Raw genomic sequence first — 121,896 nt, 5'->3', positions numbered from 1 at the left:
TAGAACACAGTCAATAGAAAACCTCCTCTTAACCCTGAGTGTCATTGCTTTGCCTGGCAGCTATATCTGACCTGGTTGGAGGGGAGAGGAGGGTCAAGAAAGTTTATTTCCCTCTCCACACGCACTCTCCACCCCCGACTTTACATGTAGTAGCCAACTTGACCTTATCTGATCTTTCTGGAATCTTGTGTGTAAGTGAGCCACAGTGCATCTCTCGCTATCTTCTAGCTATGTTTGTTAAAAGTGCATCACTGGGTGGTTGAAAGCCGCCCAGAACCAGGTCTGTAAGTGGCTACAGTCACTGGGGAAATGACTCCTCCTGGATTGGAGTCCATTAGCCGGATTCCAGTTTTGAAAGACGTACAAAATCTCCGTGCTTCTTTCTTTTTCTTTCTATCCAAAAAGTTCACCTCCTCCAGCCAGGTGTTGCCCAGATGTGTAAATACCACCAGAAAGCTCCCGTTGTCCTTCTACGAGGATCTCACTGCCATCGGGTAGCAAGGAGGTGGCAGATGTCTGTATTTTTGAACAAACACTCTTAAAGTTGTTCTGAATATCAGCAGAATGGCACACACCCCTCTTCAAAGTATTTATTTTCTCAATGGCAATTAGCGCCACAAACGAGAGGATGAGTGCCCAGTCACTGGTGTTCTCACTGATTTTTATGACAGATGAAACAACTCCCCCCAAACGCACCTCCGGGAGCCGAATCTGGTCACAGGCAGTACCCAAACCAAGCCGGGAATCGAGTCTGTAGGATGTGATTGGTGAGCACAACAATTGTTTGGGGACAATTTGAGTTTTTCTCTATGCTATCTGTTGTGTTTTCTCAGATGAGAGAAAGAGAAGGCGTTTCAAATTAGAGGGTCTCTAAGAGATAATTACTCAGGGAGAGTCCTGGTGAGCGTTTGTTTAACCAGCTCCTATTAGGGAATTGTGAGCTCCTAGTAGAGAACTGTGAGCATCGTTAAGTTCATTCATGCAGACTGTATCCTTTCTGTAAGGAATAGTCATGTTGGACTTTTGTTTCCTGAAACAAAACCCGGCAAAGAGTTGGCTAATGTTTAAGATAACGGACTGTTGTGATATGTATCTCTATATATCAATCATTCTATTTTGCCCTGAAATGTAACGTGTTCCCCTAGTGTCCCCCTCGCTTCTCCCCACAGGAAAACTCCCTGATCGAGCTTTCCACAGTGAAAAAAATCAGCCCCCAAACCCAAACCGTTTAGAAAAAGGCGCACTTCTTTGGGATTAATTTAAAGACAGTCATTGTATTTATTTCCTCTGGCAATGAATTCCGTGTCTTCATGGTTTCACAGAAAGAGAAAATAAAGCACAAAACCGGCCTCGCGCATGCCGTCGGACTCCGACTGCCAGCGGGATGGGCCTTTGGGCCAACCCTGCCTCCTCCGCTGGTAGAACTAACCAGCCGGTCCGACCTCCGCTGCCTCCGGACGTCCCCGGCTCTTCTGGGCCGCCGCGCTGGACTGAGCGCTTAACCACCCGACCCCAGGCAGCCCGAGGAACGCGGGTCGCACACGATGTCGGGAAGGCCCAGGAGGCCGCGAGCAGCGGCGGCAACCGGACAGCGCCGACCCCGCACCCGGGGCTCATTAGGAGCCCAGCGGCGGAGCGGATAGTAAGATCCAGACCCCGGAGCCTGGACGCGCGGAGGGCGGCGCGGGGCCGACTCGTGTCACTCATCCCTGTTGGCCAATGAGCGCCTCGCCCCTGGCCGGGCCAGGCCAATGGGAGGCTAGAAGGCTTGTGAGTGGCATTGAGGGAGGGCGGGAGAGAGGCGGCCCGGGAGTGAAGTTGAAGCTAAACCCTTAAGCTATAAAGAAGTTACGGGGGACAGTTTTCGGCTTCCAATTAGGAATAATAGTGAACTGGCTTCGTAGCAACTACGGAGGACCAGGATTCTAAAATCACCTCACTCTTCCCAAAGCTTGCATCCTCCTTTTTCTGCCACGCACCGCTCCTCCAATTCATGATCCAGAAAAGGGAGCCGGGAATGCTCTGCTCCTCTCTGCCGGTGGGAAGCGGAGAGGCCGGCAGAGCCGCTGGGTTGGACGGTAGGCATGAGTACAATTAAGAGATGGGCGCCCCCGAACCCTCTGCCGCCTGTGGGGACTGAAGGTAGGTGAAGCAGAAGACATCCCGCGCCCTACCAGCAACCCTGGAGCTCCGCGGCGGTGTGGGAGAGGCCGCGGCGCTTCCCACCCCCCGGGCGCCTGCGAGGGGCTGTCGCGACCGCGCCACCTGTTAACCTGGCGCTGCCGGACTCCGCTTGTTGCCGCCCCTGCTGGGCAGCCAGAGCACTGGGTCGCCTTGGGAGTCCCGAGGGACTTGGTGTGTAAATGTCACTTTTTGAGGAATCCCTCAGACTTAAGGCCCAAGTTAAAAAGGTAGCCAAGGTCCACATCTGCCAAGGTCGGGAGCTGAAAGGCCCCCGCCGCGCCGTGGAGGAATTCTGAATTGTAGAAACCTGCTTTCGTGGGACATGCACCCAACCTGGGCGCGGGCTCGGGGACCCGCAGCGGAAAGTCTCTTGCGGGTCTTCAAAAATATGCATTTTGTTGTTTGGGCAACTTCCCAGGGGTCTGGAGGATGTGGCTGGCATGGGTCAGGGAATGCCAGCATTATTTGCAGGGGGCCGTCTCGCTGCCGATTTATCCGGTTCTTTAAAAACAAACCCAAAACGCCTGGCTAGGCACGCTGAGTCCCTTTCCGGCCGTGTTTTTGGAATTGGGACAAGTGTGTGAGTGGTTGTGGAGCCGCGGATCTCTTATGCTCTGATGTTGTTGTCTTCACAGGGCCTTGAAAGAGTTGTCTGGAGTTCCTGCTCTTCCCAAAGGGGCTCGGAGATACCTTAAATGCCGCGAGACTGAAGAACAAACGTCGGGGATTATTATGTCGATTTTCCGAGGACCAGCGTTCGCAGCTCGGAGTAAAAGAAGAGGCTGGCTCCTCAGGGGTCCCACCGGCATTTGATACCCCGAGGACCCCCAGGATTGCCCAAATTCCGTGGATCGGCAACTTTCCTATACTGCATCCCGCATTTTCAAAGAAAATATTTTCCGTTCACCCCCGCTGGTCTTTTACTGCCATTAATACACTGTTCTTGGTGCAAATACTTCAGCCTCTTTATTCAAAGTATGTTTTATGTTTTTGCCAAATATGATCTCTAATTGAAAGTTTATTTTTTGTTTTGGATGAATCTGCGGAGTTTACGTTGTAAGAAGAAAGGGGGAACAAGACACAATGAAAGAAAAGTCCAAAAATGCTGCCCGGACTAGGAGGGAGAAGGAAAACAGTGAATTTTATGAACTGGCTAAATTACTGCCTTTGCCTTCGGCTATCACCTCGCAGCTGGACAAAGCATCCATAATCAGACTCACGACCAGCTATCTCAAAATGAGAGTCGTGTTCCCAGAAGGTAAGTGACTTTGACCAGATGGAATTTCAAATGTAGAAGGGGCAGGGGATTTGCCAGGCAATGAGCCGAAACCAGTGACCAGAGAAATGCATACATATTTACATATATATTCTGCAAAGGGAAGTTTAGCTCAGCTACTTCACTAAGGTCCTCACTGAACTCAGAATTTCTGTCGCTTTTTCGAGGCTCCCTCTACTTCCCCATCAATACTTTCTCTTCAGTCCATCAGATATGTTTGGTTGGGAAGCAGCCCAACAGTCCTTTTGTCAACACTTCAGAGACTAGGCTCAATTGAAAGTACTACTAATCCAAACATGACTTTCTTTTTTACTCCTCTTGTTAGAATTTTGTCCAGTAAAAAGCCAGAGCACTGCCAAATTCTGTATTTTTTGCCAGGTGTAGATAGACCCATGTACCTGGAGCTAGATATGCCAGATAATAATTTCTCTATATGTCTAAAATTTTGCAAATGGGTAACATGCATATTTGTGAACAAGTATGCCTGGATTTACTCAGGTTCTTAAATAAATTCTAAGCAAATTTATTCTGAGTTTTCAAGACATTCGCAGATTCTGGAATAACTCTGGAGCTTGATGATTTGCAACTGTGGGCTTGGTGTTATCTGTAAGATAATAGGCTAGTCCTAAAATACATAAGATTGAATTAAGATGGCTCGCCCGCTTAGAAAATATCTTCTGGGTGTCAGGTTGGCAAATGGATTCTGAGAAAATTGTCTAATAAGGCCTAGAAGTTAGAATAGCTGAGCTGTTCACATGGTTTAAAACTCGTATTTAGATTATCAAGATTCACTGTGTGAGGACAGTGCAGCTTTCATAGAACAGTGTCCTGTATAAAACCATTTATACTTATTAGAAAAGGACACTTTTCCATTTGCCCATCTTTTCCTTTACTTGCATTCAAATAATACAAACATATTTTTTAAAATATATATTGGATATGTCTTTGCTGGGAGAAGGGGATTCAGAAATGTAAAAGAGGGATTACTAAACAAGCAAACAAACAAAAATCCAAAAGAAAGAATTCTGTTTATTTACAAATGAGAACTTCTGATTTGACCCCTGGAGGTGTTTGCTGTTGTTGATTTTAGATGTTTGGGGTTTGTGGTTTTCCATTAAATGAATGGATGGGCAGGAAACAGTCATTATTGGGTTTGCAGTTTCACTTTGCTTGATCATGACATTAAAGTTATTATCTAAGTCAAAAAGCCTGCAAAACATGCTCAAAGCCAAAGGAAAACTTTCAAATTATAGTTCAGTTCTACCTTCAAACTACAAGTGATGTTTTAGTCGTTCCCTCCTAAAGCAGTTCCTTGAACAGTTCTTCTCTGACCCTGGAAACCGCGGGGAAAAAAGAAATGAAAGTCTAAAGTACCTGAAAAGTAAATGAATAAATAAATAAATAAATAAATAATTTAAAAAGAAGAAGAAAAAGAAGAAGAAGGGGAACTTATATACCCAAAACCACACTTCCCATTCGCACTGTGCTATGAATTGTTGATGGGATAATTACCATTATACCACACTGCCTTCTATTTAAAAAAGAGATCTCGTTGTCTTTTATACTGTCAGCGCCTACTTTATAAAAATAAAGGTATTGCGAACTCCGCTGGCCGCACTGTTCCTAACAGGATTATTAGCAGTGATTTGTCAGCCCCTGCGGTCTCAGTGGGCTCCCTTTCTGCGTGATTTCCAGCCGGTCTCGTCAATTATCTGTGCCGATGTCGCTCGCTGTTTGATCAGAAGCAGCATATGGTGCTGCTTGTGGGGCTGCGAGTAATCGCGGGAGGAGAATAGCAAGGCGGCGTTCTGGGGCGGGCACCGAGCCGGCCGGGAGAGCCCGGGGAGTCGCCCGGCCAGGGACGCTAGTCGGCTTGGTGCAGACCCGGGGCAGGCGCAGCTGGGAGGATATCGGGCTGTTTTCTGCTGTTGTTCGTGTTTTTGTTTTTAAAAGAGCAAGCCTTTTTGCTTAATTAAGTGCTAACTCCACACATTGTAAGTCGCTTTATAAATAAATAGGAACAAAAAGTAAACTCTCACAGCCAACCTCTCGTTATTTTTAAAGAGAGCGCCAATGAAGGCTTCCGCTGGAGTCCTCTTGGTGGCCAGGATGGTCCCCTCTGGCTACTTTAACAGCCACTGTGCTTTCTGCAGCCCCCTCACCTTCCCCCGCCCCCAGCCCCGGACCCCTCCTTTCTCTCCCTTCTGTGGGTGAGTGTGAGTTTATGGAGTGGAGGAGGTGGACGATGTGTGAACTCTGGGCACATCATTTGTTTCTCCAGCTACTGTTGAGCTCATAACTCACCCTCAGCTTCCACCCAGTGAGCTAGACAGGGTCATCAGAACAGCTGGCTTCTAGGGATGAGGTTTTAATTTTGACGGTGGACAAACTTCAAAAACCCAAAACCCAAACACAGCTCTTGAGAATATTAAACAACAACAACAACAACAACAACAACAACACCACAACAGCTTTCAAAGCAATAAAATAGTCACAATCGCAAGACCAGACACAACCTGTAGGGGGTGCCAAATTTAGGTTCAGTGTTGACTGAAGGCAGAGAGTGGACAAGATTGGGGTCCAAGGCAGTTGGGGTAACTGATCACTTTATATGGATGTAATCTTTTCTAGTGGTGTTAAATGGAATTTGTTGGAAGATGAAATTCATCTTTACATCTATCTTGAAGCCATCCTAGTACATAGTAGGTCCTCAACAGAATTTTAAGGATGAGATTAAGATAGGTATAAATGTCTTATCACAGGTAATATATGAATTTTGTAAGTTATATAATCTAAATAATTATTAATCTGGTGACATAGCTGTAGGTATAAAACTGCTGTAAAACTTCAGTTTTGTTCATATACTATTTCATCGCTAATACACTGTAATGCCAAAAGTCTATAAGTTAAATTAACAAAAATCATTTCATAATTATATTTGAAAGAATAAATATCCTTAAATACACCTTAAATACAGCTAATTCCCTTCCCTTTTCATTTGCCGAATACACTTTTTTGTTTTCCTCCCAAGTCTAGTAGCTTCCGTGTCTGGGGGCAAGTTTCAGCTTTTATTTGCCTGAGTAGATGAAGTTAAACTGTTTAGGTGAAAATGCGGGAGTGGGAGAACAGAGAAATGGGATATGGGTACCTGAAATAATTAAGAATAAAGCATTAGGTTGGAGATTTCAGAGAAAAAGAAAATTAGGAAAGATAACTGAGAAATCACTAACACTTCATATCTCCCAATTAGTGACATATTATATTCCAAAGTAGCCTTGTGAAGAAAAAATCGAGGCACATGGAAATGTACCAATTTTTGGTATTATCAAAGCCAGAGGGACAGGATCTAAAAAATAGCATGACTTCATTTGTGTGCAAAATACGACAAATTCAACTACAAAGAGATATATATTTGTTATCCAGCTATAAAGCAGTTTTGGCTGGGTGTGTAGTGGCTTTCATAATAAACTTTGAAAGGATCAGATATATTTTCTAATCTATAGCTATTCAAAATCTTGGTAACATCACATTGCCATTTCATTGACAAGATGTCTTGGAAAAATAAAAATAATCAGAGAGTTGAAATTAGTAACTACTCAGGAAAGATCGTCTCTACAACAGACAAGGGTGATTAAACAAACTTCCGCAGACGGTTTCTATAATTTTCACCTGAAGATTGAAATCCTTAATGGCGTTTTATATATATATAAAAATATATATATATATAAATATATATATATATATATATATATATATAAATATATATATATATAAATATATATATATAAATATATATAAAAATATATATATATATAAATATATATATATATATTTTTTTGAGACAGAGAACTGAAAAAGAAAAGGAGGCCCCATTTCCCACGTGGGTCGGTGATTTAAGGCTGTTTTTCTTGCTTCTTGGGGAAATGATTGAGCATTAGGTTTCCATGTTTATTTTCTTACAGAAGTTTTTCTCATTTAAAGGCCTTTAAGCACAGTTTACGCTCCGTGCTGGTTTTCTGTGTTTAATTCCAGTTTTGATGTTGACTTAAAATGTGGAGTGCAGAACTAAACTCCGTGCAGAGCATTTGCAAGGCGGATTTATGTGCTAGAAATTGTAGATCAGATCAATAAAAAAGGATACTTTTTTCTTTTAAGGGAGGGATCACTAATAAAAACAACAACAACAAAAACAGGTATTATAAGCTATTGTGGGATGCTTTCAAGCAGGGTGCAATCACTCATCTAATGATAAAACAGGGCTGAATTTCTAAAGGACAAATCTAATTTCTAGGGGAGTTGTTGTCCAGTTCTAAGAAATGTTGGCAGCTTCCAGCTTTTACAGACCCAAATGTGGACACAGAATGAGAGCCCATAGATTCTCACCGCATTTCTCCGTACCACCAGGTATTTCTCAGGAAAATGAGGCTTGTACTTTGCTAACATCTAATGATTTTAATGGGCCACCCATTGCCAGTCTCTGATCCGTGAAATTTTAAAATTTTGTGTGGAGGAAGGGGAACCTCAATTATTTAGGGATGGTCCTGCTACTCTGAAAGTGCTAAAACAGTGTCCACGGCAGAGTAAACTTCCTTCCGCAGGCAACCCCACCAATAGGCGGTTCCTGCGCCTTGTCACTCGGCCTCGCGGCTCAGGGCCGCTCAGGGCCGACAGGGGACAATTAGGTCCAGGCCCCCGTCGCGCCTCCCGCACCGTCCAAAGCACGCAGTCAGCCAGGTCTGCGCGGTGTGTCCCATCCTCTGTCTGCGGTGGCCCCAGCCAAGGGCCTACCTCGTGGTCTCAGCACAGTCTCCCCACTCCCCAGGCCGGCCCAGGTGCCACCCCCTGCCCGGATCAGAGGTCCCGCTGGAGCAGGTGTGTGCAGCAGCCCCTCATGCCGTCCCGGCCACTGCCCCCGAAGGGCAAGCAGTCGTCTAAATCTTAGGTCCAGATCCAGTCTGTTTGGGCAGTTCCCGGGAAGGCGGGTTAGGTGCTATCGTCCGAGTCCCTGCGCCAAGTAGAACCGAAGTGGATTCGCCTGCGACTTTCGGCTTGGCCACGCCAGCGCGGGCCTCTAGAGAGGTGGCATCGCCAAAGCTGGGCCGCATTCGAAGACACGGAGTCCCAGGGTGACATCGATTGACGTTTTTCGGCCGTCACGCAGGACTGTCTCGTGAACCCTGCATGAATTTCGCCCCCAGTTTTAGTCTGGCCGAACCCCGCCCTCCTTGGGTTTCTGCAGTCTTTTGGCGGCTGACTCCAATTCGGGCAGCCAGGTTGGCCCTCAGGCTCTATCCCTATGGGAAGCCCAAATTCCGGGGCTGGAGCTCCGCGAAGGCGCAGAGAGAGAGAGACAGAGAGACAGAGAGAGAGAGAGACAGAGAGAGAGAGAGTCAGCGCTGTGACCTTAGGCCTCCACCCCACATTTACAGTAACATTAGTGGATTCCCTGGGCGCGGCCGCGGTGTCTCTGAACCGGGATCGGCAGGCAGGAGAGATCAGGGCACTGCCGAGTGCAGGCACACACTGTAGGGTTCAGGCTGCTGCGTGCAACAAGACCTGGCCCGGCGCGCTAGCCGATGCCCTCAGGTCAACCACACAGGCCCCTTGGCCGTAGAGGGCCGCAGGCAGAGGAGGGCAGCAGCGCCAGAAGTGGGGTCGGGTGCGCCTTGGTTCGTGAAGCGGCCACCTGCCAGTGACTGCTCCAGGAGCTTGGTTCGGGCTGGTAGCACCCATTTGTAGTCACTTTTTTTCTCCAAAGAGCCCGGCCGCGGAGGCGCCCGGAGGCTAAACACAAAGGCCACTCAACGCCTCAGCCCGGGGAAGACTTGGACAGTACTCATTTAGCGACGATGCGCAGGCCCGGAAGGATACATGGGATTTGGGGTTTTCAGGATTACCCCCCACCCCCGGACCAGACTCTCCTACACACTCTCAAGGGACACTCAGTTGGTTGAGACAAGTTGTTCAGGACCCGCAGTGGCCTCAGCCTCGGAGGGCTTTCCCCTCCTCAGTCACCAAGTCGTGGTCAGGTCATGAAACAGCGCCTCCGTCCACCCTCCTCCATTGCCTAAAATGCACCTCAATTAGTTGAGGAGGTGAAGGTTCCCGGGAAGGACTGCAAGGAGGATACATTTCTATTGAGATGTAGCGTTTATTTATTAAAATAAAGAAAAAATTTTTAAAAAACAGAACACACTCTTCTCTTCCTCCTTTTCCTGTCTGAGTGAAGGCGGTGATGATGCCGGGTCTGTAATCTATATTTTGTCAAGGGTATGAAATTCATTCCGAAGGAAAAGCTCTATCAATTTATTTTTGCTGCTTGCAATAACACAGCTGGATGATGCTTTGAGCTCACGCTAGACTGGGGCTCATCATTCATTCGCCAAGAACGGGCCTAAATGGTGCCTGTGGGATTAGGTCAATTTTAGTGGATCTACTTCGCCTCATTTGGTTACTAATTGGTTTCTTGTTTTATAAATCGAAATCTCATTTTCAGGAAATTACAAAACCCGTGCAGTCAGTCCATTGAGGTAATCCTTGGGTCAGGGGGTATTTAAATGGAAATGGCTCAACCGAGATGGAGGGTAAAGCAACAGTGAAACTTGCCTGGGTTTCACAGGAAATGTGAGCTAGCCCTTTAGATCCATAATAGATACATCCCTTCTAATGCTACTTATGTAAATATGATAAACCAGACTTTAAGGGAAGAGGGGGGCCTGGGAGAAGCAAAATTTATCAGCTAAGGTTAATGTGGCATATCTTGGAAATCTTCCAAAATAGATTCTGTTTTCCTTTGTCTTCGGCCACTTTAGCTGAGGAAAATCCTTTTGTCTAAAACCCGATTTAGTTATCGCCTCCCTCACAGAGCTCCTTTTCTCCTTTGCAAAACCCCGTTCCCTCGGCCTCACCGAATTACAAGAGAATCTTTAGATCTTGTTCCCACTGTAATCCCGCCGCAAAGGGAGCTGGTTTCCTCCTCATTTTAAACAGACAATCAAAGGATTTGCGAATTTTCTGCGGTAGGTCAAGTGCAGAAACGAAATCTCAGCTTACCCCCTCGCCAACTGAAATTGGGTTTGCCAGAGCGCGTCAACGAAGGCAGGAGGCGAGGGGGTCCAGGGAGGAGGTCTCTACCCCACTTCGAGACTTTAGGGAGGGGGGACCCCTTATTGGGACTTGGGGAGGTTCCCTCGATATTAGATCGGGAAAGCCCGGCAGGTAGACGAGAGTAGCCAGTCCTTTATAAAACATTAACCCAGACACAATCGTGAGCTTTCTACGGGTAACGGAAAGAGAAGGCAAACCTCCGGGAAAGCAAAAGGTTCCTTAAAAGGTGGCGGGGGTGGGGCAGGAGAGGGGAAGAAGGCTCCTGTTAACCTGCGCCGGACGGGTTGTTTATTAACCAGTGGGGAAGTCTTATTTTCCCTTGTAGGCGCATACTAATGAGGCCGAAACCCGAAACAACAAACAGCCTAGGCTGGCACCGGGAGTTCAGAACGAGTATTTATCCCGAGCCCAGCCTGGGGGGATTTTCAGATCATTCTGGTTGGGAGGCCGCTTCGGGTATCTTACAGCCGCTTTGGGAGACCCTCAAAACGTTAGTTTGAAGACGTTTTGTTGGCCTTCAGCGCAGGCTTCGTACCCTTCCGGGAGCCGCGCGAGACCTGCTCCCAGTCACAACGCAGTCTCCGCCCGCTGTGGGCTCGCCCGAGTGCCCCGGCCCTTAGTCCCCGCCAAGCTTTGGGGTTTAAGGCCTCCGTAGGCCCCAGAGAGCCCAAGGGCCAGCGTCGCCGGCGTCCTCGGCTTTCCCGACAGGGTCCTTTCTCCTTTCCCCCGTGTGGCCTCCGCAGCCAATCCCTCCTGCCACTCCTTCTGAGTGGGTATGTCTGAGCCGGGGTTTAAAAAGAAAAGAGCAGGTCGGAATAGAAACGAAGAATAGGTTGGCTGAAACGGGAAGAGCGATAAATGTGAAAAGGCGAAGGGGTGTGTACAGGTGGCTGTGGCGGGGGCCCTCCCAGAACGGTCCAGGAGGACCCCAGGGACCAGGGCAGTGGAGTCACTCCGGGGAGGAAAACTGGGGCGGGCTAGAGTCGGGAGGAGTTGACCGGGAGCCAGAGAGGTAGAGGAGTCCCGAGTGCGGGCGGGGAGCATCAGTGTTTGCAGAGTGGTGGGGAAATCGTTAGATTTATTTAGATGTGCAAACACCCAGAAAGACCGGATTTGAGTTTAAGGGGCGCTCACGGTTCCTCATTACCAAGGCTTTGATCGCTTGCTTAGGAAGCAGCTCCTAGCCAACACCTTTTAAAAATCCAACTCCATGTTTTATTTTGAAAGATCTGCCCCCAACCTCATATTACAAGGCCAGTGTTCATCATTGTGTACTTCTTGGTGATTTGCTCCTTAACGCAGTAAATCACCTTTCTGAGGGGTAGGGTGTGGGAGGTCATGTTAAACTTTGTTTAATGGTGTAAGAATAAAAGGATGTAACTACCTAGTTAAAATAATTTTAGCAGCAGCACTATTAAAAAGATAACACCCATAAATAGCTTAACACAGGCCTTCAAAAGTTTTTTTTTTTTTTTTTTGCCTTTTTTTTTCTTTCCACAAAAGGGTACTCTAGCATACTCCATATTAAATTTTTAAAAATCGGCCACAAGAGTCCTGAGCGTTTTATTTTTTTAGGCATCACCAGAGAAAGTTTGCAGCAAAGACTCCAAAGATCTTAACGGGGAAACACCAAGGAGAGAAAGAGATGGTCTTTGTTAATAGAATACAGTACCCGGAACGTAGAAAAGTTGAATGAGTCTCAATTCGAGAAGAGAACGAAAATACTACAAAAAGGTTGTTAGCACCCCAAAGTAACTGACTTCAGAAAAAGCCCATGCGGGTTTTAGTGGTAGGGGGGTGGGTAGGGGGCATGAGTTGTGTGTAAGGCAGAGGGCTAGGAGGGGAAAGGAATAGGAAGATGGGTTGATCAGTGATGCTGGTAGACTTCAGGCTGGAAATCATCCGCCAGGGAACTAATTTTTCCGAAGGGAATTAAAGCCAGAGGCCAAGGGGAGGAGAGTGGCTAGAAGCCCCGCAGCCAATCAGAAAGCCCTCCCAGGGACCGGTTGGACCTGGCCGGTTGTCTCAGGTCGCTGTGGGCTGGCAGTGGCTTTCGCTGGGTGTTGGGACAAGCTCGGCCCCGGGAAAAGGATGACGATGAAAACTTTGGGCGAGAAGCAGAGTGCCCTTACCCCCGCAAACACACTAGTGAACCTACACGAAAGTTATCGGTGGGGTGCAGTGTTGGAGGCTTTTTCCGAACCTGGGCCACTTGGAGTCCTGCCAGGGGGCCCTTGGCCTGTGCCTAGCTCTCCCTGAGAAACCAGGTCTAGTTTAGAAGACGAAATCTAACCTCTGCTGAGAAACTGAGAGGACGGACTGAAATGTACACTCTCCCATCTTCCGCTGTCCACATTGAGAGGGATCCCGTATGGTATCCAGTCAAAAGGCTGGTGTTCGCTCGGGTAATACAGTCGCGGGACTTGGTCCCAAACTGCCTGCCAGGTCCGGGTTCAGTGGCTACAGGATGTTTCTGTGTCTCCACAGGGCTTGGCGAGGCGTGGGGCCACTCGAGTCGGACCAGCCCCCTGGACAACGTTGGCCGAGAACTGGGCTCCCATCTGCTCCAGGTACAGGTGCAGGTCTTCCGGCGGCACATAAGCTTTGAGGGTCTGAGTGTCTGGCCCTGAGTTGGGCTTTTAGTTTCTCAGAAAAACAAAATAAAACCGAACAAACAAAAACGAAACAAAACAAAAAACAGGGATCTGGATTGCACGGGGCCCTCTCAGAGCCCAATAGCTGCTGCAAAGTAAAATTTTAGCTTTTGCAGATGATGCCTCAAGAGGTTGAGAGGGAGGCAAAGTAGACAAGTGAGAAGTTGGGTTTGGAAGGTAGCCCAACGAGGCCCCATCAGAGCATCCTAACCGAGGGAGGGGGCACCATTTGTCTCCATCGGGCTGAGGGAACTGGAACACCCCAGATCAGGCAGAAGAGGCAAGGTCACAGAACCATCCGAATCGAAGAATTTCCAAAGGAAATAACAGGAATCTGTTTTTTCTCTCAGTGCTTTAAGCCCACACCTTTCCAATTCAGCTACATCTGCAACTGGTTTTATCTCCCTGTAGTGCCCAGGTTCCCTCTTTTCTTCCTATTCCCCTTCATTTCAAGCCAGCCCAGGCTGCGTGCAGGACTTTGCTTAAGCACATACACACCACCAGATAATGAGTCTAACCAATGCTAGGCTCCCATTACCTTGTGGTTTGTAATGCTCACAGTTTTAAATTGCTCTTTGCCTACTTAAGTCACAGAACAAATATTTTAAATTGCAAAACCCCAGTGGCATTTTTAGATTTTGCATTTGTCCCAACCCTGCAACATCATCATTATTATTATTCAAGCCCACTGGGAGCTACTTCCCCCAGGGGCCTTGAACCTAAGCAGCATTTGGGGAAACTAAGCAAGTTTTCCCTGTGGGCTGGCATGGGTAGCATCTCTTGACAGGAGCTCCTTTTCCTACCACTACCCTATACCTTTTTCCTTCCAAGACACCAAGGAGATTTTAGTTTCGTGGGACAAAGAAAGGGCTTGGGCAAGCATTCTCTCACTGACCTGGCCTTCACACCTTTGAATTTATCTAGAAAGGCACTTAACTCTTAGACATCTTCTATCAGATTTCTCTATGTCCTTCCCACAATATTTTCATATTCCCAACTAATTTTCCTCAGAAACATAAACAAGAAAACAAAATCCAAACTGTCCTTGACACTTTCTAGCTCTTGCCAATTTATTTCCTCTTCTTCACCCCACATTTCTGGCAGGACTGACTTACATTCCCAATTTCAATGCCCCCCCCCATTCACTCCCACATCCCTGCAGTTTGACATCTCTCCCACCCATCATGCTCTTCACTGGCTTCACCACATTTTGAATTAGATTCTCATCTCTTATCCTAACAGAGCTCGCTCATTCCACAAATTTAGGGGGGGCAGTTGCAGGCCAGACTGAAAGCCCTGCTCTCATGGAGTTTACATTCTAAGGAGAGCAGTTTTACAAGCCCACATAGGTACACTGTGTAGTGTACCAAGTGGTATAGGTGCCATGGAGAAAAATAAAGAGGAGAGGAAGAAAGAGTAGTGCCTTTTAAAATAAGAGATGGTTGTAGAGGGCCTCACTGAGAAGGTGACATTCGGACTAAGACCTGAAGGAGGTGATACTGATTATTTAACATTGTCTCCTTTCCTCAGTTTCTAAAATAGCATTATTTCCCAGATTCTTCTCTCTCTTTCTCCCTGCTCCCTTTTGATTTCGCCGCCACTGGTTGGCCTGCAAATTCTGTAATTTCCCCAAGGGTTTAGCTCTATTTCTCCTGTCACAGCTTCAAGGCCACCCAGGTAATCTCACCCAACACCAGCCTCTCAACTCCTTTCTCCACATGAAAACAACTGGTTTCTCTAGTCTAGATTCTCTTCCTGAACTCCAGATTTTTGTTTCCTACTGCAAACTGGACACATCTAAATGGAAATCTGCATACACTTGAAGTTTAGCATCTCCAAAACAAGGATGCATTATCTCCCTCCCCTAGAATTCTACTCATACCAAATCTCACTAAATCTTGGTTATTGATGCCACCTTCTGCTTAGTGCCTTCACTGAAACCTTGAAGTAAACCTCTCTCTGCCACCAGTGAAGTCCATATCCAGAAACATCTTTGAATTAGATTCTCGCCTTTCTATATTCCCCTTCTGACTGCCCCATTTCAGGTTTGACCATCTCTGCTGCAGCTGCCTTCGCTGATCTCCTCTTTCCATCCGCTTCCTCTTCAGATCACTGTCTTCATTCTGCCAAACAAAATACAATTAAACAAATGCCACATCTAAGCATGCTATTCTTCTGCTTAGAAACCTCTGTTAGACCTCTAGTGCTTACAGAGCAACTCTCGGTTTCTCAAGTTGACATTTCAAGCTCCAAAATCTATTGCAGGTGTAGCTCCTTTGCCGTCTCTGGTTCACCAAATTCATCACCTCAGAATACACTAGGTTGGTCCTATCCCCAGACCCAGCAGACTTTGCCCCTTCATTCCTTCTGCCTAGAATGCTCTTTCTCTCTTCTCCAGTCCAAGCTTCTGTTCAAGGTTCTGCTCAAACATCAGCTCCTCTAAGGCCTGATTGTCCCCCAGGCCTCTGGTCACTCAGGCTCTGGGCTGCCTGCCTATTCAGCATTGTCTGTTCAGCTGTGTCGTCATTATATCTGTCTTCAGGCCAGTTGCCCCTGATGGACTTCCTGCTCCTTGAGAGCAGGGTCTGACTCATCTTGTCTCTGCCTGGACTAAGGCCTTATTCACAAAGATAGAGACCATGAAAATCTTAAGACTTTCCTTCATGGAGAGCCTGTCAGTTTGATGTATCAGTGTAAACTTACACACACATACACCCTATGGCACTACTCTATGGACTTGCTCCTTGTTAAACCTCTCATCTCCTAAACGCCGCCTCTCTTGGACTCTTTCCAGAGTCACTGGCCAGCTTTCTTCTGCCTACAAACTTTAGACTGCCAGCCCTTCCATATTGACCCACCAATGCCTACTACACGACTATTCCCAAACCCTGCTATTACTCATTATAGAATATGTAGGCTGTGATTCCCCCCGCCCCAGAACTGTGTGTGTGTGTGTGTGTGTGAGAGAGAGAGAGAGAGACAGAGACAGTGTGTGTGTGTGTTATGGATGTATTTTCTTTGTTCATTTCAGTGGATCCTGAGTCTTACAGGGCATTAGCCTTGTCCACCAATTACTCTGGATCTTTCCCATTGGGCTGCATGCCCCAGATGTTTACAAATTTAGAATGAAAAAAAGGGTTCATGTGGCTAGTTTTCTATGCCCTGTTTCCTGCCAGACCTGCTCTACTCCATCTCTCTACACTTTGGGCTGAAAGTCACTAACTTCTGTCCTCCTGCTCCCATTTCTCCAGATGGCCCAGAGGGCTCTCTATTCTCTCTGTTTCTGCCTCCCCAGACCCTGGACGGCTTCATCTTCGTGGTAGCCCCAGATGGGAAGATCATGTACATCTCAGAGACAGCCTCAGTCCACTTGGGTCTTTCTCAGGTAGGTGAGTGGTTCACATATCCCATCTGCAGTGTTTACAGCCAGAGCTGGAAGCAGGGGTAGTGGGTGGGTTGGGGATTGGGTGTACTTCTCTAAACCTGGAGCTGCACATCGCGCAGCTGGCAGGAAGACTCTTAAATGGGTCTGAGTCTCTCCATTTCTCCACTTCCCTTCTCCTTTACCTTCCACCCTAGGCCCAAACAATGGCTAATTTTTTGAGTCCCTGTGGTAAGCCAGAAAACATGAGAGGAGGTTACATACTTATTTCATGATATCTTTATCAGAACTTTGCCAGGGTGCTGCTGCTGCTGTTGCTACTACTACTATTACTGCTATTATTATCATCATCATTGTTACTGCTATTTTTATTATTATATAGACAAGGAAGCTGAATCTTAGATAGGCTGCAATAGGTAGCAAGAAGCAGAGCTGGCATTAGAACTCAGGGCCGAATCCAGAATTCTGGCTGCTGTCCTCATGGACCTGCAGCTCCCCTGGCCTAATCTTTCAGTCCCTTCACCGGGCATTCCACCGCCACGGGGGCGGCGACATCCTCCTCTTTACAGGTAGAGCTGACCGGAAACAGCATTTATGAATACATTCACCCGGCAGACCACGACGAGATGACGGCGGTGCTCACCGCCCATCAGCCCTACCACTCTCACTTCGTGCAGGGTAAGGTAGACATGTGCCTGCGACGCTCAGGCCCATCGCGGTCCGCTTGTGATTTTTCCCCAATTAGTCGTGGCAGAGACGCTTGCCGTCCCACGCCGCCGGTATCACACGTCCTGAGCTTCCCTCCATTCCTCTCTCCCAGAGTATGAGATCGAGCGCTCCTTCTTCCTGAGGATGAAGTGCGTCTTGGCCAAGCGTAACGCCGGCCTCACCTGTGGCGGCTACAAGGTGCGTGGCTGGAAGATTCGCTCCGGGTGGAGTCAGAGGCGGCAAGAAGCGAGGCGCGTGCGGGTGGGAGGAATGTCCCCACCCATAGGACTACCCGCGAGGGCGCCCCCAGCTTGCGTCGAGGAGCCGCAGGCCAGGACTCTCCACGAGGGCCACAGAACTTTGTGAACACCTGGGGACTATGCTTAAAGACAAAGTCTAACTGGGTGCCAATATTGGATGGCCGCGGTGGCTATGAACTTGTGACCCGTAGAGATGGGCCTTAAGGGTTCGTAAGGCCTCTGAAGGGGCGGGTAACTTTGGTGGATCCCTAAGAGTTTATGCGTAGCGTTACATAAGAGGTTAGAAACCAGAGCTTTAGTTCGAAGCTATGGGTCTCACTTTGAATGTCGTTGAACGTCATTAGCAGGTGTCAGGGCCCTACTTCGCTATTCGGATGCGTTAGGGTTGGTGGGGCCAGGCCTCTACATTTTTTATGAGCTCCCAGGTGAGTTCAGTGTGGCTGTGCAGTCACTTTCTTAAGACATCTTAGAGCACCAATAACTGGATTCCTTAGTGCATGGGCGTGGTCAGCACAGCGTTTATGGCTGAGTCGAGTTTCAACATGTTTCAGCCCCTTCTCCACCTTTTGGGGGCTATTCCTCACTGTGGCTGAGTCTCCTTCCCTCTCCCTCTGCCTCAGGTCATCCACTGCAGCGGCTACTTGAAGATCCGCCAGTACAGCCTGGACATGTCCCCCTTCGATGGCTGCTACCAAAACGTGGGCCTGGTGGCCGTGGGCCACTCGCTGCCTCCCAGCGCCGTCACGGAGATCAAGCTACACAGCAATATGTTTATGTTTCGAGCCAGCCTGGACATGAAGCTCATCTTTCTGGACTCCAGGTGGGTGGGCAGGGCCGGAAAGGGCTTCCCTTAGCCTGAGGGCGGCCCTGCTTAGTGACTGAAAGCTTTCCGTTTATCCTATGAGCCCATTTTGCAGATGAGGCGACTGAACCGTCCCTGGAAAGTGAGGGCGGACAGCTAGGTCTCAGAGGGCTGTCGAGGGTGTGTTTTGAGGGGTATCCCTGCACCCCCACCTGCACTCATCCTGCAGGGATTGCTCTCCTCAGGGTGGCGGAGCTGACGGGGTACGAACCTCAGGACCTGATTGAGAAGACCCTGTACCACCATGTGCACGGCTGCGACACCTTCCACCTGCGCTGCGCGCACCATTTGCGTAAGGCGCCACCCTGCCCCGTACCCAGGCAAACTTGGCGCTTCCCCTGGTTAGGGGGTGGGGGAGCCACGATTTAAGGGGACAGGTGGGAGCCCAGGGAGGTTGGTGGTGGTGTGTGAGGCCTCCTGAGGGGCTGCTCTAACACTGGGCCCACCTAATTCTCTAACATCCGCGGGCCGCTAATGCAGGCGGAAGAAGCATTTCTGGGAGAAATCCGTCCCCCGCCCCCCGCGAAGGTATATTATTCTCCTATTGGTATTTTTTTCCCATCTGCGAACCACACTAAAGATGAACAAAAACCAAGGCTGGAACTCACTTGCGTTGACTTGCCTGGCTTTTGATACAGCTTTGCTTTGAGCGTAATCTCCCGGGCAGGGAACGTGAGCGCCAGAGTTTAGCTGCCCAGAGCTTTACTTCCATAGTTAGAAAAGCAAATCTGGAGGAAACCCCCAGCTATAAGTGTTCCCCTCTTTGCTGACGGTGAAGACATCTGACCACCCCGGTATCATCCCTATAAGGGTGACCGGAGGGCTCGATGCAATATAACAAGACAATCAATTCTTTTGGGAATTTGCCTGTCCTCTCCCTTTCCTGCCTGGTGAGGTTATTAGGACCCACAGGGGGCCCTCAATTCTCACCACCAGGGATTGCATTTGGGACTAGTCCCGAGCAGGCTAGTTCACCACCATCTGCCTCCTGTCTCTCCGTCAGTGCTGGTGAAGGGACAGGTGACCACCAAGTACTACAGGTTCCTGGCGAAACACGGAGGCTGGGTATGGGTGCAGAGCTACGCGACTATCGTGCACAACAGCCGCTCCTCCAGGCCACACTGTATCGTCAGCGTCAACTATGTCCTCACGTGAGTGCAAGACTGAGACCCCTTCACCCACTCCAGGCGACCCTGCTCTCTGCGAGAGCGCGGGGTGGCGGCGCAGCCGGGTTAGACAAGGCTGGGGCCACTGGGAATGCCGTTTTGACCCTCGAGTGCTGGCTGCGCCAAGAGGAGGCAGGTCGAACACTTTCATCTTTTTGAAGAGGCTTTCTTCGTTATATTCTAGAGAAAGATTTAGGAGTTTTTCCATCACAGTCCATATTTGCTTTCTTCTCTTTCTTTTTCTCTCTTAACCTTTTAAGCGAACTCTGCATTAAATAAAACTTAATGCGGCAGAAAGAAAAAGAGAGAGAGAGGAAAGGATCCGACGTACGGAGGCATTTATCGTTAAACAGGACATCTGTTTCATTTTTTCAAATCTGGGATTTGAAGTTCTTAATTTTAACCAGAGTCTCCAATCAAAGTTAAGAGTTCTGAGAGAGTGGTTTTCCCCCTGAACCACAAAGGGGGCTTAAGTGACCAGGAGGATCTGACTTTAACTCGCAGAAAGCTAAGGGACCCCAGCGAACGCTGCAAGTCTTGGCCGGTGCCCAGGCCCCGCGCGGGGTGTAATTGCTTCACTGAGTGAGGAGCGGAGCTCTGGGTGCCACCTGCGGGTGCGACTGACAGTGAGGCTGCAGAGGCCTACATTTCAGCCTTATTCTTGCTAGAAACAATAATAGTTTCTGATTACCAGTGTGGCCCTGCAGGTTGATCACGTGGCCTGGTGTGTGGCTGGTGAAGAAAGCACGTTCTGTATAATGTTTGTGAAAGTCCAGTTGCTTAGGGTTGAAGCCTTTATGAAGAACTCTTTTGTGTGTGCAGTTGCGCTCCCCCCATCTTTTTTTTGGTAGAGGTTGAAATTCTTGTGATTTTAGGGAATCTCATAGGTTGTTTACTTTGGAAGTTGGAAGTGTTGACACACCAGGCACTTAGTAGAATGCTATTTAGACATTAGGAAGTTGGTGAAGGGGTGCTATTTGGAATCAGACTATACTATAGTTGATGAGGACTAGATTCATTTCACGTTGTTTTAAATTGCCAAATTAAAAATGTAGTAGTTGGAAATATTATGCTTGGCAGTAAGACTATTTATTTTGTGTCTTGTTTAATAAGAAAGTTTAATTCAATAGACTTAGAAAATGAATTTGGCTTAGATGAGGATTCAACATTCAAGAATAGTAGCTGACAATTAAGAATAATCTTTTACTTTTTTTCATCTTAGTAAACAGTGTTAATATTATATAATTCTTGTAATATCAAGAAGGCTGTATATTTTAATACAAAACAGAAAATTTACCAATATTTTGGGTTTCATGAAACAAAACCATCAATTTTATGAATACAGTTGTTCATATTATTAAAATAAATGCAAGAGAGAATGGCAAAGCATAATTCATAAAATAGGCCACTCTGTGAAGCAGTAGTATTAAAGGGTGAAAAATTACGTCTGCTTACTATGGAAAGGAAACGGACATTCTTTAAGAAGGTACTTTGTATGTCTGAGACATCACAAGCGTTACACATACACTCTGTTCTCTGGTGGGTGCCTGTGGTTAGTAATCATTTTCTATCAAACAGCAGGGTATATAGTCACACAGACCCATATAAATGACCCAAATGCAAGTTAGACCTCCCAATGCGTAAACTTAATTTATGTTTGGAGTCATTTTGAAATATTCTGTTTTGTTTTCCAGTAGATAAGTGTACATTTTTTCTTCTGTTGATTGTGTCATTCCTGACTTTACATACTCCTTCAGAACTGTAGAATTAGAGGATCAACTTTACATCAAATTTAAAAAGATGTAATGAGGATAAATAAATGATTAATAGAAGGAAAAAGAGCATGGTGCACATTAAAACATTTTATACCTCTGAATGAAAATGGAAATAAACACACAGAAGCATATATACACAGCACACAATATGAAAAGCTGAAATTGATTACCCTTTTATGAGTCTCAGCTTCAGTTTCTTGTATGAAAATTCTTAGGACAATTTTTATAGCTGCAAATGTGGAAATCGCTTTAGATGAAATGTCATCAAGTGGCTCTGTGTATGTTGACAGGATTTTCATAATGAACAGGTTGCAGTTTGTTTGATGTGCATATCACACATCTGGCTGGAAGTTACTAATTTACATTGTCTTAGCAAATTAAATAGATGGCTATTGATTCTCCATGGTTGTAGTGAACTACCACATACATTTGTTTTTTAGGGCTACTTCCCTATGAAGCCTGAGAATGACAAGTGAATTCTTTCTAAATACACCACCTGAAACAAAGTACTTAAAACCACAAGCTCCCAAATAGTTTGACATGCCAGATGTTTTCCAAATTTAAATGTTTTAATAGCATATATTTTAAAGGGATTTTCATGTTATGAAAGTAGAGATTTTAAATAAGCCTTGGTCAAATGAGGTTGTGATGTTTTGGTAGAGGCAACATTCGTAAGCTCATTAATTTTCTAATTTCCTGATTTATTGCTGAAGTTAAAATATGCCTAGAAAAATAAGTTATTATCTAACAAAAGCAACAATGATTAGACTTATTTAGTAACCTTGTTTTAATAAGTGGTTGCAACAGGGCATATAGGAAAACTGGATGATTTTAGAGGCAGGTGGTACATGCCTTGGTGCTTTTTACTGACTTTTGTATGCCCACTATATGTTCTGAAAATCTGGAGAGGTGAGCGAGAAGATACTGTGATTAAATTCTGAAAATTCCCTTAGTTTTTCTGGGTCTCTGAGGTTCAGTGAAGCTTCTATAGCTCTTCATTAAACCCTCGCTCCAAAACAAAACAAAACAAAACTAATCAGTTCATGATTTTCTGTAAGACACACATACCCTGTTAGCTTTACTTTACACATTTAAAAAAGATTTTTCTTATAAGTTATGAGTATCCTCAGGCTTTGAAATAAGTGTTAAGTATGACAAGCCTTACTTTCTGGTTATTTTCAAGAGGGTAGGTGAATGGAATTAGTGTCTAGTAACAAGGATGTCGGGCAAAGTCCAGAATATATGGAGTATACTGTGTAAAGACCTATGTGAGTCTTCTTGAGTTCATGTTTTCTTGAGTTTAATTACTATTATTAATTATTCATAGCCAGCTCAGATGGAAAGCTTTAGTTTTTAATGTAAAGAAAATTGAAAATATAGAACATTTGATAAACTATGAAAAACAATTTCTAAGAAAATTAACAGTCTTGGTTCTATTTATGTTTTTAGACTACATATATTTTTAAAATAAGAAATATTCGGCCACTTTTAAAGATAACCCAATAGAGTATAAAATTGCTATTTAAAAATATTTTAAAACATAAACTTTGCAAATATAAAAGTTGAAAGAGAAGTAAATGAATATCCATATTCACATCATCTACATCCAACAACTGTTATTTTCCTATATTTGCTTTACATCTCACTCTACCCATATGTGTGCTTATTTTTAATGTGTATTTTTTTCCTACTAAATCACTTCAAAGTAAGCTACAGATATCATGGTGCTTCATCCTTGAATAGCATTTTCCAACATAGCCACTGTACCGTTTATGATGACACATTTAAAGTGTTAAAAATTATTGTGTGTAGAGCTTGCAAAAACATAGTTGAGAGCTAGTTTACCGGTGCCATTAAAAACAATCTGCCACTAATATTCATCAAGTACTCATTGGTGTATGATCTCAATTAGGCTGATTGATAGGTAATATTTTGTGAGGAGACTTTCGTAGGATAGAAGGTTCTAAATGACACTGTATTTTAAACTAGCTTTCTAATAAGACTTGCGAGCTAATACAATTCTGATATTATGTCTGGAAAGTAAAAGAGAGAGAATAGATTTAGTGAGAAATTTGGAAATTTTGAAATCAGACAGATTTAACATCTCAACTTCGTTTTCTTAGCAAAGACGGCTTCTCTGCTTATTTATTTTCTACGTTTAGGATGGAACATTGCTTTCCTAGAAAATCTCACGTGGTGTTTTAGAGTGATTCACTGAACATATATAAGGAAGTAGTCTTCTGTGTTAAAATTTCTATTTCTGTGTTACTAAAAGCAAAACAAATAGAGACAATTTATATTGGTAGTGTATTTAACATTTGCTGTCTACTAAATACCCCTTTTGAATTCATAGAAAAGTTAGGCCAAATACCAAAGGTGATGTACAGTACTTCCTTCATGTCAATGAAAATAAAAAGAGTCTCTATATTATAATTACTGTAGATCTCATACTTTTTGTTGTTGTTTGCATACCATGTTAACCACAACAATTTACCATTATGAGAACCACTGTAGTTCTTAGAATTAAAAAGGATTTTAAATGTTAACATATTCTGTAAGTATAAAACCTGACATATCCTTGTCATAAAGTAGCAAACATTAAAATATGTTCATATTGCTTTCCTCTTTTAAGTACATTATTGGTGCTGAGTTAATTTGGGTTTTCAAATTTTAAAAAATTACTTATTTAAAGACCAGTGATGCATTATTATTATTATTATAGCAGTTTTTAGAGAATGCTTTAAAACAACTTGACCAATAACATATATAGTTAACATATACAGTTATTTATTTTCCTGGTTAGCAAAATCACTTTTATATTACAAATATTATAAATACAAACAATATAAAATTTTCTTTTCACTTAGCAAGCTACAGAAAATATAAAATAATTTACTCTCTGGAGCATTTGTATAGACTTAATCTTTTGATCTTCCAAAATAATAATCATGCACTAACGTATACCCATAAATTAGATTTGATCCTTAATTGTGTTTAATCTTTACTAAGTTAATATTGAACATCAGAGTCACAATTTTCTTTTTAGATGATCTTTCATGTAACTTAATGATTATAAAAACAAATTGAAGACATATTTGTATTAATACTAATTTTATAACTACCAAAACACTTAGTTAAAAGGAAGAGCCAGGAGATTTAGTGTCTTTTGAAATACATAATACCAGTTAAATATTCACTTAAATAATCTTATTCTTCATACACTTTTTTCTTATTATAGTATTTTATCAAAAGGATCTGTATTTGGTTTTGAATTCATCTTTTATGAACTTAAAGACTTTGTATTTTTTTAAACAAATACTGAATGCATATCTGTTTCAACGTGCTGTCACATTGGTTACCTGACTTGCTTCTTTGATGGCTCTGCACAGTGGTTGGGTCAGAGATTGCTTTTCGTATTTTTAGGTGTGGAAACTGAGGCTCAGTAATGCTGAGTAAGTAGTGAAGCCAGAATTAAAAGCTGGTGTGTCACTCCTACTGCATCCTGCTGTTCTCTGTGTATAGGGGTGGAAGTGGAAGGTGGTTGTAGGAAAGATGTCTGAGAGACAGGGATGGATTTGAATGAATGAGACCTGTAGCGTTCAGCCCACAAAACTTCAAGATAGGCTTTGATCTGAATTCACGATGGAAGATTAAGAAACTGCCTCTTTGTGGTTGCTTCACAAGTGTGTGCAGATATTGACATTTTCCTAGCTAAAATTTAGCTGTTCTGTCTTCTCAATGACATTCAATTAAGAATGTCTCATTTTTTCCCCCATAAGTTTCACTAAGGGCATTTTCGTTTTGTAAGAAGAAAATGTAGCCTGCAAACATTTTAGTGTTTTAGTGAATTGCTTGGTTCTAGATTACACAAGTACATTATTGCTATTACTAATTATTCTATTTCTGCAACCAGATTTAACATTTTATGTTTTTACTAAACAAAAGAGTTAACCCAAATGTCAGTAGATTTGCAAACCAAGTCATACGTGATGCAAATTGCCTGCTGTGGCAGGGGTGTATTTCTTACATGGTGTGTGTGTGTGTACATCCCCATGGTGATGGGATGGGAGGAAGGAATTGGCCCTTTTCTGCCTTTGAGAGAGAATGGACGGGATATATGGCAGCAGGGGATGCCCCCTGGGGGTTCTATTCAGAGGCCTGGGATAGAGAACTTCCCAGTATTCTTCGGGCTGCTGTGCCATCCTCTGGCCCCTTCGCACTGCCACTACCCAACTACTTCTCCCTCCCCAGGCCTCTCTGGCCTCCAGTTCTTCCTCTGTTGTTGCCCTGACCTGAAGGGCACTGATTCACAGGAGTTTCACTTTAGTTCCTGGGTAGAGGCCACTGGGTGTGTACTAAATGACCAGGCTGTCTACTTTCCTCTGGCTTTCTCTTTGTCTGGCTGTTGGGAAAAAAGGGTTTTGATCTTTGACTCACATTGTAGAAAAACATGGATCACTGCCTTATTTGAAGGCAGGGACCCACACATGTGATTGTGAATGGATGGAGAAATTCAAGGGAGGCTTTACTTGAACTCCAGAAAAACATGTTTTTGTCTCCTGACTTAGTCTACTCACATGGGAAACACTTTTATGTTTGATACAAGATGTGTGTGTGGTGGGGAGTGGGGTGGATTATACATATCTTCATAATTTAGTAAAAGGTTGCTACTGCTTTCACCTTAACCAATACTTCCTTCTCGGTTCTTGGCCTACGATGTCTTTCTAGATGAGCAGGTGATCATAGAAAATTCACTGGAGTTGAAATGCTAGTGTCTATAATTAAACCTTCATGCAAAAAAAGGATTGGTTGGAGTTTAGATGAAACTTGGAATTCCTGAGTGCCTGTCAATAGAGGAATTTAACGTTCTGGCTTGCCTGAGGGAGTAAACTCTCCAACCCCATCTCCCTTTCTCCTGCCTCTGGCATTCCAAGGACAGGGAGCTGGCGGGGAAGAGGGCTCCTCCTTGGTGATCATGGAACTGAAAGAAGAAGTTACTTTGCAGGGCATTGACAATGTTCTGGGGTCTGGCTGAGCCTGGGCCATCTCCAGAAAGTGGTATTGCAGTAGGATTGTGATTTTGTTTTTACAAACACCCACAGTATCATTTTCCAAGCAATCTGTGAAACAAAGGCGTGGGCTTTAGTGCCAGATGGGCCTGGGTTAGAATGAAGACTCGGCTACATAGAAGCTGTGAGGCCTTGAGCATATTACTCTACCCCTTTGACCCTCTGTTGCCCCATATGTGAAATGGGGACATTTGTACCTACCTTTTGGGAATTTGTGGAGGATTAAATGAGATAATATATAGAGAGAATATAGCACAGTATCTGACAGAAAGCAGGTGCTCAGAATTTCTTAGCTGTTTTTATTAGCTCTTGCCAATTATGTAATGTCAACTAAAATACTTTGAAAGAGAATTACTAGTTTCCTCCTTAACTTGACTTTCTATATCCTCAAATCCAAAGATTTAGGTGTTTATTTTCTCTTCCCTCCCGAGTCCCTCAACACACAAACCTCCAAGTTTTGTGCTGTTTGTGTGTGGTGATTTCTGCAGTTTGGTTAGGCTCACCGTGTTTTTCACTGTAGTCTTGATACTCTAAGGGGAGTAGAGATTTCTATGTGGAGGGAGAAAACACAGCATTTACTGAGCACCTTCTTTGTGCTAGAGAGGGTGGAAGGTGTTTACATAGGTTAGTTTCTTGCGGAAAAAGAGATCATAAGAAACTAACCAAATATTTAGGGTAATTTAGTTGGAATCAGTGTTTTGTCAACTTTACCAATGCTAGTAGTTATAATTTAATGTGCATAAAACACCAAACACTGACATTTCTGATGGTGTTCAGTGGAGCCTTTTGTATATTCCTCATTGTTCTACACGGACTGAGTGTGGCTGTATACCCGTGTTTCACGGAGTATAGCAGATTGCAATGATTAATTGCATGATTACATGAAGTAGGAATCTTAGCATTTCTCAAGCAGTTGACAATTTAGTTGGCGAAATAGAAGGGTTTCATTGAAATCTTTGAGAAGTCAGATTAGCCCAGTTTGCAATGTTATAGTATACTTGCACCATTTGCTAAGGACACAGAATACAAAGGAGCTCAAAGTGACAGTGGAGCTATCAGGGAAAGGATGGAATTTTAAGGGTTGGAAGCAGAAGTAGGGTGTTTTGAGACGGGTCAGTGACATATATATATTTGTCATGTTGTTCTTTTCCAGTAAGTACTCCTTGTAATGTCGTTAGTATCACTCTTCAAATTAGATTCAAATGGTGACGGTCTCAGTGCTCTTGTCTAAGCTGGGTTTTCTCTCTTTCTTTACATTCTTTACCTTGAACTGCATTGCTGAAACTGAGCATGTTTCTTTTTTTAAATTTCAATAGTTTTGGGGGTACAAGTGGTTTTTGGTTACATGAATAAATTCCTTAGTGGTGATTTAGGAAATTTTAGTGCATCTGTCACCCAAGCAGGGTATACTGCAGCCAATATGTATGTAGTCTTTTATTCCTCACCCCACACAACCTTTCCTCTGGAAGCCCCAAAGTCCATTATACCATTCTTATGCCTTTCCATCTTCATAGCTTAGCTCCTACCTGTAAGTGAGAACATATGACCTTTGGTTTTCCATTTCTGAGTTACTTCACTTAGAACAGTGGCCTCCAGCTCCAACCACGTTGCTGCAAAAGACATTATTTCGTTCCTCTTTATGACTAAGTGGTATTCCATGGTGTATATATACCACATTTTCTTTATCCACTCATTGGTTGATGGGCACTTAGATTAGTTCCATACCTTTGCAATTGCAAATTGGGCTGCTATAAATGTGCATGTGCATGTTTCTTTTTCATAAAATGCCTTCTTTTCCTTTGGGTAGATACCCAGTAGTGGGATTGCTGGATCAAATGGTAGTTCTACTGTTAGTTCCTTAAGGAATTCCCATACTGTTTTCCATAGTGGTTATACTAATTTACACTTCTACCAGTAGTGTGAAAGTGTTCCCTTTTTACCACATTTATGCCAATATCTATTGCTTTTTGAGTTTTAAATTATGGCCATTCTTGCAGGTGTAAGGTGGTATCTCATTGGGGTTTTAGTTTGCATTTCCCTGATGATCAGTAATGTCGAGCATTTCTTCATATGTTTGTTGGCTGTTTGTATATCTTCTTTTGCGAAATGTCTATTTATGTCCTTTGCCTACTTTTTGATGGTATTATTTGTTTTTTCTTGTTGATTTGTTGATGATCCTTGTAGATTTTGCATACTCGTTCTTTGTCATATGCATAGTTTGCAAGTATTTTCTTCCAATCTGTGGGTTGTCTGTTTATTCTGCTGATTGTTTCTTTTGCAGTGCAGAAGCTTTTTAGTTTAATCAGGTCCCATTTATTTATTTTCATTTTTGTTGCATTTGCTTTTGGGGTCATAGCCATGAATTCTTTGCCTAAATCCAGGTTCAGAAGAGTTTTTCCAAAGTTATCTTCTAGAATTTATGATTTCATGTCTTAGATTTAAGTATTTGATCCATCTTGAGTTGAATTTTGTACAAGGTGAGAGACAGGGATCCAGAACTGAGCGTTTCATCAGGACTGGAAACTATTTTTTTTATATCCTCAAACCCACAAATTTAGGTGTTTATTTTCTCTCCCTTCCCCAGTCCCACAACACACAAACCTCCAAGCTTTGTGCTCTTTGTATGTGGTGATTTCTGCAGTTTGGTCAGGCTCACTCTGTTTTTCACTGTTGTCATTGATACTCTAAAGGGAGCAGAGATTTCCATGCAGAGGGAGAAACGTCAGCATTTATGGAGCACTTTCTTTGTGCCAGGGAGGTACAGTCTCTTGCCATTCCCAAACTGGTACTGATATATGATTAAAATGTTCACTCAGCTTTAGTAATGAATACGGTTTTTTTTTTAGCTTCTAGACTACACCACCATTTAAAATTTTTTTAGGGATATTAATATTCTGAATGCAAATCTTATTGAAATGAATACACTGTGCTACCGAGTATACGGTGGGTATATTTCAAAAATTATTTTCAGAAAGAAAATATGAGGTATATATTAGGATGACAAACACCAGCAGATTGGAGAAAAGGGAGGTGCAAAGTCCTTATACAGCTTGTTCCAGATTTGCAGGGTCAGAGGGTCTCATTTGATATTATCATCCTGTTGTTATTAGAATATGATGCAGACTAAACCTTAGGCTTCTTAGTTGGATGTTTCAGACTCTGAAAAACATAGCAATGCATTACAAGTTATTTGAAAAATATGTTATCAAATGAGGTATCATAATATTTTATCCTATGACATGGCATCTTAGTTAAGAGGTTGGGCTCTAGAATCTAGGGTCTATTGTCTGTCCCCTAGCACTGCCATTCATTAGCCCAATGACTATGAACAAATTGCTTAACTACGCCATCTCTCTATTTTTAAAAAATCTGCAAAATGGGCCAGGCGTGGTAGCTCATGCCTGTAATCCCAGCATTTTGGGAGGCTGAGGTGGGTGAATCATGAAGTCAGGAGATCGAGACCATCCTGGCCAACATGGTGAAACCCCATCTCTACAAAAACACAAAAAATTAACCAGGCATGGTGGTAAGGGCCTGTAGTCCCAGCTACTGGGGAGACTGAGGCAGGGGAATAGCTTGAACCTGGGAGGCAGAGTTTGCAGTGAGCCAAGATCGCACCACTGCACTCCAGCCTGGTGACAGAGCAAGATGCTGTCACAAAAAAACAAAAAACAAACGACGACGACGACAACAAAAACCTGTAAGATGCAGGTAGTAATAGGTTCTACCTCATAGAGTCAATCGGAACATTTAATGAGATTATGTGTAAGGTTGGTGGCTCTGTGCCCGACACAGTAACACTGAGTACATGTGAATTATTTTTTTTTTTTTATTTTTTTTTTTTGAGACGGAGTCTCACGCTGTTGCCCAGGCTGGAGTGCAGTGGCGCGATCTCGGCTCACTGCAAGCTCCGCCTCCCGGGTTCCCGCCATTCTCCTGCCTCAGCCTCCTGAGTAGCTGGGACTACAGGCGCCCGCCACCGCGCCCGGCTAATTTTTTCTATTTTTAGTAGAGACGGGGTTTCACTGTGGTCTCGATCTCCTGACCTTGTGATCCGCCCGCCTCAGCCTCCCAAAGTGCTGGGATTACAGGCTTGAGCCACCGCGCCCGGCCATTATTACAGTGGTTATTTTAGTGAAACTGAATAAAGTAATTTTTGTCCTGCCAATGAACACAAAATAAATGTGTGTGAGTCTTTGAACTGAAGGAGGGAAAGCATGAGTCTTAGGAAGGCAGAGAGTGGCCCAAGAACAAGAAATCAGCAATTATGTTGATGCATCTGGAAAGATCCTCCTTCAACTGGTTAGAACTAGTGGCCTTTAAGCATTCATAAAAGGCTTATTGAACACCTATTATATATCAAGCACTGTGCACAGTTCAGAGGACATCAAAATGAGTAAGGCAGTGTCTGCAGGAAAAAGAAATAAGCATATGTCCAAGCTGTATCCTAGCCTGATTTCCCTGTGGGCTTGCTGGTAACTGAGATGCCTTTATGGAGGAAAGTGTGTGTCCATCCACAATTAGAAGGAAGACAGCCCAAAGCATCTTGGCACTGTTTGGGTCACTCCTGAGGAAAGAGCTCACAGGTGTAGTCAGACTGCTTTCTGGCTAGATAGTAGGAAGGGAGGAGAGACAGTGGGAGGAGTTGGACACCTTGGAAGGGGTGTGTGTGTGTGTGTGTGTGTGTGTGATGTGTATGGTAAGGGAGTTCATGACTGGCAGCCAAGTAACTGTCTACAGATTAAGGAGTTCAACTTTAACTCTCTCAAGGACGTTGCCCAGGGTGGGCCCTGTGTATCTTATTGCCTCAGGGAGAGAGAGCAGTTGTGTTGATTTTTGTCCTGTTGGAATGATGTTTTGTCCTGCTCTAAATGGGATTTTTCAAAATTTTGGGGGTTGAGTTCTGATAGGATTATGAATCTCAGTGAGTTTTTCAATTAAAGAATTATTCTAGATTCAAAATAGTCTTTGCAGATTTATTACATTTGAAATACATTGTCAATTTTTTTAGATGTTTGTAATTTTTTTGCTTCTTTTTTCTTTTATAAGAGGTAATTCTCAGGCATTGCTGCTCTGTCTGGGAGAGACTGTGAGGTGGTTGTTAGCTCTAAGCTGAAAGAAGGGTGGCATGTTGTTTTGTTCATTACATGCTTAGGAAGGCCGAGGAGTAAGACAGACTCACATTTGAAGGGTGGCTGCTTTGTGTGAGAGGTCAGAGAGGTAAAGTGACTCAGCCAATGCAATATAGCTAGTGAGTGGTCCAGCGAGCATACCAACCCAGGGCCTGGACTCCAGCATCCACCTGATTTCCTCTTTGGCATGTTTTCTTTAAGTGGATAATGCTGTTTTAGGGTGAACCATATGAAATTGTCACTTCTATACATTAAAACAGTTCAATATTGGCAATTTTATATGATTCCACCTAATATTTACATAGTCATTTATGATATTTTGCCAATATTTTGCATGGTCTATGGATAGTTTACCCCCTTTTTAAATATGGGGTCTCCACAAGGTGACTCGGTTTCTTCAGAGTTTGGGTATATTTGGAACCTACTCAATTGCCAGTCAATATCTTGAGCCCATCTCTTCTTCACTAATGTTAGCATCGACAGTCATGATGTTTTCACAAAACAACAATTGACATATCACCCACAGAACATTATTTTATTTAGAACATTTAATATTTTACCAGGATTCAAATGGGAGCTGCTGTCTTTACTAGAAGAATATTTTTTCTTTGATTGATTGCTAAATGGATAGGGCCTGTGAATGGATCCTTTCTTCCCCCCGCCCCAGGGATTTCTTGTTCAAACAGAATTTGTTGTATCCACATCAGTAAAGCCGTGTTAATACGGGCTGCCGGCCAGATTGTAGAAATAGCCTCATTATATTGAACTGGATATCATAATGGTACCCATTAAGGTGGGATTCTCTCTGTGTTTGTGCTTTTAAACCCAAGTCCCTTGCCACTTTTTACATCTCTCCAAGAATAGCAACATTCTCTGGTAAAATGCAATCTTAGAATGTGCTGTCTCTCACCTCTTCCTACTGAAAACCATTAACAAAAGTAGAATCCTTGGTTCTGAGCATTCTTACGGGTTTGCAGCTGCTCTTCAGTCATTCATTTTACTCTCGTGCTTGTAATGACTATAATGTGTTCTTGTGACTGAACCAGGAGCTTTACTTGTTTCAATACCTCCCATTAATTGATATTGGTGTCCAAACAAGTGACAGTCAAAGAGCTGCTTGTTATCAGATCAAACCAAACGCATCACAGAGTTTTTCATTTTAATTTTGATAAACCATTAAGAGACTAATAGTACTGGAAGGCACAGCATTTATATTCACTGTTGAAATCTTACCACAGTCCTGGCATAGTGAAGTATCTGTTGTGTTGGATTTGGATAACGGACCCTTGCAGGGTTACAGCTCAGGAATGCTAGAAGAATGACGCCCACAAAGGGGAGGGCAGAGTGAGTGTCAATTTCATTCCTCCAATTAGAGCAGATAAAGAAATAGCAATGTGCAGGATAGCATTTTATTGTGAAGGCTAATTGAAAACCAGGAGGAAAATATTTAGAGACGTTACATGGCACTTTACAGTCTAATCTCTTTTCTATTTGTGTCTCTTCTTGGTTGACTCAATAGGACCTTCATTATAAACAAATTTCTATCATTAGAATCAGCTTAATCTCTGTTGCTATAATTAAGGTAATGGGTAAGAAATGTTTTAGAGTGTAGTCCTCTCTATGACAAGCTGGGGATTGTTCATGCATTCACTCAGCAAATATTTCCTCAGTGCCTACTGTGTGCCAGGCCCTGGTAGGGCTACAGTGTGGCTGAAAGAGACAAAGTCCCTACCCTCATGGAATGTAAGTTTTTAAATATATATATATATATAGTATACATTATATATATAAAATAAATGTGTGTGTGTGTGTGAGAGAGAGAGAGAGAGAGAGAGTCTTGATCTGTTGCTCAGGCTGCAGTGCAGTGGCAAGATCACGGTTCACTGCACCTTGACCTCCCAGGCTCAGACGATCCTCCCATGGCCTCAGCCTCTGCAGTAGCTGGGATGACATACATATGCTACCACACCTGGATAATTTGAGCATAAATTTTAATATACTTATAAAATAATTATAAAGGAATAAAAAATGTCACATAATATCAGAAAGTGATAGGAGAAAAATTAAGCAGGACAAAGAGGTGAGATTGGTCAGAAAGGCTTCTCTAAAGACTCATAAATGAAGGGGCCAGCCATGTGGAGTCTTACAGGGAGAGTATTCCCAGCAGAAGGAAGTGAATGCAAAGGCCCTGAGGTGGAAACCTGCTTGGCATGTTGAGGAACAGAGAAGGTCACTGTGGTGGCCACCAAGTAAGAGAGGGGGAAGAATGGAAGGAAATGATGCTAGAAAAATAGTCAGGGCCAGATCGTGTTGGATCTTGAAGGTTTTGGGAAGCCGTTGGAGAATTCTGCACACGGGTGTGACATGATCTGATTGTATATGAAAAGATCATTCTGACTAGTTTGGAGAATAGGCTTTTGGGAGTATGGGTGGTGGAGACAGAGAATACCATTGAGAAATGATTGTAATTGCCACAGTGAGGGAAGACGATGGCTTGAAACATGGGGTAGTGGTGAGGGGTCAGATTTGGCATACATTTTGAAGGTAGGCTCAGTGGGATTTGCAGATAGATTGGATACGGGATGTGAGAAGATGAAAGGGGTCAAGAACAACACCTAGATTTTTAGCCTCAGCAACTTGGGTAAATGGTGGGAAGGAACAGTTTAGCAGGCAGAGGCGGCAACCAGGGTTGTGTGTGGACAACATGTTTAGCTTTGAGATGCCCATCATTCATCAGAGTGGAAATGTCACATAAGCACTTGAACCTGGGGGTCTGTGGAGTTGGGAGGTCTGGGCTAGATATTGGGGGTAAACAGTGTATGGAATTTAAAGTCAGCAGAGTGGATGAGATACCCAGAGAGTATGTGTTAATAGAGAAGAGAAGCATCCTGAAGACTAAACCCTGCGGCTCTGCAATGTTTTGGGGTCTGCAGAAATAAGAGGCACTCAAAAGGAGGTTAAGAGGAAACAGGCAGTTGGGAGTAGGGGTGGGAGTACTTCATTGAAAGATATCCAGTGAGGTATGCCTTGGGGAAAGTGTGAAGCTTGAATTTTGTCTTTGGAACCCTCCCTTTTCAGTAGTTTCTTATCTTCTCTGTGGTCTCCTTTCATCTGATTCCTTTCATTTAAAACAATAACAACAACAACTCAGATAACAACTGCTTTAGTTCTCAAAGTATGGCCCCTGATTGCAGCATCAGAACCATCCAGTGGCTTGTTAAAAATGCAAATCATTGGGCTCAACCGCAGACCTACAAATGAGAAACTCTAAGGGAAACAGCCCAGCAAGCTGTTTCTGAGGCGTGTTAACACACTCTTCAAGTGCTTCTGAGGCGTGCTGAAGTTTTAGAACTACTGCTTTCAGGAAAGTAGCTGATAAACTAAACAATAAATGATAACAAATGAGGCATACACTATTATCTCTCTCTCTCTCGTTTTTAGAGATAGGGTGTTACTCTGTCACCCAGGCTGGAGTGCAGTGGCATGATCATGGCTCACTGCAGCCTCAAAATGCTGGGCTCCAGCAATCCTCCTGCCTCAACCTCTCATGTAGCTAGGATTACAGATGTGCACCACTATGCCTGGCTAATTGTTTTTTATCTTTTGTAGAGATGGGGTCTTGCTATGTTGTCCAGGCTGTTCTTGAACTCCCGGCCTCAAGCAGTCCTCCCACTTTGGCCAATGAATGAGTCATCACTCATCCAGCCCTACTATTATCTCTTTCTGGGCCATCGGCTTAAGACAAATAGATTAAAATATGAATAAATGAATTTTAAGCATCAGCTATTAGACCACTATTGAGACATCTTCATCATGGCCAGGGAACTTTCTCAAGCTCTATAAATCATAAAAACTGGCTGCTGCTGCCTATTCTGTCTTTGGTAATGGGCTCTGTTGATAACTATGTATTCTGTATAGTAGTATGCAAGTTCTCTGACTTCAGGTATAGAGACAATGAAAATTTTGGTATTTTAGTGGGCAATCTGAAATCCCTAGCAACTACTCAGAACTTATTTTGTTTAAACGCAACTTATCTACCAGGCAATTTAAAATAATGTCTGAATACTGAAGCACAGAATAATACTACTAATAATGGTAGGACATTTGTTGAATTGTGGATTTTTATTCATAAAATAAATCTCAAATTTATTTTAGTCATTTAAATAATAGAGTTTGATGTATATTTAGCCAAGCATTACAGTAGTAAGGGCTTTAAAGAGATTAGAAATAAATGAATCCAATTAAAGAACATGTCTATGAGATTTCATATGTCATAGGTATGAATGAACTGTTTGCACAGCAACTGTAAAGAAACCATTAATGATTAACTATCTAGAAGAGGTTTAATCAAGAATAAATGTTATAGGACATATTTTAAAATATTTAAGTTAAACAAATGAAGATTTGTGCATTTGAAAACATTGCATCATGCCATCATTTTTTGCGGTGTCATTTTCTGGGGAGTTCAGAATCTGAGGCTCTACTTTTCTATAATCTACAGAAATGCCAGTGTCTTTGTGTTGTACAGAAAAGGGCAGAGCTTCCAACCTGCTGTGAGGTTGGGCCTTATGGGGTCTCCCCATGTGAGATCCTGTGGGGAATTTGGAGACTCTGTGGCCTTGGGTATGGGGTCTAAATTTCCCAGTGTCGTGGAAAATTATTTTATGATTACAGGTAACTTTTTTTGTTCCTGGAGTTTGTGTGGAGCTGAAAACAGGAGGTATGCTCTTTTCACCCCTCCACCAGAGGATACTTTTAGGGTTTAGGAATCAGTTTTGCTAAGAACTAGGTAGGAAAGCTGTTTCTGTGATAATAGAACCTTATGTAAGATGTTCAGTAATGGGATCTTCCATTGCTTATCTTTTTTAGGTATTGGAAGACTTCTAAAGGGGAGGTACACTTGAAAGACATTAGCTTAATAAATGACAGTGAAGGGTCTGGTGAAGGGGATGGACACAGAGGGTGGGGAGGTGGGAAATAATGGAAAAGAGGGGGCCAGAATAACATGTGTATTTTATTTCCTAGTTTTTGAAAATAAAAGAAGTAATACAAATGTGATTGATATTAATATGATATTAATACTACTTTTTCTTTATATTTGATTCTTTTCTAGAACTGGGCTACAATTAGGGGTTTAGATTGTGGAAGAAGAGACTGACAATTTTAAATATATGCCTCATTTGAAAGAGGCAGCATATTTTGTGTTTATTCAGATCTAACTTTTAAAGACCAACACTCTCTTCCAGCCTCCAAGAAAATAAGAAACAGAAAAAATATAAGGTCAATAGAATGTAGAACTTCAACCTGAACGATTCACAAATATATTTAAACTTTAGTAGCTAAATATGGAATGAATTTCTTAGCAGAATAAAGTTCCTTAGAACAAAAAATGTGGCCCCCACATTAGGGTTTACTTCATTTGAACAATGACAAATGTACCATTTATAAGCCACATGAAACTAAATTGTTTTAAGAAAGTTCATGACAATACTTTATTTTTTTTTCAATTGTGGTAATAATTTAGATTATATTATCCTAAGAAGGAAACAGAAAGTCATATAGCTCACATGAAAGCCTTCAGAGACAGATAATTCTATAAGGTAGGAAGCGTGGAAAACAGATCAGAAAGTAAGTGAAACATGCAGGCACTGAGACAGCATGTGGATATTTTAAAATTACAGATGGCATACCTGAGGAGCTGAACCTTGAGGAAAAGGAATTTACTAATGCTTTCTCTTTTGTAATTTAATATACACAAAGAAGAAATTCTGGAAATGTAAAGAAAGTTTTAATATGAAATGAAAAGTACCTGAAATTTGCCTCAATTAGTATTTTTTTAAAAGAAATATTTTTCTGATTGTAAAAGTCATACATACTAGAGAAAAAATTAGGGTAATGCAGAGATGTTTAAAGAGAAGATGAAAGACATCTTTAATCCATTTTCGAATATCAACTAAATATTTTAGTTTATTATCTCTCAATATGCATATAGAGTACATGTCAAAGAGAGATAATTTTTTACTTTATTATGTATATTTTATGTCATTAGAGTAAAAATATTTAATAACTGCATAATATTTTATCACAAGGATATATCATAATTTAGTAATTCTATTATTGTTGGTTCTTCTTATTTCATTATTTATAATTAAACTTAAGAGATTATGCTGTGATAAACACACTTGTATACAGTTTCTTTTCCTTTTATTTTGAGACGGAGTCTCACTCTGTCCCTCAGGCTGGAGTGCAGTGGTGCACTCGGCTCACCGCAATCTCTGCCTCTGGGTTCAAGCGATTCTCCTGCCTCAGCCTCTCGAGTAGCTGGGACTACAGGCATATACCACCATGCCGGGCTAATTTTTTGTATTTTTTGTAGAGATGGGGTTTCACCATGTTGACCAAGTTGTTCTCAAACTCCTGACCTCAAATGATCCACACGCCTTGGCCTCCCAAAGTGCTGGGATTACAGGCATGAGCTACTGCGCCCTGCCCTGTATACAAATTCTTGATACTTATCTCTAATTATTTTTATAAGATATATTCCCAGAGGTGGAATTACCATAGTTCCCCCTTATCCACAGTTTTGCTTTCTGTGATTTCAGTATTATGAGGTCAACTGTAGTCCAACAATAAGTGAGTGCAATGCAATTTTAAGAGAGAGGGAAAAAGAGCATGTTTACATACAATTACAGCATGTAGTTATAATTGTTCTATTTTATTACCAATTATTATTGTTAATCTCTTATTATACGCTGTTTTAAAATTAAACTTTATTATAGGTATATAATAAAGTGTGTGTGTTTTCCTATACATACATTTCCTATAATGTATGTATAGGGTTTGGCACTATCCATGATTTCAGGCACCCACTAGGGGTCTTAGAATGTACTCCCTTGGATGAGGGGACACTAGTGTGCTGAATTTAAGGTATGAACATTCTTAAAACTCTTGATAAACACTACCAGTTTACTGTCTTACTAGTAGTATATAAGAATGTCCATTTATTTCACCTTATCTTCATTTGGATTTATTGTCATTTAAAATTTTTTGCTAATTTGAAAGCAAAAATGGCACCCATTAGCTGCTTTAATTCATTTTACTCGTGAGGTTAAACCTTTACAAAATGTTTCTCAGCAATTTGTGCATTGTTCATATATTTTTTCTTATTTTTCTACTGCAGATATATTGTATTTCTTGTTGATTTGCAGAAGTTATTTCTCTGGGCGTCTAAAACACTATCTTTCTAATTCCTTCAATACAATTGTAATAGTCCAAATAAATGCCTGAGGATGAAATTAATTTAAAATTCCAATTTGGCTAAGTATCACATATGCTGAGCCTGAATTATAATTTCATAAAATAAGTACATTTTATTAATGTGCATAACAGTAAAACATGATTTGCTTTTTTAAAATTTAAGACCTTACAGAACTTCAGAATGATCATTATTAATTATAATCTGAGAATTTAAGAATCTCTCACATAAACTCACTTACTTAGTAGATATCTCTTTCTCATTTACATAAAAATATTTACCAGTATTTGAATTTTTATTCATTTGGATTTGAGATGAGCAAAAGTTTATTAAAAGATAATTATTTTGTTAATCACTTGCAAGTGAGCGTCTGTTCTATGTGAGATACTATCTAGACAGTAAATAAAGGCTGTTATAAGAAGGAATTTAGAAGGAGGTTATCAAGATATGAAGCCACCACACTGTAAGACAGAACATTAGAAATGCCAGTTGAGTGGTTGAGGCAGTGAATGGTATAGGAACTCAGAGGAAGGAGCTGGGAGAAATCGCCGTGGCCTGGAGGGGTGAGGGAACAAATTTAGATGTAGTGTGATGGCAGATCTGGATTTAGCTATATTTCCACTTGTTCCATGGGTTGGTATGAAGGTATTAAACAATCTCTGTTATGAGGCTGGTTGACTTTGGCACATCTTATCAACATTTCGCAATGTTTTTTGCCTTACTTTTTGGTTGTTATTGTTTGCCTGTTGATTACACTCATGTCTTTCCGTCTTGAAATTACAATGTGATAGCAAACTTTGTGTCTGAACCATTCCTTACCCTTGTGATGCCATCCACTCCATAGCATGTTGGATGAAACCTTCAAAGTGGAGAAGAAAGATGGTTTCTAGGCAGAGGCAATGTATGTTTATGTAAAACCAAAGACTTTGGGACAACTATTAAAATCACCAGATCAAATGGAGAAAACTACAAGGAGCAAACATAAATCCACTTATTAGTATGAGACTATTACAATTTCCAAGGGCGCCTTAGCCTAATTTCCCAGCAGATTCTCTTAGTCTGTGAGCCCCTCGCAGTATTCCTTCTTGTCAGCTCTCTCTGCTGGGCTCCATGGGAGCTTGAAAATGAAACATAAAGTAGGTCTTTCTGCTGCAGAGGTTTACCCAGTGGCCAGGCGGTAACTCTGCCAGAATATAAAGAAGGTCATGCACTTCGTGTAACAGTGACTCTAGAATCCAATTAAAAAGTTTAGTGTAAGGCACAGTCATTCCCACCTAATCCGATCACGGTTTAATGCAATCCTCTGCTTATTTCAATCAGCGCCTTTGGAGCCAAATCAATTGTACGTCTTTGTTTCCACGTTTTCCTTGGTAATTTGATCACCTTCAGCTGTTTAAAAAAAAAAAGCTCAATCGGGAAATCTGGCAACCTCTTTAAAGAATTGCCACATAACATAAAGCCAACAAAGAAGCTCCAGATTGGCCAGCCAACTCCAAATTGACATGACAGAAGCAAAAATAAAGTTGTCTAAAATGAAAGTGGAATATGGTGGGGTGGAAGAGAAAAGTTATTGCAAATAATCTTGAATCAAAAAGAACTGATGAAATACTGTTCATTGCTTTCTCTGTACACTCATTCAAACTCACTTGAAATTGTAAATAGCTCCAAATTTCTTTATAAATTAGTTTGGCTACTGGTATTATGGAGGCTATTCTCCCAGTTGAAATGATAGAAATAATGTGAATGCATTTCTCTAAATCTGACAATGCAGTTTTTGTGGCAAAGACACCTTCTATTGGCTTTCCAAGGGTGTCACGCTGAGCTTCCCATATGGCATGTTGGCATTTGCCTCATGAGTGGTCACGGTGTATTGCTTAAGGGAAGGCTGAGGAAGCCCAAAGATACAAAATGGCCCCATTTTCTCTATTGGAATTTGAGTTATTTCAAATATGTACATGACTATTATAAAGTTTAAAGTAGACTCAGATGGTTAATTCTGCAAATTGAATGATTTCTGACTGCCTGTAATGGAATAAGAGGATTACTTTGGTCTGTGCAAATATGGGTGAGATTGACAAGCTGCAAGTCCTAGTGATTGCAAATTTCCCATTTCAGATTGCTTTCAGAGCTGAGGCACCTGAAGACGTCTGGAGCTCTCTAGAAATCATTGAAGGGAGAAAAAAGTGTAAATTTTCCTCAGTAGACTTTTGAAGGATATGTCAAATGCATGTGCCACAGTTCCTTTCCATATGCCAATCACGTCTGAGAGAACAGCATATACTGCCCTTGAGAAAGTTACCTCATGGAGCCCCAAACAGGGTCTGTGTGGCACTTTTCAAGAAAACTTTAGAAGGAGAGCAGTGCTGTCCTTCATTTAGAAAACTGGATAAGTCAAATTTCTTACCACACTGATTTAAGAGTCTAAGTTCTGTGCAGCTGAGTATTTTACTTTGTTCCACTCCATGAGGAAGCATTAAATATATGATTCTACTGAGCATGCATGTAACTTTGAGGACATATGCGATACCAGAAAGTGCCTCACGAAATGAAAGGAAGAGGGTAGGGCCAGACAATTTGTGTCTGGGTTAGGAGGAAGAAAATGGAGCTCATAATGTGATTTCCATCAGCATTTAGCCCTTTAAGCTATACAAGTGAAACGCTCAATTTAATAGAATTCTAAAAGTAAAACAAATGCTTTGTTCTTAGTGAATCTGCCATTCAGAGCTGCTCTTGGCAGCACATCAACCGTACTTGAAATGGCTTTAAGTGGGTATTTTTTATTGTGCTTTCCATCCTAGCACATCTTTTGAGCTGTTGGAGTTTTGAACAGAGAGGCAGGAAGGCCAAATTCCTCTCAGAGTGACTGTGTTGCCATAAGGTCCCCATTTGCTGACTTAGCAATAAAGAATTTACCTTAAAAAGTATTCTGGCCATACTGCAATAGATTTTAGAGGCCAAAAAGTAACAGAGTAAATTAAAATGGTCTAGGATTGTATTAGTCTGTTTTCACACTGCTGATAAAGACATGCCCAAGACTGGGAAAAAAAAAGAGGTTTAATTGGACTTACAGTCCCACATGCCTGGGGAGGCCTCAGAATCATGGCGGGAGGTAAAAGGAACTTCTTGCATGGCAGTGGCAAGAGAAAATGAGGAAAAAGCAAAAGCAGAAACCCCTGATCAACCCATCAGATCCTGTGAGACTTACTCACTATCACAAGAATAGCATGGGAAAGACTGGCCCCCATGATTCAATTACTTCCCCCTGGGTCCCTGATATGCAATTCAAGTTGAGATTTGGGTGGGGACACAGCTAAACCATATCAGGGATAGAAAGGAATGAAATACAGCAAAAGGTTTTTATAATGAAATTTATTGTAATCATTACCAAAGTGAAACTATTGTTCTGGGGATAGCAGGTGCCAAAACTTGTCACACAGTTTGGAAGGTAAGATATAATGCTATTTATTGAGCATTTACTATGTTCTAGGCACTGTGCTATGAGTTTTTCATAGAATATTTCATCTAAACTTCACCAAATCCAAGGCTAGTCATGGTGGCTCACCCCTGTAATCCCAGTACTTTGGGAGGCCAAGGCAAGTAGGATCACTTGAGCCTGGGAGTATGAGACCAACCTGGGCAACACAGAGAGATCTCGTGTTTATCAAAAATAAAAAAATAAAAAAATCAGTTGAGCATGGTGGTGCATGCCTATAGTCCCAGCTACTTGGGAGGCTGAGATGGGAGGATCACTTGAGCCAGGGAGGTTGAGGCTGCAGTGAGCCAAGGTTGCACCACTGCACTCCAACTTGGGTGAGAGAGCAAGACCCTGTCTCAAACAAAACAAAACAGAACAAAATAAAAAAATTCACCAAATCCGTATGAGTTACAAGAAAGAAATTGAGGCCTATACATAGAGGCAGAGGTTAGCTTAAACCACTGATCAACCTGCCATCATGGTCTTCCGTTACATTTTGGTGGATTATTTTTGTATTTTTGATGTGTACCAAAGCATTAATATTTGTTTAATTTATCAAGAGTATTTGTATAACTCTTCTTATTTTTTTAGAGTTTTCATGTGAATATGTGAAATTTTAAACTATGTCTTGGTTTTACATGTTATTTAAACCTACTTAATTTGAAGTATTTCTGTTATTAGAAGCCATGCAAAAATTTTGGTAAGACTTTTTCAACAGTGAGATGCATACCCTGGGTGGGGGCGGGATCTGAAAGTGTGCAAGAGAAAAATAAATCCTTGCTTATTCCCTGCTTATAGCCATAAAACCCCTGGCTTGAGATGCAGCACTAGGAATGAGTTTACCAAGTTATTTGGCCAAACTTTCATGGGTGCACAATTCTTATTGTCTGTCTAGATCCTGTCCAGCAGAAACTAAATGTCTACTGGACTATTGTCCAATGAACGGAAGTGCATTTGACACAGGAAATGCCCAAGGGTGGAGGCTCTACCTCCTGTTAGAGTCCAGTTAACTTGGCTCACTGATGTCTAATGGCAGGTAGGTCAGAGGACTCATAGCCCATCTGAGTTTTTTATCGTGCAGAAAGGTTATTGGGTTGCAAGTTATTAGTAGTCACTGGGGAAAACAATCTTTCTTAGTTTCATCCTTGTTATTGTCTTCCTCTTTCTTCTATGTGAAATACTGTGCAAATGGTCATTGGAATATAATAAAATATCTCTTAACTCTTGTCCTCTAGGGACTTAGAATCCGCTGAGAAAGACAAGACATAATCACTTGAAAAGTAAGGCTAGAGGTGGAAAAGGATAGTTCTTGCTTCCTTCCCCACAATACTCAGGTACCTTCTTCATGAGGGGTAGGAACTTAGTTCTTGTGTTCATTGATGTCTCCCTGTCCCCAGAACAGGGCCCCATACAGAAAAGACACTCAGTAAATATGGATTGAATAAATAGCTTTAGCAGTCAGGAAGGGCTTCATAGAGGCAAGTGGGAGTTAAGAAGAGTTTTATAGGTTAAGAAGAACCAAGAGAGTTTAAAGTCAATTTAGGGACAACTGTTTGAATGAAGTAAGGGGTAGATGAAGGAAAATTTTGAAATATTTTCAAAAAAGCAAATGGGAGCAGCATTTTGAAAGTTATTCCATTTCTGACAGAGTGCTCAGAGTCTATATGGTCCTTAAAAGGAGTTGATTAGAGCTGAAAAGCAGACCAGTGATGGGATAGGACTTCCCAGGCCTGAAAGACAAATTGCAGGTTCACTTTCTAAATTTTTACTGTTTATGTAGAAGAACATTTTTTTTTTTTAGAGAAAGCTTGCATTGAGTGGATAGATTATTTGATAGGAAGCCATTGTAATTTGCTGATAAACATCACTTCCCTGTGTTTTGTGGCAGTGATATGGTTGGAGCTGTTTTAGCTGGTTTCTATTCTTACTCACTTAAGAGTCTCCTTGTCTGAATTATATTTTATCCATTTTAAATTGACAAGTAAAAGATGTATATCTGTGATGTACAATGTGATGTTTTGATGTATGTATACACTGTGGAAAATCTAAATCAAACTAACATGTGCATTACCTCACATACTCATCATTATGTCTGTGTGTGTGTGTGTGTGTGTGTGTGTGTGTGTGTGGTGAAAATATTTTAAATCTACTCTATTAGCAATTTTCAAGTACTGAATTATACTTTTGCTTTTGCCTGATCTTGCTATAGAAGAACCAATAGGGTCAAAGAAAAGAAGATAACTGAATATTTGCTGATCACTGGATATTTGCTGATAACTGAATGTGCTGGTCACTTTTACATATATGATTTTATTAATTTATTGGGTTTTAGGCTGGGTGCAGTGGCCTACGCCTGTGATCTCAGCACTTTGTGAGGCCAAGGTGGGTGGATCACCTGAGGTCAGAAGTTCGAGACCAGTCTGGCCAACATGGCAAAACCCTGTCTCTACTAAAAATACAAAAATTAGGCAGGCATTGTGGTGGCTGCCTGTAATCCCAGCTACTTGGGGGGCTGAGACAAGAAAATCGCTTGAACCCAAGAGGTGGAATCTGCAGTGAACTGAGATTGCGCCACTGCACTCCAGCCTGGGTGACAGAGTGAGACTCTGTCTTAAAAAAAAAAAAAAAAAAATCAGGTTTTATATGCTTCTCAATCCAAAGACAATTAAAAATGCATGTAAAAAATTTTAAAAGGCAAACCCATTAGAGAATCAGAGAAAGTGAAAAATAAGAAAAATAAGAGAAGCCAGTGGAGTGTGTTGCACAAAATGCATGGCATGAGGACTTTGTACACTTGCTAGAAGTGATTACAAATCAGACTCAGGGCTTGGGGACTTTTGACTTTTAGTGCAAAGAGGGAAACTTGATGAGCTATATGATTCACAGTTTCATGAGATCAAAATAAATCAATTACCCAGGGGCAGCCCAGTGAGTTCCGGAACCTGAGAGAAAATTCTCCCATGAGTCTTCATAAAGAAGACTCTCTAAAACATTTTATTTTGGCTGCCAGTGGAAAGGGTTAATGTCCTCTTATGAAAACTGAGGAGTCCAATGAGATTCACTGCTGTCTAGAAGCCAGCAGAGGTTGTATCTATGGGCAGGCCAAGGCTGTCATCTTCGGCCCCTAGATATCTCAAGTATACCTTTGAAATGAGCTTCCTAAGATAAGCTTCATACCACAGTCTGCAGTTATTATGTATGTTTATTTGTTTACTGTTTCTTCTCCCCAGTGTATTATAATCCACACAAGGGCAGGGTTTATAGGTATCTTATTTATTCTTACATCCTTATGTAGCACAAAGTCTGGTGTATATTAGGAACTCAATAAATATTTATTGAATAAAGGAAGGAATGGAAAAAACGGTGGTAAAATGTACCTAAAGTAACTGAATTAACCTGTTGAGAGGAATTTTTAACTATTTATAATCCTGCTTAAACTAGTTAGCTAACTTTAAGAATGCTTTGAATGTTTACCAGAATGATTGATCTTAGAACAGCTGACAGTAGACAGCTGTTTGTCCTTATATTGGTGGTAGACATGCTACCAATAATCTGGTAGCATCAGATGACCACCCCACATAAGAAACCTGTAGAGTAGGTTGTTTAATTCATATCTCATCAAAGAGCTCACAGAAGTTCAGAAAATATGAATTATGTGCTTATTTTCCACTTAACTAATAAAAATAATGAGAAATACATTATTATCAGCACACTAGTTAAATATTAGGCCTTGCTAGAATAATCCAGGTGCTTGTGGAAGTTAGTTATAGGGCTAACTTTTGCTTGCCTTCTTTTCAAATATGGATTACTATCATTCCTGATGAGAGTATGCATGAATCCATTTCCTATGGTGGCTGATTAAGGGCTTTGTCCTTCCACCCTGCAGAGACACAGAATACAAAGGGCTGCAGCTCTCCCTGGATCAGATCTCAGTCTCCAAACCAGCCTTCTCCTATACCAGCAGCTCCACCCCCACCATGACTGACAACAGAAAGGGGGCCAAATCCCGGCTCTCCAGCTCAAAGTCAAAATCCAGGACTTCCCCATACCCTCAGGTAAGTGCATTGCTGTTTTGCAACTTTCTTTTGGTGACATGGTTTGAACTTGAGGTTGAGAAAGTATTAAAACTGTTTGGAATGAATTATCTAGTTTTAATAACTAAAACTTCTGTAAATCTGCAAGGTTCTCTAAACTATCTGCCTCCTTTTAAAATAACTGATAGTAAAAATTTGAAAATTTGAAAATTTGTGGTTTACTGCATTAATATAAAGGTCACGAGAGTCTGGTTGTTGTCAGAACTATAACTTCTTTGTGATTTTGAGGAGATTGATCCTGAATTTCCCTCCCACCCAGTGAGTGAAATGATGTAGCCAGCAAAATAAAATACAGGAAACAAGAGCTCGATGTAGAAAAATGAATCTTGGGACAGGAACTAAAGAAGAAGAAAATTAAAAGGGGAAGGCAAAGGAACAAGGATGCATGTTCCCATGCAATTTGAACACAGACTGGCTATTTACTAGAAGGAATGAAATAAAGAGGGTCTTCCAGATGGCCGGAATGGTAGGAAAAGCAAATTCTTCTTATCTTTGCAAGGTGGAGAGAAGATGAGACCCCGAGAGATATTCCAGAAACATTGCAAGGTACAAATAGGATTCCTGGTTCTTGAAAGAAAAAAAAATTATTTTTCTGTTCAGTCACAGACATAGAAACTAGACTATGTCAAGGTGTGTACACAGCTCTCCTGGCCTGAAGGAAGTAGGACAGGACTGAGAATTACCCATTCCCAATATCCTGTGGCCACCTCACCTCCATCCTTCTCTTTTAATAGCATCATGTCAAACCTCCTGCAGTTCACTAGAGTAGCTCGGGAAATGCTTCCTGGGCTAGTATAAAACCAAACTGGAGGCTGGGCATGGTGGCTTATGCCTGTAATCCCAGCACTTTGGGAGGTTGAGGTGGGGGATCACTTGAGGTCAGGAGTTCAAGACCAGCCTAGCCAACATGGTGAAACCCCGACTCTGCTAAAAATACAAAACTTAGCAAGGCGTAGTGGCATGTGCCTGTAGTCCCAGCTACTCAGGAGGCTGAGATTGGAGAATGGCTTGAACCTGGGTGACAAAGGTTGCAGTGAGCCGAGATCGCTCCATTGCACTCCAGGATGGGTGATGGTGAGACTCCATCTCGAAAAAACAAAAACAAAAACAAAACCAAACTGGTTTCTGAGTCACTTATTCATCAAGCTGACCTTTGTCATTTATTTTAAAATATGTTTTGTAAGTAAAAATGACAATCCAGTAGGTATAGAAACTATTGTTTTCTTATTTGTCAGAGTTATGTTATTCTGTTGATATCTATAAGTGTATACTATTTGAGAAAATGTTGTTCACTGAACCAGTGGTCACTAAGAGGCTGCTATTTGCTAGATTATTTTAGTGGCTTGGTGTATGAAGATGAGCACAACATGGTCTCTGCCTCTAAGAGACTTACGTCACATGGTTTGAAGTCTTCCACAGAAGATCACGTTTCTTTACTCTGGCAAAAGAAAAGAGAGTAGATGTGTGATGCCCAGATGTTTTTCAGTGTACAACTTCCATTATAAGTACTGAGCACTTAATTTATAAAACATTACATTTTAGTCAAAGTCACTGCAGAGAAGAAGCTTTTTTTTCTTTTTTCTTTTTTGTGAGATGGAGTCTTGCTCCATTGCCCAGATTGGAGTGCAGTGGTACGATCTTAGCTCACTGTAACCTCCGCCTCCTGGGTTCAAGCGATTCTTCTGCCTCAGCTTCCCAAGTAGCTGGGATTACAGGCACCCGCTACCACGCCAGGCTAATTTTTGTATTTTTAGTAGAGACGGGGTTTCACCATGCTGGCCAGGCTGGTCTCAAACTCCCGATCTCAGGCAATCTACTCACCTAGGCCTCCCAAAGTGCTGGGATTACAGAGGTGAGCCACCATACTCGGCCAGGAGCTGCTTCGTTTTATGGAACATCTAACGAGAAACTTTTCTTATTGCTCTCTTGTACCTTGGGAAGAGAGTTTTATGGTTTCTTTTTACTGCTTGGAAAGATGGATTATGGCTTTGGGTAGTTCTCTCGTTTAATATGTAGATGTGTTGGACACATAGATGAAAGAAGAATTTAAATTAGGAGGTACTAAGTAGAAGGAGTTTGTCCATTGTTATATAGAAATTAAGCCACAAAAATAAAATCTCCCTATTGGACCCCCAAATCCTCACTGTCTAGTCTATGTTTTCTTTCATGCTCAGCTCTTAACAGCTAACATTTCTATTAGTTCACTCTAACAGGATACTAAATGTTTTAACTACCATTAGTTTACCCTTTCCATGGGGTAAGGGTTGGCGGAAAGGAGTTAACTGGAAAGTTATACACGTTCTATGATTTAAAGAAAAGGAACACAGATGAGTAGAAAGTAGAAAATTTTCTTATTTATTTATTTATTTATTTTTGGAGACAGGGTCTCAGTCTTTTGCCCAGGCTGGAGTGCAGTGGCAAGATCCTAGCCCACTGCAGCCTCGAACTCCTAAACTCAAGCAATACTTCCCTGTAGTACCAGCTTTCTAAGTAGCTGGTACTACAGGCACACAACAATGTGGCCCATTAATTTTAAAATTTTTAAATACTTTTTGTAGACATGGGAGTCTCACTTTGTTGCCCAGGCAGGTCTTGAACTCCTGGCTTCAAGCCATCCTCCTGCCTCAGCCTCCCAAAGTGCCCATTTTTCATTTTTTCTATCCAAAATTGTTCTTTCTTCTAGAAATGTTCTATGAAATGCACATGCACACACGTATGTCCACATAGGATTTATCTTAAAGTTTGTGTATTTGTTATTGTGGTTAATACTTACATAAACTAGTCCTTAGAATTTCAACCATATGTCTCACTTGAAATTGCACAGTCATAAATTAAGTTTACTTAACATTTATGTGCCTAGTTAAGGTTATTCTTTAATTGTGTTTAGATAATCATGGTACTAAATCAATCATTGACTGAGTTCCTCCTGCATGAGTTGTTGATAACCTAGAGATCAGAATTGGAACATGCTATCCTTGCTAGTACAGACAGACAAGAAAGCAGGCATTTACAGTGAATTCTCATAGGCTGAGAGTTTCCTCTGGGGCACACTGGAAAATTATGGTGTCCAGGGCAAACTCATCACCGTTTCTGTTGGAAGAGGCAACTTAGAAGTCCTCCATCTTGGATTTTAAATTCTCAGAATTTTTAAAAATTAGCTTCTCAAAAATCTTATCTGGTCCAAATTGTTTGTATATTGTTAAGGAATAATTCACTTTTAATTTTCATGCATCATTGCTATTACATGTCTTTGACTTAGCAGATGCTAGCTGAATACCTGCATTAAAAAGATACTTCTCTGGTCATCATGATAGTTGGGAGTTAGGGGTTGGATTAAAAAGTGCTAGACTACAAAGAAGTGGTAAAAGAAATATCCTTAAGTTTTGCAGTACAGATGAAGTCATAAATTATATACTAGAATAAGTATTGTCTAGGAGATGGTATATACAAAGGACATTGCAGGTGGTATGAACCATATGGACTCTAGCCTGGCTGAGGAAGGTGTTGTGGGAGACCTGGAGTCAAGGGTAGAACTCAGGCATATGGGCATAAGGGAAAGGAAAGGGGACTTCAGGAAGCCTAGAATTATGAGGAAATGCAGGAATAAATTGTTAATGTGATTGGGTCTGAGGGTGGAGTGGAGGAGGGTTGGTGTCTTTTAATGAGCACTAAGAAGAAGTGATATATTTAGAAATATAGAGTGGTACCAACTATATGCTAGGCCAAAGAGTTTAGAGTTTGTTTTTTGGAGAACTAGTAAAGGTTTTGAACAGGAAATGAGAGGATTAATGTGATTGAAGCAAGGAAAACTATTTAGGGGACTAATTTTAATAGTCTGACGTGAGTCTATGAAGATTTAAACTAAAGTTCTCTCCTGAAATAAAAGGGACTGTAGAGGAAGAATGGATAAAATGTTTTATCCTTTGTTGCTTGTACCTTTTCTTGTCATAAATATATTCTGATCATTCATTATGGATTTAGTTGGAAATTATACTTTTAAAGCTTACTTTTAGTAGTTATTGATACACATATTAGATTCTCCTTTTTGTATTGATAGCTGCAAAATAAATTCCTTTTTTTGTGACTGAATGATAAAACTTTCAATTGTATTTAATTTTAAATATTTCTGTCCATTTTTTCAAAAATAAGGTGACAGTCTTTTTTGTTATTTACTTATTTACATATTTTTGGCATGCAAATTCACATTAAAATTTTCAAGAGGCAGTTTCCAGAGCAAAAGCAAAATTGGACTCATAGGGTAATGTCTTGTGCCTCTTTAGCTACTTATATAAATGGTGATTTAATGATTCTATCACTATTATTCATTAGGCTTTTTGCTCTGACTAGTATGTATCAGGCATATCTAGATTTCTAACAGATACCTAACAAATGGCAGTAATACTGCGTTTTGGAATTATGTAGGCACCCTTATACAAATATTCAAGACATGCACAAATTGTAATTTGCTACCACTGTAAGAATTAAAGAAAGAGGAGAGAAACATGCAGGGTGGCTTGCCAGTCAACAAGGACAGGTTTATTTTAGAAAATGAACCTGAGAGGGACTTCTGGCTGAGTTAGGTCAGAGTCACACTCTCTTACAGACTAAGGGTTTTTAAGGGTTCAGGGTGGGAGAGTTTATTAGAGGCTGGGACTGCTTCTGTGTCTCTTTGTTGTGCTTATCTGGGAGGGAGGGTTGTATGTCTGTTCCCATACATCTTCATGCAGCTGCAGGCATCCTCCGGAGTCGGCTTTTAGCTTCCTTATGTTAGTGAACCTGAAGGAAAAGGAATGTGCTTATTAAGGCCCACCGTTTTACTGGGGCCCATTGTATGAGGGTAAAGTTTGGCATTACCCAAGAGACTTCCCCACCACCTCCCTCTGTGCCCGAGCTGTCTTATCTTATTTTACTGTCTGCTCTTTCTGTCTGCTTGTAGTTAGAAGAGAAGTGATTTCCTTGAAATGCATGAGGCTAGAAAGGGAGCTGGAACTTAAAGTGGTGGTGTTTGTCCAAGATGATGTTGCTACTGCTCTGTCAACCACCACTCAGTTTGTCTCCATTAACAGATGAAACTTTAGGTCCCTTTCTGGTATGAGATACCCTTAGGAATGATGTTAGACTTGATTATATTATGACCACTTAATGAATGACTCAGTTATCTTTGTACCTCAAGGTATTACTGGGGACAGGAGAGGTCAAAATAAAATTGTTTTGAATGGTTTTGGAAAAATTGTAAGAAATATTACAGTTAATTTCCAAAGATTCTGCCCATAGCTACTGTGCTGCTGTATGGTAGCAATCTTACCATTATGACAGTTGTATTTTATTGTTATGACATTTGTTATGCTTATGAAAATAGCAATGTATTTTTCAGAGTTCTGTTGAATTAGAAATACTGAGTTTATATAATTTATTTCAAAGACTTTATCTGCTAGACATTGCTACAATATTTTCTGTCTATTTTAATAAAACTAGTTATAGCTACATTAACACCAGTTGGAGGTTATCTTGCCATGGTTTAGTCATGTCAATGATGAATAAATTGCCTCCTCATTCCAGAGTTTCCTTTTAAACTTCTCACTGGCATGTTTATAGTTACATTTATTACAGACAGTGCGTGCCATCCTGTTTTATTGTATCATCCTGCCCTCCTCTTGCCTTTTCCCTAGTCAGTAATAACCAATACACTATATAATTCAGTAATAACAGGGCATACAGAAGACTGTATGCTTCTGAAATCTGAAAGTATTTAATCACTTGCTACTGATACATTGTAACACTTGCAGATTTTATTCTACATCTGTTACCTTAAATAATCCCACAGAAATCTCTTAATTTTCATTGCCAGCAATCTGGCTTCCTTTTGGTGAAGGTAGAAACTCTTCCTTTGCAAAGGTTTTCTCTGATCTCAAAAATATATTAGTGACTACTATGCTGAGAGACTGACTTTTTAAGTCACAGATATCAGAAGGGTCAATAATTTCTTAAGCATAGTTATCCCTTTATACATAGCACTTTGATCACTATTGATATAGATATTCCTTCATTTCATGTTTTATATGTAACACCCAAACATGTAATCCTGGACCACTAAAAACAAAAATTTTTAATGCATATTGCCAGAAAAATTCAGGTTGTTTTCATAGAAAGTCTTATATTAGATAGGTGCATTTGTATTTCCTGTCCATGGATAAATTTGAGATTAGTCTTCTTCTCCTGTTGAAATTTTAGGAGATTATTAGAGTAGACCTTTATAATCTTTTTAGATGGTTTTCATAAATGAATCTCAGATTCACATTTTAGAAAACATTTTACTCAGTGGGGTGAAGCCTCTGTAGTTTGGTTTTTACTAACTCTTGCATTTAGTTAAGTACTATGATGTGCAGTAAAGTAATACAGGTGAACTCTTAAGAGACTAGGGTCTAGTTGGGCAGGCAAAGCTAACCTGTTAGAGAGGAATTATAAGATGTCATTGATCATAGGGCCTCAAGGCCACAATTTCTGCCCTTTTATTCTCTTGGCATATGACTGAGGCAAGGGGCAGACAGTGGTGTCCAGGGACTGTTGGCTTCTGCCCATCCATCCCTTTTCCAAACAGGGTTTCTCCATGATTGCTTTATGAAATCACATTCTGTTCATACTATTCTCCATTAATTAACTTCCTTATACCCCCAAATTTATTTGTCACTATCCTGTTTTTCTAAACTGGGTCTCAGGAGGAACCAGCGTGCTTTTTTTCAAATAGGTTATAGGGAAGTCTGCTATAAAGGACACACAATCTTGCCGAGTGAATATGCATGGTAAAGGAGCACAGAGAAAGGGAACATTTTAGGAGACAGTGCAGAAGGGTGAAGAGATGGAAGGGAACTAACAGTAGAGACAGGCAAAAGTGGTTGTTTCCAATGCAGTTTATTTAATAGAGAACTTCTTTGGCCTTCACCTTGCTTTGGAGCACAACAATATAAAATAGATATTTATGGTAGATAAAGTAGGTACATGGAATCAGATATAGGATTGTATACCTTTTTTGTTAGTTTACTTAAGTGGGTATATATGTTAGGTATAATATTTTATTGATGTTTACTATCATAACATCATAATACGCACTGACACATGGCATTTAGAATGCATTCCTGATACTGAGAACTTAAAGATGACACATCTCACAAAAATTAAGTAAATGGATGGCTAGATTTAGTCACATTAGTTTTCTAAGTAAGGCGGCAGGAGTTATTGAATAAGAAAAGACCAATAAGAAGAAAAAATGAGAAAAAGTGGCATAAATGAGGAACGTGAAATTAGACCTAGCAACAATGACATGGTAAAAGGAAGAAATTTTGGGGCAGTAAAGGTAAGGTTCATGAGAACAGAAGATGTTGCCCTTAGTAACCAGATTGCCTTGGCCACCTAGAAGTCCTTAGCAGATATTGAGTGAGTGCATGAGTGAATGGATGGATGATTCCCACCGAGGTGATGGGGTAGATGGAGAAAGAAGCAGGAGAGTGATGAGACATGTTAAGTCCTGAGGATACTATCCTCACCCCAGAAAGCAGATTCAATGGGCAAATTAAAATGTAAACATTGTTTAAACACATGTAATATGTAATGAGATAAAGGAATGTGGTGGTGTCAGTGTGGTATATGTGGTGGTGGTGGTATGTGTTGGGAGTTGACCTGCCCTTCCAGCAATGATCTGGAGGCAGGAGTTGGAAGCAGATAGTGAGAGAACCAATAGCCCCTAGTCTTAGAGAGCTCACATGTTAAGGGGAGTTATCAGCAGGATTGGGTTTATCCCTGTTTACAAGATTTGCAGAGGGGCTGCAAGATGACAGTTAATAAACTCCTGGTGTACTTGGGTGCCCCTTCAAGGACCAGACTCATGCTCACTCTGAATACCCTGCTGTGATTTTCTTTCTTTCTTTCCTTCTTTCCTTCTTTCTTTCTTTCTTTCTTTCTTTCTTTCTTTCTTTCTTTCTTTCTTTCTTTCTTTCTTTCTTTCTTTCTTTCTTTCTTTCTTTCTTTCTTTCTCTCTTGTTCTTTTTCTTTCTTTCTTTCTCTCTTGTTCTTTCTCTTTCTTTCTTTCTTTCTCTCTTGTTCTTTCTCTTTCTTTCTTTCTTTCTTTCTCTCTCTTTCTTCTTTCTTTCTTTCTCTCTTTCTTTCTTCTTTCTTTCTTTCTTTTTCTTTCTTTCTTTCTCTTTCTTTCTTTCTCTCTTGCTTTCTCCTTCCCTCCCTCCCTCCCTCCCTCCCTCCCTCCCTCCCTCCCTCCCTCCCTCCTTCCTTCCTTCCTTCCTTCCTTCCTTCCTTCCTTCCTTCCTTCCTTCCTTCCTTCCTTCCTTCCTGACAGAGTCTCGCTCTGTCGCCCAGGCTGGAGTGCAGTGGCACTGTCTTGGCTCACTGTAACCTCCACCTCCAGGGTTCCATCGATTCTCCTGCCTCAGCCTCTCTAGTAGCTGGGATTACAGGCACCCACCACTACGGCCAGCTAATTTTTGTATTTTTAGTAGAGACGGGTTTCCCCATGTTAGCCAGGCTGGTCTTGAACTCCTGACCTCAGGTGACTACCCACCTTGGCCTCTCAAAGTGCTGGAATAACAGGCGCAAGCCACCATACCCAGCCCAAGCTGTGATTTTCTATGCTTTCACCCATTTGATCTTCTTCCCCTCATTGCCCGTGTCCTGGGAGGTCCCTCAGCCTGGATGATTGTAACAGCATCTTAATTTTCTCCCTATTTTGGAAAATTTTCCTCCCCAGTCTGCCATGTCTCCCAGACCATGATCAGAGACCACTGCCCTAGCTGTTCCTCAAGGTCATTTATAATTGGGCCCTAAATAACCTTCCTCACATTCTCTTTTGTTGGTCCCCTACCTGAACTTTGTGATCTAGGCAGACCGGTCTACTCACTGTTTGATGAATGCCTTGTCTTTTTCTGCCCCCATGCTTGTGCCTATGCATTTATTTCTGCATGCATTGCCCTATTTTTCAAAATTCTGCTTAAGGTCCAGATTGAGAACCACCTCTTTCATAAAATATTGCTGAGTTATATTTCTCCTTTGGACCCCTATTTAGAATAATTTGCCTTCTACTGCCTTCTAGACATGTCATATCTCCTCTCTTGGACTATAATCTCTTTGAAAGTAATGACACGTCTTTTTTATATCCACCTCCCCCCCACTCCATTCCCCAGCATCCACATATTTACTCACTAAATGGTAATAGAATTAATGAATAAATAAATAAATTTAAAAGTATGGGGACACTTTGTTAATTGTCTGTGGAGATATTAAAAACCCCAAGAGGAAGGGAACATACTGCTGCTAAGAAATTTATAACCTCTGTAAAGAGACAAAACAACCTAGGGATGGTCTGCAAATGCCACATCCTGTAATAAAAATCAAACACCTAAGTGCTGAGGAGGAATTAGATGTAGTGGAATCTAAGGGTTCTTTTGAGAGTAAAACTTTGAACAAGCACTCTCTGTCTCATACTCCAGGGACAGAGAACCATCCGTTTCCAGTCCTGAGCTGGGCTTTCTAGTCTTCTTGTCCTCACTGTCATCTCCAGTACAAAATGGAAATATGTGACAGCTGATATTTACTTTGTGTGTGTGTTTTGATAATAAAATACTTGCACTGGCAGTTGAGTGACTGTGTAGGAAATGCCATTTGACCCTATATTCCATCTCAGTTACCCGTGTTTATGGGCTCAGCCCTAGTTCCAGGGCTCAGTTCTCATGATAACTAGTCTCTTTCTAGATTACATTCTTACTATTATTCTACTAGTTTATGTACACTTTTTATTCTACATCTTTAATAGTGTTGTGCTTATGAAACATAGATTTTCTCCACAATAAAGGGAAAGTATCTCAAACTATTTTCTATTTGTTTGGCTTGGTTTTTGATCTTATGGACACAAAAGGCCTTGTGAGGGTCATGTTCCTTCATAATGTTTCTCAACTCTTGTCCCCTCCTCACTGTCTTTGCCTGGTTCCAGGCTCTCTGGAACAGGACATCACATTTAGAGAACCTAATCTGCCTCTTTATTGTTCTTTTGGTCTCTGATCATTCCTGCTGGGGTAAGATTCCTGAAATATGATTTTCATTATGCCTTACCTTGTCTGCTTAAATACCTACAGAGTCACCTCATTGGTTATAGTATGACATCCAATCTTGACAGTCTGGCCCATTGCCTGCCTCACTCTACCTACTTCAGTCCACCTGCCAACCCCCGCCCCCTTGTCAGCACTCCACTCTAGCTAGAGTCTGTTAACTCTGTGTGAGGATAACTTGCTTCTCAAATCCTATCCACCCATCAAAGCACAGCTGCAGCTCCGCCTCTCATCCCCACAGATTCCTGGATATAAGTCATAATTTATGTTCAACATGTCACTATTCCATAGTGTAACATGGTTTGGATCTGGGGAACGGTTAGTTTCTAAAAAGAAATCAGGCAGTGGGTGGAGCAACTGTGCTAAATCAAATTGGAAGCCTCTGCTTCTGGCTTAATGGAAGTGAAACTGCAATTTGTGATTCTGCTCCCCAGCTGAAAAGAAGAGAAGAGCAAAATGGCTGAATCTACTATCAAAATGTATCTAGGGAAATTTATTTTAACAAAATCTATGGAATAAAGTATTATTAAAACTGAACAGTAAATTTAAAGAGAGCAATGCCTCATTTGACAGTTTATGGTGGCATTTGACCCTTCTAGAGTTAATAAAGTTGAATTTGAGTATCTTTAGCTAAGAAATGTAGATTCCTTTAATTCTTCCTTCTTTCACAGATTTTTAGGAAACCGCCTTAGTGTATTACAGGGCATTGAATTGCTTTGTTTTTCTGTAAGGTCAAGGTTCTGATGCAGAATATACATTTTTCTCGAGCTCATGCAGAACGTTTTCCAGATAGTCATATGTTAGTCCACAAATCAAGTCTTAATAAATTCAAGAAGGTTGGCCTTACATCAAGTATAATATACACTGACTACAGTGGTATGAAACTAAAATAAGTAAAAGGAGGAAAATTGAAAAAATTGCAATTTCATGGAAATTAACAAACTCCTGAACAACCAATGGGTCAGAGAATAAATAAAAAAGGAAATAAAAAATATCTTGAGATGAATGAAAATGGGAACACAACATATAAAAATGTCTGGGTTGCAGCAAAAGCAGTTTTAATAGGAAAGTGTATAAACACTTACATTAAGAAAAAAACAAAGATCTCATATAACCCAACTTTACACCTAAAGGAACTATAAGGTAAAGAACAAACTAGACCCAAGTTTAGCAGAAGGAAGGAATTAATAAAGATTGGAGCAGGAATAAATGAAATAGAGAATGGAAAACAATAGAAAAAAATCAACAGAAGTAAAAGTTGGTTTTTTGAGAAGATCAACATAATTGACAAATCTTTAGCTAGACTAACCAAAAAAAATGACAGGGGACACAAATAAAAAAATTATAAATGGAAGAGGAAATATAATTGATACTACAGATATATCAAGGATTATAAGAGACCCCTATGAACAATTATATGCTAACAAATTGGATAACTTACTCTTCTGGATACATTTCCAGAACGTACAGCCTACCAAGACTGAATCATTAAGGCATAGAAAATCTGAACACATTAATAATGTGTAAGGAAATTAAATCAATCATCAAATCCCTCCTAACAAAGAAAAGTCTAATATCAGATGACTTCACTGGTGAATTCTACCAAACACTTAAAGAATTAATGCCAATCTTTCTCAAATTCTTTCAAAAAATTGAAGAAGAAGGAACATTTCCAAACTCATTTTACAAAGCCAACAATGCCCTGATACTGAAGCCAAAAAGGACACCACAAGAAAAGAAAATAACATGTCAGTATCCCTGGTGAACACAGACACCCAAATTCTCAACAAATCACTAGCGAACAAAATTGAACAACATGTTGAAAGGATCATACACCATGATCAAGTGGGATTTATCCCTGGGATGCAAGGTTGGTTCCATCCACAAATCAATACATGTTATATACCACATTAACTGAATGAAAGATAAAAATCATGTGATCATCTCAATAGATGCGGAAAAAGCATTTGATAAAATTCAACATCCTTTCATGATAAAAATTCTCAACAAATTAGTATAGAATAAATATAACACAACATAATAAAGATTACATAGGGCAGGCCCGCAGCTAACATTATACTCAATGGTGAAAAGCTGAAAGCTTTCCCTCTATGACCAGAAACAAGAAAAGAGAGAAATAGAAAAAAAATTCTCAAATTCTATAGAACCAAAAAAGAACCCGAATATCCAAAGCACTATTGAGAAAGAAGAACAAAGATGAATGCATCACACTTCCAGACTTCAAACAATATTATTATACAAAGCTATAATAATCCATACAATAACAGTACCAGAATTAAAACAGACACCCCAGTGGAGCAGAATAGAGAGCCCAGAATTAAACCCACGTATATATGATCAACTAATATTTGACAAAGATGCCAAGAATGCAAAATGGGGAAAGGATAGTTTTTTCAATAAATTGTGCTGGGCAAACCAGATATCTACATACAAAAGAATGAAATTGAGCCCTTATCTTAGACAACTCACAAAAAGTAACTTGAATGGATTAAAAACTTAAATGTAAGGCCTGAAACTATAAAGTTTCTAGAAAAAACATAGGGAAAAAGGTCCTTGACATAGGTCTTGACAGTGATTTTTCAGATATGACACCAAAAGCATTGGCAACAAAAGCAAACATAAATCAATGGGAGTACATCAAACTAAAAACTTCTACATAGCAAAGGAAATGATATAATGAAAATGCAGCCTTTGGAGTGAGAGAAAATATTTGCATATCATATATCTGGTAAAGAGTTAATATCACAAACATATGAGGAACTTGTATAACTCAATAGCAAAATAAACAAAAAAAAAAAAGCAGAAAAAATAAAGAAAAGAAGAAGGAAATATTTGATTAAAAATGAGCAAAGGACCTGAATAGACCTTTTCCTGAAGAAGGCATACAAATGGTCAACACGTACATGAAAAGGTGCTAAACATCACTAATCATCAGAGAAATGCAAATCAAAGCCTCAATGAGATATCACCTTGTACCTGTTAGAATGGCTATTATTAAAAAAGACAAGAGGTAAGTGTTGACAAAGATGTGTAAAAAAGGGAAAGCCAGGCACTGTTAGTAAATTGGTACAGCCATTATGGAAAATGGTATGAAAGGTCTTCAAAAAATTAAAAATAGAACTATGATACAATTCAGCAACCTCACTTCTTATATACCTGAAGGAAAAAAATCAGTATGTTGAGGAGATGTCTGCACTCCCATGTTCGTTGCAGTGTTATTCAAAATGAAGACATGGAAACAACCTAAATGTTCATTGATGAATGAGTGGATTAAAAAATATATCTATGTACAGTGAAATATTATCCAGCTACAAAAGAAGGAAATTCTGCCATTTGCAGCAAAATAAATCAACCTGCTAAGTGAAATACGCCCGATAAAGAAAGATGAATACTATATGATTTCACTTATGTATGGAATACTGTATGAATGGATTAAAAAGTGTATATATATATATATACAATGAAATATTATTCAGCCACAAAAGAAGGAAACTCTGCCATTTGCAACAAAATGGTTATTCATGCTAAGTGAAATAAGCCACATAGAGAAAAATGAATACTTACATGTAGATTACACTTATATGTAGAATCTAAAAAATGTAGAATATTCTATATGTAGAATATACGTGATTTCACTTATATGTAGAATCTAAAAAAATCAAACTCATAGAAACAGAGAATGCTAGTTGTCAGGGCTTGGAGGGTGGGGGAAATGGGGAGATGTTGATCAAAAGGGTACAAACTTTCAGGTATAAGATGGATGTGTTCTGGGGATCTCATGTAGAGCATGGTGACTATAGTTAATAATATTGTATTGTACACTTGAAAGTTGCTAAGAATAATGTTAAGTTTTCACACCACACACACACAAAAGGTAATGATGTGAGGTGACGAATGTGTTAACAAACTTGTTTGTGGTATTCATTTCACGATGTACAGTTACATTAAGTTTATGGTGCTGTATACCATAAATGTATACAATTTTATTAGTCAATTATACTGCAGTAAGGCTTGAGGAAAAGTTCTGATATCTATTGTTTAATATAGTTTATATTATTTTAGTTTTCCTCATGTTTACTGTACTGGACTTAGAAGCAGAAAAGGTAGACTTATCCTTCCATTCACAGTTGCTCAACTTGGTGGAGGGCCGTTAAGCTTCAATTTCTTTTTACAAAATTACAAATCTGATAGACCTCCTCTTTCAGTGTGCAGAAAGTTGGTAATATGCCTGCCAATCTGTTGGCCTAGTTCTAGGACATTCCCAAGAACAGCTTGGGCAGTCCATGCTTTGTCCAAACACAGAATAAAGCAGTGGAAGACCAAACAAAGCTGCAACGAGGGGTTGGAGCAGGTGGCACCACCTGTACCCATCTAATTCAAACCCATTTAATCTGCCACTTATATGTGAAAATCAGAGAGTGAGTCAGAGCATCAGTGAAAGGAGCAAAGTGATTGTGGCACATGCCTGAAACCCATCATGGAAGATGGGCTACTTTAAATTAAAATTAGTACTACTGGTTCTGGAAATCCAGGATTTTACCCAGTAGGCTAGAACTATTTCTATATTATCTATGCCAGTTGGAATATACTTAATCATTTACAGTCATGGATGCCATGACATAAAGGACTTAATTAAATACTTATTCTAATTTGTTGTTACCTGATTAAAATTTTCAGTGCAATGAAAATGCTTGTAAGTCTTTAAGACTTCACCTTTGATTTACAAAACGGATAGATTGTAGATTTCATGGTTTGGGAACAACTCTCTCCATATGGAATCCTATAGGAGATTCCTTATAGTGTTACACTGAAGGAAACCCAGCCCTGGGTCCTGCGTGCTGATTCCCTTCCAGCTGCACATCACCCTGACAGCTAATGAGATGTTGACTATGGTTACTTTTCTGTGAGAAAAATGAGTTAACCAAATCCCAGGAACATTTTTGTAACTTTTTTGGGGGGTGGGGTGGATTAAGAGAAGGCCTATGACATTTCAAACCACATTTGAGGCATATTTTTAAAACTTCCCATGTTTCTACTTCATGAAATATATCAGAGAATTTACAGGTATAAAAGCTTTCTTGCCAGAATGTTTCTTTTGAGCTAAATATGACTAAAATGTGGATAAAAGGTAAAAAAAGTCACAATAAATAATAGATTAAACTATAAATGAATCAAATTATAACATAATGGGGGAAAATCTTGTGAATAAATACTTTAAAATTGATTTTGGGAAGCTGATAATTCATGCTATTCTTTAAAATGAAGAAAGAAATGGCCAAAATATTTAAAACTTCTATTAACTGAATTTTGATTCAGTATTTACCATCTAATTATTTATAGTATAAATGGGTATATTTACTGCTCAGTTCCTCTAGCCAAATTATCTTCAACTCTGGAATGTGACTCAAGATTGATATAATTTTTCTTTTAGAATATATTCTCCAACTTTTCTTGAAGTTTTTTTAAAGCTTAATTCTTTAGGAACTATATGTAATTGAATTAAATTTCACAAACATATCTCAGGAGGGTTCTTTTCCAATGCTAAAAATTTGTGAGACTTGTCTAGAAATCAAATTATACTTAGTTTTTATTAATACATATTAGATTAGATTTATTCTTGCTGTTTATTAATAAGGTAATAAATTAGAAATGAAATGACAGCAAACATTTCTATTATTTGTAGGAGTGCAGGAATGTGGAAAATAATTTCTACTTGATATTCTCTTTGCAGTTTTATTTAGTTGTGTTTTCTAGGTACTAAAATTTTTCCAGTTAGAAATAAACTTTATTATTTGACTGCTGTTCAGTTACATTATCACAGGCACATGGTTTCCATCAACCTCTCAGATTAGCAAAATAAGTTGCATTATTGTCATTTAAAAATACATTTGATTCTGATATTAGTTACTCCTGTGTTTATCCTTGAGAAAACTCCTGGCAATTTCCAATGTGTGTAAGTCAAAGCCATTCTTTATAGTAAACAGGACTCCTGTTTGAGGGAAGCATCCCGAGAAGTGGGGTTATTTTAATGGACATGCTGTATTACTTTAATCTAACCCTTTCACCATCTGTTCTTCCCATAACAGTGAATGAAAAAAAAGAACATATTTTATGTTTCAGGGTTACATTAGTAAAAGAAAAAAAGATAAAAGTGATTTAAAAGCATGCATATGTTCTTAGTACAATGCAGTCTGCATCTGTGATTTTTTTTTTTTTCTCATGGTTCAGACACAAATCAAGAGGAAAGCTGCTCATGCCTGATAGAGTGAAAGTTTTTCATGAAAAACAGGACTTTACCAGAAGAGGGTCTCTTTATATATTTTACAGCTATAAATGATAAAAACCTCAATGAGCTGCCAGAATAAAAATAGATAACTGTGACATCTATTGTTAGAACATCTGGCATTTTTCCTGGGCTGGGTGGTTGCTGCCACATCCAGATGAATGCAGAGCACCTGTCTGGAACATGCTGTTGAAGCAGGAATGAATCTTATGACCGTAATTAAAAGAAGAATATCTATGGGTGTACTTGTGGTAGGAGACTGTTTGAGTGATTAGAGGACATACGTAAGGGTGTGTGGGGATTAAGGGGTGTAGAGGATGGAGAAAGTCCCCTTTGTAAAAAGATGCTTGGGAACCTGAAATCTATTACTGCATAGAGGGTAGGACACTGTTGTCTTTATTATCTAAGTACAGTATATCAAAGCATGGGACAGTGAAAAGAGTAAGGGTTCTGGAATTACATGTCCCCTCTTAAACTTCGTAATTCTGCAACTTTGGGCAAAATTTTTTTGAACCTTATTTGTTATGTCTGTAAAGGGATTAATAATATTGTAAAGATGTTGTTAGCATTTAATAAAACAATGTCTACGGAATCTGCATAGTGACTAATGCATAGCAAGTGTTTTATAATGGTAACTATTGCTGTGATGGGTATTAGTTAGCATAAGAAGATAATATAGTAAGTTGCTACTTAATAAGTCACAGTTCTTTTCCTTTTTCCTAAATAACCTATTTACTAAAGGAAACAGTAATGTTTTCCTTCTTTGAACTCCTAAACTATTTTGTTTTCCTCTCTGTTCAGGTCTTTGCCTTTTCTAAATTGTATTAAAGTTATGTTCTGTTCATTGTTTAGATCCCTCTTAATGTGAACATCTTGAAGGTGGGGCTGTATTTCTCCTATTACCTGGCATGCTGCCTTGCAAATAGCAGTCACTCAATAAATATTAGAATGAATGTTAGAATGAATTTTTGTAAATAGATCCCATTGGGTGCATATTAAGCCCCGAGGGATGGCTCAGGCCTTTAACCTGATGAACTATCAGTCTCTTCTAGAAGGAAGGATTCTGTTATAAGCTGAATTCCAGAGGAGAGCTGGGGGACTGTGGATGTCATCTGAAATCCAGTTTTGGCAGTCATTTGAGCTCTTTGCTTGCCAGCCTCAGTCCACCTTTGGTGGATGGCATTTGGTTGCATGTTTCATGAGAACAAGAGCATCCATCATCTGACTCATATTTTAATTTGCAAAATGAATGCTTGTTTTGAAAATTAAAACTTAAATATGAAATTGAGGTAAATTAAGGTGCATAGTATTCAGAATGACAAAAAATTTTCTAAGAAGAAAGAGGTTTCAGCAAAATTAAAGCTAGATTTTCACTGAACTTTCTTACTTGATTGGCATAATCTAATGAAAATAAAGGAATCATTCAGTTTCTCAGCTTCAAATATAGGAGAAAACATTATTATCTTTTCAAAGAAAGAAGAGGAAATACTCTCTAACTCATAAAGCATGACTGTTTTACTTAAAAATAGTGTCAATACCAAGAAAGGCTAGGAGAACCATCCACAGGCTTGCATTAAACCTAACTGACCACGATTCTCCCTCCTCTCCACTCTTAAGACACGTCTTTAGGCTCTTAATCAAAGCGTAAATGATAAAAACTGTTGGTACCAAACTACTTTCCAGCTTTGAAAACTGCAGTATTTGGAAGAAAAGGCCCCAGTATTTAGATGACTGGCTAGTGGCCTGATTGCTTTCTGCAGTTGGGAATATTGATTTTTTTTAACCCTTTAACATATATATCTTATCTTTTACCTGCCTATAAGATGGTACTGAAAACATGGTTTTTCTAGACAATATAGTCTATGGCAGAAAATAATTTTTACAAGATGGTAACCACTTCTGTTTACCTAAGTGAAAGTGATTAATCAATGACCTTTACTTGACACATGCATATCTGTACCATTTGTATTTTTTAGTGCTGTTATATGTAATATTTATTTGATTCTTACTGCAATCCTATAAGGTAGTGTGTTCCTGTTCTACAAATGGGAAAACCAAGGCCCAAGAAAAGTGATCCTTTGCACAAGTCATATCAAATGGCAGTAGATCAGGATGCGCCCATGTCTGAATCCAAGGTTTATTTGTACTGAAATTCCTGGTTGATAACTTTATATTTTCATATGCAAAATATTAATAGTCAGAAATAAAAACAAAGGTATTTAAACAATTAAATTATAGCTTTATTAAAACAAGTTTCCATTTCTTCAGAAAAATGTTGTTTAAGAAAAGGCTTTGTCCGAAATGATTGTATAAAAATAAGATATGTTTACTATATGGGATTTTTCTGATGTTCAAATATTTATTTTAAAATGATTACATACTTCAAGAAAAGTTGCAAGAATAGTATAATTGTACACTAGGTTCACCAGTGCTTAGCATTTTGCCACATTTGCCTTATCATTTTTTTTCTCTTTCCCTTCCCTCTGCCCTCATTATTATTTATTTTTTTGAACCATTTTAGAGTAGGTTACATATATCATGCCTCTACCTAAACCTTAATACATCGATGTGTATTTCCTAAGGACAAGAATAGTCTCTTATATAACCACAGCACAATTATCAATATCAGAGTATTTAACATTCATAAGATGATTTTTATCTAATATTACAGGTGTAAGATGTAAGATTTCTCCAGTAATGCCCCCAATAGCATTTGTTATTTCCTCTCTAGTACAAGACTCAGTCCCGGAATCTATATTACATTTAATTTTCATGCCCCTTTCATCTCCTTTAATCTGAATAGTTCTTTAGCCTGGACTTTTCTTTCATGTTATTGGCATTTTTGAAGAACACAGCCCAGTTATTTTACAGAATGTTCTTCAGTTTGAGTTTGTGTGCTGCCTCTTCATGGTTAGATTCTGGTTATACATTATCCACTGGAATACTTCATCAGTGAGGCTGTGTCTTCAGAGTGTCTGTCACATCCAGAGGCACATAATGTCCATCTGCTCTGACTTGGTTGGTGATGTTAATTTTGATCACCTGGTGAAAGTATCATTTGGTTTCTTTACTGTATAACTTTTTTTTCCCCTTCTAATTAAAAAGCAATCTGTGGGGAAACCCGTTAAGACCATAAAAATAGCCTATTTCTCAACAGTTCTTCCCCGAGATTTATCATCCATGATCATCTGTGCCCAAATAAATCTTTACCGAGGTGATTGCAAAATGTTTATTTTCTAACTCAACTACTCCCTCCGTATTTATCAGTTGGCACTCTCCTGTAAGGAAGATTCGTTTATGTTTCCCTATTTATTAGCTAGTTTGTTTATCAGTTTGGACCCATAGGTTTATTTAGTGGGTTACAATTTATTCATTACTGTCGTTTACTTTTGCTTAAGTTTTTCTGTATTTGGCCAGAGGGATTTCCTTCCAGCTGGCTCCTGTGTCGTTTTGATATGTCCCTATCATTCCTATGTATAGCTATTCAAAACTGTGGATCTCATAGGTCTGGATATGTAGCTTTTAGCTACAGAATTCTGTATTTAATTTACATAATTTGTGGTTGCCTATTTTCCCCAAAGGTTATTTAAAAGTTTTTTTTTTTTTTTTTTTTTTTTTTTTTTTTTTTTTTTCGGGTCGAAGGGTTTTTTTTTAAATTTTGTTTTTAATTTCCATTTTTATGCATTGTGATCAGAGGGTGTTGTTTGTATTTCTATTCCATGAAATTTGCTGAAGTTTTCTTTGTGACCTAATATTTGCTCCATTTTGATGATTGGGCATCTACATCAAGAAGGTTTCTTCTTATTATCAGTATTTGAAGTGATATATAGCCATACAATTTAACTGATTGATTTTCGTTTTTTTTAAGTCTTCTGTAGTCTTTATTATTTTTAAAATTCACTTTACTCTGTTACTGAGAGTGGTATGTTAGTCTTTTATTTGTCAGTGTTTCTATATCTCCTTTGTATCTCCTAAGCTTCATATAGATGGCATTGCAATGTTATTTGATGCATAAATATTCATAACATTTCTATCTTCATTGTGAATTCTGGCTTTTAGCAACATAAAATGTCTTTTGTTATGTTTGTTTTATTTACTGCTTTTTTTTAAGGCTAAATTCTACTTTGCTTGGTTTTACAATCCAAACTCTTGGTTTCTTATTGTCTACATTTGCTTTGTTTATGTTTGCCTTTTCCTTTAGTTTTAGCCTTTTGAAACTGTGTTTCAGGTATGTCACATGATCAGTATAGAATTGGGTTTGCTCTATAAATTATCAGAAAATTCTTTTTTAAAATTGGTGATTTAAGCCAATTCACATTTATTGATGGGTTTGATATGTTCGATTCAATGCTGTCATATTATTTAATATTTACTGTATGCATTATGCTATATTTAATGTGTTTTCTTGATTTGTCTATTTTTCTGTTTTTAATCAAATTGTAATTTTGATATATTTCTAAATTAAAATGCAGGTATCACAGAAAGTGCCCATTTACTCATTATCTGGTTTCCCCAGTGGTAACATCTTGCAAAGCTGTAGTACAGTATCACAACCAGGATATTGCATTGTTACTATCATCATATAGAACAATTTCACTACCACAAGGATTCCTCATGTTGCCTTTTTACGACCACATCTACCTCTCTCCTGCTCCTGCTTTTGTCATTAGCCTCAGCAAGCACTAATTTGTTCTTCATATCTGTAATTTTGTCATTACAAGAATGTTGTAGAAATGGAATCATACAGCCTTTTGGAATTGACTTTTTTCACTCAGCATAATTCACTGGAGATTCATCCACATTGGTGCATGTATCAATAGTTCATTTTTTAAATTGTTGTTTTTGGTTATTAAAAATAAAGCTATGACAACAACAAAAGAAACTCAATTAAAAAATGGGAAAAGGACTTGAATAGACATTTCTCCAAAGATTTACAAATGACCAATATGCATGCGGAATGATGCTCAACATTGCTAATCATTAGAGAAATGCAAATCAAAACTGCAATGAGACACTATCTCACACACATTAGGATGGCTACCACTACTACTGCTACTACACACACACACAAAATAACAAGTGTTGGTGAGGATGTAGATAAATTGGAACCCGTTGTACTATTGATGGGAATGTAAAATGGTGCAGCTTCTATGAAAAACAGCATGGCAGGTCCTCAAAGAATTCAAAATAGAATTGTCGTATGATGCAGCAATCCCATTTCTGGTTATATACCCTAAAGGATTAAAAACAGAGTCTCAAAGACATATTTGTACATCCATGTTCATAGTAGCTTCATAGCCAAAAGGTAGAAGCAACCCAAATGTCATCAATGGGTGAATGGATAAGCAAATTGTGGTATATACAATAGAACACTCTCCAGTTTTAAAAAGGATGGAAATTTTAACACCTGTTTCAACATGGAAGAACCTTGAGAACATAATGCTAAGTGAAATAAACCAGTCACGAAGAGACAAATACTCTACAAATTTCCTTATGTGAGGTACCTAGAATAGTCAAAGTAATAGACACAGAAATTAGAATGGTGTTGTTAGGAACCGAAGGGAAGAGGGAATGGGGAGTTATTGTTTAATGGGTACAGAGTTCAGTTTTGTAAAATGAAGAGTTCTGGAAATGAATGGTGGTGATGGTTGCATGGCACCATGCATGTACTTAATGACACTGAACTGTATACTTAAAAATGGATGATAGTAAATTTTATGTTATGTGTATTTTGCCACATTGAAAAAGAAAGGAAACAATTAAAGTGGACTTGGAAGTGCAGAGAGGTAGTTGCTATAAATATTTGTGTGCAAGTTTTATATGAATATAGTTTTTATTCCTCTGGGATAAATGTCCAGGATTACATGTGGTAATTGCACATTTAGTTTTTAAGAAGCTGCCAAACTGTTTTCTAGAGTAAGTACACCATTTTATATTCCCATCAGCATTGTATGAGTGATCCGGTTTTCCTACATCTTTGCCAGCAATTGGTGTTGTCATTATTTTTTATTTTAGCCAACCTGATAGGTGTATTGTGATATTTCATTGTGGTTTTAATTTGCATCTTCCTAGTCACTAATGATGTTGAACATCTTTTCATATGATTATTTGCCATCTGTATATCCTACCCAGTGAAGTGCCACTTCATATCTTTCACCGTTTTTTGTTGTTCTTGTTGAGTCTTGGGAGTTCGGTATATACTCTAGAGGCTAGTCCTTTGTTAGATATGTAGTCGGTAAATGCTTTATCCCTTCCTATAGCTTGTCTTTTCATCCTCTTAATGGGGTTTTTTTTTTTTTTTTTTTTTTTTTTTTGAGATGGAGTCTCGCTCTGTCACCCAGACTGGAGTACAGTGGCCGGATCTCAGCTCACTGCAAGCTCTGCCTCCCGGGTTTACGCCATTCTCCTGCCTCAGCCTCCCGAGTAGCTGGGACTACAGGCACCCGCCACCTCGCCCGGCTAGTTTTTTGTATTTTTAGTAGAGACGGGGTTTCACCATGTTAGCCAGGATGGTCTCGATCTCCTGACCTCGTGATCCACCCGTCTCGGCCTCCCAAAGTGCTGGGATTACAGGCTTGAGCCACCGCGCCCAGCTGATGGGGTCTTTTTTGGAGCAAAAATTTTTAATTTTGATCTAGTTTAATTTATCTTTTTTTTCTTTTATGGATTCTGTTTTTGTTTTCAAGTCTAAAAACTCCTTACCTAGTCCTAGACCTTGAAGATTTTCTTTTATGTTATTCTCTAAAAGTTTTATAATTTTGTGTTTTACATTTAAGTCTGTGAACCTTTTAAGTTATTTTTTTATATAAGCTGTGACACTTAGGTTGAGATTTATTTGATTTTTGCCTATGAATATCCAATTACTCTAGCACCATTTGCTGAGAAGTTTATGTTTCCTTCACTGAATTGTCAAAAATCAGTTGAGCATATTTGAAGTTTGTCACATTTTCTGCCTCCAAGTAATGCTGATAGTATGGTAATGCGTGACTTAATTTGTGCTTCTTAATGACTTTATAGGTTTTGAGGGCAGAATGTGTGGACAGATCCAGATTACAGTGGTTGCCATTATCCTTCAAACTCAGAAGCCTCTAGAATGCAATAATTTATTGACCAAAAGGCAGCATGTAATTCCTAATGAAATCGTGTCATAACGGGATACTTGGAGGAAAAATAGGCATTATAGTAAAATTATAATTTACACAATAACTTTCTTTTTATAATTATGACAATAAAAATTTATAGACTTGGATTATTGTTCTCAATAATTATTTTCTTCCAATAACTGAGATGTAGGGACAAGCACAGGACTCAAACATTTCAACACTAAAAAGGATACCAAATAGTTATTATATTGTAAAGAGTAGTAGAGCTGAAAGACAAATTAGATAAAGTCTAATCTAACCCACTACTGCATTTTTATACAGTATTCATTCATTGTACCTTCCTCTCTTTCTGCGTTCTCTCTTTTCTCAAATATATAATGAATACCTGAAACATTTTGGATCAAGTAATGCGGCTGTAGTGTCCTCAACAGAGTTTACACCAAGTGCAGTTCATTTTAAAGGGATGAATGTGGCTCAGAGTTTTGATGGTGCCCACTGGTGTAAATTTATAGGTCTTGAAAAAAAAGGTTTACTGTGAGGTTTTTCGTCTGTATCTCCTAAGCAGTGTGAGGTCTTGGACTAACTGAACCACCCAACTTCTGCCTGCTTGAATATCTCAGGGCAATGCATTTGGTGGTGTTGTGGTTTCCTGCCTATTGACAAGAGGCTTATCCTTCAATTCTTCTTTGGGTACTCTTGAAATGTATACCTCCTGTATGCCCAAGTTGTCTTTTGTTGAATTTTCATTTGATTGAAGGACAGAATGTTCTTCTCTGTTGCGCCAATAGCACTTTCCCATACGCACTCAGGGAAAGCTTTTCCCCCTCTTAACAGGGCTCAAAAGTCTTGACTGGAGTACCTCAGAAATAGACCTAGTTTATACTTTTATAAAAACAAGCAGAATCTGGGCAACTCCTAGCTTGGAATAACACTGATGGTCTGAGTTTCTCTGAGGCAAGCACATGGATGGTACTCTCAAGGAACACATGTACATGTATAGCACTTGGATCCCCACTCAGTAAGGTGAGGAAGCGCCAGCCCTGCTTTGGTGAAAGTGAAGGTGGTATCTTGTGAAAGGAGAGTCTGGGTTCACTGGGAGAAGAGGATGATGGCATGTGGAAGGCATGATATAGGATCCGAGTCCCAGGATGCCTTGATGTCTCCTATCCTACAACCCTGCAGGGAGAGAAGGTGGATTTTCTAATTTTTTTTCTTGATGGAATATAGTGATAGACCATATGTGCATGTGGAAAATAATTAAAGTAATAATTAGAAATAGCAAAGGAAAAATTTCGACCTGGAATTTGCACAGGACTCTGTTCTGAGCATGCCATATTGGCATACTTTGGAGGTTCCCCAGAGGAACCTGTGTAGTTCATCTCTCTGTCCCCAAGAGCCCTCGGCTGAGATGCCTCTTTGTACTGAAATGGGAAGAGCCAGGATTCTTATTCCCACGGGGTGGGCCTACTGGTAAGGGGAAGGTTTGTTTTGTCCTGTGAAGTTCTCATCGTGGGTGACAAGGGAACAGCAGTGGAGACTAGGAATTCTTCTTCTTCCCTCCACAACACCAACATGCCCACTCCTGTTTATTCTGGGGTAAGAAATAAAAGTCTAAAATGGACTCGTATTTTGGTTTCTGGGACTGTGAAACAGTTCCTGCTCCTTCTTTGCAAATCTCCCTAACATTGGATCATTTTTTCTCTCCTTTCTTCCTTAACAGTGTTTTATCTGAAATGTAAAATCATGGTTTTAAGTGCAGGCTTTGAGACCAGATAGACTGTGAGGTGGCTGTGGCATCTTATTAAAACTTGTAGTAATGTCCTTTTTTCCTCTATTAAATGGAGCTATATTATGTTCAGGTGGTTGTGAGGATTAAATGATGAAATGTATATGGAATGATTAGCATATTGCCAGACACATAGTAAGCTCTCAATAAATGGCGTCCATCATTATCATAGTAGGTAATCTCTTTACAGTACCTAGAATTGTTTGGCACTAGGCAACCCAAAACTGGTAAAAATTATTCTTATATTACTGATTTTAGTGGCTCATGAGGGCCTTCAAACTGAGCACACTTTTGAGGGAGATCTACCAAGCATTTTATATTTTCTTTCAAAACCTGACCAAATAGTCTGGGAGTAGATAAGCCATTTAATTCCAACAAGGCACAGCAATGCCTGTAGTTTGTTATTTTCTGGTGACCCTATGCATATTTCAAGTTTTATCTTCTAAACAAGAGGCAAATGCTAGTGAATAGGCCCAGCTCTTATATGGGACAAGACTTCTTAAGAGTTACATTGCAATTGAATTATGTAAGCACTTATTAACTATTCTGCCATCTATCCAGCAGGGCCTTCAGAGAGTTAACAGTCAAGTTTGAAGATTACGTTTCAGGACATTGGTGCCTTAAACCTTAGGTTTTTGTTTGTTTGTTTTAATTAAGAAAAAATGTAGGCTGGGTGTTGTGGCTCATATCTGTAATCTCAGCCCTTTGGGAGGCTGAGGTGGGAGAATTGCTTGAGCTCCAGAGTTCAAGACCACTTTGGACAACAAAGTGAGACCCTGTCTCTACCAAAAATTTAAAAATTAGCTGTGCATGTTTGCACACCTGTGATCCCACCTACTCAGGAGACTGAGTTGGGAGAGTTGCTTGAGCCCAGAAGATGGAGGCTGCAGTGAGCCATGATCACGCCACTGCGCTCCAGTCGGGGACAGAGCCAGACCCTGTCAAAAACAAAAAAAACAAAAAACAAACAAACAAACAACAACAACAACAACAACAAAAACGTAGAAGGCAAATAGAAATAAAATATGGAACTTACTTGGAATCTCTCTTTGGCAATACTGTCAGGGTAGATGAAGAACCTGGGTTTGAATAATCTTCATTCTGTCACCTGCTAACACTGTGACTTTGGGCAAATCACTTTCTCTCTCTGAGCCTTAGCTTCTCTATCCATAAACTGGGGATACTAATAGCGCCATTAAGGGTTTCCTATAGGAGCTACGTGGATAGTTCATATAAGGCACTTCATTCAGGGCCTAGTACTTCAGTCGATGGTTGTCATTATTATTTTTATCTCCTGCTTTCAGCAGCCAAAAGGATTTTCTTTGGAAGCATCATAATGAATTAAGTAATTCCAAGTTAGGTGTGCACACCTAACTAGGTGTGCACCAAGCCATGATGCCAAAGCAACGCTTATTTTGACGACCTCAGGACAATTAGAACTTAAGGGTGCTTGTAGAGTAAATAAAAGCTGTTTTTTGTTTGTTTGTTTGTTTTCGCTTACTGATTGATCGATTTTTGAAATGAACTTTTCTCCCCTACTCGGTTTCAGTATTCGGGATTTCACACGGAAAGATCGGAATCTGATCATGACAGCCAGTGGGGCGGAAGTCCCTTGACCGACACGGCCTCTCCGCAGCTTCTGGACCCCGCCGACAGGCCTGGCTCCCAGCACGATGCATCGTGCGCCTACAGACAGTTCTCGGACCGCAGCTCTCTCTGCTATGGCTTTGCGCTTGACCATTCCAGGCTGGTGGAAGAGAGGCATTTCCATACCCAGGCCTGTGAAGGAGGCCTGTGTGAGGCAGGCAGGTACTTCCTGGGAACGCCGCAGGCCGGGAGGGAGCCCTGGTGGGGCTCTCGCGCAGCCTTGCCCCTGACCAAGGCCTCCCCGGAAAGCAGAGAAGCCTATGAAAACAGCATGCCTCACATCGCTTCAGTCCACAGGATCCATGGTAAGAGCAGGCGAAAGGGTTCCCGAACTCCAAGCTTTAGGCCCTGGGCAGGTTCATCATATTGTGACACTAGAGTGAATGACCAAATAGTTCTCTTCTTTGATTTACAAATCAGAACCCATGGGATTTTTTTAAAAAGTTCACTCTGTTACGAATTTTTCTAGTATTTGCCAAATACATTTAGTTTTGACAAGTGAATAAAAAGATTCCTATTTTAAACATCAGAAAGTATTGAAATTATGTAGTTTATTATTGAATATGTCTATTGAATTCGTAGTGTGTACGCATTTACATTCCTCTTGCATTATTTTCTTTTGTATTTGCATGCTTCAAATGTGAACTTGAACAGTCTGTAGGCTCATTTGGTCATAGCAGTGTTTCTGAATGAGGGCACTATTGATATGTTGGAGACAGCCAGTCTTTGTTTTATGGACAGTCACACATATCACAGATGTTTAACCTTTCTGGGCATTAAATGCCAGTAACTTCCCGTTCTTTCCCCATCATTATGACAACCCACAATGATGATCCCGTGAGCAAAGGATGAAGCAATATGTAGAATGCACTGGAATTTTCACCTTGGGATAATTATACAGCTTTATAAACACATTGAAATGGGCACCATAGCTAAAGCCTTGATTGTTGCTAATGCTTCCCTTTGTTCATTTCAAAGTAAACTGGTTAAGGAGAGTTCATTCCGTCCATTCCAAGGTTGGGTCCAGACCGGTCTTTGGAATCCTTCCTATTTCATTAAAAGCCAGTGACATTAGGATTGATCTGAAGGCCCCAATACTACTACTTTTGTCTTTAGAATGAGAAATGTGCTAGGCAATATTCTTTCCATTAATAAACCTTCCTGTCAAATACCACTCAGAAGCTGAGTAATTTTAATCTGTTTCTATTCTTGCTTTCTATTTTTCTGATTTTACTTTGAGTATCCCTAGTTTGGTCGACTGGTAATGGAAACCCAGAGCAAAGGGCAATTACTTGCCAAAGAATAGAGTTAAGTGAAAATCCTGGCTTAACCTACAGGGTCTGGAGGAAAATATTAGAAATAAAACAAGAAGAAAAGAGAAAAGGAAAGCAATGAATAGTGTGATCCAGGCTTTCTCTGCTGATTAGGCAATTTACAGCTTTCATATATTCCTACTTGTTTCTCTTCTCTCTTTTTATATTGACTTCAGACTGTTTTGAGAATAATTTGGTTTATGGAATATACTTTGGATGCACTACTCCTCCATATTTTATTTCTTTCCTTATTGTTTAAAAAAAAATTTTTTTTGAGACAGAGTTTCGCTCTTGTCGCCCAGGCTGGAGTGCAGTGGCGCAATCTCGGCTCACTGCAACCTCTGCCTCCCGGGTTCAAGCAATTCTCCTGTCTCAACCTTTCTAGTAGCTGGGATTACAGGTGCCTGCCACTATGGCTGGCTAATTTTTGTATTTTTTAGTAGAGATGGGGTTTCACCATGTTGGCCAGGCTGGTACTGAATTCCTGACCTCAGGTAATCCACCCACCTGGGCCTCCCAAAGTGTTGGGATTACTGATGTGAGCCACCTTGCCCGGCCTTATTCTTTACCTTACTTCAAAAACAATCTAAGGTACCTGAGTTACTATATGATTACCTGTGAAGCTGAGATGTTTACCACCAAATTTGATAAGATGGTATTTATGTTTTATTTGGGCAAGATTGTATCTATACCTATAATCTTCATTTATATCCATCCATGCTTACATATATATCTATGTGAATAGATGTATATTTTTAACCTTCAAATACTCTAAAAATGAATATTAGAGCTTTATTGTAACTGTACTTAAGATATATTAGGGCTTTATTTTAACTCTACTTAAGATATATTTAGCAATATTAACATTTTAGGTTATTTATTTGGAAGTGAGAGAATAGTTCAGCCTATATAATTATTTCCCTCAAATCCAATTGAAAACATTTTCCAAGCATCAATTTAACGTGACAGTGCTCTAGTGAATAACGTAAACCAAATTCTATGCATCCTCCTCTTATTTCCTGTCAGAAAAGTCTAATAACATACATCCATAGAGAAGTATAAACACACTTTACCATTTTGCTAATTGTAATTCACAACGAACAAGGTTTATCTTCTAAGAAACTTGTTATAAACTTGGTCTGCATTTAAAATTCACTGATTTTATATGAATCCAGTACAGAGAGTTGACACTCTATCATGTGAGCCTGTGCCTATTTCAAATATTGGTGCACATATTAAAAATGAAAGATATAAAGTTTATTTCAATAGGAAAATGAAATATATTTATTTTTGAGGGTGAATTCTGAGATCACTTACTTTGGACTTTTTCTAATTTCTAGGGCGAGGTCATTGGGATGAAGATAGTGTGGTCAGTTCTCCAGACCCTGGGTCGGCCAGTGAATCAGGTGACCGATATCGTACTGAGCAGTATCAAAGTAGCCCACATGAACCCAGCAAAATTGAAACTCTTATAAGAGCCACCCAGCAAATGATTAAAGAAGAAGAGAACAGATTACAGCTAAGGAAAGCCCCCTCAGACCAACTGGCTTCCATTAATGGGGCAGGGAAAAAACACTCCCTCTGTTTTGCAAACTACCAACAGCCCCCACCAACAGGTGAAGTCTGCCACAGCTCTGCTCTTGCCAACACTTCACCCTGTGACCACATCCAGCAGAGAGAGGGAAAAATGTTGAGCCCCCATGAAAATGACTATGACAACAGTCCCACCACACTATCACGGATAAGTAGTCCCAATTCGGATCGCATTTCAAAATCCAGTTTGATCCTAGCTAAAGACTATCTGCATTCGGATATATCTCCTCATCAGACAGCAGGAGACCACCCTACTGTCTCTCCAAACTGCTTTGGCTCTCACCGGCAGTATTTTGATAAGCATGCTTACACATTAACTGGATATGCCCTGGAGCACTTATATGACAGCGAAACCATTAGAAACTATTCCTTGGGCTGTAATGGCTCACACTTTGATGTAACTTCCCATCTAAGGATGCAACCAGACCCAGCACAAGGACACAAGGGAACATCTGTTATAATAACCAATGGAAGCTGATGTTTTGCTGAAATATTTTGTTCTTTAAGGATCTTTGAAACGTATTTATAGTTTAATACCCCATTACCAGCATTTACTATGCCACAGAGTGTTAGAGAGGGTAACTTAAGTTACTGGGTATTTGATACGTGTTCCTATAAAATCAAAGAAAACATAGCACTAGCATTCAGGGTTATACACAGAAAATGAAGCTAAATTGAATACACAAATTTCCCCTCTAATTATATGGGAACCAGAAGAGATAAATTTTGAACAGAAAAATATTCATGTAGATCAAGTGTGCATATATACCACGTGAGAGGACTGATGAATGACAACATTGCATTGTGACTATCCAGTGATCCTCATACACACAAACTATTACTTACAAACTGCGGTATACATTTTACATATGGAAATACAGGCTATGTAATGTAAATACATAAAAAATAGGTAATTTTCTTGGACTCTATCACACTAAACTTCTTTTTTTTTTTTTTCTTTTGAGAGGGAGTCTCGCTCTGTCACCCAGGCTGGAGCGCAGTGGCCGGATCTCAGCTCACTGCGAGCTCCGCCTCCTGGGTTTACTCCATTCTCCTGCCTCAGCCTCCCGTGTAACTGGGACTACAGGTGCCCGCCACCTCGCCCGGCTAGTTTTTTGTATTTTTTAGTAGAGACGGGGTTTCACCGTGTTCCCCAGGATGGTCTCGATCTCCTGACCTCGTGATCCGCCCGTCTCGGCCTCCCAAAGTGCTGGGATTACAGGCTTGAGCCACCGCGCCCGGCCTAAACTTCTTAAAGAAATTTCCATTCCCAAAATAACTGAGAAAGAGAGAGATACATCTTATAAACTGACTTCTTTGTGGTTTCAAATCAGCCAGCTCATTTGGTTCAGGCATAAATTAGAGAAATGGTTCTGGATATGGTGCAAAAATGAGTTTTCAACTGGTATCCATTATAAAAAATCAGGAAGAGGTAATTTTTCACCTTGCTTTTCAGTTAGACAAGGACGAGGATTGCACTGACATGGCGCTAAGGGTTTTTCTAAGTAAAAACACTGAGATGTTGGGACGCACATCAAAAACCTGGTGTGCTCAATTGGAAGAAGTTCTATGAATATGGAAAGGCCAGAGGCAGAGTGAAATAAAATGATATCTCAAAAGACACAATTTAAAGGCTCAGCATAAGTAAATGACATATTTGGGGTTTGCTTGGAAAACCAACTAAATAAAAAAATTCAAACCAATTCGCCCAGAAAAAAGACTGATACATTCAAAAATAAAAGGAAAACCAGTGAATTGCTACATGACAGCAGCGTAAGTGTTTGAAAACGTTTCAAAGCACGTATGTGCCAGTGTAACAACATGTGGAAAGCCTCAGGCGAGGGTCTAAGATGAAAGCTTAGGCTGATAGACAAGTAGTTAAAAGCTAAGAGCAGTACTCTGAAGGAACAGGCAAAATGTTTATTTTCCTTATTGTTGGTAAACAACAAACTTGGTCTTACATCTGTGTGGTATAGTAGAAAGGCAGCTGACTAGATCTCTGGATTCTAATTTTGGCCCTACCTATAACTTAATTTTGCGATCACAGTTGTATCATTCACCATGCCTGGGCTCTAATTTCCTGGTTTGTAAGGCAGCCCTAACGTTCCATGTTCTGTGATAGAGCAGAACTGAACTTATTACCTAATTAACTCTCTGCTATGAGTTGTCAAGACTGATCATTCTGGTTTTTCTGTACACAGAAGTTTAGATGCTTTGTGACTTAAGCAGGTGTGTGGGCTCCTTTAGGCAGGTTACAGTTAACTTTCTAGATTTAGCCAAAATGTAGTTGGTAGAAATTTATGACAAGGAAGAAAAATATCAAGATTTATTTAATGCACTATTCTTTAGTAATTAAAGCAAAATGATATAAGTGATTAGAGAAATTTCATAGATAATATTTCCTAGGAGTCTCATGCCCAAAACTCTTGCCATATTTAAGGAGGGGAATGTACTGGAAGAACTTAACATAATTTTGGAAACAGAACATGAAATTGAATACTCAGGGATTAGTAGTATATTTTCATCATTTAACACACAGTTCTTTGACAGTCCATAGGTCGGTGACAATCTGAATGATAATATGAAAGATGAATATTGGGTTGTTTGTGTATGCAAGAAGAGGCTACATAAAATTAGATAATGTTAACATTTGTGCTGTAAATGCAAAAAAGTGCAAGTAAGTGAGAAAGTTAGTGGTTATATATATTTTCAAAAAGTTCAAAGTGCAGTTGACCCTTGAATAACATGGGTTTGAACTGTGCAGATTCACTTATATGTGGTTGGTTTTTTTCCCAATCAAATGCAGATCAAAAACCCAGTATTTGGAGAAATGTGAAATCCGAGTACACAGAGGGCTGATGTTTTGTATAAGCGAGCTCCACAGGGCCAACGGCAGGACTTGAGCATGTGAGAATTTAGTTATATGGGGGTGGTCCTGGAACCAACTCCCTGTTTATACCAAGGGGTGACTGTACAATAAAAACTAAATTTTGAATGATACAAACAAGAGTATTTAGTAATTTTGAGAAAATTATTTATGAGAAATCCTGGAATACATCAAATGGAGTTTTGATCAGTTTGCAACATGAAGTAATGTCTTAAGAATGCTAACGGTTTTGTAGAATTCTGTAGATTGATAAATGTTTGGAAGACAAAAATATTTGATGAATGTGGTGTATTTTGGAAAGATAATTTTCACAGATGGGTATTTCTGGTGGCTATACTTTCTACCAAATGTGCCAGGGACAGAAACTAAAAGAACTGGAAACTTAAGAACCAGGGAAAATGAACTGATATTAAAGAAAAGGCTGTCACTAAAGGAATTTCAGTGGAATTTTTATATGGAAGATAGTTAACTGGTGAAAGGAAGAAATTATGAATTTCACAGATGAGATGAGAGTAATCAGAAGGAATAATGGTCTTCAAAATGACATGACCAATATTTTTAAGGGAATACAGAATTAACTAAATTATATCTTGATTCAAAATTTTGGTAGATTGACCCAGTTTTAAGTACATAATCATTTTAAAATTTACTGAATGTCAATAATTTTATCGTAGCAGCTTTATTACATTACATAAAATATCATATTAACTCACTGTATTGTATAGCTTACATTTTTTGCAATATGGCATGATTATCACAAAATGACCCAAGGTAAGTTAAGACATTTGATGACAATGTACCTTCTTAATATACATGTGAATGTGTTAAAATGTGTTTATAATCTACATTATTTTGTTCTGTGCAGGAACATACTTCCTCATGATGAAAATGTCATCTATGTCTTTTAAAAATAGTATATAGAATAAATATGTTCCTGATAATTTAATCAGTTAAACTTAATGTGGCTTTAGTTTTAATTCTTGATTTCCATAATTTTGCCAAATGTTAAGACATATGAAATTTGATTGAAATAGATGGAGAAGTATGATTTTTATATCACCTTGGGGATACATAAAAATGTGCTCTATCCAATTACCGGTATAATATGTATCAGTTCATTAGGTAAAACATAACTCATGGTTTTGTAGAATTCTGCTTTCTAGTAATAATAAGTATCTTTACTGCCCATTTCACCTGCCATACCTACTTTAAAAATTTGGATGACCAAAGAAGTAAATGAATGTTTCCCCAATCTTTCTTGGGAAAATTCTGTTTAAATTGTTATTGGGAATATACAGATTTGATATGTTATTTTGGGATGCATAATATTAATGTCACAGTCACTACAGGTCAGATATTTAGGTGTGCTTCAGCTCCACAAGTCTTTTGTCATATTATGCTCGCTTAACTAAACTGTAATTGCCTGATAAAAGATAATATGACAGTGCTGAGGTGTCATTCAAAATGAGACCAGATGCAATAAATGATTGCCTTCAGCATTTGTACAGAAAAACCACTTGCTCTTTCTTGGTTATATTTTATAGGGCTAGATTTTTCCATTGGGTACTATTCTTAATTCACTCTATACCATGTTGTCACATGCTGCCTCTGGGTAAAGAATCCCACTTAAAATAAACTTTAGGGGATCTTCTAAAAAAAGATAATATGCTCCAATTTTTATTTCTCCTTCTTATGGGGGATGAGGATCAATTATAATACAAGACCATTTGGAAAATATGCATAGACATTTTAAAGTGAAATACAAGACTTCTGCCTTCAAGGTCTAAACCAAGTAAGTTTGATGGACGGCAGCACAGGTAAAGAAACCTTCTGAATACACATTTGATTTGTATAGCTCTTCTTTCAAGAGTAGGATATTACTAAGATATTCAGTGCAATCTATCAGTCCTAGTAGTATTTGGAAGTGACAGAGTGAATGCTGATATTTGGAAAATTGAGCATTTGACCATTTTGGGGTTACTCACCTGGCCTAGTGGAATAGCTTACACTTTAATACAACCAAATGAAGTCTTTCTGATTTAAAATGTTTGAATGCCCAGATTTGGTTCCCTAGTTCACTCAAATCATAGATGTAGACATACATCCTGTTTTCATAATGATTTTTAAAAGAGTGTAAATCCTATGGTTCTCCAAGTAAATGATTCAACTTTCATGTAAATGGCAAGTTTTTGTGAATAGGGATTTATGTCCAAGACAGAAAAATCTATTGAACCAGTTCTTACTGTGGAACTTATTGTGGATAAAACATTAGTTATCTTTCTAAATTTTAAATGAATGACAGAACAGTTATGGACACATGCAAAAGGTATCAGACATAGAAAATATTCTTGGGGGAAATTTCTGTGTGGTGCTAATTTCTTGCAAGGGTTATATGGATAGTGCTTAACTCAAAAAGTGAGAGTGTAGTCATTGCCAAATAGGGGTTTGTTCAGAGTTCCTTCTCTAGGACTGTATGCAGAAAGCATACAAAACACACACACACACACACACACACACACACACACAGACAAAAATATGATTTTTATATCATATTCATGAAAATGTGCCATATCCAATTATAACACACACACACACACACATAAATAAATAAATGATGGTTCACATAAGAAATCCTAATTGCTAATTTTAAACCAAACATTTACAGTTTTGTTTATTGCAACTTTGCTGCATGGGACTTTGCTTTCATAAATCTATATGGGGTTGGGGGGAATTTACCCTAATTTGCTGACCTGGGACACATGTAATCATAGTTAAATTTATACCCAATAACCCTGATGTGTTTACATTTCAAAAGAAAGGAAATTGGCCTGGAAAAAATTTTGGAAGTACTGTAATTTTTTTTTCTTTTTTTCCAAAGGGAAATATTTCAAAAAATGAAACATTATGAGTAGACACTTCAAAAAAGATAAAATATTTTACATTTGTTTTTTGAATAATGTGCTATAAAAAGGATTATATTTGTGAGAAAAGATACTGATCACCAATATTTCAAACACCATGTTGCAATGTATAGTTTTTAGTGACATTGTAGTATAAAGCTGTAATTTGAAATTTTACTTTGGAATGTAAAGTAGAAAATATTAGCTATGTCAACGATATCTTGCAAAGTGTTCCCATTTATAATTATTTATATTGTAAATAGTTTTCTGAAGTAAATTCAAAGTTAATGTGCATAAAATGTATTTATTATGTGAGGAATTTTTTGGTTTAAAATATAGTTACCAATATGCAGTTTGAGTCTGAGTTATTCATTGAAAGAAAAATCTCTATAGGACAAAGAAGACTGTCAACCAAAGGAGTACTATAAAGAAACAGGAACCATTTTAGCTCTAGATTCTATTGGAATGGGTAGCACTAAACACACACACACACACACACACACACACACAAAAATATGTACACACACACATACTGTAAGAGACCCGGGAATAGAAGCATATGCATATGCACAGCAACTATTAAATAATGGGTCTGTTTTTTATTAGACGCTGGAGAATGGTTTTCCAACGTTTCATTAGGACAACTTACGCAGGACTTCTTTGTTAAATAAAGGAGAAAATTTGAAAGTAAAGATTACGTTTTTAACGCCTACATGAAAAGAAAACCTAAAATATTGAGATTATTTAATTTGTTGTCATTTAAAAATATTCTCTGAATAATTTTTGTTTTGGAATCCAAAGTAGTTTAAAAATTCAGAATGAAGAATTAAGGTTGAACAAAAACAGATTGCCAGGTAGCAATCTATTCTATCTGGCAATCTATTTTTTTCTCTTTTAAGCCTTTTCATAATGCCCAACGTGCTTTTCTTTTTCTCCTCTGAGAATTTCTCTTTTGCCCTAAAGTACTCAGAAATTGTCAACTATTGGCCAATTTAATGAACCTACACAATATCTGTCTAATTCAATGGAAATATAGTTTGTATTTTATAAAGCATTTTTATGAAGTGAGCAAAATGTCAAGATATCATTGTTATTAATATTATAGCATTTATCAGATATTTTCAAATATGATTCTTTGAAATACTTGTTTTCGGGCTTTTGCTTCTGCAAATAAAATTGTTTTCACCTATTTTATTCTCCAAAAGAACTGCACTTCCAATTTAATCCACAACTTTTATTGAATACCTATTGTGTGTCCCAAATGGGATAGGCACCAAGAATCTTTCTCATTGCAGGGTGTAATAAGAAAGGACATACAATGGGTCTTTGATTTTCTCTATGTGCTTTGAAAGTACAAATTCTTTAGATAATCGTAAAAATGACAAGCACTTACTGAACTATCATGTGCTACATGCTGAATCAAGCTCAGATCATCATAGAAGTCTGAATGAAGACCATCACAGAGGAAGATACCTATATGCTCCATTTGATTAATGAGGGAACTGAGACTCAAGGTCTCACTTGAGTAACTTAGTCACAGAGCTAATAAGTGGTGAGATGAAATTTGAACTCAGGACGATTTACTCTAAAACTTTACCTAACTTCCTTCTGCTCTTTATATATGTAATATAATATAATATAATATTTAATATAATAAATCAGCCTGCTGGGATCAGTCTGTCTCTGGTTGCCTTGGTAATCATGCAACCCATGGGTATGAGGAACTGAGGCAGCCTTCCAGGCCCACCCAGCCATCCTTTCTCAATTAACAAAATGCATGTTTCATCTATATATATACACATATATATGTATATATGCATATGTGTGTGTGCATGTATATAAAGAAAGCAGAATGAAGTTAGATAAAGTTTTCTTTTACCTAACTTCATTCTGTTTTCTTTCTATAGGCCGTTTCTTTCATATATATAGATATGCCCCTTACATACATTTTTCTTTCCTGCTGAATGAGGATTCTGGTGTTTCTTTTATATGACCATGATACCAAGAAAAGTTTAGGGCACAGTAAGCTCACAGGAAAGTTATCCTGAAAGGTTCCGCATAATATTTGACTTTTTTTTGAGACTTTCTCCATTAACAAAATGCAAATGGCTTCATTAGTAATTATAAACTGTATACATGTTTTACCTAACATTTTCAGGACATGAACCCAAACAAAAGTTTTACTTTTTCATCACAGTCATTAAATACTTTGTTTTGTTTCATGGAAAATTTTCCTTCCTGTTTGGATAAAAAACAATCAAAACTCACTCAAGCAAGAGTCAGTATGTGTCAGCAATGACTGCATTATTTAAGGGCCTGGTTTTGCTATTTCAACTACCACATTATGTATTTTCCTTATTTGAGGGGGAACTTGTTGCAAGTTATCTGACAGGAAGACTGCCTTTCTAACTGCAGATGATTCCTATAGGATATCTTTAAGCAATGATGCACGCCTGCTGGAATCAGTCTGTCTCTGGCTGCCTTGGTAATTATGTAACCCATAGGTATCAGGAACTGAGGCAGCCTCTCAGGCCCACCCAGCCATCCACTGCCACTGGCCTCTCTGCCTTATAGTGTCAGGAGGGTCGATTCTCTGTAGTACTTCTTGGCCTTTTAATAATTATACTTTATAACTTAATATGTGCTGTAGTTACTGATGGAACTAGATCCAGGGTGGGAGAAATGTGAAACAGCCCCCGCTTTGGGAATTTGTAAATAATCTCTGCTTTGTTCAGCTTCCTCCAGGCCAGGCTCCTGTGTGGGGAGTAATTCCATATGCGAATCTTACTTGAGTGTCATCTAACTAGATCTTAAAGGAAATCTTGGCAGTATCTTCCAAGTCATAAGGAAATCATTCTCAGTTTCTGATGAGGCGTTTCTGAGAACTTTGTTTGAGATATATATATATATATATCTCAAACAAAAAACCAAACCAACCAAACAAAAAACACCTGAACCTGAAAAATCTTTTGTGGATGAAGTCTCTAGGATTCACTTGGAAATGGGTAATTGGGTCCTAACATAAGAAGAAATCATCCAGGCAGTAATTGAGGTTCATTATTCAGTGCATTTCTACATTTCTAATTTCCAATTTCAGCCGTTGTGTGAGTCACATGCCCCATTAGTTAGGCTAGACAGGGCTCATGGTAGCATGCTAAAACTATTTTTCAATTTAAAAGGTCAGAGGCATGTTTTTAATTCACATTTGCAATTCTGTTACATAATTAAGGGTTGTCGATAGCTAAGAAAAGTTTTTTCAGGGTGGGGAGTAAAAGAGATGAGCGGGCTGGCTTTTACACTGCTTAAATACTCCTTCCAGGCTCGCGGGTTCCTTGTTTAAATACCCATGTCTGTTATCTAATTAACCTTGCTAATTTCCCTACATAAAATTAAAATATATAAGAGATGCCTTGTTATGAATGACACAGAATGTCTTGTTTTTGAAATTTATTTTTGTTTTATGACACTGCTGTTCCTTCACTTAATGGAAATAAAATGGCTTAAGAATTCTGCCACTCTTTCATGCCCTCTTTAGTTGGTTTATGGTCAGGTTTCCTTCATTACGGATATTATGTCATATTCCATTGCTCCAAATTTTTACTTTTTTCCCAGGCTCCCCTTACCCTGAAGACATCATGTCATTTTACTTCAGGAACCATCTCTAAATGATAAGGTCTTAAAAATACATATATAACCATTATGCCACTCTCATACATACCAAACTTAACAATAACTTATTGTCATCCAATATGTGGCACTTTTTGAAAGAAGGCTGTGATCAGGCGTGAATTTGTTTCCTTCTGTCTCAAGGTCCTCTTGCCTCCCTTTGGACATTCTGTCTTCGATGCTTCCACAGCTCTCTTCGTCTACTCACGCTTCTCCCCCTTCTCTCATTTTTGACTCCTCTCAGCTTCTTCCCAGGATTTTTTTAACACTTCCAGTACGCCAGTGTTCTTTTAACACATGCTTACATACATGCATACACACACATGCACATGCTCCCAGATGGGCCCAGCCTTCAGGCCACAGGCCTCATAGCTGCTCAGTTGCTCTTGCTCAATCCTCACAGCAGCTGTTTTCCATTCGGAGAGCATCCTAAATCCGACTCTTAGCTGAAGACGGAGTGCTCTATAGTCCTACCTTCCTGAAACGTTTCAGTATCTCTTCCCAACACTTCAAAATGTGTCTGTATCTTTGCCCTTCTTTTCTGCCTGCTTATCTCATGAAACAAGTGATTTTCCTTTCCAAGAGTAACTCGACTTCCTGTGATACTGAGGCAGTTACACTGCTAATTGTTCCCTTCTTTTCTCTATTCACTGATTCCTTTGTTTCTGCTTCTAGATATGACTCAGTCTCTCAATTAAAAAAAAAAAAGAAGAACAAAAATAAGGATAGTCCTTTGAATACTATCCTCTCTCTTCCTATTACCAACAAAATAGTTCATTTATTTGTGTATTTAGATGACATGATACACTCCTTACTTTCTATTTTACACACACTCCCAAGCCTTAAGGTACAATTTTCCCCTTTTATCTTATGGTTCCCTCATGCACAAGTCATCATTAGCTCTTCATTGTCTTTCATATAGCATCCTGACCCCTTTTCTTGGTATTTAAGATTTCCTCCAATCTAGTTTCTACTGCCATTTTCTTTCTTTCTTTTTCTGAGACAAGGTCTCATTCTGTCACCCAGGCTAGAATGCAGTGGTGTGATCATGGCCCACTGCAGCCTTGACCTTCTGGGCTCAAGGCCTGTGCCACCACCACACCTGGCTAATTTTTCTATTTTTTTAGAGATGGGGTTTTGCCATGTTGCCCAGGCTAGTCTTGAACTGCTGAGCTCAAGCAATATGCCCACCTTGGCCTCCCAAAGTGCTAAGATCACGGGTGTGAGTCATTGCACGTGGCTCTACTGCCATTTTCAAAATCATCTTCCAGTACGCTCCTACATAATTTGTCTACACCTAACACACAGGTGTACTCATTTTCCCATATCACATCATTTGTCTCTGAGAGACTGGCAGTGTAGCCAGTGTGCACGTGCTTACGTGCTAAATCAGACCTAGATTTGAATCCCAGCCCTGCTACTTACTAGTGATGCAACTTTGAACACTCTGGCTTGGTTCTTTCCTTGGTAAAATGGGGATGCAGAAGATTTATATCTCAAAAAACCTTTGTGAACATTCAATGAAGCAATGCTTGTGGCACCCTCAGTATACAGCAAGTGCTCAATAGATATTAGCTATTAGTGTTACGGGTCTCCAAGAATTTACCTCCCCTTCATTCATCATTCAGTCAGTGCTTAACTGACATTTATGAAGTGCCTCCACCTACTGACTGACATTCAGCTAGTCCCAGGCCACTACAGACAAAAATCCGTGTAACTCCTGACACACAAGGTTCACAGTTGGGGAAGGTGGCGACGGATAATCTCAAATGCCTTTCAGTCCTTTCCTTCTGCGTAGATGCCACCCCTCCTGTGAAGCCTGCCTGTCGTGGCCCCCTCCTTGACTGACCCCTGTGCACTGCCTCAGGATGCACTTTTTTTCTGAACTCCAAGTGTTCCCGGCCAGCTTGCCAGCTGTTTTCTTGTGCTCTCTAGTATGTTTGTGTGGGCTCTTTCATCAGCAGCAAGGCCTTCAATGCAGGGACTATTCCCTATGCCTTCTGTTACCTTCAGCCCCAGCCCCTATAACAGCACCTGACACAGGAGAGAAACATAATGAATATGCTGGGTGAGTGACTATGTGCCTTGCAAATGGTCATGTATTTCAGATTATTTCATCTGGTCTTCAGTCAGCATTATAAAACCTCCTGTGGCTGTGCAACCCCAGATAATCTCTGGATTGTATAAACAGGATTATAGCTTCTTCATATTTTCTTTCTTTTTGTTGTGGGGGCAGAGGGAGGTTTGCAAGTTGTTTTCAACATTCCGATTTTAAAACCTGAACAGTAATCATTCTGAGTCTCATCCATGTTAATGACTTTTACCCACAATTTGCAATCTAAAGGAGATTATATATGAGACACGTTGGCACAGTCTCTGGCTTATGGTGACTGAACACAATTGTGTTCCACCTCTTCTTCCCTCTCAAATCTACATTTTCCCCTAATTTGCCCCCAAATCTCTTTCTGCATTTATGATGCATATTCCATATTTTTAAATTGTATTCCATGACACAAATCCATTTTAAAAAACACTTTTCCCAAATCTTACTCTGTTACTGAGATAACACCACAAATTCAACTTCCTCTCATTCTTCCTTCAAATTTCCCCCCAAATTTCCCTTCTCCTGTTCTATACATCTCCCACACTGCTGACAGGGTCTTCTTCCCAAATAGTTTATATCGTACATCTACTTAGAAAGCCCTTTTATGTCCCTGTAGCAGCTGAATGAAATTTAAATCCCTTAGCCTGTCACACTGGGTGCTTTACAACTGAGTCCTAAACTACCTCATTAGCCTTATCTCCATCTGTCACCTTGGGTACCCTAGGTTTTTGCCGTACCGAGTTTTTCACTCTTCCTGCAACATGCCTTGCCTTTCACAATCCCAGGCCTTGGCACACACTGTTCTCTGGCTGGAATGCTCCACAACCATTATTTATTGGGAAAATTCCTCTTCACCCTTCAAGGCACATAGTTCTCGTGTGATGTCTAGTTCTCTTTGGGAAAGTTTTATACTCCTTTCTTGGCTCCCGCAGTGCATGGCTCATATTTCTGTTAAATATTTATTGAGTGTACTATGAGTTATAAGGTTTAAAAAATTATAAAAATAAGGGACTAGTTAAAAATTGATGTAATACACAAATGTGTACAGTAATAAAGAGAATATATACAATTTTGTAACTTTTTCATTCAACAATATATCACAGGCATCATTCTATGTGAGTTCATATAGCTCTCAATTATCTTTATAGTATTTTATTGTATGGGCTTGCTATAGTTCTACTTATGATAGAAATCTGTCTTTTTAACAGACATCTACTTCCTTCCAATTTTTATGTATTATTTTACATCATGTACATATGTACAATAAACATCTTTGCAAATATATCTTTTTGCATCTGTGACTAAATTTCAGTAGAATGGATTCCTAGAAGTAAAATTGCTGATTCAAAGAGTATCTTTAATTTTCGTAAGTATTATCAAATTGCCCTTCAAAGACATTCTAAAAGTAGACACTCCCTTCAACAGGATGTGAGACCATACTCTTGCCCTTTAATAAATTTCATAGTTTGTTTCATGTAAGTTTTATGTATTTCTTAACTTGATTCATGGTTATTCAATAATTTTCTGAACTATTAATATCAACATGTGGATCTTTTTCTATAACTTTTTTTTCTCATTTGGAATTGATAATGTATAGGAAAGCAATTGATTTTTGCATATTCACCTTATACAAATAATCTTTTATTGACCTCATTATTTCTGATAGTTTTTAGTTGATTCCTCTGGATTTTCTATGTAGACAATATTTTTCAATACTTAAATATTTCTTTTTTGAGTTTTAGATTAGTATATTTAAAAAAATAGTATCATGCTTGAATTTATCAACAGAATTTTGGTAGTCAAGATGACAGTACTTTTTTCCCCCTTAATTTCCTAATTTGAGATATTCTTTCCTAATGTTGACATATTCTTGAATTCCTAGCCAAAACCTGCTTGGTCAAATTATTCTTTTAATATATTTCTGTATTCAGTGTGCTAATGTTTAACTTCAAGTCTTTTCTTCTATATTTTCCATTGTAATTCATTTTCTTATTTTTGTCCTTATTTGAATATGGGCCCTTTGAGGGCAGAAAGCATACATCACTCAGCATACAGCATACATCAGGGTAAGCACACATACATACATACCCACACCACATATAACACTAGGTACACATAGTAGATGCTAAAACGTTGCCTTGTGTTTGTGCTCTGCAGACCCAGATTCAACCTGCAATTCTAACTCTTCCTAAAAATGTGAGCAGGTCACTTGACATTGTGTCTGTTTCTTCATTTGTAAAACATGATATTACCTCTTCAAAGGACCAATGTAAAGATTAAATGGAAAAACATTTAAATATCTATGTTAAATGTTAAATATCTATGGCAGTGTTTAGAGCAGTGAAAGTAATTAAAGTTAACTCCCTTCTTTTTCCTTTTAAGATAGAAAAATAACCTGGATTTACCTGTCATGGCAGAATTATCGGGGCGATCCAAGAAGTTTTTGCAGGTAAGATTATGAGTAACTCTAAACTTTCACTCCCCCACTGCAAAATGAACTAGTGGATGTCAGTCTTCTTTTGATCACTGTCAACAAAAATATTTGTTGGGCAGATTATAATTACAACTTCAGAAAACCTTAATATAGTATAGATATCACTGTCAATTAGTAAGAAATTTATACTGAAATTATAGGTCATTCCTTCATATTTCCTACTTCAACCACATGTATGCAGATATGAACAGAAATACATATACATCTTTTTCATTTTTGCTTTTAGACTATCTCTTACATGTCCTGAAAGACTAGGATTGCTTCTGACTTATTAAGTCACCAGTTCAGCAATAAGCTTGAGAATTTTATGACGAGAGTGGTCTAATTTGGGCTTTTTATTTTTACAAGAAGAGCAAAATAATACCTGGACTGTTTAAACCTGAAACCTTTCTCCACCAAACTTAAATATTAATGTTTTCTCATATACAGGAGAATACGTTCTATTGCCTATGCATGAAGCTGAATCAATGTCTCAGTAAAACCCTCTGGTGTCATCTCACTGAATGGTTTCAAATAGGAATACAAAGCCCAGATGAAACTAAGATGAGATAGTAGAAATTGTGACAGGGCTATTTTTGAAATGATGCTCTTAGGAAAAGCTGCTGATTGAAATCAATACCTCAAGACCCGGAATTTGAAAAGACTATTTCTGAGACCTGAGAGGGTCACTGAATAGAAGTGTCAGTTGATGGTATTCAGACCATGCAATTGCTTTCACCAAGGTGCCTCTGTGTTTACTTAAGTGACTTGTGGTAGCTGGTGGCTGAGCATACATTGAGAGAGTCTCCCTCGACTCAGGCTCAAGGGAGGAGGGGACTAGAGGGGACGTTGTCTGCGGTTTAAATGAGGAAGTCCTAGTGTGCTATATTGAAGGAAATGAATTGAACTGGATTTTCTTTTTTATTTATCCTTGGGAGAAAAAAAATCTGTGAAAGATGTGAAGAATATAAACGTTTTAAATATTTAAAAAATTGGTGTACCCAAACCTTATAATATTCTTCTCAAACCAAGTCCTATTTAATATATTATAATTGATCAGGAAAAATTCATTTGCACAGATTCCTGCTAATGTTTCCAGTTTTCTCCAAGGCACATGGAGTCATTTTCTTTTTGTTAAGTGTGAAATTTTGTTTGCGGTGATATCCTAGGGTGTGGGGTAACACAGAAGCTATTCATGCTATTTCAAGATGCTTTATATAGAAGTTGCCAGATCACTTAATTATACTGAGTAAGATTTGAGACTATTTTGTTGGGTGGGGGGAAGTGTGGATTTTAATGAAGCTATTAGTCAGTTTTTTACAGCACTAGATTGTAAATTTTAAATTATAGAAAAATTTGATTTATCTATTTTTGTATGTCAAAGTAAATCAATCACATTTCAGCATCCTTAGCATATATGGTATATCTTGATTATTAACTTTGTTCTCTTATGTTTAGGATAGTTCATTTGAATGAAAATGAATTTCTTTGTATTCCAGGTGCTCTGAAACCAGCTCTCCACTGTCCCACTACCCATGAGACTATCCCAGATTGATATGCATGTTACAGGTGCAGATGACATCACAGACAGAGGAGTAACAATACCATCCCCCCACTCCCACCCAGACTCTGTCACATGCTGCAGATTTGGACATGCTCTTCAGAACTGTAAACTTGGCCAAATTGCATGTGAATGAAGCTTTGGACATGGAATCAAGGTTTTAAAATGTCAGAAGAACAGTTTGAAAAGTGAAGTTGTCCCATCAGCTGCCTTACTCATGTAAGACCACGTTTTAAAAGGGTAGACTCTGTTGTTGTGGCCATTGTTCTAAGAACTCTTCTAGTAGAAACGCTGTGAACATAGAGACAGGTGTGAGGTAAGGCAGGGCTGGGTGATCAGGAGCCTTGGGAGGAAAGCAATCAGAAAGAGGTCTTATAAGTTGTCCACTGTGTCTGTGTGGCAACACATCTGACCTGGAATCAGAGCCCGATCCTTGAGCATTTACATTGTGAGATTACTATAGCTATGAGGATTCTGCCCACAAGACCCAAATGGAAGTTTGCCTACTAGGTCTCTATAGCTTATATACATGCCTGCCAAAAATTATGTGGATAGGCTGGAAGTCCAACTGGAAATTTTCTGCCATTTCTGCTTTTGGATATTTTGGAATCTGAAAACTCGTAAGATCATATAGCATAAATGTGACAAGTCCTTGAACTCTCTAAGTCTTAGTATCCACAACCATAAAATGGGGTAGAGTTTCTACTTTAAAGGATTGATAAGGGGATTTAAAGTAATATCTTCAAAGCATGGTAGCATAGTTTAACCCAGGACATAATTAGCTCATCACTCGATAAATATTACTTATTATGATCAGTACTATCATAACTATAATTATTATTCTCACATTGTTCTTTGGCCTCAATTCTATTTCTAGGAATAACCTGAAATCAGAATATATATGGGTATTTTTTAGTTCATGAGATTTTAAAGGGTGTTGCATCTCATCAAAAGCATTCTTTATAAAAGGAAAAAGAAAACGTTGGAATGTATGTCATAGTTTTATTTTTATTGCAGTTCTTTAGTGGAATTCCAATATTATTAAGCATGTTTTATGTTTACAGAATTATTTAGGGTATAATCAAGAATACCATAATACTGTCTTCATAAATGGGCACTGTTTAAAAACTTGGCATAATTAGCAGGAAGATATTCATAGTGTAGGTTTGACATTATTATGACTGCAATATAAATTCCACGAGGTGAAGAAGACTCAGAGAAAGAAGGCTACAGATTTATCATAGTATGATGCATTTGCAATATGGATCATACTTATGTTTTTATTTGCCACAGACAATGTAAATTAGGAACATCTGAACAAGGATTCAAATAATTTAGCATCTGTAGCTTACTATAAAATATGCTGTTCTGATGCCCAGAGAGGAAAAATAAATTTACTGTTTTCTAACTCTACTGATATGATTTGGCTTGGGGTCCCAGAGGTAGCCTCCTATCAGTGATGGACAGGGAGTCACTTTGAAAGAAAAATGGGAAAATGGCAGTAGATCACATTATTATTTCTTCCTGTTCTCCCTTTAGTAAAAAAAAACTTTCTTCTTTGGTCCAGATTATAACAATGAATAAAATCCTTTAGAGGAGGTGAAGTTTGGGGTAATGATATCTTCAACCCATTTTCCATCTTAATGTTATTTATTATTCTCTTGCTGAAATCATAAGCTTTAGGGAATGTAATTGAACAACTGAGCATTTAAATTTATATAAATATCTGAGGTTTGGTGAGGTATTCTTAATGGCTATAAAGATTTCTTCTTGGACAACTTTGCCAGCATGTACAAAGAACTGTATTGTGCTCAGAACATAAAGTTAATCACCATGGCAGTAGACAATGGAAAGAGGGCCTGCAACAAGCCTGGAAACTTACCATACATTTTCATGCTTAATCTTCATTAGACAGATGAGGAAATTGAGGCTTGGAGATTTTTAAACGACTTACTCTAGGTCACGAGTCAGACTTTTCATTTATAATAAAGATAAAATATCACAATTTGGTTATGGGTGAATGAAGCTGTGGTCATATATCAGGGTAGTGGGCATCTGCTTTTTAAATGTATTAGGAAAACCTGGACTGCCACAGGAGCTGTGTGTCCAAAAGCAAATGGAAGTTGCCAAACCGCCATGACGAGGATATTGGCACTGGGTGTGTAGGATGGATGGCCAGAGAGTTTTCAGGTGTGTTGATGAGGAAGCCCAATGGAAAATGGCACTTTCCTCATTTCACTCTGAGTGGCTGGGTGCATTTTTGAAGTGAGCTTCCACATTTTCTCATTATACCACAATTGGGGAAATTTGAGTATAAGATACAGATTCCCTAAGGCCTGAGAGATGGCCTCACTGTTGTCTAATCTGCAATCTGGCTGAGGCATTTCCCCTACTTTCTGATAGTCCCACTGGGGACAGAAGGGGCTTCTTGCTGCACCCATTTAGCAACAAACAACAGCTGGGTAGTTTGGATCCAATTTAGCCACATAATTTGCAAGTGGCTCTAAGCAGACCTGAGGAATCCCATGACTTTCTCTTAGCTGTGTGTGTGGAGTTCAGAAAGTGGAAACACAACGACGTCCCTCTGGCCTCCCAGGCTACCATGAGAGCCGCAGCTTAATGCGGAACTGATTTCTTTCTTTGAACAATAATAGCAAAGCGAGCACTTCAAAAAGACCAATCCATCTCCTCTCCATAAAATGTTAATACCCTTCAATGTACAAAAAAGAGAACAAGCTTCTCACCCTTTGCATGGCAAACACCAACTGAGAAAAGTAAAAAGAACCAAGGACATTTGAATATCCTCTTTTGCAATCCATCCATTATCCGTTTATCCCATATTGCAAAAAAAAGCCCATCCTCTGTGTGGCTTTCCTGTAAGCTTGAGCTTTGCTTACGCTTGGGGTTTTTCGGGGAGGGACAGGATCCTCAGTGAAGCAGCCTCCAGCCCTCCCCAGGAGGCTGGTGACATGAGGATCCAGCTCCTGGGTGTTGGCTGTGCTCCTTCATATCAAAGCCAATGCCTCCAAGTGGAATTAGGACCAGACGTTTGGGAGTGGAGATGTTGTTTTCAAGATGCATGTGAGCATGAACTTCTGCAGTGCTTGCAGCACTGTCATCCTGTCCTGCCCAATCCCCTTTCGAAAGGTTACACCATTGGGCTCTTTATTTCTCTTTGCTTTCACCAACTTTCTATGCTCTTCAGTGCCCGTGCTAAAAGCATGCAGTCACTTTCAGTGGGAGAGGTTTTTGATGAGTAGATGGGTAAGGAGAAATAGTAAAAAGTTTCCTTAGTTTCACACATGCTTTTACATGATGTGAGGGAATCAGGGACAAGTTCTTTTGTCTTGCTTAGTGCCTCAATGAAGGTAGCGAACTATGCTCCATTCAGAAGGAAACTTCGGGCCCTCTGGAGAGTAGAAGAAAGAAATTCACATTACATATTCTGGATAAAAAATGTTTGAAATAAAGTACTATTTTTAGGGAGAAATAACGTTGGCATGTCACCCTAATTATATCATAGAATCCTAGTGCAGGAGGAGATTTTTAGCCTCACCCTCTACTTGTATAATAACAATAATTAACAAATATCAGATGTGTACTACATGGCCAACCCTGTGCTGTGCTGGGGACTATATGTAATATCTTCTCAGATATTTACCTGAGCTCCTGTGAATCAAGTACTATTATTATCCAATTATATAGACCAAACCAACTGAAGGTTTGGTCTGCACAATGTAGATAATAATAGTACTTGATTCACAGGAACATATTTGCTTAAGTTCTCACTGCTAGTTAGTGCTGGGGCTGAGATTTAAACACAGGCTCTGACACAGAGCTGATGATCTGAACCACCATAGAAACCAAGCAAGGCCCAGAGCCTCCTAAGCTCACGTTCTAATCTGTGCAAAACTATTGCACTAAATTGCCACTTATACTTCTGGTGTATGAGACAAATGGGAGAGTTTGTTGATGATATCAAACAATGTCAGTCATATATTTTACAAAAGAAAAAAATAATTCAAATTGAAAAGTTCCTGTTTTTTAAATGTGCCTAATATATGAGTCACTCAAACATTAAACTTTGTTCGGAAATTTATAACTAATATTATCAACACTGACAGTGTGTGTGGGTGTGGTGTGGGTGTGAGTAAGATGCAGGCTGGTGGGATGGAAGAGAAAAGCAAAAAGGAATAATTTTAGGGTGTTAGCACACTGTGTAGGTTGGTGGAGGTACGGAGTAAGTATTGGGCCTACACAATAAGATTTCAATGGTCTAGACAGGCCTTCTGACTTTCAACCTGTTTGTGAAGACTGAAACTCTAACACTTCTTCCTGACAGTCTGTTACAATAGGACACCATAGCCTCATTATTTATTTGTTCCTTAGTGGGAACTAGTTCGTGGTTTTTTTCACTGGACGTTACATGTTATGGAAGTAGGCAAATGGCAAATATAATAGGAACATAGTAAGTGAAAAAATGGGTGAGGGAAAATACTCAGAAAGGTAATATTCATGTAGATAGATCTCAGTTTGCCCAGGGCAGGCTTTACTGTAACCTTGTGTTTCCTTGAAATCTATCCATGTAACAAAATCACATTTGTACACAAATTAATACAATTTTTTTAAAAAGAGAAAGGTCTGGTTCTGTGAAATTAGACTGCTTCACAAAATCTGAGTTAGTCTTTGGGTTCTTTTTGCAACAATGGAGAAATACTTGCCCATAATCTTATCTAACTGATTTGATTGATTTAATAAATATTTTGAAACAAAGATTTTTCTATAAGGACAGTATATAAAGGAAAAAAGAAGTGGTTTTTTAAAAATAATGTTTCCAAATTATGGAAAAACATGTTATTGTATTAATGACTGGGATGAGGAAAATCAGCATTCACAAGGCAATTCTGGAAAGAGGATTGTTAACACTAATTAAAACTAAAAATGATACCACCTAAACATGTACATAATGATTTTAAATTTACAAGCTCCTTTCATATGGATCTTGTTGATCCTCTCAAGACTGAGCAGATGTCACCATCTGTATTTTATAAAGAAGAAAATAAGAGAAAAATTGATGATTTGCTGAAGAGGCCACATGTGGCAAGTTTAGGACTTGAACTTGGATCTTCTAGTTCAAGTTAACGGATCATCTATGTCCTAGTGCAGGGCAAATGCTATACAAATTTTATCATGGCGAGTGAGTGGTTCAAACCTTTGTCTAGGATCCAAGAAAAAGTTCCAAGTGCATGAATAATGTTGCTTTATGCACTAGCAGGAAATTTTTTCTTTTATAATAATATTTTTTTCAGATTTAAAAGTGCATTTTCATTGTAGAAGTTTAGAAATAAAGAGGAAATTATGAAATATTCACAATTCCATCATTCAGAGATAACAATTCTTACAATTTCTGTATATTTCCTTCTGGAATTTATGGATCTAGCTATCTACCTATCAATATATCTATTTATTTATCCATCCATCTGGATATATGGATCTATCTATCTGGTTATCTATGTATCTATCTATCTATCTATCTATCTATCTATCTATCTATGTATCTGTCTGTCTATCTATATCTGTCTACTGTGTATGTATATACTGTTTGGTATCCTGTTCTTTATATATTTGCTTGTGATAAAGAGGATCTCTAGATGACAGTCAATTGATGATATAAATAACTCTTTTGAAGGGAAAGTGAAATGTGTATGTAACCTGTAACCTGGAAAAAAGAGGAGAATGGATGAAAGTACTGCTGAATCAAACCAGTTCCTGCTCATATGATTAATAAGGGAAAAGCAGAGATTTTATTTTTCTGGTCAAAGATTAAGATGTGTGACACTCGGCATACAACTCTATGGCACACAGCAGAGGCTGCAAATCTGTAGTGTGCTCTGAGAAGTTTCTTTTCTCTACAGGCTGAAGTGCAGCGTACTTAGCTTACCTCGTACTTTAAACAAAAATGGTTGCCTAGGGCTGACAGTTGCTCAGTGTAGGCCTCTGTCTTAGTCCATGCAGGCTACTATAGCAGATTGCCATGGACCAGGTGGCTTATGAACCACAGAGATTTATTTCTCAAAGTTCCAGAGGCTGGAAGGTCCAAGATCAAGGTGCTTGGATTAGGTGTCTGGTAAGGGACTTCTTCCTGGTTCATAGAAGACCATCTTCTTCCTCTGTCCTAGCATGGCAGAATAAGCAAGGAACTCTCTGGGCCTCTTTTATAATGGCACTAGTCCCATTCACGAGGGCTCCGCCTTTATGACCTAATCTCCAAATACCCTTACATTGGGGAATTAGGTTTCAAACATACGAATTTCGGCGGGGAGACACAAATATCCAGTCTATAGCAGCCTTTTTAATGGCATGAAAACCTCAAATAAAAATATATTTTTTTCAGAAGTTGGTGAAATTGTGAACAAATTAAGAATTACTGAGATTAAGAGTTTTTAAATGAAGGGTGTAGTAGTAAAGGGTTGGGGAATGTATTAGTTTTCTATTGCTGTGTAACGCATTTTCATAAATGTAACAGCTTATTGCAATACTCATTTCTTATTTTTGTTGTTATTATTGAGCTCTTTCTTGCCCAAGCTGGAGTGTGGTGGCTTGATCATGCACGTTCACTGGAGCCTCAACCTCCCTGAGCTCGGGCAATCCTCCCACCTTAGCCCTGCCAGTAGCTAGGACTACAGGAGCACACCACCACATTTGGCTAATTTTTGTATTTTTTGTAGAGCCCAGGTTTTGCCATGTTGCCCAGGCTGGTCTTGAAATCCTGGGCTCGAGTGATCCGTCCACCTCGTCCTCCCAAAGTGATGGGGTTGCAGGTGTACCCACTGTGCCTGGCTGCAATGTCATTCATTAGCTCACAGGTCTCTAGTTCAGAAATCTGGGCAGGAACAACAGGGTTCTCTGCTGAAGGCCTCACAAAACTATAATTAAGGCATTGGCCAGGCTGGGCTTTTTTCTGGAAAGCTCGAGGGAAAACTCTGCTAAGGTAATTTGGGTAACAACTTCAGCTCCTTCTGGTTGTAAGACTGAGGTTCTGTTTCCTAGTGTCAGTTTTCAGCAGGGTCCTCTCTCTACCCTAAAGTCTGCCCTCACTCCTTGGCACATATTCAAACCAGCAATGGCTTATAAAATTTCCCTCATGCTTTGAATCTCTAACTTCCTCTTCTGCCACCAGCTAGAGAAAACTCTCTCCTTTTAAAGGTCTCACTTGATTGTGTCAGGCCTACCAAAATCTCCATACCTTAAGGTCAACTGACTTGGAACTTTATACCTACAAATTCCCTTCACAGCAGTATGTAGATTAGTGTTCGTTTGAATGGGCATGGAATAGAAATCTTGGGGTTAGGAAGAGCATCTTTAGAATTCTGCCTGTGTGTCACAGGGAGGTTAAAACACTGCCATTTTTATAATCTACCAAATCACGCCTTAAGTCTCCTCTGTACTTCCACACAGAAAGATTGAGAAATGTTATTGCCTTAGAAAACTTAATAGGGCCAGGCGTGGTGGCTCATGCCTGTAATCCCAACATTTTAGGAGGCCAAGGTGGGTGGATCACCTAAGGTCAGTAGTTCGAGACCAGCCTAGTCAACCTGGTGAAACCTCGTCTCTACTAAAAATACAATAATTAGCCGGGTGTAGTGGTGTGCACCTGTAATCCCAGCTACCCAGGAGCTGAGGCAGGAGAATCACTTGAAGCTGGGAGGCAGAGGTTGCAGTGAGCTAAGACCACGCTACTACCCTTCAGCCTGGGTGACAAAGTGAGACTCTGTCTCAAAAAAAAAAAAAAAAAAAAAAAAAAAAAAGGAAAACCTAATAGGAAAAGTACTTTTATTATCATATTAAAGTAACTGGTCACACAAGTGGTAAGAGAGTGTTAGGCCTCAAAGCCTCCTGTCTGCTACTGAGGCCAAGCTCTTAGGCTCCTGGAGTTACTCTTCTCTATTTATTATCTTTTCATGGGTTTGTTGAAAGACAAAGCTCATAGATACTGTATGGGGACTGTGGGATAAAGTTCATCTGTTTCATATGTTACATCATTTGACTCATATTTGAGTAACAATGTCTTGAGCCACCTAATAGGAACTAAGATCCTTAGGGCAATATGTACGTATTAGTCGTTTCCATGTGGCTATGAAGAACTGCCCGAGACTGGGTAATTTATAAAGGAAAGAGCTTTAGTTGACTCATGACTGGGGAAGTTCGGTTCAGCATGACTGGGGAAGCCTCAGGAAACTTACAATCATGGTGAAAGAGGAAGCAAGACACCTTCTTCACAAGGTGGCAGGAAGGAGAGGTGACCAGCAAAGTGGGGAAGAGCCCTTTATAAAACCATCAGATCTCATGAGAACCCATTCACTATCATGAGAACAGCATGGAGGTAACCGCCCCCATGATTCAATTCCCTCCACCTGGTCTCTCCCTTGACACATGGGGATTATGGGGCTTACAATTCAAGATGAGATTCCGGTGGGAACACAAAGCCTAACCATATCAATGTGCTAAGCCCAAGGTCCTGCTTGGGAAGAATTTCTATGTTCAGGCATGGGGCCAGCTATTGGTTTGGAATAACAAATAGTTATTTTTCTACACATAAATGACATGAGAAGTATTTAACGCATTATGTTGGGTATCAGTTTCAGGTAGTTTGTCACCTTCTAGTTATTAAGGGCTGGTCATGGTTAAGAACTTAGACCCTGGAGCCAGGTTCCCTATATTCAAATTCCAGTGTTACCCCAAATCAGCCCCTGGCCTTTGGCAAGTTACTTCTCCCAGTCTCCATTTCCTGTCTCTAAAATGGGGACAATATTAGAACCTGCCTCAAAGGACCTAGAACAACATCTGGCACATAGCAAGGACTCAGAATATGTTGGCTGACATTTTCTTACCATGAAGTATAGAAGGCTTAATTTAGTCTTATTTTGTGTTCTTTTTTTGTCAATCTTATACAGGTAGCTTGATCTTCTTGCTGAGAAATGATCGAAACGAAGTGTCTTAGACAAAAGTAAAGTAAAAATTTCTAAACAGAGCAATTTTTGCTCCTTTGTTAGAGAATAATTCCACCACCACCCTGCCCTCCGACCACCACATTGATAACTATAGTTTCTATAGAAGAAACATAATTCCTGAATTAGCTCTTACAGGATAGTACCATGGAAGAGATTGTTTGCTAGTGTATTTCCATGACCTAACAGACACAAGTTGCCTCTAGATTTGAATCACGTAATTACATTTTCCTCCTATTCTAACAGGACTACATTTTATAATACCTGTAGTGAGTTAGTATAAAGCTTATTACTCTTTACATTGGTACTCTCAATTTAATTGATTCTCAAGATCTTCTGCAATATATGTGGAATCCCAGAATCACTTTCAAAATGAAAGCTATGAGATAGATAGAGAAATTGTGAGGAAGATCATGTTCTTGACTGGTAACACAACAGTATTTTCAGGTTACATATAATATCCCAGCACCATTACTTTATTCCATTCTCAGGACTCTCAGAAAAATAACTAAGAGAAACTGAGATGAGATCTAGGAGAAATAAGTAATAAGATTATTAGAAAATATAGAATTCAGTGTGCTTTGGGGCTTGGGATTGACCTTCCTATTACAAAGGATATTCGTTTTGAGTCAAGTAAAAGGAGAATATAAAATATATACACTAGTATGGAAAGGTTTGTGGGAAGAATATTTTACATTCTCAAAAAAGGCAATTGGTATATGATGTGCCCAAGATCTGTAAATTCATATACAATAATTAATGAAACAGCTGACAATTATTGAATATCTACTAGGTGCCAGGCTCTTTACATATACTCTCTCACTTAATGGTCATAAATGTTACATCATATACATACTATTGCTGTGATAAGTCTGTTAAGGCATTGCTTGCAGACTTGTATGTCTGCAAGGCATTGCTTCCTTTTTCCATCTTTAAATCCCAAGTAAACTCCTACCAATGCCCTTTGTGTCAAAGATGGCTAGTAAGAAGGAGAGTGTCTTGTCACAAAACCTGTAGTGCTCTCCAAAATCTATTTTCTCCTCTTCTTTCTGGCATACTATAAGACTGTATTTTCTAACCCCCTTGTATCCAGATGGGGCCATAATTAAGTCTTGGAGAATAAAATGTGGTGGACATGATGCAAGCTTCTTTTAGGCCTGGCTCCTAAATCCCCTGCATTTTCCTGAGCTTTCTTTCTGCAGACTGGATGCAGGAGATCCAGTGATGGACACCAAGGCCATAGAATATGAAGAAACTACAACTACCAAATAGGTGGAACCTAGCTCCCACATTGGTGAGTAAAACTATCTCCACACTCTGTCCTTTGACATGAGCGAGAAATACTTTTGTTGTGTTAAGCTAATTTAAATTTTGGAGTTTGTTATATTAGCTAACATTACTTATCCCCACCTAAGCCAGTTAGTATAAGTGTTTATATATTTGCTAATACAAAAATGAGTCAAAATAATAAGAGTAGCAACACCTATTGTCTGTTAATTTAATGCCAAGGACTGAAGCATAGAGAGGTTAACTCACTTAACCAAGGCCACCAGATAATGAGTGGTAGCACCAGGATTGAAAGCTGGGAAGAATGGCCTTGAAGTTCATGCATTTATCCATTTTGCTTTGGCATTTGTTTATAAAACATATCGTGTTATCATTAATTTTGCTTTAAAGAAGTAAATCATGGAGTGAAGTGAGCTTCAGCTAACTTTTTGCTCTAATCATTTAAAAAAATCTTGTTATAAGTAGCTACAAGTAACTATAATTTTCATAGCTGAAAACCTCAGTCCTTAGGTCACTGAATAATTATTGCAGCACTTATAGCAATGCAAATACATATGCATCGTCCTTATAGTTTTCTTTCTCAGCTGGGCCACAATACCTCCACTGAGATATGTCATATCATGTCTACCCATTTTTTTTTTTTTTTTTTTTATTTGGCAGGATTACTTTTTATTCCCATTAATCCACATCTTCCATATTTCTCTCTGTACTCCAGCTATAAAAGGAGAACAGCCTTTAAAACGCCAAGATCCTGGTTGAGATGCTAGAGGTGGCCTGTGTTAATTTGTGTGAATAGAGGAAATGCCAGTTAAGGGATAGCCATTCTACCGACAAAAATGCAGCCCTCTATACTTTTACTCCATGGGAATATATTATTTGTATTTCTTCTTTCTTAAGCCTCTTGTCTATTTGTGTTAGGTATTTGTCTTACATATTTGTCTCCTACGTAAAGTATGCTCACTAAAATGCCACTGACTTTAAGGAATTTTAAGTATGATTATATGTGGTCCTTGTAGAAAAACCATCTTTAAAGTGTAAAAATAAAAAAAGTTTTTTAAAAGCTAAATTAGAAACAAAAAAGATCTGAAAACTCTGGAACGTATACATATAGAAATGGTTCCTTATGGACCATATGTTCCTCTTTGTAATACAAATGTGTCGAAAGAGCAAATATCTGCAAAAATCAACTACAAAGAATACCATGCAAGTTAATGCATATCAAGCCATTCAGTTATGAGAAAAATTTGGAGTAACCAGCAGTGGGTCCATCCAGATCCTCTCTCTGCAATGGCGATAAAATTCCAGATGCTGTGCCAGCCGTGTGTGTGGAGGCTCCAGGATGGAGATACCCCTGGGATGTGTGTGCATGGGGAGAGGGGCAGGACCAGTTCAGCACAGCCTGTTTGGAATGCTAATGGGTTATGCTTTCTGCTGATAGAGAAGGTTGGGTTTTTTTGCAAAGCGTTAAATCCTTCTCTCCTTTCCCTTCCTCCTCTATCTTTCCAGTAGTAATTCTAGCACATTCTATCGATTGACTCATTCTGGACTGATTTTTACATTCAAATTTGAAGAATATATGCTCTAACTCACAGGAACATAAAAAGGCATAATAAGGAAAGCAGTCCAAGTTAAAAAGGAGTAAGATGGGAAAGTACTAAAGGGCTACTCAAGAAGAGGAAAAGAGAGAGAGGGAGGGAAATGAGGAGCTGGTTAGTGTGGGTGTTATCTGTGCAAGGCAGCAACTTGGAGTTCCTGAACACGTAATGGACCCTTGCCTAATAATATGGCAATGTCAATATTAGCTGTGGTTTTGACTTCAGTTATAATATATTAATGTATATATAGAACACATATTGCGAACAGTGAGAACTGAGTTTTCATCTGACAGACCATCAAAGGGAATTGTGTTAACTAGCAATTTCACACGTCTTCAGCTGAATGATAAATGGTGCTAAATGGTGCTGTGCCTGTACAGAATGGGATCCTCAAGGGCCTGCACACCATTAAGGAAAAAAAAAAACCAAATTTATTCCATTTAAGGCAGTGAATGTACTTTTTTGCATTCATATCTGTAATCCATATACAGCATATACGATAAAATCCATATACAGCATATATGATAAAAATTGTAATCCATATACAGTGTATATGATAACCAGAGTGCTTTATTAATAAGGACATTTTATTTCTAATAAGGCTGTGAATAATTTATATTCAACAAACTGAGTTTCTCTAACTCATATTCCTTCTTATTTTGAAGTGGAGCTTTTCAGGGTACTTAACTGTGATGTCTGGGGATGATGATGAGGCTCATTTGTTGAGGACCAGAGAAGGAAAGTGTATTTTAGGGCTTCCCACTGTGTCTTCTTCTCCCTCACATTCCAGTCAGGTTCTCCCCTTAGGAAGTCCTGTGATAATCATATTCAGGTTTCTGCTCTCACTGGATGCTTCTGTTCAGCCCTACAACACTCTCCTTGAATTTGTTTCTAGCCCTAGGGTTTCCTAATCTTTGAACTTTTATTTTCCCATCCCTGCTATTAGAATTTTTGTTGCCTTTGCAGTTCCATGCACAGAACTGTATAGCTAAGAGTAGACTTGTTTCGTTGAGAGTCATTGCTTTAATTGACAGCATTTGTGCTCTTTGAGAGCAATGTGAGCCCATCCATGAGAGAGCCCACCCAGGTTACTGGGAAGTGTGTGCAGAGGTAGCAACAGTGACTTTGAAAGACACAGAGAACTTTACCAGTTTTGCTTTGGAACTTCAAGATCTTCTCTTCCTTCCAACTAAGGCTAGATGAAAACTAACATTTAAGTATCTACTAACTGCTGAATGCTAACAGGGTGGTACAGTACTAGATCAAACCTCTGTACATAACAATTCTCTGCCATATGCCCCTGGTTTGGGAAATCTCTGGATCCTAGTGTGTCTATCAGAACTGGCACCAAGCTGCTATCAAGCAACTGAAACATTTTATTTTTCATGACAATTTTATATCACTTCCAGACCTTAAAACTTTTTCCATTTTACTGAAAATTCTTGATTTATTTGTTGGCAGATCAAACGCTGTTCTTAAGTGCACATATTTTAAAATTAACTGTCCTTTAACTTCAGTGAACAAAACCTGCCTGGAAAGCTTTTCACCCCAACACAAACTCTTTTAATTCTTCTCAATTTCTATGAAATGAGGAAAAAATTTAACTCCCAGGACCTGTGGAATGAGTATCTCTCTACACGTGGTGCAGAGCATGTGTGCTTAACAGTCTACTAAGGCAGTAATGCTTAGTGTTGAGAAGTTGGTGAATTTTGTATGTTTTGAGCCTTTGTTAGTGCACTGATTTAAATTTCATTTTTAAGTTTGAGTATATTTGTTTTATGAGGAAGGTAGGTGATACCTACTAATGTTGAAGCAACATTCATGTGACTATGCAGCTCCAGGCAGCCTCAGTTTCTCCCTCTCCTGGACTCTGGATTGGACAGACTTATTATTCAGACGGTTCCAGTGTGATTTTTTTTTGGTTGAAGCCCTGGCTCTGCTGCTTTCTAGCTATGTGACCCTTGAAAATTTTCTTGACCACTCTAAGCCTCAGTTGCATCATTTGTAAAGTGGAGAGGAAACTAATACCTTATCATAGATAGGGTTACTGGATTATTAATTGAGATACTACACCTAAAAAGCTTAGAATAGTGTCTCATAACATGTTAGCAATTATTTTGAAGTGGAAACATTCACTTCAATGTGGCTCACACCTGTAATCCAGGCACTTTGGGAGACCAAGGTTGGGGGATCACGAGGTCAGGAGATCAAGATCATCCTGGCTAACACGATGAAACCCTGTCTCTACTAAAAACACACATGCAAAAAAAAAAAAAAAAAGAAAGAAAGAAAGAAAGAAAAACCCAAAAACGTGGTGGCATGCACCTGTAGTCCCAGCTACTCAGGAGGCTGAGGCAGGAGAATCACTTGAACCCAGGAGGCGGAGGTTGCAGTGAGCCAAGATCGCACCACTGCACTCCAGCGTGGGTGACAGTGAGACTCCATCTCAAACCAAACAAACAAACAAACAAACAAAGCATTTTTCTTATTAAAATTTGGTTTGTGTTATCAGACAAGAAGTGAAAAAGCTTCTCATTGCATCTCCTCTGAAGTGAGATAACAATATTCCATGTACCGCTGAAATTCTGCTTTTACTATTAATTTGCTCATCATGCCTTTTCATTATTAGTGTTAGTAATGGCATTTGCCAATCTACCTACATGTGTAAAACTATAACCCTGTCTGTTTTCTGAAGTAATAAATTGCTAAACCACAGCTTCAGTACCTTCAGTGGATATTATCAGAGAGCCTCCTTCATTCATGGGCTATCTCTGGTTCTTTGGTTAACTACGCTTCAGCTTCACAGGGTGGGCTCTTGGAGGTCATTTTGATGTGCATCTTTATTTGTGCTTTTAGGCAGCATTGTCAAGACACCTGATCTGCAATGGACCAGTCACATTTTTTCGTTCAATGTTTTGGCTTTGAAACTAGACCTCTAGTTACTTCATGTGGCTGAACATGTAGACCTGGAGGCCAGAGGCTGCAATGAGTCATGGGTGAGGAGTGGAGAAAGGCCTATCTGCAGAGAGAGAGAGAGAGAGAAAGGAAGGGAGTAGACAGTAGAAAGAAGCCAAGATGCAGTTTGGAGAGATTTGAAGAGAGCTGACCTCCAGGATGCTTCCTGGTGGGCAGTCCCAGTTGCATTCTTGGCCTTCAGTTTCATGAAGAATTCTCCATGTATATAACTAATGCTCTGTTTTCATTTAAGGTAGCAGAGTAGCATCCAGATACCTTAAAGACTCCTGGTTCTCATCAGCGATGATCTCAAATGAAGTGCACAAGTCCACTGCCACCACCCACAGGCTCCTGCCCCTCCTTTGTGGCCCTCTGTTATTCTATTGCTCTTCTATTTTTATGCAGTGAAACTCAATCTCCATGTGTGTTTCAAAGAGTTAAATTTTGTTAACATTTGGAACACAGAACGGTTCATCTGCTTTAGTTATGTAAATTTGGAATTAGTCTAATTTTATAGTTGTGCTGAATGTTTAAGAAATAATTGATTAATTCATTTATTTCTAACCAAGGTTTTGAGGGATGTCTCTAAATCTGTGAAGAATATTTGAAATGGTTTGTGCTAACTCATGTTTAGGAAAGATTATCCTTAGCAAACTAACAAAGCAACAGAAAACCAAATGCCAGTATGTTCTTACTTATAAGTGGGAGCTAAATTATGAAAACACATGGACATATAGAGGGGAATGACACACATTAGGGACTATTAGAGAGTGAAAGGTGGGAGGGGGATCAGGAAAAATAACAAATGGGCACTGGGCTTAATACCTGGGTGATGAAATAATCTCTACAACAAACCACCATGACACAGATTACCTATGCAACAAACCTGCACATGTACCCCTGAACTTAAAAGTTTAAAAAAGAACAAAATGATGTAATGTTTCTGGTATCAGTTGAGATAGAATTTCAGAGCAAAGGAAATCACTGCTTTGGTCTGGCTCAAAAACTGGTCCTTGAGGATGATCCACAGAAATTTCCAAACGTATGTTCACTAGAACTCTTGTTTTCAAGGATGTTAATGGTGTAATGAATAAAGGCATTCCATGTTCAGACATGCTGTGCAATACCGAATTTAAAGAGAGTTAAGTTCTTTTCTTCATTAATTTTTTTCACAAGCGATTTTATATGGTGATATATATTGTGATTCTCTAATCTGTGTATAGTTTTGTAATTACTAAACTAATTGGCCATGGAAACTTTTTTCTATAGAGAACATCTTTTGAGACTAGTGTTCCTTGGCACATGTTATAGAAACCATCCCCACAGGGTTAACAGGGATTACATGCTGGGTTCTCGGCAGAAATACAGTTATAATTATGTATTAGTCAGACTGCACTTTGGCCCATTTCCTTGTAATGAAAAGTCATGTAGCACTAAATACTGACCATTTGCATTCCCACTGGTCTTACAGATAGGATCACTGATGTTAGAATTACAAGGCTTTATGTTTAAGAATTGCTTAAGATGTTCTTCAGATCTTGAATTCCAGTGGAATGGCTGATGCCAACCAATTTATAGACCCCCATAGAGGAATCACATCAGTGTAATAATGAAGTTTTTTCATCTCTCTCTCTCTCATGACTTCACTCTACACTCTTCAACTAATTAGTAGTCCTCACACCTCAGCCTCCTGCAAACCCTTTAAAATCCTTAGAACCAGCTCCTTGGAGAGGTGGATTTGAGATTCCCTTCTATCTCCCCATTCAGTTCTTTCTCTGCTGCCATCCCCAATGTCTTGTATGTTGACTTGCTGCACACCAGGCAAACAAACCTATAACCTTTGTTGTGTATTGTTCTAAGGGAAGTATTTGGGGAAGATTGTGTTGCATAGTGTTGCTAGGCTTGACCTGCTCTTTAACTGATTACATAGCTTTTTCACTTGTAAATGATGCTAAAAGTCCTTTGAAATTATAGGTATTTATAGAAAATCAGATCAACTTTTAGGTGACGTTGGCAATAATAAAACCATAATACTAATGACATTAATAGAAAACTGTTTCTCTACTGGGTGTCCTACAATTCAATTCAGTTCTGACACTATCTACCTGAGTTAGTGTCAAATGTCACAAGTTAAAGGGCTGAGCTCCGCAAGACTGACCCCTCACTTCAAATGCCAGTCACAAATGCCAGTAACTCAAGTCTGAGTTACCACTTGTGTTTTGACTGACCAGCTATAAATTGAGGTTTCCATGACCCCTGTTCTCAGATTTGATAATTTGTTAGAATGGCTCACAGAATTCAGGAAAGTATTTTATTTGTACTTCCCAGTTTACTATAAAGGAAAACTCAGGAACAGCCAAACAGGAGAGTCGCACAGGGCAATGTATGGGAGCTGGGGTGTGTATGTGCAGAGTTTCCATGATCTCTCTAGGGAGCTACCCTTCCAGTACCTCCATGTGCTTGCCAACCAGAAGCTCATCACATGTCAAGAGTTTTTACAGATCTTAATCTCTAGATCTCCTTCTTATTCCTGGATGTTGGTGGGAGGAAGTGAAAGTTCTAGTTCTAATCACTTGGTCTTCCTGGTGACCAGACCTATCCTGAGTCTACCTAGGGACCCCATTCCAAGTTACTTCATTAGCATAAGCTCTGACAGGATCAAAAGGCGCTCCTTATGAATAATAAAAGCCATTCTTATCACACAGGAAATTCCAACGGTTTTAGGAACTCTGTGCCAGGAACCTAAGGATAAAGATGACATACATTTTTCTGTTATAGTACAGGCACATTTCAAGGGCACAATGATCACCCCTACTAGATTTCAAGCTCCTTCAAGTGTCTTATTTATCATTGAATCCCTATTACAAGACCAGTTGATGCCAGTCAAGTTGGTTAGATTGAATTATTAATTTACTAAAGAGTTAGGGTTAAATATTTCTTATTCTTTCAAAAATTACAAGGTTGTGCATTTCTTTTTCCAACAAAGGACTTCTTTAAAGCACTTCTTTTAATACAACAAAGCTGTCATTTGACTCACTCCATCATCCGTCATGTGTACCATTTAAGTTCTCAGGGATATATTGCCAACGAGTACTTTATTCTTTTATAAATTTCTTTCACATTTAGTGATGTATCTGTTATACCTTTTCTAAAGGAAAGAATGATAATTATTTTTAGAGAAATCAAGTCTTTGTTTATGCACTAATATGAGAGTCTTAAGTAACAGACTATCAATACCACAATTCAATAAAACTGTGAGATAATGTAATGCAGAACGGTTCACTGTAAGAGTTTGTTGTTCTTATATTATTTATGGAATTGAGTCTGGCAGTATGAAAACAAGCTGAGCAAAGATTCTTTAGATTACACGAGTATTCATGCTCATAATGCATATAACATACACATCGCATTTTAATTTATGGGCTTAAGGGAACAGTGATTAAGTAGGAGAGAGAAGAGCTTTTTAAACACCTTCTGGGGAGTGATTTCTATTCTTTGCTGTCACATCTCCAATTATTCTTTCTTTCAAATACTTATTCTCTTTCTTTGAGTTTTCCTGGTACAGGTGGCTGCCATTTGTAGAGCTATCAATTTTGCTGCCCCCTTTTAAAGCAGCTATTATTTATGCTAGTTCCTGCTTATCCTTCTTTTGATTCATTTAGACAAGAACAGCTACAAAACATTTTAAACAGCTTGAAAAAAAAGGTTAACTTTAAGGATCACATGTTATCATGCATAGCCTCCAAATAAAATGTTTAAGCCTGCTCCAGCACAACTCTCAAGGATTGTGACTTCAACATGCTTTTAATTTGAGCCACTCTTTTAGATGCCAGAAATGTGAGGATCAGCACCATCCCACCAGTGCAATGGCCGGCAAGGCTGTCTTGCCCAGTGGCTGAAAACACAAACTCGGTTAGAGAAAGGATTTCTTTTCTTTTTAATCTTTGAAAGTGTGGAACTTGTGTCATGCAGGATGGCTGTTTTCCTTCTGTTAATTGTTGTTGTATATTGTACTCTTCCAAATCATTGGTTTAAAGTTTGTATGTTAGAACTAATGGCAGGTTTTGTAGTCTGTTAAACCATAAATTACCACTCCTTGTCTTGGTTCTGAAAGAGATTACTTAGCCATTCACAATTTTCCATGGGATGTTCTCCAGATGTGTGCCATCTGAAGTCTTCTGACTTCTTTCTCCAGTGGACTAAGCTGCCTCTTCTTGAGGAAACAAAGAACTGGAAAATATATACATCAATGTTAAAACATGCGGGCCGTCAGACAATGTTAAGATGCCTTCACACTTTCACTGAGTCCATTTGCGTTTCCTAACAATGCCCCTACTGTGGTGAGCAAGTGCCTGTGCTGTACTTACTCTCCTTTATGTATAATTTTATGCTAATCCTTGAATTGTTCAAGAAGCTTTTAACAGTCAGCTGTCTTTCTCTGTCTTTTGAGGCATCAAATAATGTTACAACTTGAAAATCCCATAGATGCAGGCAATTGTGTCTTTAAATAATTCTGGCTCGTTGGGTTTTCTAACATGTTATGTGTTAAGGATGTAGTTTTTTCCAGTCCATCCTGAAATACTGCGGGGATTCTCAATTTCAAAGTAGCCCAAAGGAGATGGCCATTAAGACAACGTGGCTGCTAATCCAATTTCCCATAATCTCAAACTCTATGCAAAAGCAAATGTTGAACCTGTAGCTGAACTCAGTCTTTTGAATACCAAACCAAGACCCATAATGTATTATCTTAACTATTTTGGGAAAGCTGATTGTTTGCAAAATATCTTTGGGTTGCCATTAGTTTGGGTTTAATCCTTTAGAAATATTCAGCGCTCAGGCCTATTCAAGCTCTCAGAGAACTGGCTCATCGCAGCAGCTCAGCTTGGCCTGTGAGATTGCTTGTGTACTTAGACTCCACTTATTTTGTTCAGGTTCACGATCAGGCGAGACAGCGCTGTCAATTCAAAAAGACATTCTTTTTTCAAACTATTGATCTCCATTGCTCTTGCAAATCCTTTAGTATTGGCTCTCAGGATTACTATAATGCTATAATCATTCTGTTAAGGATTCAGATTTGTGGTGGGCTAAAAGATGGGAACATCAAAAGGATTGAAATGCCCTTGAAGCAATCAATTTTTGTTCATCAAATACAAATGCTGAGAGGCTGCTTTTGGCTAATAATTTATAACTGAATTAATGACACATGGCTTCCTTCAGTCTTTTCTTCTAGGATCCTTTCTCTCCTCTTAAATGTTCTGATTTTATTTTCTGCAAAGTGAATTTGAATTACATAGTGTTCTAAACAAGAAGAATGCTTTGGGAAGTAAAGCTTATTTCACTTGCTTTCAAACTGTTAAGGCAGTAGAAATCTTTTCTTTCTTTGGGCTTTAAGGGAAGGTAAAGTCTAACAGCATATCTGTTCTATTTTCCCTAGTAACAAAAAATGCACTTGTGATTTCTCTGTGAGTAACATTCTAACAGAAGCTTCCACCAGCAAAAAGGGTTTCTGTTAAAATCACGAATGCTGTCATGTGACTCAATTACTTTTGCACAAAACAATTCCAACAGACAAAAGTTTATTTATAATATGTAACAAAATGATGTTATAACCAGGGCAGGATTTTCTTTAGTATTAATAAATATAACTTACACATCTATGTTAAGGTAGTGATTAAATGAGTGAACATTTAAAATGCTGTAACAGCTTTTAAGTTACTTTGATTTGCTCTCTTCTCTCACCCTCTTCTAAGTGAGAATGCAAAGGTTTATATTTTGGGCTGTGAGGCAAACTTCCAATGGGAGCACTGAATGTCTGCACACTTTCATGTGCCCAGCCAGCTTCAGAATTAACCAAGACACCTAAGAGGAAGGCTCTAAATGGGATGTGAGTGTGAAGAGCAGAATGCAGAAGAGCGTATAGAAGCCCCCCAAACCTTATGGATCTGGTCTCTTATATGTGGAAATTTTTATTATTTAGGAGAAAACTGAGTTAAAAATTTTCTTAAAATCTCAGTACATTAAAATTTAAAATTAATAGTATGCACAAAATTGTGGAGGAGTAAATTAGTAGAGAAAAAATGGTTTTTGAATATTTTAGAAGTATTTATTTACGTGTACAAATTGAGTTCCTAATTATATATTAATCTGTCTTATTTTTTATTACTTTGTCAAGTTAATTTTGCTATATCAGTTGAGTTGTAATCATATTTCGCAATGATAAAACTGGAGATGGGGGGAATGAAGAGAGTTGATTAATAGGTATAAATGTACAATTAGATGGAAGAAATAAAGTCTAGAGTTTGAGAGATCAGTTGAATGACTACATACAACATATTGTATATTTTAAAATAGGTAGAAGAGAATAATTTGAATGTTTCTAGCATAAAGAAAAGACAAATATTTAAAGTGATAGATATCCCAGTTATACTGATTTGATTTTTACAAATTACATGAATGTATAAATTGTCACACATATCACCAAAATATGTACATCTATTATGCATCAATTAAAAAATAAAATTATTTTAAAATTAAGACAATTCTAAAAATAGTCTTTAATGAAGAATTCCTAACTTACATCTTTTGCCCCATTTCATCTTAATTTTGGTTCAAATGAGTGAAAAAAAATACTTACTGAATGCCTCTTATACCATTGTTAAGTTTCCAGTGCCCAGTGCTGAGCCTGGCATATGGTAGACATTCAGAAATTATTTGTTCAAAGAATGAAAGCCGTTCTTTGTGTAGATCTTGGATATGAATCAAAACATTGCAAGACTTTGAGTCAATGTATTATTTTGGATTTCCTGGTCACACAGATTCAAGAATAGAACTATCTTTAAATGTTTTGAAAGTGTTGGTGTGTCTCAGTTTTCTTATAAGAGTGGATGAAAATTCATAAAGACACAGCTATGTCATCTTTGCCTTTGGGCAAGAAGGAAGTGAAAGCTGAAGAGTGCTCTTGAGAACTGCATGAGAAGAGAAACTTTAAGTCCTGCTTTTTGAACTTTAATAAAAATCACTTTACTTGAGGATAGTATTTTTAACTTTTCAAAGTTTGTGAGTGATGTGCCCATTCCTGTTGCTGCCAATTTCATATCCTTCTAAGGACTGGTCTCAAGTCCCAGTTTCAAAATTTTGCATTGTCGGAGTCACCCACTTCCAGGTATGTTTAATTTATTACTGATATTCAGATTTGTGTTTTCTCCAGGTCATTTTTACAAAGCTTTCTATGAAGCTTATTTTTTTAATTTCCCATAGCTTTTCACACCATTGAGAGAAAGTCATGTTTTTAGTTTCTTTGCTTGCCCTGAGTTTCTCAGTGTTATCTGCCTTAATCTTTGTAAACTCAGATCTGTCTAGGGCCATGGCAGAATGGTGGTTATCCCTCATGTCATGTGGTATTTATCTAGCTGCAGCAGTAATACTGTTGGTATTTGGAAATAAATACCAGGCAACTTGTTTTAAATACTTGGCACTTTTATGCAGGTGTTAAGGGTAAGAGAGAGCTTCCTATCTTGGAATAACTGAGTTATCATCTTTAAACAGAGACTGTGTGTACTACTAATGACACTTTGGACCTTAGTACATGCAGGTGTATGTGACACAGAGAGAGACTTTTGTGTGAGTGTGTGTGTGTGTGTGTGTGTGTGTGAGAGAGAGAGAGAGAGAGAGAGAGAGAGAGACAGAGAGATTGACTCTGCCTGCTGTCCTGGGGTCAGACTACTAAGTGGCAACAACATATATAGATTAATTATCTGTTGGAAATTGGCACAATAAGAAGTGATGTTTTTCTTCCTTTAAAGCAAGAATCATTGCTTCCTGATTCATTTTTTACCCATTCCAAATACACATACAACTCACTAGAAGAAAAACATACACGAGGGATGTGTGTTTTTTTTTTTTTTTTAAGCTACAAGATGCCTATTTCTTATTTACTTATATTTATTTATTCTCCTGCGGGGGCAGCAAACTGCTAAAGGTGACTTTAACCTGAAACATGATTTCACAAAATGGAGTTAACTCTCTCATCCTAACACAGTTTCAGAGGGTGGATGGTGTTGGAAAAGTAACATTCACTCTGTAAGCCAGTGGATATTAAGCCTCACTTTCCAGGTCTATGTGACCTTAGTTTTTGGGCCCAGACCCTTGCATGCTACAAGTACCATCTAGACTCGGTACGTTTAGCAGCATTTAGTAGTATAATTATAAATAATAAATAAAACGTGATGCATTTTAAATGAAAGTCCAATGTGACCTAAATGGAACTGAACAATCTGTAAAATTGCATAGACGTCGTGTGCTTGGTTCATTTACGGCAAACATTGTGATACTCTGTCCCTTGCACATATATTTTATTTAATTAGGGTGGGAAAGAGGGAAAACTGAAAGTACTTTTTCTTTTCTAGTCTGAAGATTTTTCAACCCTTTGGTAATTGAAAACATAATTTTGTTCAGGAAAATAAAATGATTTCCTCCTAATACTAAAATATTCGGTCTTTATTATTTTTCCTTTGTCTTTCTCATTTAGAAGGAAAAAAGATTTGATTTTGTTGATTAATCCAGAGAATGTTTAATGACATTTCACTTCATAAAATCAGTGTGTTGGCTTTTTCAAGTTTCAAGGAACAACAAATTCTGGGACTTCAGATGGTGGGGGGTTTCTAAGGATTCACGAGAAAGTAAGGAAGCCGAGAAGCTGCCTCCGGTTTGGAGAGTCAGATGTCAGCGAAGACTGGAACATCTTCCAGGATAACGTGGCAGCTCTACTAGTTGCACATTTCTGTGGCTCAGCCTTTCCCTTTTCCTTTTCTATCTGCTCTCTCTTCATTTTTAGCCCGTGAGTCCTCTCACTGTATGTCTCATAGGATCGTCATCAGTTGATGAGGTGTCACCTAGTGTGGTACACAGCTGAGGGTATTTATTCCTCCTGCCAAAGTATTTGATGGGTTCTGGGGCTCCAAATCTAACCAGGGCTAGCTAAGTTAGCAGGGTCACAGGAAAAAGCAAGCATGGCAGCCTCTACCATGGGAGAGCAGATGTGAAAGTGCATCGTAAATTACAAATCTCTTTAAGTATTGTGAAATACATACCTACTTGTTATTGATTATATAAAATATAATAGCTAATATATTAATCACAAATAGATATGAATATATTATTAATTAATATGTGTTAATAAAGATGTATATTATAGCATCCTCTACAATGCATATTACCACTCTGTGTTCTTCAATGTAATCACTGAGTTAATCATGCCTGGCAAATGTAAGCTTTCAATGCGTGTTGCAGTAATTTGCAGAGGAGTCTATGACGTTCTGCTTATCATGCTCATGCCTCTGTAAGAGCAAAGAAATGCCTCAAATATAAATGGGGTCAGAGCACACACTTTTCCAGCCCTGTAGAATTGTTGTAAGGCTCAAGTCAGTTATTTTATGTGGTTTGAAAAGGTTCGACTATTACTATACACATCTAAGGAATTATTAGATACACGTTCAAAACCAGATTTAGCAAAGATTGTAAAAAAGGAAAAAGTATACTTTGGAAAGTTGTTGCTATGTTTTTGCAAACTGTGCTTAAGTTTTGAAAAGCTTATTCTGTAGGTACTTGGATAGTTTGAATAGCTCTAGCACCTGAATGTAAATACATGAGCATATTACTCATCTCAGTAGCTGAGAATAAATAATGTTTTGATTCCTGTAAATGGAAATTGCTTATCCGAGCAGGAGGAGAAAAATACTAAATCATGATTCTACTGGAAAGAGTGAGAACTCATTAAAGATAAAAGGTGTAGTCAAATGGAGAGGATAAGGAAGAGGCAGAAAATGATTCAGGTGGGTGCACAGTTAGCAGTTAGGCATGAATCAGAGAGGGTTTGGGGAGAGTAGGAAGCTTCTGTATGGAGGCCATGGAGAGTGGGAAAAGGAAACTAGTTTTAGGAAGAAGTGGTTGCTGAGGACAGCAGAGCAGATGGACAGAAAAAACCTGAGTCCTTGTTAACATAACTGACACAACTGCCTGGACTTCCTGTTATGTGAGATACTTTATTATTTAACACAGCTTGAGTTGGTGTTATTTGTAGCCTGAATAATTCAGTTAAAGCCCTTTCTCAAGGCTGATTCTTTGGCAGACAGTAAATGTGGTTTTAACTACAATAAACTGATTCTGGTTCTATCTGCAGAGAATACTCTCATTTTCGGCAAGTGATGTGGTCACCTGTATGATCTCAATTGACCTATATTGACCTCTCCAACTTAAAGGAAAGATTATAATAATGCCTGTATTGCAACATTATTTCAAGAATTAAGTGATATCATACCATGAATTCACTTTGGAAATTCTGAAGTGTCCTATGGAGGAAAACGATAAGAAATAAGAAAGCTGTCTTTCCATTGCTCTTCTCAAATATGCTTTCAGAAGCACAATACAACTTTTCCCACTTTCTTTTTTTTTTTTGTCAATTAACTTAGTGATCTAAATGGTAGGGAATATATGTTTTTCTTTAAGAACCTCAGTGAGTGCTAATTTGAATGAAAACAAAATGAAATACATTATGAATATTTTTATTTTTTTCTGAATTTGGGTGTAAGTTCTTTGAAGTGCCTTACCCATAGCTGGCACTCAAATTTGTTGTTTAATTGGCACTTTCTGAAAGCAGTATTTTAAACCAGGGATGGTAAGTAGATTTAATCTCATGTGTCAACTGCTACTTATTTTTGTGGATTCTGAAGAGCTGTGCTGAGAATTCTGAAGCTGTGTCTGGACACAGTGTAAAGAAATACTGTGATCTACTAGTGATGTCTGTCACTGACATGGAAAAGGAACTGGAGGAATTCCTGCTCATATTAATTATCCTTATCTTAACCTAATAATAAATCACTTAAATGAAGGAAATGGTGAGTTCCCTGGAGGCCAGTTATGTTTACATATGAAGGTGAGTGGCCTCTCTGCTTATGGGGATGCCAGTCTTGCCAGGACAGCATTTTCCATTATTATTGGTTTGTGTGTGTGTGTGTGTGTGTGTGTATGTGTTGTGTTTGTCTGTTTCAGGCAATACCTTTATAAATTGTAGTGGACAATACGAGGATAGGTTCAATCTCTGTGGGAATCCTCTTTTTACCATAGCAAATATATGTAATATGTAAACATAATGTAATAATGTAAATAAGTAAATATAATAAATATCAATTACAGTGGCAGGCAGAATTCTAAGATGAAACCCAAGATTTCCACCTGCTGGCGCCTACACCCTGTATAATCCCCTCCCCTGGAGTATAAACAGGACCTATGATTATGATGGAGGGCCACTCTTATGATTACAAAATTTTGCAAATGTAATTATGGACCCAAATCAGTTGACTATGGGAGATTGTCTTGGGTGGGTCCACTTTATTTAAATAAAATTCATTCAAACTTTGCAGGTGTAATTAAGGACCCAAGTCAGTTGATTCAAAGGGAGGTTATTTTGGGTGGGCCCAATTTATTCAAATGAAAGCCCTTAAAAGAAAGATTGGACCCTTTCTGAAAAGACAGATGCTTCTGCTAGCATTAAGGAAGTCGACTGCAGTGTTGTGAGAGGGCCTGTGAGAGAGCTATATTGCTGGGAACTGATGGAGCCTCTAGTTGCTGAGAGCAGCCTTGTATAACAACCGGCCAGAAGGTAGGGACCTCAGTCCTACAATCAAAAAAATATTAATTCTGCCAACAACTATGAGAGCTTGGGGAAAGACAGTATGGTCTACATCTAGATTGCCACCTTACATGACTCTGAGCAGAGGACCAGCTAAGCCATGCCTGGACTTCTAACTTATGGAAACTCTGAGATAATAAGTATGTGTTGTTTTAAGCAGGTAAATTGGATATAATTTGTTATGCAGCTAAAAAACCTAATGCAATTGCCGTTAAATCATAAACGACAGAGGTGAAAATGAAAGAAACAGAAAGCTTGAAAAACATAAGTATGGACTTCAAGTTTGTAAAGAGAAAAGCATGGCTTATGTTCATTCTTGTTTACAGATGAATACTGTCCCCTCAACTCCACTGGGTACATTGATTTGTCCCTTTCCCAGGTTTCTAAGCAGCATGCAGCCTACAGAATAGCTTATGATGATGTTAGGACACAAAAAAATGCACTTCTGGGTCATCTAACATTTATTCATTATTTATTCTAAGAATAACATGGTAACATTAACAGAAGGAAGTAAACGGCTTCTCTTTCTACCTCTACAAATATAACTATTTTTCTATGTTTCCCTTCAATTCATGTCATATGTGAACAAAATATCTGAGATATGTATTGTACAGACACAATTTTGTATTCTTTAACATTATATGATGGTCATTTTTCACACCGCTATATGATCTTCAATGTTTTTAATCATTGAATAATCTTTTATTGAGTTGCGTTAAAATTTTCATAATCATTTTCCTATTGTTGGGCATTGGGATGATTCCTTTATAAATTTTTACTCCTGCTACTGTAAATAATGTTTATTTTTGCTACCAAAGTTAATATTTTCCTACATATGTCTTTTTCTAATGATCGCATAATGTTCTTAAGATGTGCTTCTAGAAGTGGGATTACTGGCTTGACGATATAAATATCTCTGAACCTAATTGTTTTCCCCAAATTTTGCTAAAATATGCTCCTTATAGAAGTGTGAATTGCTCTTTGTTTATTCATTTCAGGCTCATCTCGACAGATTTAGGAATTCTCTTTCTTAGTGTCTGGCCATTTAATTTTTTAAAAATCAGCTTTACTGAGGTATAATATACCCAATAAAATGTGCTCATATACAATTCCATTAAGTCTGACAATTATATATATCCATGTAACTACACCACAATCAAGCTATAAAACATTTCCATTGCTCCCCTAAATTTTCCTGTATTCCTTAGCAGTCAATACACTCCTTACCCTGGCCCCATGCAGCAACTTCTGCTTTCTGTAAATTAGTTTTTCCACTTTTACCAGAATTTCATGTAAGTGGAATCATATCATCTGTACTTTTTTGTGTCTGTCTTATTTTGTTCAGCAAAATATTTTTGAGATTTACTCATGTTGTGTGTATCAGTAGTTTGCTTCTTCATATTACCAAGTAGGATTCTATTGTATGGATATACCATAATTTGTTTATTCATCGGCTCACCTACTGTTGAACAGTGGAGTGATTCTAGCTTTGGGTTATTCTGAATAAAGTTGATCTATACATTTTGACACGGTCTTTGTTGTGGGCATATGTTTTCATTTTTTGGGAGTAAATACCAAGGAGGAGGATTGTTGGATCATATGAAAAGTACATACTTAACTTTGTAGAAAACTGCCAAACTATTTTTCAAAGTAGCTTAACCAATTTACATTTCTACCAGTCATGGATGAGAGTTCCAATGGCTCCACATCTTTGCCAACACTTGATGTTGTCAGTCTTTTTAATTTTAAGTATTCTGGGGGTGTGAACTGGTATCTCAGTTTGGTTGGCCATTAGTTTTGATACAATCTTTTCATACAGTTTTTGGGTAAAAATAGGCCATAAAATTATTATCTACTATTGTAGTGAAAATAATGGAAAATCAGAAGCTAAAGAAAAATTATACGTTACAGAGGAACTAAAGACATTAGACTTTATCACATGAGATGATAGCATGAAGTATGGATATTTTGATTTGTTTAAAATGAACAGACTCCTAGACATCCTTTGATGGGGCCACAGAGGCAGCAGCAGTATTGTGAGCTGCTTGAGAAAGTCTGAGACAGGCAGAGTGCCAGCATTTAGCCTGTAGAAGCAGGCAAACATTCCTGAGGCTGAATGATTACTTTTCTCACTGTGCTGATAGAGGTTGCATTAATAAATATAAAATTCTACTTCTCCGGTTGACTCACTCTTTCACCTCCTAAACCTAGGAACAAAGGGGATGGAATTGAATATTTACCATTGTTGGACAATGATCTCCCCTTCAGTTTCTGCTAAGAATTTGGTGTGCTGGGATAACATTTGAATTAGGTCTGTGAGAGTAGAAAGGACAAAGCCAGACTATTGGCTAACCTGAGCAGGGGTTAAAGAAAAAACCAATACTCCTGAGTCAGCAATAATTATGCCCAAAGCTCTTGGCCTTAAATGTGCTTCATAGACAGTCCGGGGCTTATTCTTTAGTCTAAAATCTTTGCAAAACCAATCCTGTATACTATGGAAATTAAGCATACTGATTTATGCAGAACTTGGTTAAATGTGTAGAGACATGTGGAGAACTTAAATTCAATTAGTTGATCCTTTAAAGAGAGGCATGAGATAATAAAAATGATAATATTCAACTTAGAAATTCTCAAGAAACTGGTATTATGCCCATTCTTTGAAATGGCACCAGCTGTGTGTGCTGACATATTTTTGTATTAACAGAATGTCAAAAAGCTTACAACCTGAGAGAGATTTCAAAATAATAGTGATTTTGAGTGACTTATCATCTCTGTTAGGGGACAAAATTCAACTAGTAACTGGAAGTGTGGATGAAATTGCTGCTCTGAGTTATTTGGACCACATCATTATCACTACTCACAAATATATTCTTTTCCATTGATATTTGTTTATATCTTCACCAAAAAGGAATTTGAAGGGACAAATTATATGTCTTGTCTCTGAAGGTTATAATCAAAGCACACAGATTTAATCTTGATCCATCCTCTGTTCCTATTGAGACTAGATTTTCAAAATTCAATCAAGTGAATAACAAATTGTACTAATATTCTCAGATTTTATGAGACATGACCTTCTCCAAGTCATCTAAATAAAGATTTACAGGTCACTTGGTTTATAGCTCCAAAGTACAGTTTTTAAATTTCAGTGCTGGGTATGTAATGCTATAAACTAATTAATTATCTTAAAAAATGCAAAGTGTGAAATACTTTGGAGATTACTGTTGCCACCAAATATATAACTTGAAACTTATGCCTTCAAGCAATGAGTACTGTAGAGAAGACTCCAGAGAGAATTAGACCCAGAATTCTCTTGTGGAGCTTTGATACATTTCAAACACTACAAATGAAAAAGAATAGCATATTGAAAATGGAGATCATATGTATGGTGTAGCTTTTCCACGGAAATTCCTTTAAATAGAAAAAAATTGGCAATAAAGTATTATTCCTTCTAAATGAGAAATGGTACCATGATACATCAGTGGAGGCCTGGGCTAAATCCAATATTGTCCATCTGTAGTAAAGA

At 38.9% G+C, this 121,896-nt stretch overlaps 1 protein-coding gene across 1 annotated transcript; it reads left to right on the top strand.

The window, feature by feature from the left end:
* Positions 1-1,826: 1,826 nt before the first annotated feature.
* On the top strand, positions 1,827-77,369 carry SIM1 (SIM bHLH transcription factor 1). Its single transcript, XM_050786267.1, has 12 exons — positions 1,827-2,142; positions 2,820-3,442; positions 13,055-13,137; positions 16,517-16,610; positions 17,177-17,281; positions 17,424-17,509; positions 18,192-18,391; positions 18,619-18,725; positions 19,437-19,584; positions 46,192-46,360; positions 73,248-73,650; positions 75,999-77,369. The coding sequence occupies exons 2-12, from the start codon at positions 3,268-3,270 to the stop codon at positions 76,727-76,729; spliced, it is 2,301 nt and encodes a 766-aa protein (XP_050642224.1). The 5' UTR covers positions 1,827-2,142; positions 2,820-3,267; the 3' UTR covers positions 76,730-77,369.
* The last annotated feature ends 44,527 nt before the right edge of the window (positions 77,370-121,896 follow it).

The sequence above is a fragment of the Macaca thibetana genome, chromosome 4 (assembly GCF_024542745.1).
Source record: "Macaca thibetana thibetana isolate TM-01 chromosome 4, ASM2454274v1, whole genome shotgun sequence".
In the NCBI taxonomy this organism is placed as follows: Eukaryota; Metazoa; Chordata; class Mammalia; order Primates; family Cercopithecidae; genus Macaca; species Macaca thibetana.
The sequence above is the reverse complement of the archived record's forward strand: the minus strand, read 5'-3'. Positions and strand labels throughout refer to the sequence as shown.

Excerpts from the sequence above, each read along its gene's own strand:
- SIM1 (XM_050786267.1), top strand. The coding sequence starts at position 3,268 with ATGAAAGAAAAGTCCAAAAATGCTGCCCGGACTAGGAGGGAGAAGGAA. Across the intron at positions 16,611-17,176 it reads CTTGGGTCTTTCTCAGGTAG|AGCTGACCGGAAACAGCATT; the intron begins GTGAGTGGTTCA and ends CTTTACAGGTAG. Across the intron at positions 18,392-18,618 it reads CTCATCTTTCTGGACTCCAG|GGTGGCGGAGCTGACGGGGT; the intron begins GTGGGTGGGCAG and ends TGCTCTCCTCAG.